General features: G+C 42.2%; 2 protein-coding genes and 2 non-coding genes across 5 annotated transcripts; 2 read left to right on the top strand and 2 right to left on the bottom strand.

Moving 5' to 3' along the window:
• Positions 1–9399: 9399 nt before the first annotated feature.
• Positions 9400–11237, bottom strand: POU4F3 (POU class 4 homeobox 3). Its single transcript, XM_066344761.1, has 3 exons — positions 11097–11237; positions 10613–10742; positions 9400–10296 (listed from the first exon to the last, which is right to left on the bottom strand). Exons 2-3 carry the CDS (start codon positions 10730–10732, stop codon positions 9400–9402), a joined length of 1017 nt encoding a protein of 338 aa, XP_066200858.1. The 5' UTR covers positions 10733–10742; positions 11097–11237.
• A 43344-nt stretch (positions 11238–54581) lies between these two features.
• RBM27 (RNA binding motif protein 27) lies at positions 54582–135120 on the bottom strand. 2 transcript variants are annotated; one of them, XM_066344758.1, is made up of 21 exons: positions 134871–135120; positions 121083–121201; positions 116217–116341; positions 111116–111207; positions 110252–110433; positions 109276–109536; positions 106625–106924; positions 103283–103417; positions 94997–95161; positions 93253–93402; positions 89679–89823; positions 88137–88290; positions 84646–84924; positions 82027–82164; positions 78767–78883; positions 77657–77731; positions 76966–77127; positions 72891–72995; positions 72579–72761; positions 62422–62532; positions 54583–59653 (listed from the first exon to the last, which is right to left on the bottom strand). In XM_066344758.1, exons 1-21 carry the CDS (start codon positions 134927–134929, stop codon positions 59570–59572), a joined length of 3141 nt encoding a protein of 1046 aa, XP_066200855.1. In that variant the 5' UTR covers positions 134930–135120; the 3' UTR covers positions 54583–59569. The 2 variants fall into 2 exon arrangements, with proteins under 2 accessions (XP_066200856.1, XP_066200855.1); XM_066344759.1 differs by lacking the exon at positions 94997–95161 and having other exon boundaries at positions 54582–59653.
• TRNAA-GGC (transfer RNA alanine (anticodon GGC)) lies at positions 101386–101461 on the top strand. Its single transcript has one exon. It is a non-coding gene; the product is annotated as a tRNA-Ala (tRNA).
• Positions 117534–117639, top strand: LOC136377822 (U6 spliceosomal RNA). The gene has a single exon (XR_010746447.1). It is a non-coding gene; the product is annotated as a U6 spliceosomal RNA (small nuclear RNA).
• Positions 135121–144179: the final 9059 nt, after the last annotated feature.

The following is a 144179-nucleotide window of genomic DNA, read 5'->3' as shown; positions in this document are numbered from 1 at the left end:
ACTTGAAGTCTTTATTGACAACTGGCTCAAGTCCTTATTTTTTGTCTTTAGTAGAGTTCTTCCCAGTTTGCTAACTGGTTTTAGCAATTATAGGTATTTGACCATAAATTCAGATAGTCACATGAAAAAGAGCCTTTAGATGATGTAGTCCAGGAGGTCTTAACCTGGGACTTATAAACTTACGGGTTGAACCCAGGTAATCCCCGGTTGAACTTCAAAAATTTGGCAAAAATTTTGAATGCCCAGATGTGCTTTTTTTTTTTTTTTTCCTGGATGAGGAAAGCAGTTTCCTCAGATTCTCAAGGGAGTCCATGAATCTTCAATAAAATCTAATTCAATTTCCTCAACTCAGATTTGGGGAACTGAGGCAAAGATGAATAGAGTTGCCCAGGCCACATAGAACAAAACGAGGCCGGAGCCCAGAACTCTGTGCATGTCCCGGGTTCTTCCCTGCTGCACCACGTGGCCTGTGCTGAGCAGAGATGATTCCAACTTTCCTGTCAACTCTCTTCCGATCCACGCTTTCACTGCAAAAGGAATTCACTGAGAGAGTATGCAGGACTCAATATGAGTCAGCCCCACCCCCAGAGCAATGTCTCCCTGTACATCTCATGGCAATCAGTCAGGATTTCCACCTTGAACCTGGCAGAGATACAGTTTACATTCTGAGACTCTCAGCTCCCTCACATGTGGCAGCTCAGCCGGAGTTTCTGTAATCTGGTGTTCAATACGCAACCGTGGGTGGCTTATTAAATATGTCACCCACGTCTTCCGGCAGTCTCATCATAGCTATGTACACCAAGAAAAACTCATCCTACTGGAGAAATAGGTTCACTTAGAGTAAAGGAGCAAAAATCAATTTTTAACAAAGACCTTTTAAAACCAAGTGCTATAGGAACTGAAGTATCCAATACAGAAAGATAGCTCCAGTAGAAATATAGTGTCTAATTCCATGGCAATAACAGATAGGCTGTCTTAAATTCTATTTGGAAGGAGATGGGATAGAACTCAAAGCAACCTTTATGTTTATAAATGGGCAGTTTTTACATATTATGGTGCCTGCACTCTCAAATTAATTTTTGGTTTAAAAATTGAATGAGAGTTTTCAACTGCCCATTCAGTTAACATTCCTTTATTATTTTTGATTTTTTAAATTTTTTTTTCAGAGACAGAGCGAGAGTCAGAGAGAGGGATAGATAGGGACAGACAGACAGAAACAGAGAGAGATGAGAAGCATCAATCATCAGTTTTTGGTTGCAACACCTTAGTTGTTCATTGATTGCTTTTTCATATGGGCCTTGACCATGGGCCTTAAGCAGACTGAGTAACCCCTTGCTCACGCCAGCGACCTTGGGTCCAAGCTGGTGAGCTTTACTCAAACCAGATGAGCCCATGCTCAAACTGGCGACCTCGGGGTCTTGAACCTGGGTCCTCCGCATCCCAGTCCGACGCTCTATCCACTGCGCCACTGCCTGGTCAGGCTATTTTTGATTTTATACAACACTTTCTAGGGTTCTTGGTGTGAGAAAGTTATTCAAGAGCATAATATCTCTAGTCCTCCAATATCAGAGAAAGAAGTTAATACACAATGACTGAAAATGACAAATCACGTAACAGCAACCAGTAAAATGTCTCTGAAGTTACACAAGAAATTGATAATGCCATCTGCCTTTAACTAAGGGAACTGGGCAACTTGGGTCAAGGACGGGAGCAAGACTTTTCACTGCATATTGTTTAGATCTTATGAATTCCAATCATGGTATTACTTAATCAAAATATTAAGAAATGCACCCTGAACTTTAAAAAGGTGCTGCACAACCTGATCTGTAGTGGCGCAGTGGTTAGCGTATTGACCTGGAATACTGAGGTCACTGGCTCAAATACTAAGGCTTGCCTGCTAGAAGCAACTACTATGAATTGATGCTTCCTGCTCACCCCCCACCACCACCGTCTCTCTCTCTTTCTCTTTCTCAAATCAAGAAATAAAACCTTAAAAAAAGAAATGTACTGTACACCGAAAACTAACACAAAATAATACTGAATGTAAACTATAATTGAAAACTAAAATGTTAAGGTCTTTTTTTAAAAAAAAAAAAAAAGAGAGAGAGTGTCAAATATATTATTTAAACTGTAGTCAACGTGTATAATAAGAAACAGCTAAAAGTAGTTGAGGCTGGGATTGTTCAAGGCTTCCTTCTGTATTCAGTTTTTAACTGTATGTATGAATTACTTTGACAAAATATAAAACTAATGTAAAGAAAATGACCTCCAACCAACTTGTTTTACAAGAAGACACTGAGGCCCAATGGTGGCAGAGACTAGTGGCAGAGCTTACATAGATACACACTCAGATTGCTGTGTCAGAGGCCAGAGCTGTCCTTGTCACAGACAAGCATTATTCCTGTGACCAGTGCCTAAATGCCTTCTAATTATTGTTATTATTATTATTAGATTAAGACATGTTTAGACTATTTGAATAAAATTGAGCTCCCCTCATTTTGATCCTCTGTGCTAATAATTGTACCCTTTTTTATTCATTCAATTACAAGCAAATTGACAGGAGACATTTATATGAGGCAGCTTAAACCCCAGCTAATGGAGTGCCTAATGACTAATTGATCAGATCCCAACCCGGAGAGCAGCTCTGAGTGGCCTAAAGGAATTTATGCAATTAGTTTAGGTTTGGTAGAAATTGAGTGCATATGAAAGTAAGCTTTTTATGGTCTTGATTTATGAGGGCTGGACATTAACTATAGCTGCCAAGAAGCTGAGCTGCCTAGCAAGCCCCAGGCATTGGGGGGCTCTTGTCTCAGGCCAGGATAGTGGGTTCTGGAGCTAGGCTGGTGGTGTGTGTGTGTGTGTGTGTGTGTGTGTGTGTGTGTGTGTGTGTGTGTGTGTCTAGGGGAGGAGAGTGGTGAGTAAAGGGAAAAAAATTGGGATTGAGAGTGGAATTCCACCAGAGACCTCTTGAAATTATGGTGGTTCTCCCTCCCCATGTAATTCAAAATAAAATCAATATTAAATCCTAAAAATATATAAAGAAGTCCCACAAAAGTCTGATTTTCCCAGGATAAACACTAGAATATTGTGTGTGTAAAATCCTAAAACTTAAATGAGAAAAAGAGAGAGAGAGCGCGCTGTTTTGGTGCCACTTTGCCTGCCGGCTGGACGGGGCTGAGCTGGGGTGGGGGGGGGGGGGGGGCAGAAAACTGATGTTTTATGGAGACAAGTACTCCTCCACGCACTGGTGACAGGAAGCCACGAGTGGAAGGGATTCCGCTGAAGAGCCTGGGCCTAGCTCCGAAACGCTCCTCCCGAAGTCCAGGAAGCTCCCCAATCCCGAGTGCAACCCACGGTAAGCCCCCTCCAGAGTCGCGGGGCGGAGCCAGGCGAACCCTGACCCTGCAGGGGAGCCCGGGAGCCCGGCTGGTGCGGAAGCGCCTCCCGGAGGGGCGGAGGGAAACCTGACCTGATCGGAAAAGAGCGATCGAAGGGAAGACTAATTCGTCCGCCGGGGTCCTCGCCGGCTCCGTCTGCCCGCCGGGGCGGGGTTACCGCGAGGGCGCCCGCAGCTCCGCGGAAGAGAGAAGGCGGGGAAGGGGGCTCTCTGCGCGCCCGGGGGACGTGACTCGCCTCGCTCCTGCACTTTGGGGTCAGAGCTCCGCACTTGTGAGGTTGGAGAGAAACTAAGAGAGCGTAGCGTGGGGACAAATAAACGAACCGAACAAATATGCACAGAGACGTGAGAGGCCCGCCGAGTTGGAGCGCCAGGGCAGGGCCCGAAACCCAGCGGGCACAGTGGGCATCCTGGGCTGCCGCCACCGCCTCGGCTCGGCTTCTCCAGCCGCATCCGACCGCCGGCAGCCCCGCCACAGGCGGCCCCAGCCCTGCCCCTGCCGGGCTTCAGTTTCACTTGAGGAGGAGTCTGGGGTTTACCAGATCTCTCCACCGAACTGCTGCGTTTCACTACTTGACCTGGGCGAGTTACATTCATAATCTGTGCTTTCAAGTTCTCATCTGTAAAGTGGGGTTTCAAGTGGCACCTTCTTACTCATTAGACGTTTCGGGATGATCGCTTCGTAAGTTATATAAATGTCTAATTACTGTATTGTACACCCGAAACTAATATAATAGTGTATTATCAACTGTAATTGAAAAATTAAAAATAAAAGTAAAATGGTACCCACTCATGGTGTTGTTTAAAGATGAATAAATTAATGCATATAAAGTGCCTGAAACAGTAGCCATGCAAGAAGCCCTCAATACAATACATGTTAGGTATCATTATTATTCATTTATCCGATATTGGTGAAGTCCTCACTCTGCGAGGCCCTGCCTGGGTTCAGAGAGTCAGGGGGTACTGGGAAGACGTGGTACTTGCTCGCCTGCCTCGAGTGCATTTACCGCTAAATAAATAAACAGGGTGCTATCAGGGAGTAAGTAAGACTGACAGAGAGAAAAAGTGGGGTAGTGTGATCGCGTGACTGAGGAAAAGCAAATTTAGGGAGAAGGAGCCGCCCTCCTCTGCACCTGTCTCTCCTTCAGTAATAAAAAGGGGCTCTTAGACGCTCTGCCCTCCTGCTGACGCGTTCTGGCGCCGGGGCGCCACTGAGCTGGACTGGGAAGAACTAGCGGGACACCCCATCCCTCACGCTTCTCTGCCCACTAAAGCTCCGCCCCTCCGGAGAGAGCTTGTGCTGTCTTCCACCCTAAGAGATGCTTGATGCTTGCCAGGTCTTCTGAGAGGGAAGACTCCAGTTGGAGGGGCCGTTTCTGAAGGGTCAGCTTCTCAGAGGGCTCTCTGCATTCGCGCCATACACTCCTGGAGAGCGAATTCATCGTCCCTCCCATAGGTGGGACGCACAATGTCTTTTATGCTTTCCCGCTTGTCCCTGACAATTACTTCGGAGGCTGGTTGATAGGCACTGCTAACCACCCTTATTTTCTAGATGTACAGGCTGTGGGTCACAGAGGGAAAATGTTGACCCCACACCACTCCAAGCCCCAAATTTGCCCCTGCAACACTACATCTTTCTTTTTCTGAGCATAAATAGTGTTTTTTAATGAAAATTTTTTTGAGAAATTAAATTTAATGGGGTGGCATTGATCAATAAGAGTACATAGGTTTCAGGTAAATATCTGTATAGCATCTGAACTGTCGATTCTGTTCAGCACCCATCACCCCAAATCAAATCATTTTCTCTCACCGTATATTTGTCCCTTCTTACTTCCCACCACTAGTATTTTAAAGAGACCAATGTTCATTAAGGCCTACTATGTGTCATGCCCTGGGTTTATGTGACTCCATCTGATCATCAGAGCAATCCTGAAAGTTAGTCTTTGTTCCAATTTTACAGATGAGGGTACTGAGGCTCAGAGCCATAAAGTCACTTACTCAAGTAAGAGATGGAGTGGGCGTCCCACCCCAGGTGTGTTTACTCCAGACCTGGAGCTGTTTCCATCTCAACAGGAAAGTAAAAGGACTCAAGCACCAAAGCAGGGTCACAAGAAAATCAGGCACACTCAGCAGGGTAGAAGTCACCCCATCATCCTCTTCCCTGATTCTTCCTCTGGGTAGCAAGGGCCTCTGTCACAGAGCACCCCTTCTGGACCCATGATCACCACAGAGTGAGGCAAGGTCTCTTCTCATTTGAACAGGAAGGTAACTGCTGCCTTTGAATGGCAGTTTGAGATGCAGACCACCTAGACCCTGACCCCACCCCCAGGAATACTTATCTGTACTTGGTGGTATTTGTTCTCCCATACACCTTAGAATATAAAGCAGATTGAGTTAGAAGGGGTCGTTTTATTTTTCATTCATTCATTCAACAGATATCTATTGTCTGCTCCTCTGGGCCATACCTTGAGCTGGAAGCAGGGTTTGAAACTGAACAAAACTCACACTACCTTAGGCACACAAAGAGGAAGCTACTGGCCAGAGATCGCCCTGCTCGGGCTCCAGAAGGGCTGGATTCCTGCCTGCAAGTGCTGCCTGACAAGCTTCAGCTATGTTGGCTTGTGTGCGTCTGGCTTATTGGGGTTCAGGCCTTGGTTCCAGCCAGGCAGATGACTAGAAGCCTTCCCCCTAGTCCACAGATGACTCTCTAAGTCCCGTCATGAGAGGTACAACACAGCTTTCTATTTAAACAGCTCTAAACATTGATCTCACTTTTTCTTGGTATAGTTTAAAGAAATTCCAAGCTGGCCCTTGGCTAGTAAATGCTGCAAGATTGCAAGATTGCAAGATTCCCCATTCCCCGGGGGGATGGGGAATCTGCTCTAGGGTGCTTTTCAATGAATTCATATAATTACAAAAAATGGTTTTACAGCCATCATCAGCAGAGGCTTAAAGAGGTGGTATGACTTGCCCAAGGTCACATGGTTAGGACATAGCCCACCAGGATGCACACCAAGCCTATGTAAACCCCAAACCTGCTAGTACCCCCACCTCATCCACCACCCTCTGTAGACGAGTGTCCTTCAACAGAAGAGTGGCAAAGGCGACTGCACAATTCCAGAGAAACCACAGCTCCCCTGGCTTCCTGAGCTAGCCCAAGTGGAGAGGCTGCGGCGCCGCCGGGCCGGCGCGCTCAGGGGCTGGGAGAGGGTGGAGCGCGTCGTGGCCCGGCCGCAGCTCCTGCCCGAGTAGAAACTGGTCAAAATATTTGTGCGCGCCGACAGTCCCCGGCGCCTGGACCGGACCAGTTGCAGAGGCGTGGGTCCAACTCATAGCCCAACCGGGACGGTTCTGACGCAGGTCTTCCACTCAGGCGACTCATCTCGCCCTCTCCAAAAAAAAAAAAAGTCTCCTAAACTTTTGAGGTTATTAATTTTTAAAATAAGTAAATAAATAACAGCAGGGAACTTTTCGAAAAGGAGATGGAGGCGGATATCCGGTTCTTTCCCGGGCCAGAAAAGCCGAAGGCTCTTACCTGCAGGAAATCTCGCAGCCCGCAAAGGCGCGCCTGTCTGGAGCGCTTCGCTTCGGCGCGGGACGCTCACGGCCGCCTCCTCTGCAGCCCGGCTGGGCTCCGGCCCTGTGTTTTATACCACTATAGGCAATTAATATTGCATCAGCCGTATTTTAAATTTTCAAAACCCACAATATAATGTAATGGCATAAGGGCATTTATTATTAAAGGACACCCGATGGAGAGGGCGGTGGAGGAATCGCTAGGGCTGCTGCACAAGGCGGGAGCGAGGGGCTGAGGCCTCCGGGGTGAGGGCGATCCGCCGGCTGGCTTTTGCAGTGGGGGTTGGGGCGCACTGCAGGGAGGGGAGTCCTGCTCTGCTCCGAATTTCAGGCTGAAGGTCTGATGACCCAGAGCTCTTTGAAGACACAGTGGGGGAGTGTGCAGACAACTTCTGACTCGGAGCATTAATTTTTAAATCATGAAGGTGTTTCTGCGGCTCACAAATAAAAAGGTTTCCTCCTCTTTGAGAGAGAGTGGGAGACAGAGAAGGGAACGAGCGTCTGTTGAGCACCTACTGTGTACTGGACACTACTCTAGACCTTTGCAGCCAGCATCTCATTTAGCGCCCCACACAGAAGCCGAGACAGACCATAGTGTGAGTAACCTCTTGGGTAACAATTTCAAATGAATTTCTGAAGAGACCACCAAGGAGTCCCAACGGACTTCGCCCTAGCAAAGAACATTTTCCTCCTACTTTGCATTCATCACTTCATTTCCTATATAGCTGTTTGGATGTATTAAAATAATAATGTTTCCTATTAAGTGCCAACCACTGCCAGACGCCTTAAATAAACGAACTTAGTCCCGACAATATCAGCATCTTCATCCAGTAGATAAACAATGGAGGCTCAGAGAAGTTAAGAAACTGGTTTTAGGGTCGTTCAGCCAATGAGTGGAGCCAGTGGGAGCTCAAAGAGCAGTCAGGGCTTCAAAGTTTGTGATCTGGGTCAAGTTGAGCAAACCGAGGCTGATAGATTCGCGCGCGGACGCGTGGAGGGAAGTGACTTGAAACATTGAGGTCTGGGCACCAGCGGCTGGTCTCCCTGGAGGAGGTGTGGGTGAGAAGAAGAGTCTGCGGGGGGCGGGGGGGGGGAGAAAGGCGAGGAAACGGCAGAAGACTGGCCTGCCCGGAAGTGACAGCCAGCCTTTCTGGGCTCTCACTTTTAAATCCTTTCCAAAATGAGTATTCTTTAGCCTCTGAGAAAGAAAACCACTGCGATTCGGGTTGAAAAATAAAGCATTTATTTTAGAAGTTAATTGAAGGGGTAAGGAGGGAAGGACTTAATATTTTATTTGTATCTATTCAGAGAACGAAACCAAAGATCACACAGCAACACGCAAATTACATGAAGCAACGAAAAATAAAATGTGATGGGGCTAACGGGAGTGAGGTGAGAAGGATCCAAACCGACGGACTGGCCCCTCTTTCCACCCAAAACTATAAGTGAATCTCCACCAGGAGACGCCCATGAAAGGAGGATGGGAAGAGCGACGTTAAATAAATAATAGGAAACAACGATGTTAACAATAACAACAATAAAAGAGCAACAAGGTTAGACGCGTTGGAAGGAGTTGCATATGATTTGGAGAAGTTACAAATTACTTTCGAGCAGCCGCCTCTACAGTGTGCGCGGGGAGTCTGGCTGGAGCAGCGAGCTGGGGTCCGAGAGTTCTCAGTGGGCCCGGAACACTACCAATCCCTCGCTCCCCAGTAGGCGGTAATATCGCTACACTGCCCGCAGATAGGAGAGGATGGGCCGGAGCAGGTGTCCGTTGTTGCTGGCAGACACCTAAGCTATCCCAGTATGTGCAGAGCCACTCGGAACCCGCAACTCCCCGCACCCTTTCCCTGAACCTAGCTCATGCTACCTTAGAGAACGTACAGCAAACCAAAGAATGAGATGGGTAAACTTGAGTCTGCGAAGGGAATATAAGGTTATCCTTTGGAAACATACATGATTTTATATACTCTAAATAAATCTCCAGTACATGTTTGTGCCCCAGTTAGACTTTGTAATATTATGTATCCCGTCCTTTTCATCCCTTCATTCCTTGTCAAATCGCTCTTAGCCAAGTGGCCCCTGCACCGCCAAGTCGTGTGGTCAGACCAATTCTGCGTTTGGGCTCCTGCCCTGAGGTCGAGCAGTCCGGCGCGCAAAGGAGATATCAGCACCACGGACAGCGCCAGTCCCTCAGGGCCTGCCCTTCGTGAGTTTTCTCTTAGCGCCAAAACTTTTCTGGTGTGGGAATAGATTGGAAAAGACAGAGAGAGAAGCCGGGAGACGACCAGGTGGGATAAAGGGGAGAGTCTGTGGCTTCAGGGAAAAGAGCCTGACCTGCCAGAAAACGTCTTGGAGTTCCCCGTAACCGTCCCCCCCGGGACGTACACGGCTCTCCCGACCCCGGACGCTGCGCCCCGCCGCAGTCAGTGAACAGCCGAATATTTCATTCGTTTCTGTTTCTGTCTCTGGTTGCAGAACCAGACCCTCACCACGTTCTTTTTAAGGTCCAGTTTCTCCGCGATGGCTGCGATCTTCTCGGATGAGGGCCGCGGCTGAATGGCAAAGTAGGCCTCGAGTGAGCGCTTCTCCGGGGCCGCGATGGATGTGCGTTTGCGCTTCCGCTCACTGCCGTTGAAGAGCTCCGGCTTGCTGTTTTTCTCGCGGTAGGCAGCCTCGGCTTCCTCCAGCCAGGCCTGGAGGACAGGCTTGAGCGCGATCATGTTGTTGTGCGAGAGAGTGAGAGACTCGAACCTGCAGATGGTGCTCTGGCTGAGCGAGCCTACGCCGGGGATCTTGAGGTTGGCTAGAGCCGCGCCCACGTCCGCCTGAGTCACCCCCAGCTTGATGCGCCGCTGCTTAAAGCGCTCCGCGAAGGCCTCCAGCTCTCGTGGGTCCGACTCCACGTCGCTGAGGCACGCGGGCATGGCGGTGTGAGGCGCCACGGCGTGTGGGTGACTCATGCCCATGGCCTGGTGCAGGTGGCCCATGGCGCCCAGGTGGTGCGGGTGGATCTGCGCGGGCATCACCGAGTGCTCGGGGGCGCCCAAGCCGCTGACGCTCAGCGTGGGCGAGATGTGCTCTAGCAGGTCGCCTTCGAGGCCCTGGTGCACCGCGTGGTGCGGGTGCGAGGTGAGCGCGGCCGGGTGGGAGATGGGCACTGTGGACGAAGTGGACGTGCAGGGCACGCTACTCATGGTATGGTAGGTGGCGTCGGGCTTGAACGGATGGTTCTTGCCGTGGGAGACGATATCCACCGCTGCCAGAGCTTCAGCGCGTGCCAGCAGGCTCTCATCAAAGCTTCCAAATATATTACCCTGCAGCTGCAAGCGAAAAGGCGCACAGCACGGTCAGTGGGGAATACTGTCAACTCAGGATTAAAACACATTTTCAAGCAACCGAGATGCCTCTCCTCAAAGCCCAGGTCATAAAAATTAATACGGAGACAGAGGCTCTGCTGGAACAGACGTGTGGATCAGAGACATGAATGAGAAAGAGAGGCGCGCCGGGAGAGAGCGCGGGGGAGACAAGAGAGGGGTTCAGACAGCGGCGATTGTTCTGGGCGACATGAAAAAAACATGAAGCAAGTGCCTGTCAAAAAAATGTGCCTTAGAGCGGTAATTATGCTCCACTACGTACCTGCGGGGCTGGGAGACAGACTCGGCGCATGGCCTCGGAGCCGGAGTGCAAGCTGGAGAATTTGGGTTCTTGAAGCACCGGGTGCATGCCGAAAGGCTGCTTAGTGTTCATGGCCATCATCTTCGCGCGCCTGGCAGGGAGGCAGCGAGGGGCATGGATCAGGCTCTTCTCGCTCGCTCGCCGCGCTCCAAGTGAGCGCTGCTCAGCGCCCGCGCTCCCCTCGCCCTCTCGCTCGCTGCCTCCCCTCTCCCCCACCTGCTTCTTCACTCATCTTACAAGCAGCTTGCCAGGAAGGGCCCGGGAGCGCGCAGGCGTGTTCACGCGCCCGGGACTCGCAGGGGCGGCCCGGGAGGCAAGGCTAGGCAGCCGCTCTCCGCTCTCGTCTCTGCGCGGGCCACGACCGCCCCCGCCCCGCCATTTATACCCCGGCCTGATCAGGCCTCTCCGGGTCTGCCCCGCCCCGCCTGGCTCCAGCCCCGCGGACCTTCCGGATTCTTTCTCTTTCTTCGTAGACTTTTTTCCTGCAAAGTCCCAAACCTCTCCATTCTGTTCCAACTCGCATTCCCAAATCGAAAGATAGCTCCGGTCTGAGCGGGACCCAGAAGCAGACCTTACTCCAACCCCCCAAAACACTCTCTCTCTCTCTCTCACACACACACACACATACACACACGCACACGCACACACACACACACACGCACAGGCACACACACACGCACACACACGCACACGCGCGCACACACACACACACACGCACAGGCACACACACGCACACACACGCACACGCGCGCGCACACACACGCGCGCGCACACACACGCACACACACGCACACACACACGCGCACACGCGCACACGCACACACACACGCACGCACGCACACGCACACACACACGCACACGCGCACACACACACGCACACGCACACACGCACGCACACGCACACACACACGCACACGCGCACACACACGCACACGCACGCACACACACGCACACACACACACACACACACACTTGCGCGTAGAGTCCATGTCGGACCGGCTGCCGCCAAACTACCCATTTCCAGGGCACTCCTGGCCCCACGCCCGAGCCGGCCACTCGAGTCCGACCCCGCCGCGCAGCGGAGAGGCGCCTCCAAGGACCCAGACGGGCTCCACGAAGGGTGAGGGGCTGCCCTAATGAGCCCCAGGTGACCCTCACCTCCCAATTGCCAAGTGCTGTGGAGGTGGGGAAAGGAACTGCTTGCCCAGTCCAGAAGGCTTGTGGCTTCCTCCCCACGCTTGTCTCCCTTGCCTTTGCTTAAGAAAATTTGGCCCCTTGCCCCTCTCCTCAACCCGACAGCCTAAGGTAGCTTATTAAGTAATTTTTGAATAGCGAGTTCAGGACTGCCCAGCGACCTTGGGAGTCAGTGCGCTTCTGCTGGGCTGCCAGCGCTGTAAGACCCATTTCCTATAAAAATAGCTACCATGTTTGAGCTCCTTAATATATGTACTAGGCGGCCTGACCTGTGGTGGCGCAGTGGATCAAGCGTCGACCTGGAATGCTGAGGTCGCAGGTTCAAAACCCTGGGCTTGCCCAGTCAAGGCACATATGGGAGTTGATGCTTCCTGCTCCTCCCTCCTTCTCTCTCTCTCTGTCTCTCTTCTCTAAAATGAATAAATAAATAATATATATACTAGGCAACTTTGCTCGCGGTGTTCCCACACCCTGAGGAGTAGGTACTGTTACTCCATTTTACAGATGAGGAAAACAAGAGTCAGAGGCGTTAAGTGATTGGCCCATGACTAACGTCGCTGGCTGGAAACAGACATTCTTTCATTGGCTCCTCCCGTTATCCATTCCCCAAATATTTACTGGTGGCCTACTGTGTGCCAGGCACCAACATGGGATTTGCCAGACTCTTAATCACTTAGCTACTTTGTCTTCCTAACCCAAGTTTCGGGCCGGAAGTGCTCCGGAGTTGTCATACTGCCCCGCCCTCGCCTCCCATCCCCTCTCCTTCCCTCCTCTCCTCTCCCTTCCCTGCGCTAGTAAACATCGTGAATAATGGATGGGGAATCCTGGGACTGTGGCCGCGCTGCTCTCCAAAGAGAGCGAACCCAAGTTCCGAGAGAAGCCCTGGGCGCCCAGCTGAGCCCGAATCAAGGAGTTCCTGCCTCCACCCGGGGAGAGGCCTTAGGGTTTCAAAGATCTGCCAGCCTATGGGCTGAGCCTCGCGCGCCGCGGGGTGTGAGCCGGGTTTCCCAGATTTTAACACGGTCAGGGGCAGGGTGTTGGAGGGGGCTACCTCTCAGCCTAAGAGCGAGCCCTGAACGCTAAGAGGAGATACGAGCACTTGCGGGTTGCAGGGGTGGGAGTCCGCCTAGCAACTATGTAAAAGGGCTCATTCAAGGTACTGGGGGTCAATCAAGGCCCTTTCACCAAACCTCTCTGAGCCTCGATTACTTGCGACTAAAATGGAAATTGCACTGGTGGGTGCCTTCTTGGGTTCTGGTGGAGACGTTTTGAGCTAAAGTAGGAAGGAAAGCATTGAGCCCAGACCATTAGTGCTCAGTACATCAGTACACCTCTTCACAACCTGGAGCTTTGGGGCAGAGGCCCTGCCCTCAGTCAAAACCCACCTCTGCCTCTTGCTGGCTGAGGCCATGGACCATTTCACCATCTCTGTATTACAGTTTCCACATCTGTTAAGTGAAGATCATAGCTTCTCCTCCACTGGTGGTGGTGAGGAACACGCCGAAATAAGCATTTGGTGTAGTGCCTGGCACATTGAAATCACAGAATAAATGTTCCTCTCTTCTTCCTTCAATTTAAAGAGAAAGTGTTTGGGAGTGGAGTGGCCTGGGTCATCTCCCTGGAGAACAGCTGGCCTGAGGGTGCAAACTGGATCCTTGGTCTCCTCCATTCATCCAGCACCTGCTTGGTGCCAGCTCCTATGCCGAGGGCTGGGGACAGAGCTGGGGACCAGACTCCTTCCCAACCCTCACAGAGTCACCAGCCTGAAGTCCACGGCAGGAAACTGACGGAGAACTTGCACTGCAGCAGAGGGATGTAGATTTGTGCACAAGGCACAGAGCAGGGCTGGTGGGATTCTTGAAATACAGAGTGTGCACCAGAACCAGAACCGTGGGCCTCAGGAGGGCTGGGTTTCGGACAACACTCTAACGCTGGGTCTATCCCACAAGGAGAGGGCTGGACTAGATGACTGCTAAGTGCTTCAGCTCCAGCAAAAGATTATCATTCTGGTTAATTTAAGACACATAATGAGCAAATCAGAGCTTCTCTCCAGGGATGCTCAACTCCCCAGAAACTGAATGTGGTGTTATTTTATCACTCAGCAGCATTCAGGACCACTCATTCTTGTTTTCTGCCCAAAACCAAAAGAGAAAAGGAGAAGGGAAGCTGGGAATATTACATCCTCCAGGGAGAAGAATCTGTAACTAGCCTGGCCCATGGGTGCCCTGAGACCCACACTCACTCCACAATACCCTAGTCATCTGTGAAGCTGAACCTCTGGCAACAGAAGGAAAGGCCCATGCACATCCATCCTTCCCTGCTTTTCCCCTTGGGGGCCTGGGACATACTAGCCAGGGTTGAGGTCAGGCAGAGGTCAGAGACAGAGCAAAACCAACTGGCCCCTTTAGGCCTCCGATGCTGACCTTCAGCTCACCAGACACCACTCCAGTATCCCAAGGCATTGGGATCACAAATCACATCCCAAACCCGCATCTGGCAACTGTGTTCCCTTGGTTTTTCCCATTCCTCCTTTTAAGAAGGTCTGTGAGCAGCTCTGGGCAGCCTGCAGTAAGATGACACCCATCCTCGGGGACCAGTCTTTCTGAGAAGGCCCTAGAGAGAAAGGGCTGGAGAAGAAAGGAGGAAAAGACCATACAGAAAGTGATTATAAGGAAAGCCTTAGAATTCAGTTGATAACATTCTCTACGCTTTCCAGGATTTACAAACTTCAATTCTGTTAGGGGCAAGTCCAGCAAAATAAATTAGTTGGGTAGGTAAAAGGAAAGATTGGGACTGTGGTAAACTGGAGACTACCTGCCCCCACCTCACCCTTACCTTGAATGAATGAATGAATGAATGAATGAATGAATGAATGAATTTATCATAATTAAATTACAATTAAAACACAAACACCACACAGGCCAAACAAAATCTGTCTGAGGGTCCAAGAACCACATGGGCACTTATGCAAGGGACACTAAGGGGGCGTTTGTTTCATTCTACAATCATTTCAGAATACCTACTGACAGCTGGGTCTTGTAATCGGTTCTACAGGTATAGTGCACGCTGTTTCGGGGGCTCAGAGTCTAGTGGGGACATACAATTGCCAAATGTAAGTCGAAATCAGGACACAGAGCACTATATCCTCCAGAAGGGTCAGCCCTGTTGGAATGTTAGGGCAGGAGGCAGACAGTTTCCTGGGGGCCGGTGGTTTTCAACTCAAGTATGAACAGGAATTATCTGCAGCCTCTTAAAATACAGCATCGCAGGACCGCAGAGATTTTGACTGCAAGGACCAAAGTGATCTTTAATGGACAACCATGCCTTGCACACAGGTGATCTGGAAGCGAAGAGACAGATTTCCTTCTTTGAGTTGTTTGTATCATTCTCTATTGTCCCTTAGTAAGAATGTGCTGTTTTATGGTCTTTGCTACTTGAAGGACCCTGAGACTTCTTTGAGGATGGGTCTTATCAGTCCCTGTGTCTCCAGTGCCATGTCTACAGGCTTAGGCATCATGTAGGAGCTTAATATCATTTGTGTTGAATGAATGCTTGCATAAATATTACTGTCCTTAGGATTCTGACCTATGATGGTAGTGACAACAAGAAAAGCCATTTATGGAGTGGTTCCCAGGTGCCAAGCCCTGGCTTGTGTGCATTAGAAGTATTATACTCTGATCCCTGCATCAGGTCTGTGAGGTTGATGGTATTATCTTCATTTTTCAGATGATGAAACTGAGGCACAGAGAGATTGACTTGCCCAAGGCCACACAGTTAAGCATGACAGAGTGAGGACGGGAACCCAGGTTTATCTTAACGTCCTGGACTACCACCGATTTCAAGCCCCGGCCCCAGGTCAGGGGCCAACGAAGAGGGAGGAGCTGGGTTTTACGTCTCTCCCAGAAGGCCTCGCTCTGGGGAGCTCCGATACTGGCCCTGTTCCAGGCACACTTCCGGAGGAGGCCACTTGGAAAAGCCACCAACTACTCCCTGCCACCTCCGCCCCTGGCCAAGCCCCACCTCCGACCGTAGGTAGGGGAGGGGAGGGGGGGGTGGAAGGGGAGATGGACCCGATAGGACAGCCGAACTCAAGATGCCATCGCGGGGAGGCAGCTGGCGGGGCTGCCCCGCCAGGTGTTCGCAGCCGCCTGCCTTGTCTTCCTCTCTCTTTCTCTCGTCTCCTTTCACAAACTTCTCACATGTACCAGCCGCCTGCGCAGCTGCTGCCGGACTCGCCTGTCGGCCGCTCGCCTTGCATTGTCTGCGCGAACTCTGACGATCCGAGATGCCCAGAGGGACTCCGGAGCCCGAGGCCAAGGGCACAACAGGGATCAGCACGCGCCAGCAGCCCTCCCATCTCCCTGGGGGCCCTCCGAGGACCAGACGCAGGCATTGGGGCAGTAGGGCTCCAGGCAGGCCCCTAACCCCTCAGAGCCTCAGTGCCTCCTCGGCAAAATGAGGGGACCAAGCCAAGGGAACTCCCAGAGCCCTTCTCCACCGTGCCTAGTGACACACATTTATTGAGCGCCTGTTGTACGGCAGCCACTATGTCAGGATATAGGAATTCAGCTGCAAATAAAACAAACAACCCCCTACTCCCACTTACCCCTACCCACCCCCCACCCGTTGATGCACCCAGTCAACTGATGCTCTAGCTGAAGGTAATGAAAAAAATAAAGATGTCCTCCAGTGGTGGTAGCTGCCACAGAGAAAATAAACCAGGGTGTTGGAATAGAGAATGTGGGGGCAGAAAAGGAAGGAATGACCCTTGAGCCATGGCCTAAAGGACAGACTGGAAGACAAAGGGGAGCAGGAAGAGTGAGCCCTGAGAGGGAGCAGGGGGGGCGGGCCAGAGGAGACCAGGAAGGCTAGGGTAGTGGGACTATGGGGAGGAGACTGTGAACGTGGGAAGTGACCCAGTCAGAAGGCAGGCCTAGGATATTGCAGGGTGAGGGGTGCGAGGGGGGTTGCTCTGTGGAGAGTAGAAAGCCACCCGAGTGTTTAATCAGGACAGCGATAGGATGTGAGACCTACTTATGGTGGCTGTGCAGGACTCGGGTGACAGTGGTCCAGCGTGGAAGAGAGAGACCCCAAGTGTTCTGCGTTTAATCTCCTGCTTCATGGAGAATCAGCGTCCATTGTTCAGGAGATGGCCCAATAACCTCCTACAGTCAGTGCTTGGCTTTTTCATACTCCCTACTCCACCAATGTCTTCATCTCTGAGCTCTGGACCTTAGAACATCTGTGTCTCCAGCAGCATGGCCAGCGCTGTGTTTATCCTCACAAGTCTGGACTCAGTAAATACACGGTCCTGTTTCAGGCACCTGAGGACTGGTTTTGTCTTCCTCTGCTCCAGTTCATAGGCACCTTTGAACATAAAGTCATAAAGTCAATCCCTCTGGGGCCTAGTTGGTTGTCATCTCTTCCCTAGCCAAAGGATTCGGCCATTTCACTCACCAGCCAACCTGGTTGGGAAGAGGCAGCAAGGGGGTGAACAGAGAGCACAGGAGGTCTGGATTCAAACACGGACATGTGGTTAACCTGCTATGTGACCCTGGACAAGTCACTCCAGGTCTCTGGGCCTCATTTTCCTCATCACTACAAGGTAGACAGTCTCCATGGGCCCCTTCATGTGGCCATGTCAGGGTTCTAAGCATAGACCTTTGGGAGGGGTAGAGGCCAAATCCCTCATAGAGACGGAAATCAAGTTCTGCGGGTTCTGCAGCTGGCCCTGCCAGCAGAGCAGGGGTCTCTATTGCTTCAGGAATTTATCAACTGCTTGCTAAGCCCTTCCTCGGTGCTGGGCACATGCTGGGTCTGAAGGAACAAGAATAAACAGGGCTTCATGGCTCCTGCTTCCCGAGTTGAGAATCTGTGTCATCTTATTCAGTTTTCACAATAACTTCCTAGAAATGTAGATGATCCCTCCACCTTTTCTTTCCAGACAGATAAGGAAACTGTGGCTCAGAGACCGGGGCACAGCTCATTGTTTCTTCAACTCTCGTTCTGCCTTTCTCTGTGCATCCTTACAGCCACCTGCTCTGTGAAATAGGTGCCATTATCACCTCTGTTTCACAGATGGGGGAGCTAAGGCTCAGAGAAGTTAAGTGTGTTCCTTGAGGCCACACAGGAATAAGTGGAAGGAATAGGATTTGAACTCAGGTCTGCAGCTGGAGACTACAAGCTCCTCCTCCACACACACACACACACACACACACACACACACACACACCAGGCGGCCCCCAGGAAAAGGGGCTGAAACTTCCTGCTACCTGTCCACTTACTCCCCCCTTAAGCTCTGGAGCAGCAAAGAAAAACAGTCATTTAACCAGCCTCTGTAAATTAAAAAAAATAAACAACAACATAAAACAAACAAGCAAAAAATAAAAACAAGAAGAAAAGGAAAGGTAGAAAAGAAAAAGAAATAGGGAAAACACATGAAGGCTTTGCTCCCATCAGGGGGGAAATCGGCGTCTTGTCGCCTAGCTCCATGCCCTGATTTATGATAAAAAATTTAGAGGAAATCATTTATATTTTAAAGGATCTAAATAGCTGCATGAAAGTTTTATCTAAAGTGCCACTGTATTTATAGGCAGTTCTTCCATGCTGGAGGTAATTAATAGATGTATAAATCGCAGGGCTCCCGGCTCTCCTGCCCGCAGGGCTGGATGGCGGCGCAGGCCTGGGCACTTAGGGACCGTTCCGGAAGGGGCAGCAGCAATGTGGAGATCTGCACCATACCTCCTCCCTCCCAGCCCTGTGGTTTGTGAAGCCTTTGCTGGGTAGCCAGAGATAATAGTGGATGCAGCCCGAAGTCAGGCTGCGGTTCCCTGCTGCCCAACTTCTGGTCTCTTTCAGCGGAGGTCAAAGGAGAGCCCAAGAGGCGGCTCCATTCCCTCTTTCCGGCCCTGCAGCCGGCACCAGGGAATTGACCGCTTTACTCTGTCGGGTTTATAACTCGGGAGGTCGTCAGGAATGAAATCTTGAACTACTCTCATCCCCCGACCCCAATTTAGCCAACTCCCTTTCCCCTCTCTGTGGCCCCTGCGGACGGTGCCCACACTGGCCGCTGGGTGCTTGTTTTGGAAAAGGGACCCGTTGAGAGGCCGGCAGCTCTCGGCTTACTTTAATTAAAGCTGTGAAATATTGATGCCTTTGGCTCTCTCTGTGGCCGCCACACCTTCCAAGCAGGGAGAGAAGCCCAGGGATGAACACGTTAAGGAAGGCCAGATGGTTTCCCTTCAGAAACGCCACACAGACCTGTGAAGGTGTCACTGCCTGAGATCCTCACCCAGTCCTAAATAATTGATGGAGCATCTGAATTTGAAAAGGAAAGAAATCCACCAAATTGGAAATAACCGTGATGACTCACTGGGGTTGAACCTTTAAGGATGAGGAGAGGGAGTGCTTACCCAGTGGGCTGATGGTGGGCAGGCTGGGGCACGAAGAGCAGCCACCTTGGCCCACCTCTGCCACTGGGTTCCTTCCAGCAGGGCCACGCTGAGCAGTTTTTTGTCAGGATCTAGGGCAGACAGAGCCTTTCCCATCCCGACACCCTCCTTTCTCTTCCTTGGGGGACCGGAGGCAGGCATTTCTTGCCGAGGAATAACTATCCACCTCCGTTTTTAAAGCTTTTTGATTTGCCACGTGCTGATAATGTAGCACCAAAAAGTGGGTTTAAAAGAAACTTACAGAGCCCTGGCTGGATAGCTCAGTTGGTTAGAACATTGTCCCAAAGTATAGAGGTTGCCCGTTTGATCCCCAGTCAGGGCACATACAGGAGCAGATCAATGTTCTCTCTCTCCCTCTCTCTTCCTAAAATCAATACAATAAACATTAAGAAACAAAAACAAAAACCTACAGAGTTTCCTATTTACTCCACCATTAAATTTAAGCTGGAGGATAAGTGTATGTGTATTTTTTTCTTACTTATCCCTGTGGCCCCAAATACAGCACTACAGATAGAGCTGCCCTCCTGGGGCATCAAGATATTTTGACGTAGTGGATTCATTCACAGGACCTGGAAAAGGAGAAATGTTGGTGGCAGCGTTAGTAGTGGTGATGGGAACTTCATATTCCAAGACCCAGGCCCTCAGTCTGGTCCAACCCCATTTGGATGAACTGGGGTAAAAGATTATTTCAGCTTTTGATATAAATTTGACCTGGTCATTGACATATTTTAATACGTTAGTCCAGAAGAATTTTATAGGCAGTACCTTCTCTACTAAAATTCATCTCTTTACAAATGAAACAAAATATTACAGATAACATTACCTCATTCCATTTCTTCCCATGTATATTTATCTATAATAATTCTATTTACCACACAATTTTTTTAAATAGAGCCAATGGGACAGAAAGGTGTGGTTCTATCATTGGTTTCGGCATTTAAGTTCTGGTTGGTTAGAAATACAGAGAACCATTGGACTTTGGGTGATGGGAATGCAGCATAATCAAATGTCAAAATAACCTAGAGCTGTTTTCTCTGAACATATGTACCCTGATTTATCAATATTACCCCATTAAAATTAATAATAAAAAAATTCTTTAAAAAAATAAAATAAAAAAAGAAATACAGAGAACCTGGAAGTTTCTCAACTTTTTTTTCAGATGTGTTTCCTTTCTGTGAGAATGGCAGTTCACCCATTTCTTCCGCTCTTGCCTCCTACTTCTTGAGCACTGTAGATAGTTCTGCATGCATTTGCAGCAGAGTCTTTTAAAATTTAACATCAGATCTGGCGGTAAACAGAAGGACCTGGAAAGGAATGTCACACTTTAAAAGGCTGTGAGCCTCACAATATGACAGGTGGGTACTCTGCTCCATTTCATTGAACATTCATGACCTCCTTTTTCGGTGCAGACGGAAATTACTGCCTCCTTTGTGACCAAGTGGCAAGTCTTCGTTGGTGACACTTTAATAGCTGCTGTGCGTGGGGAGGGGCTCTAAGGCAGGGAATGGCCAGAGGGCTTGAGGGAGTCAGAGAAGCCTTCTCTGAGTTGCTAAGACCCAAATGAGGAGAAGGAGCCAGCCATATGCCTACCTCTGGGAAGAGTTTCTGGGCAGAGAGAACAGTAAGTGCTGTTCTCCAAGCTGGGAATCAGCGTATGCGTTCGAAGAGCAGGAACAAGGCTACTGTGTCTGGAGCCAATGAAACAAGAGGAAAAGGAGATGAGTTCGGAGAGGTGAAGGCATCACGGAGGACCTTATACTTATTTATTTCATGTCTATTTTGCTAATGAAACTTGAATTTGATGAGAGCAAGAATTTGGTTTTAGTCACTTCTATGCACCTATCATCACAAACCCTTCTTGGAGCTCAATAAATATGGATAGAATAAGAGAATGAAGCTGAGCTGGGTTTTGACAACATCTGATTTGCAAATACAAAGCATGACACAAACTGTACTATTGATTTGGCATAGTTTGAAAAGTTTAGCTCTATCTATAGCCCTTCATTCAGACCCCCATGAAACAAGGGGAGGCCAACAGTTGTGGGTGTTCTTTGTTTTTGTTTTTTTTTGGTGGTCTTGGAAGGTATCAAATTTGCATGTTCAATACAAGCCTCGACCTCACTTTGTACTGTGTTCCTCATCATTCTGCTGTTGCCCCATGGCTCTCAAACATGCTAATCCCATTCCCATCGCAGAACCTTTGCCTTCCTGGTCCCCTATTTAGAATTTTCTTCTCTCATTTTTTCATCTACTGGCTCTTTCTTGTCTTTCAGTTCTTAGCTCAAATGTCACCTCAACAGAGAGGACTTCTCTGGCCTTCCCTAACAACCCAATCAAAATTATTTCCATCTACCCCATTTCCGCATCAGTTACTTTCTATACCGTGGCCACATTTTGATTTTTCTACCTCATACTTTCCCCTACTTGAAAATTACTTGTTCCTTTATGTGTTTATGTGGTGATTGCGCACATGCTATCACTAGAAAATAATCTCCATGAAAGCAGACAAGATCAACCTTGCTTTCCGTGGACTCTCCCGTGCCTCAAACACAGAAAGTGCTCAAATGTGTGTTGAATGAATGCATAAATGAATACATAAGTTAGACAAGCCAAGGCTGGCCTGGAGCTTCAGAGTAAGTGATTGGCATTGCCCAGGTAATCCGATTCCCAGTTCCCTCCTCCCCTTTAGACCACATTGCCTTCCCGATGTATGTGGGAAAAGATACCTGAACAGATAAACACGAGCTGAAATTTCTCTAAGCCCCAAACTACAGGGGAAATGCTGAGCCCTTGTGGAGGAAAGAGGAAGCATGTCCCAGCTCTGGGAGGATCACTGCTTCCATTGTTCACCCGAGCCTTTGGGTCAAGAAAGCAGATTTCTGACATCATAAAACCAATGAATACAAAAAAACAAAAAACACTCGACACTGGCTATGACATGACTGTTCCACTGTACAATCTGATCGAGGAAATGTATCTAGGATTACCCAGACAGTCAATTATTCATGAGCTAAACGTCCAGGCATCAATTACCTGGCTTGATGCTCTTATTCATTAAGGAGATTGAACAGCCCAACTTAACAAAGCAGGAGAAAGTTGCTAAGTAACAGGAGTTACCTGACCAGCCCACAACACGGCAACCTCCACAATATGAGTCCTTTCATGGCAAGAGAGGGCTCAAGGATCACCAGCAGAACAGATCAGGTGGTAAACCCCACTGGGGCTCGTTTCAGCGTCAGCAGAGGGAAGGGGCTTGAAGGCAGAGGGTCTGGGTCTAGAAACGGCAGAAGGAACAGGAGCAGACAAGAGAGAAACTTAACTTTTTCCAAATGAGGGCGTGGGTGGGTATTTACCATAAGGAATAAGACTATTTCACAACACGTGTTAGTGAATATTTTAAATAAAAGTTAATTAACTATGCTTATCTAGCACATGATTGAGCAAAAGTAAACTAAAATTCCCCTGGGTGATGCAAAGCCCTGGATTTTTCTTTTTGGGTATTCATCTGAGAGCGAGTCTAGAAATCATTCTAAGGATAGGGAAATTTACAAGCAGGCTACAAAAGTAACTATAAGGGACCCAAGTTTTATATCCTCAACATAATTAACTTTCTCCTTATAAAAGTTTGTTCTGCTATAGGTAAAACTATAATCTCCTTGACTACTATGTTCAGTAAATGTCTGTATTACTTTTTAAAAATTTATTTAGAAATTAAATGAATGGGGTGACATTGATCAATAGGTATTACTTTTATAATCAGAAAAAAAAGATATGTATTCTCAGATTTGAACATACAGATCTCAGGGAAAAAGAATTTGTGTTCTGGGCTTTGGTGGACACAGCGGCTGACACAGATTTATCAAAAAATCAGGATCATACCATATCAAATGTATTGTAAGGGGGCATTGTGTTCTAGCCAAGACCAGTTACATTATTTGCAGGGCCCAGTGTTAAATTAAAATGGGGATCCCTTGTTCAAAAATTATTAGAAATTACAAGATGGTTACTAGCTGCACACTAAACCAAGCACTGTCTGCCCTGGGCCTATGCTAAGTATGGCACAGATGACATACCCAGGAGGCATGAGCCCTGGCTACACTTTTTTTTTTTTTTTTTTTTTTTTTTTTTTTTTTTTTCCATTTTTCTGAAGCTGGAAACAGGGAGAGACAGTCAGACAGACTCCCGCATGCGCCCGACCGGGATCCACCCGGCACGCCCACCAGGGGGCGGCGCTCTGCCCACCAGGGGGCGATGCTCTGCCCATCCTGGGCGTCGCCATATTGCGACCAGAGCCACTCTAGCGCCTGGGGCAGAGGCCGAGGAGCCATCCCCAGCGCCCGGGCCATCTTTGCTCCAATGGAGCCTTGGCTGCGGGAGGGGAAGAGAGAGACAGAGAGGAAAGCGCGGCGGAGGGGTGGAGAAGCAAATGGGCGCTTCTCCTATGTGCCCTGGCCGGGAATCGAACCCGGGTCCTCCGCACGCTAGGCCGACGCTCTACCGCTGAGCCAACCGGCCAGGGCCCTGGCTACACTTTTATAAGCCATGAGGTCTCAGTAAGTCTCCATCTTCTTGGAGATAAGAAGAGGAGCAGAGAACTGGCCGTATGGCTCGGCTGATTAGAGTATTGTCCTGATACGCAAAGGATGTGGGTTCGATCCCTCATCAAGGCACATACGGGAACAGGTCGATGTTTCTGTCTCTCTCTCTAAAATCAATTAAAAAAAAAAAGAATAGGAGCAGAAAAAGACCATGCCTGGTACATGCTAACCACTCCATGGGGGATAATTATCTTTAATACCGTGGAAATGTTAATGACAAATTTGTGACAATGGAACAGGGCTACTTCAGGCTCCGTGCTAAGTGTCTGCCCCAGGTCATGCTACTCAAGCATGCGAATTCCAAAAGCAAGGCAAACCCCTTTCTCTCTGCTGTGGGTATCACCTGGCTGCAGGGTCCGGTGGAATTCCTTTCTTCCTACAATTACTAGCACCTGAGTTTGGCCGGATTTGGGGTGATGTATTTCGTGTGATGTGAGGCTGCTGCAAGTTGGATAACTGAGGTTCATTCTAAGCCCACATAAGTGGGCTCATTCATTTATTCAAGAAATACTCTGATGGTCATTTGCTGATAATGGGGATGCAGAAAATTATAAGCAATTCCTAGCATCATGGTAGGGGAGTGGGCATAGGGACATGCATTCTGGAAAGTAATGCCACAGGTGATTGGTTCACATCTTTCAGGTCTCAGCCCAAATGTCAGCTCCTAAGACCAAATTTCCTCCATGAACCTCCTTCAAGAAGACTGCCAATAACTCGGTCCCACCACCCCATGTGTTGCCTTCATGGGTCCTGTTGACTTACTTGTAAACAACAGGGACCCCATCTTGTTCATTCTGCATCTCTAGAACACAGAGAAAGGCCTGGATCATCGTACAAGTGCAGCAAATGTTTTCCAATAAATGAATGAATAATGTACTAGAGAAATCTGATGATGCCGTGGGAGCCTAGAGGAGAAGCATTGTATTCTGCCTGAAATTGCTGCTGATGGCTTCCCAGAGGAGGTGCCATTTCAGATCAGTCTGAGGGATGAGAGGTACTTTGACAGCCAAACAAAGCTAGGGAGGGGTGCCAGTTGTAGGGGTCAGAATGTGCAAAAGCAAGCAGCCCAAGAGACTTCGGGAACTGCAGATGTTTTAGTGGGACAAAACGGCAGGGCGCAGAAGGGCAGGAGTCAGGCCCAGATGTTGAAGTGAAAACCAGATCACTAAAGACATTGTCTGTAGTTGGAAGGAGGCTGAGTTTCATATACTGGAGGCAGTAAAGCACGGTCCAGTTATCTGCCTGCTCCATGCCAGGCACTGAACTCAGAGTAATGGATACAGCAATGAAGAAGTCATACATGATCCCTGCCCTCAGGGCGCTTACCTTCCAGTGGGGAAGAAAAACAGAACTGAAATACACAATGATTTATCATTCAATCATTACAAAAATAAATAAAAGCATAGTAATTAAATGTTACAGAGAAGAGCAGGGTATGAGAGCCCATCACAGGGATACCTAACCTGGTCTAGGGATTGGAGAAGGCTCCTCTCTCTGATCTCAGATTGATCCTAGAAAAATCCATTGCTTGATGTCAAAAATTAACCTCAACTGCATGTGCTAAATGGGGGAAAAAATCTCCCATGTATATATACTCACGAGTGCTGGAAGTCTATTCCTAGAACAATATATTTGGTTTGATGCCATTCATATAATATTTTAAAGCATGAAATGTACTATCATTGTCTATCGATGCAAACCTATAGCATAAAGACAGGCATGTGAACAGAAGACACAAGAGTATTGTGGATCCCGGGGGGACGGGGAGAGTAAGGCTGGAGTAAAGACAATGACTGGGAGGCTGAACTGTATTCATGTTTTATTTCTACACTGGGGATAGATACATGGGTTAACATTATTCTCTGTATCTTTTCATATTTTGGAAGTATTTCACTTTTAAAAAAAAAAAAAAAAGGTTGCCTGACCAGGTGGTAGCACAGTGGATAGAGTGTCAGCCTGGGGACCCAGGTTCGAAACCGTGAGGTCAATGGCTTGAGTGCAGGCTCATCCAACTTGAGTGTGGGCTCATCAGCTTGAGCGCGGGGTCGCTGGCTTGCGTGTGGGATCATAAGCATGACTCCATGGTTGTTGGCTTGAGCCCAGAGGTCGCTGGCTTGAAGCCCAAGGTCACTGGCTTAAGCCCAAGGTCGCTGGCTTGAGCTGAAGGTCACTAGCATGAGTAAAGGGTCACTGGTTCAGCTGGAACCCCCCAGTCAAAGCACATATAAGAAAGCGATCAATGAAAAACTAAGGTGCCACAACTAAGAATTGATGCTTCTCATCTCTCTTTCTTCCTGTCTGTCTGTCTCTCTCGCTGTCACTAAAAAAAATTAATAAAAAAGTTACCTGTAGTCTTTACTAAGTGTTTTTAATGAGTCATTATTATCATTAAAGAGATTATAACACATCTGCCCTCCCAGAGAGTCCAGGAAATGGAAATATGTATGTGGCACCAATTTGTTCCCATATTGCAGGGCAAGTAATCCCCAAGCCCGTCAAAAATTTTATTATGTCAAAAACTTTCCCTAGTCCTATCATTTCTTCCCAGAAATTCTGTATATAAAATAAGAAGTAAGTAAAGAAAATAAGTGCTGTTTTTTTTTTCTGTTTCTTTCTTTTTGTTTAAGTGAGAGGAGAGGAGATAGAGAGACAGACTCCCACATGTGCTCCAACTGGGATCCACCTGGCAACCCCTGTCTGGGGTCAATGCTCAAATCAACCAAGCTATCCTCAGAGCCTGAGGCTGACACTTGAACCAATCGAGCCACTGGCTGTGAGAAATAAGAGAGGGAGAAGGGGGAGAAAAAGGGGAAGAGAGGCAAATGGTCGCTTCTCATGTGTGCCTTGACCAGATCGAACCAGGGGTGTCCACACACCAGGCCAATGCTCTATCCAATTAGCCAACTGGCCAAGGCCTCTTCCTTTTCTTTTCAATTTGTCCTTGTAAAAGCAATTTATCTTACAAACTAGGACTCTCTGGTGACTGGCTGGACCTCTTGCAAATTCCTTTTATCTTTATTTGCGAAAGAGGCAAGTAAAATGAAAAGCAATCCAGGGGATGCAGAAATGGCTGGGACTTCCAACTCTCCCAGTGATGCCAAAGTCTGGGTGCCAGGGCACAACACCCTGATCAATGGCTAAGTGCATGGGAATGGCTGATTCTCTGCCCCATCATAGATGGTTTTCAGGGGTCCCCATGTGAAGGAACTCCTGGACTTTCGTGTATTCCTGGGCTCTGTGACCTGAGGCCAAAGCTAGTATCAGGGAGGAACAATGGGCTTCCTGTTTCCAAATATTTTCTCATGATTCCCTGGTGGATCTCTGGGGCCATCCTTAAAATAGGCAGGGAGGAGCACCTGAACTGGCAGCCAGTTATTGATCACTCAGCAGAGTGCTAGCAGCTGTCATCAGGCCAGAGTAATAGAGAGACCAGGCACCTGCCCTCCCCTGGCAGAATACATTTCCCCAAATCTTTTTCACAGACCCAGAACTAAAAGCCCTAACCCATTTGCTACCTCAGCAGCACCATGTCTAATAATATCTTCTAATAAATGGAGATAGATAGGGTACGGAAGGTGGACAGTGCTTTCTCGATTGACAGCCCATGCTAATAGACAGAAAGGCGTCAAGCTGTTGTCTGAAGTGAAAATCCGTACAACCATCAGCAGAAGAGGCTCTTGCCACCTGGACCTGTTGCTCTGGAACTGCTAACTCCATCCCTCCATCCATGCAAACACAGTTCAATGTCTCTCTGTGGCAAGTTCCAGTCCAGGTGATGGGATATGCAGATGACCAGGATTCTGTCCAGGGGGAACATACAATTGATGTTAATCACATCCCCACTGGAAATAGGACCTAGCATAAGATTTCTAAGGAAAAGATCCTCCCTCCAGCTTTGATAATGCCAAGTGGATTCAGTGATGAGATCAGTGATGATGGCTCGAGAGACTTGTCCAGGAATGGCCAATGAGTTTGTTTTATCCCTGTGTCTCTTATACTTAGCTTGTGATGGCTGTCTGGAACACTGTGATAAGAATGATTCTGAGCACAGGTTCAGGTTGGAGGAAGAATATTGTGGCTGATTAGTGATGTCTGTTACAGCTGAAAAATGAGTGGTAGCACCTATCTGCTCTCCCTGGTGCAGTGAAAACCAGTGGGCTAGAAGCCTGTACACAGAGACTCTGATTTCACTTCCATCAGTAACTGTGTGCCTCAGGCAAGGTGGTTGCTTTCTCTCTCTCTCCGGTTCTGTACCCATAGAACAAGGATGACAATAAATGCTCTGCTCTACCTTCCTCCCAAGTTTGCTAGTATTGAATGAAATACAATGAGAAAATACTTCCATATCATTATAATGACATTGTAGGTTAATGCTGCCCTCAAGGAATTGGGTAGGCTTTCAAGTGAGGAGGAAGAAGAACCAATCAGCTTGTTGCTATTTTCTTATGGATTTAATTTTCTTTTCTGTTCTGTCCATACTCATGTGAAGTAGGTCTTTTTGAAGGAATTTTCAAACTAAGAGAAGGGTAGCCCTGGCTGGTTGGCTCAGTGGTAGAGCGTCGGCCTGGCGTGCAGGAGTCCCAGGTTCGATTCCCGGCCAGGGCACACAGGAGAAGCGCCCATCTGCTTCTCCACCCCTCCCCCTCTCCTTCCTCTCTGTCTCTCTCTTGCCCTCCTGCAGCCGAGGCACCATTGGAGCAAAGATGGCCCGGGCGCTGGGGATGGCTCTGTGGCCTCTGCCTCAGGCTCTAGAATGGCTCTGGATGCAACAGAGCGACACCCCAGATGGGCAGAGCATCGCCCCCTGGTGGGCATGCTGGGTGGATCCCGGTCGGGTGCGTGCGGGAGTCTGTCTGACTGCCTCCCCCTTTCCAACTTCAGAAAAATAAAAAAATTAAAAAAAAACTAGGAGAAGGGTATTGTAGACTTCCTTTAAAATGAAGGGAACAGCTGGACCAGGCAGTAGCTCAGTGGATAGAGCGTCAGACTGGGACATGGAGGACCCAGGTTCGAAACCCCAAAGTTGCTGGCTTGAGTACAGACTCACCAGCTTAAGCATGAGGTTGCTGGCTTGAGCCCAAGGTCACTGGCTTGAGCAAGGGCTCACTTGCTCTGCTGTAGCCTCCCGGTCAAGGCACATATGAGAAAGCAATCAATGAACAATTAAGGTGTCGCAGCGAAAAATTGATGCTTCTTATCTCTCTCCCTTCCTGTCTGTTTGTCCCTGTCTGGAACAGTGGGAGCTCATGGATGGTTCAAGATAAGGAGGTGGTTTGTGATGAAATGTTGCCCTGGGACCTTCCCTCTCTCTCTGTGCAGCAGGTCTGATCCCTCAATCATGAAAATGCTCTCATGGTTAGTGACTCCCCTATGAGATGTTGGTGACAATGGAGATGAAGACAGCTACTGATGCTGTGTCAGGCACTCTACCAAAAGCTCTCCTGAGATTTCTCCATTTAATCCTTCCAACGGTCCATGAGGCATTCATATATATTTTAGAGATGAGTTGAACAAAGTCTTAAGAGGACCGAATGTCACAGAGCTAGTGAGGACCATTTGACAGAAAAATCTGTTGAGGCCTCACTGACTGTGCTCTACTGTCACCCATCCTAGAAGTCCCCAAGAGAAATGATACAAGCACCCAACAAAGAGTAGCTTGTGCACTAGACTAGGAGTTGGATTAACAGCCCTGAGTCCTCAAGAGTTGGGAGTTTTGTGATTCTAGCCCCGTGAACACTAGTGGAAACGACCATTTTCTTAAGTAGGAAGGTTATTTTTCAGGAACAGGAAATCTGATGAGGCCTAAAAGGACACAATTAGCCCATGAATGTTGTAATTCTATTATTCACGATTTTTTATAAAAATGTACTTTAGGTTAACTTCTAGCAATGCAGCAAAAATTAGAATTTTCTCCCATTTTACTCACATCACTTGTTTCTGTTCCCAGAACTCATAAAATTTCCATTTTCTAATATCACATTTTACAGAAGCCTTGTCCATAATGCAGACAGACCACATCCTTTTACCATTTACATCCTAGAAGGTAAATAACATTAATTTTAAGACGTTCCCATTTATGCTTCTTAAGAACCAGCTAGAGTCTATATATAGTGTATGCCCAGGCCTGTCTGAACCACCAAAAGGAACTAATCTGCCCTAGAACATTGGGTAAAGTTTGTTGAATTGATAGCCCCCATATAGTCACTGGTTTCAAAATATCTTGTTGAAGCTTCACATCTTAAATTGTGTCCATTTTTCCCACAAAGGGATTACAAGGACTTACCGATGGACAGTATGGCTGGGCTGAGCTCAGCTGTTCAGTCCCAAATTCAGCTCAAGCTCAGGGGTCAAAAAGTCCTATCCCTGGGTAAGAACGTTACAAAGAGTCATTTATCTGCATTGGTAGTTTACCATAGAATTGTTTCAAGGGATAAAAATAAATTAATGTGTACCAAGTGCTCTGAGTCTGAAACATTTAAGCCTCGTTAATGGTTAGCTGTTACCATTGTTGTGGTGGAGGTAATGGTTACCATGTCCACTTCTCCACATCAACATATAAATCTCTATCCTACCTTTGTCATCACTGCAGAGTAGTCATTCCACTGCAAGATATATGATTTCTTTATTCACCTGTATTTTCTGAATTTCTTAGAGGGATTATAATGTATCACAGAAATAGTGAGAAATATACTGCTCACAAAAACTAGGGGATATTTCAAAATGAATATGAAGCTATAAAATATCCCCAATTTTTTTGTGAGCAGTGTATTTTTGGAGACTGATACTGGCAGTCACTCATTCTTGCTACAAAATAATCAGATATGTAAAGTCCTCATTAAACACATGCATTTGTAGATAGAAGTGAAATACTATTCTAGGATTATTGAAGAAAGTCTCACATAGCTGATCTTGAAATAATAAACAAAAATTTCCCCACATTATTACTAATTAAGAGAATTAGGTTTCCCAGGCAAACCTAGCACTTGGTGACACCCTTTTAAACCAAGAGAATTAGATCTCTTTATTCTTTCTACTGTTGAGCAGAATTCAGACTTCCAACTTTAATGTTTTTTTTAGGCTAAACTATAATTTCATTAAAAGCCTGAATATAAAGTTTAGCCCCAATCTTTTTTTTTTTTTTTTGTATTTTTCTGAAGCTGGAAATGGGGAGAGACAGTCAGACAGACTCCCGCATGCGCCCGACCGGGATCCACCCGGCACGCCCACCAGGGGCAACGCTCTGCCCACCAGGGGGCGATGCTCTGCCCCTCTGGGGCATCGCTCTGTCGCAACCAGAGCCACTCTAGCGCCTGGGGCAGAGGCCAAGGAGCCATCCCCAGCGCCCGGGCCATCTTTGCTCCAATGGAGCCTTGGCTGCGGGAGGGGAAGAGAGAGACAGAGAGGAAGGAGGGGGGTGGAGAAGCAAATGGGCACCTCTCCTGTGTGCCCTGTCCGGGAATCGAACCCGGGTCCCTTGCACACCAGGCCAACGCTCTACCACTGAGCCAACCGGCCAGGGCCTAGCCCCAATCTTTATAAGAAGCACAGTCCCCAACAATGTCTCCTTCTATTCTACTGGACTGGGCTGGGAACTGGGTAAAAATCCACACATACACATGTAAATAAGTACAACTACAGGCCTCCCCTCATTTCGGGAGTTATGGGAGCACTGAAGGGAAGTTCACAAAGTTTTTAAAGGCAGATAATAATTTCAGACCTATTGTAATGAATCTTTTTTCTCCCAATATATGTGTTGTTGTTTTTTAAGACATATAAAATGTATTATGTAGCTGGTTCCAAAATGAAGCAAAAGATTTAACTTTCTTATTGGTGGATTGAAAGCTTTCTCCAAAAATCACTGTGATTGGAACAAGGACACCTGCTTCTCCTCTAACGGTGTAACAACTTTGCTGTACAGTTTAGGGCGTCTTCCTGTTCCCACTGCTGCAAGGTTTGCTTTGTTCTAATTCCATGGTCGCCCCAAAGCTCCTGGGAGGCAAGGCTGTGGGAGGAAAGAGTTTATCAGGCAAGTTAACCGACACTTTGCAAAGGGCCATTTCAGCCCCCCGAGAGGACCGTGAGGCCAGGAGAGTGGTTTGTGAAATCCATGATGCACCCATCCCAGCCCTTTCCCAAGGGACCGGTTCTAGTCTTCTCTGGATGGAAGCATAAATACACCTGGTCGTGGCCTGTCGGACTCGCATCTGTGAAACTCTGAGCATGACTTAGTTCACCTGTCTCACGGCATGGCAGTCATGCGTGGTAGGCCTCCAGTCTGATCCTTAAAAACAGGATGAAAGAAGACTGATATATCTAATTCCTGAAAAGAGCCTGTGATATGCTAATAACCTCCAAAGAGTCTTTAAATCCAGAGACTTGGAAAACAATGGTGGATAAACCACTCTCAGCAGTTACAGTTGGCCACTCAGGTACCCACTGACCCTGCTTAGCCCAATCCTAGGTACAGACAGGAGAGGAAGCCTTCTGTCAGACTCCAGTCAACAATCCTGGGGTTGGGAGATGCCACATCAGGATGTGGGTGCAATAATCAGACCAGCAGATGAGCAGTAAACAACATGCCTCTCCCAGTGGGTGCGCACGAAAGACGCAGTACGCAGGGGAGGCACTGGCTCCGCTGGGAGGCGGTGTGAGGTATGGCTAAGGAGCACCGGTCCAGGCAAGGAGGGACTGGAGCTGAAATCCCCGCTTTATCTCTCCCCAGCCGTGTCTCTCTCATCTATGGGGACTCTGAGAGTATCGAACAGGAATCTGACCCATGTTTGTGGGAAAGGACGTTTGAGCTGACATCTGAGAGATGTATATCTACGGTGAAGGAAGATGTTTCAGAGACAGGGAACTTCTTGGACAGTGGGCCTGTGGTAGGGGGAGCCAAGGGCAAGAAGAGTTGAGACAGAGCAAGAGAGGTGGGCAGGACGAGAGCTCTGTGCACATTTGAATGAGGGTGTGTACACAAGTATTATTTCTTTTTATGAAGCCAGTATCCTTGGCCTTATAAACACGAATACAACTTATTTCAAATGACAGCACAGAATACCGTTATATAACCAAATCATAATTCATCTAACCAATCTCCTATTGTTCGGCTCTGAAACGGCTTCATTCTTGTTGCCACTGTAAGTAAATGACACTGCAGAGAAGCCCCTTGCCGTTCCATCTTTGCATTCTCCCACCGTTGTATCCCTTTGGATAAATCAAAGCACAATTGCTGGGCACATGGACATGGGTATGCCCATTTTCGAAAGCTTTTTTTTTTTAATAAATCAACAAACAAACCATCCTCTGAAAAGCTTCTGTATTCACATAACATGGCTTTCCTTTCAACATGAAGGCATTTAAAAGTTATCTTATTTCACTATTTTTTTTTTTTTTTAGCATCACACATTATAGCCAAATCGAGGGAAAGAGTTGGGAGGAGAGAGAACTCCGAGTACGCAGGGCTCTCTCATTGAGACAAAACAGCAAAACTCATCTATCAGGCAACAGTTTCCAGTAAGTACCCATCACCATATCCACAGTATAGATCTCTCTGGCAGCAAACATTTAGGGGCCATATAATTCAGGAGTCCTTGTCGAAACAGATCAATGGGTCCTGCGCAGGATAACAAGCTTTCACCCGCAATTGAGAGCGGGGGAGTCTGCGTCTCTCCCGACAGAGCAACCTGGACAGTGAATGGCAAATCACCATTCAGCCCTCGGGCGGAGGCAGCACTTTCCTTTGCAAGCCCAGCCCTGCAGCAGCGGAAGGGGAAGCAGTGTGGCTTTGTGGTTGATGGGGCTGGGCCATTAGAACTCGGAGTTCTCTGTGGGGCTCTGTCAATGACTTCTCCCGAAACCTCCCTACAGCCTCTCTCCTTTTCGCAGAGGTAAAATGGAGAGAGCACCACTAGCTTCTTCTGCAGAAAGCTTATATCCAAGTGCTTAAAGACTCTTAACACGTTTGGGTATCCATAAGGGAAACTTGGTTGCTCAGGGCAATTTTTTTTTTACACCACCATTGTATCAGAAATTTTGTTGTACCATTTCAGAAAAATCTGGGTTTCATAGTCACCTTCAGAGGGCAAATCAAAATGAAGGCACCAATGAGAAACAAGAAATGTGGTGAATTGTGGGTCCTAGAATTATCAAGAAGGAATCACTTTGTAAAATAAATAACTGTCTGACCACCATGCTGTATATCTGAAACTAATATAGAATAATATTGAATGTCAACTGTAATTGAAAAATTAAAAAAAAAATTTGGTAAATCGTCTTTGTCTTCACAAAGAACCAGTAAGCAAAAATGATGTTAAAATATGAAGCTTGCTGGAAGTATTAAAATGATGTAGAAGAAATATCTTTTATAATTATGGAAGATAACTTATTATTGAATGAAAAGGGTAAAATAAGCAACATGGACCACACGATCCCCTTTTTAAAAATTGTGAGCACAGATACTGAATATGTACATAATTACTTTAAGCACAGAGGAAAACATCTGGAGGGATACACACAAAAATTATCATGTGGTCATTTGTGGATTCTCATTATCTTACACTTGACCAATCTCTGGTTTGTGATTTTTCTACAATGAACATAAGTTACTTGAGTGTTAAAAGTTACTTTAAAGTAAGTGATGAATATTTTAGAAGACAATGATCTTTGTGAACCTAAATAGAGAATAAACCGGGAAGCTTTCATAGTATGGACACCATCCAAAACCAAGTAAGATGAAATATTTGTTTTCATTGGAAAGAAGTAAATAAATCAAGGGGAAAAGGCACTTCCTGACTTGAAGTAGACAGAATCGGGGACCTGATTAGGAATTGTTATTGACTTTTATGTCACCATTTAGAAAACTGTGTTCAAATGATGTTTCAGATCAGGTTCTCCTTGTTCTCTGCAGATGATGTAGACTTCAGTCACAATCACAGAGCCAATCATCACTTCATATTACCAGCAGTCACAGCCCAACACCTAGCACCATGCAGTCTCATGGAAGTCTGGGGGGCTCTCATGGCACATCACACGTACTTACATACACCAAGTACAAGCCTACTAAACCAAGTAATGTAGAGCTAAGCAGGGTTGATCCGTGGCTATGATGACAACAAGCCTATATATGGCAGCTCTTTTTATAGACTGCTTGCTCACAATACCACTCCAGGGGAAGGATCAAACACAATCTTGAATGAATAGAATGAACAACTATTTTTAACCTATCATCCATTCCCCTCTCTCCTGTTAATGCACTCCAGTTTTGCTTTGGGGAACTAGCCCTTCCTGAGTGAATGCAATCTTGGTGGGACTGTCAATCAAGAGTCCTATCCTCTTCTGGAGGATGTTTTGGTACATGAATCAAGATAGGCCAGGCACGTGTTCCTGACAGGGACACTGAATCCTGAATGGACTGACAAGGACTGTAGGAACTCATTCACAACAATTGCTACTCCTGAAAGTATAGTCCCTTCGTTCTTGTTGCCTTGAATCTGGTGCCTGATTCTTGACGCTCCTTGAGATTTTCAGCCTTTCCTTTGATCCTGTATGCTACTCTCTATTTCTATTACATGTCTTTGTTGTTGTTTAAATTAGCCGGATTTAATTTTTATTGCTCACAGCCAAAGAGCCCAAAGAAATATAAAGCCTTCTTTCCATGGACCATATTCATATCTATCCCTCTGAGTCTGCAAAATCATAAAGTGATGATGCTGGATAATTACATGTGCACCTGGTGCCAAGAGGACAGAAAGTATCTATTACTTCCTGGAAATAAAAAGAATACAAACCAATACATCCATATCATAATTCAGTGCTCTGAAAATAGTGCCTTTTTGAGGTTAAGATGGGTCCCCACCACTACCATCTGCTATAAGAAGAAAAACACTGTGAACTATAACTAATGCAAAATAAACTGAAATCCTGGGAATCATAACCCAAAGCAATGATGACGTAGCAGCAAATGTTTTAGTGACACCTCCCACCTCCCCCGTACCAGGAAAGAGTTCAGAAAAGGGAATGGGGAATGAAAGAAGCAAAGATGGAACAACAATATACACAAACTGCTCTAGGTTGACAATCAAGAGAGCACATCTTTAGGAAGCAATTGTGAAGCTGATGTGTCCAGGCATTTCTAAATGTCATCATCACTCAGGCTGGCCTGTGGTGGCACAGTGGATGAAGCGTGGACCTGGAACACTGAGGTCGCCAGTTCAAAACTCTGGGCTTGCCTGGTCAAGGCACATACAAGAAACAACTATGAGTTGATGCTTTCTGCTCCTCTCCCTGCCTTTATCGCTCTCTCTCTCCTCTCTCTAAAATCAATCAATAAAATCTTAAAAAAAGAAAGTAAATGACATCACTCAGATCTAGAAAGGAGACAGCATTATTCCTTGACTCTATTTTTGTCCAAACTTCCATTCTGGCTGATTCCGCCTGTGACTGCTTCCCCTAAGTCAGATGTCCACCTCTGGTTCAATCCCTTGAGAGGTCACAGAGCACTAGGTATGTCATCTTTTAAAAAATGCAGAAGCCAAGCCTTGGAGGGAAAGGAGAACAGTTACAAAAGTCAGGGGCAAGAGCCAGGAAAGGGTGCCACCCTCAGGAGGGCAATTTTAGCACAGGATGGGATTAGTAAAACAGGTCCATAGTTCCCCAAACTAAGATTTCAAGTACCAGATCACATCAGCACTTCAAATACAAACTTTATGATAGAAAGGTTCATGTTAGCTCATTTCCAAAGCTCTGCCAGCAACAGAGCACTGTAACAAAGTTGAAGGACAATTTGAAGATGACTTCGTTAGTAAACAAAGAATGCACACTCATGCATGTTTCCACGGGAGCAGGCATATTGCATAGGGATAGAGCGTAGATTCAGGAGCCGGACTGCCTGTGGTCAATCCTGGCTCTCCAGTGCACCGCCAGGTTCACAGCCGCTCTCCAATGCTGCCTTACACGTTTGTTATGAGGGATACAGGAAACAACCAATGCAAAGGACTCATGCAATGCCGGGCATTTCATGTGTATGAGATATACAAAGTCTACTGTTGTTAGAGCTGAAAGAAAATATCTGAACAGAAGCATTTCTCTCTCTCTGCCTCATTTCAGTTTTTAATCCATCCAACACTCATAAGCTGATAGCAACCTTTTACAGTATTAATCAGACCTCAGAAATAATTCCTTCTTATAGATGACCTCCTAGGATGAAAGTGGAAGGAACAAAACAGAAATCGCTATTTTGTCATGTGAGCATTGGTGATGGACTTCTTTTTAAGTGATGAGAGAAAAGGAAGGCCATTTCTCACTAAACCCTGGTCCACACAGTGAATATTAACACTAACTGCCTCTCCCCTCAGCCCCCTCCCCCGTAGCCTCTCCCTCCTTCCTCCTTCCTGTTAGCATCTCCCTAACATTGTCCTAGGTCCTGTGATGTACCCTCCCAGGACTATCTTCAATAGAGGGGAAAAAATACACTCTTTATTGATTTCATTTCATATACATTTATGCTGTTGGATGGCTGCTTTTTATGTTACATCCACCCTTCAGAATTCAGGTAGAATATGTCATGCCCTGGCACGCAGGGGGCCTGCTGAGAGAGCGCCCCTGGACTTTAATGGGAGCCAAGTACATTCAAAGGAAGAATTTTGCTTTCAGTGTCTTTAACACTGTTTGCCTAGAGTTCTGTCTCCGCAGGGGCTAACATCTGGTTAAGACAGCAGGGAGAGGAGCTCCTGGCCTTGGCCCTGCTGAGAACAAAGCCAGGGTACCTGGGAATTAAAAGGCTCCCACCCTTCAAAGGCTCCTAAGAGCTATCATCCCCTGCACATCCTGACCCATTTACTAGCTACGCAGGCATCGCTGAACAGTTAGTTCACCAACAGCGGTGTTGTGCAAGTTTATACACAGAATGTAAATGGCATCACGCGGCATTTTAATAGCTGCCTTGCACTTTATTGCCCATAGTGTTATATTTCTTTTCTTTTCTTTTCTTTTTGTGACACAGACAGAGACAGATAGGGACAGACAGACAGGAAGGGAGAGAGACAAGAAGCATCAATTCTTTGCTGCAGCACCTTAGTTGTGCATTGATCGCTTTCTCATATGTGCCTTGATCGGGGGGCTACAGCAGAGTGAGTGACCCCTTGCTCAAGCCAGTAACCTTGGGCTTAAGCCAGCAACCTTGGGTTTCAAGCTAGCGACCTTTGGGCTCAAGATAGTGACCATAGAGTCACATCTATGACCCCATGCTCAAGCCAGTGACCCCACGCTCAAGCTGGTGAGCCCCCCACTCGAGCCGGCGAGTCCCCCGCTCAAGCCGGCGACCTTGGGGTTTCTAACCTGGGTCCTCTGCATCCCCGTCTGATGCTCTGTCCACTGCACCACTGCCAGGTCAGGCCATAATGTTATGTTTCTTAAGCTGAGTGATCAGTAGGTACCTTTGGGGTCTCTTACAATCTTTTCTAAACATTATAGGAAGTTTGAAATACAGTGATTTTAAAGCTAAAGAGAGTGCCGTCTTTCGGGTTTTTCTAGATATATAATGCTTCTTGCAGCAACACCTGGCCGTCCTGGTAGGTAGTCGAATTCAGCTCCCCACTTACCCACATTCCTGGTTCTATGGGCTTGAGCTCAGCAGCTAATAGTTTTATGACGATACCTAGTTGTGTTTACTGAACATTTATGCTACGCCAGGCCCTGTGCCAAGTGCTTTGAGAGAATGATCTCATTGAGTCCTCATAACAATACTACAGGGAGCAGGGGTGTCATTATTACCCTGCATTTATAGCTGAGAAAGCTGAGGCTCAGAACTTTGGTACCAAGGCCAACGTCTGACGGCAAGGGGCTGTGGAGCCAGTATCTGAAAGCAGGCCTGACACCAGGATTAATGTTCCTGCCACCATCCCATTTTCTGCCATGGCGGGAGGAGGGCAGGATACCGTCTGCTGGGTCTGAACACTCCGTGTGCCTGTTCCTTCCGCAAGACCCTCTCACCGGACACCCCCAGCCCCTCTTTACTATAGTCACAGTGGGGAAAACACAAGTTAAGATGGTTTGATCTCCATATTAAAATGGTTCAAAACACCAGACATCCCCCCTGCCCACTTCCTCTGAAAACAAAGGCTCAGGACCTCACACAGGGGTTGCCACGAGGCTCTTCTGGGTGGGGCCTTTCGGCCTCTGAGATTTTTCTCCAGATGAGGTTATTATACCTAAAGTCATTGTAATTTTTCTTTTCCCTCCTCTTCACCTTTCTTTCTTATCTTCTTCCTCTTCTTTAAATGCTAGAAATGTTTATATTATTTCATGTGTGGATTTGTGTGTGTGTGTGTGTGTGTGTGTGTGTGACAGAGACAGAGAGAGACAGACAGGGATAGAAGACAGGAAGGGAGAGCGATGAGAAGCATCAATTCTTCGTTGTGACACCTTAGTTATTCATTGATTGCTTTCTCATATGTGCCTTGATCGGGGTGGGGGGGAGGCTACAGGAGACCGAGTGACCCCTTGCTCAAACCAGATAAGCCTGCGCTCAAGCTGGCAACCTCAAGGTTTCGAACCTGGGTCCTCTGCATCCCAGTCCAATGCTTTATCTACTGCGCCACCACCTTTTCAGGCTTTATTGTGTGGATTTTAAATATGCCAGTTTCATACTCTCATTTTGTTTTTTTCTATGTATTCATTTTGGTGTGTGTGTGTGTGTGTGTGTGTGTGTGTGTGTGTATCAGGAGTCTTTAAAACATGGCAGTGGCCTGGACTGCTGAGATGTCTTGCTTGTTCTCTGGGAGAGGAGAAGGGCCAGGGTCTCACAGGTCATTCCCCTGTGTGCTGGGAATTCCCTTGGGTGCCCCGGAGAATCCTGAAGCTATTACGACAGCCAGATAAAATGAAGCCTCTTCTGTATTCACTATGTGTAGCAGGCATCATAAAGGTAGCGTGAAAGAGGTCAGGTTTTGTTTGTTTGTTTTTCTCTCATATGTTCAATCCAAATTAGCACTGACTGTGGCTGAATAGTTATTGCAAACTGTTGCTGTAGGTCCAAGCTGATAGGTGACCCCTCTCACCAAAACCTATCCCCAAAACCTGCTCCCAAAGTCCCGCAGCTATTAATTCCATTCTGCAGCTCTGCTACCAAAATCAAAACCAGTGGGTGGGGGGGAAAAAAACCAAAAAACCTTATGCCTCTGAAAACATCTGCATTTCATTCATCAATCATGATTGTTTGGCCAAGACTGCTCCTCGCCAGAGCTTGATCTGCTGTCTTAATAATTGTAAACATTCAGAGGAGGGCCGCTGCTCCTTCTAAAGGACCGCGGTGACTTCAGGCGCTGGGGACAAACCCTGGGTGAGTTATGAGACAACTTCATGCTGGGTTGCAGAGTGATTGAAACAAGTGGCCTTGAATGATAGCTTATGTTATAAAGAGATGGAGCCTTCCCGTTATAAAAGATGTATCAATGAAGGGGAATAAAATCCAAATTAAAGTTTGATGAGCAAGTGGATATTAATTGGTACTAACTCTGCTTTTTTTATGTTATTTTGATGTGGAGTGGATCATAAACATGGTAAGTGATACCAATAATGTATATTTACTTCGATACAACTTTATGATGCCATTTATTAAAGAAACCAATACTGAGATCGAGCTGCGGGTGCACTGCTGGGCACGCTTCCACCACGAGTCTTCGCCTAACTCTCACCATGCATGTGCTCCGCCTCGGCCTGGGGCACACCGGCATCAGCTGGATCTGAGAGTCATTGCCTACTGTTTTCTTTATGCATCGATTCTGAATTACAGTGGAAATGAATCTTACCACAAATTAGGGCTTCATACTTTTTTCCAGAGGGTTTTTTATTTATTTTATTTTATTTATTTATTTTTATTTTTTTTTGGTATTTTTCTGAAGCTGGAAATGGGGAGAGACAGTTAGACAGACTCCCGCATGCGCCCAACCGGGATCCACCCGGCACGCCCACCAGGGGCGAGGCTCTGCCCACCAGGGGGCAATGCTCTGCCCCTCTGGGGCGTCGCTCTGTTGCGACCAGAGCCACTCTAGCACCTGGGGCAGTGGCCAAGGAGCCATCCCCAGCGCCCGGGCCATCTTTGCTCCAATGGAGCCTCGGCTGCGGGAGGGGAAGAGAGAGACAGAGAAGGAGAGGGGGAGGGGTGGAGAAGCAGATGGGAGCTTCTCCTGTGTGCCCTGGCTGGGAATCGAACCCGGGACCTCTGCACGCCAGGCCAACGCTCTACCACTGAGCCAACCGGCCAGGGCGAGGGTTTTTTATTTTTTACAAGTGGCATGCTCTTTTCGGAAGTTAGCAAGCTCAAGGAAAGGAATGTCATCTGAATGCCATTAAGCAGACGTGAAACAGACATGGTAGTGTGGTCCTATTTAGCCAACGCTCTTACGTCCAATAGAACCCCCCAGATTTTATCTCAAATATAAAAGCAATCTTTTTTCCAGCTACAAAAATAAGACCGTGATGCATGATCACTAGTCAAAGAAAAAAATAAAAACTGTCATTTAAAAATAAAAATGAGAGCATACTGTATCATCAGTTTCATGCCATCTTTTCTTTCCTCCTTTAGCAATAGATTGGGACACATTTTAGATTTCCTCTCGTCTGGATTCATAGCCGACTCTGCCTTCCCTTCATTGTGGGACCCTGGGCAAGTTACTCCATCCCTCTGTGCTTTAGTATTCTCATCTGTAAAATGGGAATCCTAATATGCACCTTAAGGATTATTGTGAAACTTAATGAGACATTTTTAAAGACATTCTGTAAAACTGTTATTAAACATTCAGCACAATGTCTCAGTTATTCAACAAGTTAGCTAGTTTTAAGAACTATATGAATCCATACATAGATGGGACATAAAAATGAGACTCAAAGACATGGACAAGAATGTGATGGTAATGGGGGGTGGGGTGGGGGGGGTGGGGAGGGGGCAAGGAAGGAGAGAGAGGGGGCGGGGGGAGGGGAGGGGCACAAAGAAAACCAGATAGAAGGTGACAGAAGACAATTTGACTTTGGGTGAGGGGTATGCAGCATAATCAAATGTCAAAATAACCTGGAGATGTTTTCTCTCAACATATGTACCCTGATTTATCAATGTCACTGCATTAAATTTAATAATAAAAAAATTTAAAAAAAGTTAGCTAGTTTTATTTTGACTGTTATTTATAATGGGTGGAGTCTGTTCAGCTGTGCTGTCCAACTGTGATTTATTAGGTCAGTCTACTAATGCAGCGCCTTCAGGATGATACTAACATTTCTCATTCATACCTGACATTATTACCTTCGGATAAATCTCTAGGAGCCAGCGTGGCTAAGAAAACATCAAAGACATACAGCTTCCCTTTCCTGAAATGGTTGCATTATTTAGAATTTTAGCACAGCCATGTAGGAAATATAATATATATGGCTGCATTTGAGGTACTTATTTTTGTATCATAAACTTATTCTACTAATTTTGTTGTTTTATTTTTGAAATCAACCACAATTTGTCTTTGGTTGGGTACAGTGTAGCCCAGCTTAGAGCCAGGTTGAAAATGTCTTGAGATCCTTGGGAAGTCTACGAAGGTATTTTGTTGACATGTGGGGGGTTAGCATTGCCTACCCTGGGCATCAGAACCAGGCAAATACTGATGTGCATATAATTTTTTTCATAGAAGGAAATCTATTAATTAAGCTAAAGCTCTTAAGGAAGCCTTTCACAGGACTACTTGCCTCAGAACCTATATATTTTTTTATTGTCTCCCCATTAATTTGAACAGATTATTTAAAGGGGATGTGTATTAATCAACAGCAAGCAAGAGAACTCAAAACAAAACTGGGGCAAGGACTTCACTGTCTGTATACCCTCAGTGGGTAATGAAACGGGCTATTTTACAAAACAGAAAGGGAGGCGGTCAAGTGCAGAGACAAGAGGGATCCTTGCGTTTTGGATTTGTCTGATTAAAAGGCTGGTTTTTTGTAATATTTTCTAAATCTGTCCACACATTAAATAGTTACTACTTGTGTGAAATTGGAGAGGATGGCAGGTTTGTGTGTAAAATTAAAAAAACAAAACAAAACAGATCACTGAACAGACACCTTGTGATGGAAGACCCTTAGCAAACAAAAGACACGTGTCACACCAAATTAAAAGAGTTTTCCTCTGACTGCCATTGATGGACGTTGAAGTCACCATTTTTCCCTCAGAAGTAAATGGCCTATTTTCAAAATAGGCAGAGTCCGTGTTCCTTATATCTTCTTTTTTTTAGTTAATTTTTAAAAAATTTTATTTTATTGTGTTGACATGCTTTCAAGTGTATCTGCTCTTAATTCAAGAAATATATCTAACTGTAGTCTAACAAGAGTCAGTTTCAGAAGAAATTAATGAGGAACATCCATTAATTATTTATGCTCTGAAACAGTAGGTCTGCTAATGTTTCTGCTAATCACCAAAGCTAAACAGATGTATCTTCATAAAGACAACCTTGAAGAATAGAATGAGTATAAAAGAGGCACAAATAAAAAAAAATACATGTATATACTGTGATGACAGGAAGCAGTAACAGTGGGTGGATCACTGCCCCCAAGACAGTGTTTGTTTAAACCACAAGGCACAGGACAATTGTCAGAACAAATTCTAGTCACATTTTCCAATATTTAAATATTTCTTTAAGAAATAATAACGTAAATATACAAGGGTTAAAACTAATGTCAGAGAATGAAAAGAATGAGGTGGCTAACATTTAAAACAACATTTAGCAAGTTGCTGGATTTCCACAAGCATTCCAAACTCGGCTTCTCTCCTGGGTGTCAAATGAGTGGTCAGGTGAAAATGTCTGAAATCATCATGTACAGATCTGAGATGATTCAAACCTTCATTTTCGCCTCATACAAATCTGGTCAGAATGAAATCTGTTGGTGCCTTTTTTGATTTGCAAAGGTTGTGTTAAAACAGCGCCTGGCAGCCCTCTGACCTGCAGTATGGGGCAGCGGTCTGGCAGTTACAATGGGGCTGTTTCTGCGAGATGGACATTCTGAATTTAAATCCTGGCTCTTCCTCTCTGTAACATGAGCAAGTTAACCTCTCAGAACTACAAAATGGGTAGAGGACCCATCTTAAAAGGTTATAAATGAGCTCTTAGGACAACCCAAAATATGTGCTAAGTTTTTGTGAGTTACTACGTTATTTCCAAGGAAGCTTTGTGGTGGTCGATTTATAAGTATGACAGTGCTGGGTGTCTTACATAGGATATGCATCCTGTACCGCCGTTTTCGTGACAGAATGACAGTGAAAGGCTTCATCTTGCTTAACTCATATGCTCAGTCATGATGATGATTTTTCCTGATCCTTTGAAAAGAACACAGTTCTCTTCATGTTCCAAGAAAGGTTTACAGGATGATTGGTATCAACGTGTTGACTCAAGCAAGAGCTATCAGAGACCCGTTTGCTAACCTTACAGTCTCTTTCAAGTGCTCTCTCCTGACCCACACTGGAGACGGAGAAGTCGAGCCTTTCAAAGGCACTTGTAGCACTCAGACCTTTTGTCCATAGTCACAGGGAATGACCCATCTTTGGGAAAGTCACCAAGGTCCATAGTGATCCTAGGAAGCATTTCTCATGCTACATGCTAGAACTCTTTGGGGATTTAAAAATAGATATTACACACACACACACACACAATGTGTATGTGTCGGCATATATATTTATTTTTAGCGTGTATGTGTGTGCGTGTGTACACAGCCCCTTGACAGGACTACTGAATTAGAATCTTCATAGCTGGGAACTTATAGCCCGTATTTGTTAAAGTTCCCTCGGAACTCTGCTGTGCAGTTGGATTTTGGATCTACTGTTCAAAGGCAGGGATTCTCCACATCCTGCATCATGGTGCGTTTGCTTGTCTTGCATCATTTTCTATGATTTAAAGTGTCAACGTTTATGAGAGACGTGTTGCAAGAACTAAGGGTGGGTTTGAGGCCATCCCCATGATGAAGTCCCTGTCCCTCACTCTAATGCTTCCTTGCACGGAGAGCAGAGGGAGTTACACTGCTGGCTCCTAGAGCAGCATCCTGTCTGAACTCTAGGAGCCTGGAGGGAGGGAGTGCCAACTGGCGGGCCATTAGCACATGTGGTTGAAATACTGCTTTACTTACCAGAAAACAACCGGGGGAAGGGGCTATTTTCAGTAGCTGGTACAATATACTCAGGAGATATTACCCACCAAGTGGGCCAGTGCAGACCTTGCACTAGTCTATACCAGACACTAGGCATAGTCTGTGGGCCAGGATGACTGTCTTACCTTTGAAGCAAGAGCCTCTCACTGGCATGAACCCACTTGCATTCCACTGTCAAGGCCTCTTCAGTGCCCCCATAGGTGTTCCCTTCTGTGCCCGCTCAGCTGGGCTGGCTTCAGGCAAGGACCCACAGGAGATCAGAGGAAATAGGCATGAAACCCCACAAGAACAGTAGGTACCTTTAGTCCCTCCATCTTCCCCTACTTCCCACCATCCCCTGCCATACTTTTTTTGCATCGGCGATCCCTGGACCAGTCATTCAGGTGTGAAATTAAAATAGAAATACCAGAAAGGGAGGAGAGCCTGTTAACTAAAATCCAGCTCTTGGAAGTAGCTCGTTTGTCCAAATGTGGGGAACATAGAGAAGGGCTGAACAACGTGTCCAGCCGTTAGCTCCAACATAATCAAATCCAACCCGAAGCCAAAGCTTCCTGGGTCCACTCTGTGTTGTAGTAAACGACACAACCTGTCAGGTCATGGAACTGGCGCTGCTTCCTGTACAGAGACCAAGTGAATTCAAAGGGCCACTAAGGCATGTGGCAACGTTTTCTACCCACACTGGTCACATTTCTATGTCCCTTTCTACATATTTCTAACCCAAACGACATGCTTATTTGCTATGTGATCTGTAAAAACACAAACGCTCACAGAGCAGAGTGTAATTAACCTAAAGTAGAATCACAAACACTTTATAAACCAAAAACAATGAAAAGGGGTGTGTGTGAAGAGATCAATTACTGATGACCAAATCAGCTGTTTTGTGCCACGGTGCAGCAAAATTTCTAATTTGCCGATGAAGATACTCAGAATTACAATTTCCAGACCACTCTTTTATTTAACTGATCTGCACAAACTTTTGCTCAGGCATTTTAACTTTAGGACAGGTACTATTATCACTTTTAAAAAGCAACCTCTGTAATTGTAGCCATTACTAAAATATCTATAGTGTATTGCAGGGGTCTCAAACTCACGGCCCGCCGAACAATTTTGTGTGGCCCGCAGACTAATCCACGATGTTCAAAATATTTTGGATAAAATTAAGTAAGCCTAGGGGCCTACTTGTATTTATCATTTCTCTAGCATCCTAGCTAGATATTAGCTTAGTTAACAGCAGTTGTGATGCGAACTACAGTTTCTGGTCGTTTTGTGACACTGAGTAAACTACATGTACGATTGTGCTTGTTGTACTGATTTTTTTGTTTTCAACTGCAGTGAGAAAAGTGTTGCATAACAGTTGCCTTTTGTAGACCTAGTGTGGCCCACCGAACGGCTGTGATCTTGCTCTGCGGCCCACATGCTGAGTTGAGTTTGAGACCCCTGGTGTATTGCAATAACAGGCCAGCTAGCAGAAGAAAATTTATTTTTTAAAAAATCTTAAAAATTTATTTCCTTAATTTGAGAAACATTTATTTGTTACTCCACCTTTTATTGATGTATTCATTGGTTGACTCTTGCATGTGCCCAAGTGGAGATTGAACCCACACCTGGGCATTGGGATGACACTCTAACCAATTGAGCAACTCAGCCAGGACAGTAAAGGAAGAAAATTAAACAGCTATTCCAGACTCTTTCTTCTTCCCAGTGTTATCAGTCTTTTATTGCTCAGGAGGAGATAATTCTTATTAAAAAAAATAAATAGCCTGACCAGGCGGTGGCGCAGTGGATAGAGCATCGAGCTGGGATGTGGAAGACCCAGGTTCGAGACCTCAAGGTCGCCAGCTTGAGCATGGGCTCATCTGGTTTGAGCAAAGCTCACCAGCTTGAGCCCAAGGTCGCTGGCTCGAGCAAGGGGTTACTCAGTCTGCTGAAGGCCCACGGTCAAGGCACATATGAAAAAGCAATCAATGAACTAAGGTGTCGCAAGAAAAACTGATGATTGATGCTTCTCATCTCTCTCCGTTCCTGTCTGTCTGTCCCTATCTATCCCTCTGACTCTCTCTCTCTGTTTCTGTAAAAATAAATAAATAATAAGTAAGTAAATAAATAAATAAATAAAACAAGCCTGAGCTTATTAGCCTTATTAGGTAATGCAAAATAAACTTGTATGGGGGAAAATGGCAAGGATATCACCTCTGGGTTTATCACACAATATGCCCTGAAACAAACGGGCAAATAACACTCATTTGTTTCAGATGCAAAGCAGCCAAGTTCTTCAAATATTCTGTACATCGACTTTCCGTATTACTATCACTACACAGAGTGACAAGAGCAAACCTTTTCCTATATGAAAGCCCCAAACTCTCCTGCAAGCTAGGACCCCAGGTGGAAAATACTGAAACATTGTAATAATGATTTGGATGATTGCATGATTCTTGGGTTTGTTGCCTATAAAAAAGCACTGTGTTGGTTATAAAATAGGCTCCTTTTTCCCTGCAGGTGTTTAGTCTTTAGGGTTACAGTATAGTGTTAGAATGGTATCCACAGATAATATTCAGTACAGTGGAAAAGTCCCCCTCACCTAATGTGTCCAGATGTAGTCCAGATGAAGTCATTATCAAAAATTTCACACCTGCTGTTTTGATTTTAAATATGAAGTGCAACTTTGCCTCTGGCTTCTGGGTAGTCACATTAAGTTAATCACTCCAACAGTAAGAGAGAATAAAGCAGAAAACAGAGGCCCAGTGCCTTAAGCATCGTGCCCCTGGCCATCCCTGAGGGAGTCTGCGGCCATAGCGTCCCTTCTCCTTAAGGGGAACCCTTTGTTACAGGGAATGGGTTTAAAAAAGGGAAAGTCTTGCTGTTTCTCAACTAGAAAGAGAATGTTTTATGGAATTGTAAAACAGAGATATAAAAACCTTCTGCAGAAGAGTCTCCCTCTGATCACTTCAATAGTGGGATGTTAGAAAAAACTGTGTATTTTTGAGTGTTTAAAATATTTTACCTTTCAGAATGTTAGATGAATACATACATTTGCTTAAATGGTTACGATAGAACCGACTAAAAGAAAGAAATGCTTAAGTTTTAAGAATATGATTCTTTTCATGGTATCTTTGAATGACAATTTTATAGAGATGGAGAAAATGACAGCTTGCCTTTTTTTTTTTTTTTTTTTGACAGCTTGCTTTTAAATATTTTCCTGCCTTTTTTCTAGGAACACAAAATCCATGCACAATTTGTGCAGTTACTTCACATACATGTTACTAATAATATATCTATTTAATAGCTCATTCTAGTGTCACCCAAATAAATCCTATATGTAAAATAGTTTCATCAATTTTACTGGTTTCCTGATGGTCATACTCTAAAGTGTTAATTCACTGACCACCATTTTACATACAAGTATATACACTGTACAGAATTTTTGGTTTTGTTTTTTAATTTATTTATTGACTTTAGAGAGAGAAGAAGCACGAGAGATAGAAACATCGATCTGTTTATGTATGTGCCCTGACCGGGAATCAAACTGCAACCTTTGCCTATCGGGACAAGGCTCTAACCAACCAAACCATCCCCCAGCCAGTGCTACACTGGACAGAACTGTTAAAGCAAGGAAAAACCTCACTTTACATAACTAAGAGATTCGCATCAAAGGACTTATCACACTAGAGCAAATCACACGGCAAATAACAGAACAGCCAGTGAGGGTGCTTCTGAAATATGACTAATAAATTAATTCCCAGGTCCAAGAGCTTGAAACTTTGGGGAAATACTTAAGCTTTTCTGTAGTACCATATTTCCCCATGTATAAGATGCTCCTTAATTTTGAGGCCCAAAATTTGAAAAAAGATGTTACATAAAGTTATTGAACTCGTTTTATTCATCATAATATTCATACAACTCCTCATCCGCACAAAAAAAGGGGAAAATGCAAGTTAAAAAAATCTACAACCACTGTATAAGACGCACCCAATTTCCAGACCCCAAAATTTTTCTTTAAAATGTGCATCTTATACATGGGGAAATACGGTACATTACGTCAGTATGTAAAAAAAATACTAATGTTCTTCTGTGGAAGACTGGAAAGGGGATGCTAGCCAGGAAGGAGTCCCCCTCAAACTGCAGTAAGTGACTTGATTCACCTCCTGGCTACATGTAATATATACACTTTCAATTGCTAAGAATTAGAAAATGTCATTACTGATAGTCTAGTTGTCTTTATCTAGTTGAATAATGTGGCATATTAAAGAAATATAGAAGTGCCAACTCAGGTATGAAGTATTTCCTTCTATTTCCTCCAACATTGCTAAACACTTTTAGGCAGTTCTATAAGATTTAATATCCAATGCAGAAAATTCAATTGTAAGAAAGAATGACTCCAGACAATTCAATGAAGATTAGAAGGTCTGCTAATAGTGGACTACATTTCACAAAGTACTTTCAGAAACATTAACTCATTTAATGTTTATGAAATCCTGTGAACATTAAATGGGTGCTAATATTATACCCATTTTATGTGAGTAAACTGAGCATTCAAAAGACTACTTAATTCCAGTTCATACAGGTAGCAAGAACTGGGACATGAACACAGCATCAAACAATGGCTAAAAGCCTTACTTTGAAGTCAGATATAAGGGGGCTTCAAATGTTGGCTTTGCTTTGAGACTATAAGTGACACACCTGTCTGTGCCTGTTTTCCCTTGCACACAAAAAAGGAAAATCGTAGTATACCTCATAGAGTTGTTGAAAGGACTAAGTTAGAATGTTTGAGCCTGACCTGTGGTGGCACAGTGGGTAAAATGTAGACCTAGAATGAAGATGTTGCTAGTTCAAAACCCCGGGCTGGCCCAGTTAAGCCACATACGAGATCCAGCACAGCGGATCACATAGAGCACTGAAATGGAAGACAATGCTACTCTGACCCTAAGGCTGGGGTTCTTCTGACCGCTCTGGCTGGAGAACACCCCAGTTGAGGCAGATGAGCTACCTGCGTCAGACCTGTGATTCTCCAGAGTTCTGCCTACCATCCTCTTTCCCAGACTGGGAATACTGACATTAAAAGTATTACACAGAAATGGTACTATGCTTAAGGGAAGCAAGGCTGAAATTAAAAAAAATAAACTCATTGGAAACACACTAGGAAATAATAACAGTCTTCACAATTCCAGCCTCACAATAATTTCTCAGCACCATTAAAATTGACTACGCTGAATGAAATAAAAATTAACCAAATGAAAATCAGAGCTAGATTGTTTATTACCTCTGCTGGTTCTTTATTTACTCAAGTAATTCAAGGGCTTCTGTGTGTAGAATATTTTACCTTGTCTGATCTATGTTATCTTAATTTCTTATTTATGTATACACACCAAAGCACCATCATGTTTCAGGGCAAAAAAGGTCAGTGATAGCCCAACTAAAATGTTGAACAGAATCAAAACTCTGTACTTTCCTCTTATGTTAAGCATGCAAATTTTTTATGGATTCTGACTCGCTCAGCCACAAATTAGAAAAATGAGTGAAACCACCTACTGTAACCATTTCTCCCACCCTATGTCTATGAAGCATATACCAACTATAACCAAGGTTTGAAGACAATCAAACCTCAAAATGAATAAAAAGCCAATCCTCCTGGGTTGTAAAAAAAGCAGCAAAAGACGCCATGGACTGTTTCTACAGTGTTTAGTTTTCTGAACACATCTGAACATACCAGCTAGACTCTTTTTCCCCAAGATTCAGCCATTTCTGAGGAATTGATAGGTGCCTATAACTCTCAGATAGCTTTCCAAAAACATTAAGAACTCAGCACAGAAGCTTACCATGAAAATAGAGTCCTTACATATGTTCTTGCTCCTAAGTCAATTTTAATCATTCACTTCAATCTTTAAATACTTCTTCTGATTTCTCTGACTTACCAATAATGGTCATTTGAAAATGTAAAACTAAGAGTGGCTAAACTTCTTTGACATACTTGGAGCCTCAGGAGACCACACAGCACCGTACTGTTGAGACGACTCGAAATAATTTTCACATGAATGGCTAAAGTGCAGAAATGTATAATTTATTAGGATTTAAATAAATCACAGGGAGAGAAGTGCTTTAAAATTATTGGTAGAAATTTTTCAAAAAATAAAAAATTATGATTCTAAGAAATTTTGTTCTATGTATAAAATTCTCCATCTTTAATCTTTCAAAGGAAAACAGGTTGGTAATGCTTTAAAAACAGCACATATACTTGTTTAGCATGTGATGACAGCAAAGCATTTTTCAATGACACAATTAGGGGTAAGTACCTTTCTAAAAACGTGCAGTTATCAGGAGAATGTTATAATCATTGTCTCAGCAATTTTCCTACTAGAGTTACCACATTGGAAATATTGCCAATGGCTACTAAATTTGTCAAGAATAAAAAAATCTTTTTTTCTGTTGACTCTATTGGAACATGCCTAGTTTCCTCAGTGGTTGTTAAAGAACAAAAAGCCCCCTATCTCCCCAGGACGCTTACATCTTTTCCTTCTTTTTAATTTTTTTGCAGATGATTACTACCATACCATTAGTAGTCAATAAACATTACATAGTTGCAAAAATAGCTAAAATTAGAAGTCTAAACTGATTTAGAATGACATTACTAAAATAAGAAACCTGAACATGTAAAAACCAAGTAATTCTACAAACAATACAACATGAACATCAGTTCTATTCACTGAGAATATATTCTTTAAAAAAAAATCTATGGCATAAACTTAACTATAAATGAACACTTGCTATTCTCAGCACTTTCTGCCTAGAAAACTCAGTATACTATATGAAAACATCATTAAGTTAAAGCATGTAACTTATTTATGTACAACCTGGTTTTTTAAATGCCCGGGTTAAAAGGAAGAAGGCACCAGAAATATTGAAAAACACAAAGAAACAAGGTAGAAGTACTGCAAGATTATCATAATTCAGTTTGCCACAGGGAAAATATTTAAGATAAAATTGAAAATAAAATAAACATAGGTTATGACAGAGCCAAATTATTGTGAAGTGTATCAAATTGGCTGGCTGTACATTACAGAGGTCACAAAAAATTACTTTAAAATGTTTCCCCACAAATTAGCATATATAAACACTGTTCACCACGGTTTCCAATATGCCACCTAAAAACACACTTGCTTCCCTAGGGAGCCTGGTTCCAACCCCAGCAGATGAAACAGATGGAGCCAGAATGGCAGTGTATGACAGACACTAATATAAAAGACCAGTGACATCCTACAAACCTGCAATATTCCGTTTATTAGAAGCAGTAAAGCGCAGAGGTTAAAAAATCAGTTCTGGAGTCAGATCTGTGGTCAAATGCTAGTCCCACCTCTGCAAGCTGTGTGGCCTCTAAGAACCTCGTAATCACTCCAAAACTCAATTCAAAGCTGAACAAGGGAGGTAAGAGCACCTTCCTCAAAGGGCTGCTGCAAACACAGGGTGCAGGCCACTGCTGGGCCAGTCCTAGGACTGTCTGCATTCAACACAAGCCAGTAGTCATTCCTAAAAAGTGAATAGTTTAAAATTATCATCCACTTTAGTTGAAAATATTTTTAAAAAGTGAATGCCTTGAAATGATCAAACAGTTCAGTTGAAAATATTTACTTGGTACACGGGTATTACAGCTAAGTCAGGTTTTATTGCCTAAGGAATCCCAAGAGGAATGCACAAGGACAGGGGACAGAAATACTGAAATGTACAAATGACTTACATTTCCACAATTATGGCTGATTTCATTACCTTGCAGACTTAATGGTTTTCCTTCTGCAGATTTCTGAAGACACGGCGACATTCTCATCAACACATTCCTAGTCTTTCTCTTTAGATTTTATTTTATAGAAACTGGAAAAATTCAAGACATGTCAAGATACAACTGACACATTTGCCCAAGATTAAGAAAAGAGGCAAACATTAGGTAATTCTTTTTTATATAGGGGTCTATCAGTATCTCCTTTTTAAAAAAAAAAAATCCAGGAAAAATGTGTTTGAAAAGGGCTTAATAATTCAATGACACAGGTTGGAATGTGTACAATTTTCTCACAGAGAAATCAAACTTGGTTTTTGTTTGGATGGCTGTTTGCTAAGGTGACTCTACATGCAAAACACAAAGCCACATAATCTTTTATTGATTCAGACACTAAAAAGCTGTAGTCATATGGGCTTTATAAGCAGGTCTTTAAAAAAAAAAAAAGTAATTTCTGCAAAGTGACTTGAATTTCATAAAAAGTAGCACCAATAAACAATTTAGTATTGTTCCCTTCCTAGAACAAATAATGACAAAAACAAAACTGCAGACAAGTCCTGGTCAGGTGGTTCAGTGGATAGAGAATTGTCCTGCACAATGAGGTCACACATGCGATCCACGGTCAGAGCTCATACAAGAAGCAACCAATGGGTTCACAACTACATAGAACCAAGTAGAACAAAAAATTGATGCTTCTCTTTCTTTCTTTGTCCCCCCCCCCCCCCCCCCGGTCAAACCAATGGAAAAATTAAAAAACAAAAAACACTACGGACAAGTTTAAAGTCACTCACTGTTGCCTATTTAAAAAACTATAAAATAATTTCATGTTCAAGAACATCAAGCAATCAAAAAAGACACTGATGTACACATCTTCACCTTTAATTTCAGACTCTAGACTGCTTTTCCAAGCAAAATACAGAATGTTAAATTATATCATTTTATACTCAAAATAAGATTGATGTCACCGCAAGGAAAGGAGTGGTTTAAAAATCCAGTTTACCCTGTACCTCAATAGGCTAGTGTTTTCCAAACTGCAATTCTGAAAGCCAAATAGAGAATCCTAGCAAGAATTAATAATCGGGTACATACTGAGTACTAAGGGTATTGTTTGGTAAACCTTTGTGTGGGGTGTGTGAGCATGTACACTGGATTGCAATGCAAAACATTTTTCACTGTGAGCTGCTGTAAAGATTCAGTCACTGCTCTAAGGCCCAACCAAATTTTGCCTTCTAGAGCCCTCTACAGGTTCTAAATGTTAAAAACTTGAATGCTACAGTAAATTAACCTTTTGTTGGAGGGTGGTTCAGGAGCTAGAACTCAGTAGTTTACATAAAAACAGATGTTAGCTCTGGCCGGTTGGCTCAGCGGTAGAGCGTCAGCCTGGCGTGCGGGGGACCCAGGTTCGATTCCCGGCCAGGGCACATAGGAGAAGCGCCCATTTGCTTCTCCACACCCCCCCCCCTCCTTCCTCTCTGTCTCTCTCTTCCCCTCCCCACAGCCAAGGCTCCATTGGAACAAAGATGGCCCGGGCGCTGGGGATGGCTCCTTGGCCTCTGCCCCAGGCGCTAGAGTGGCTCTGGTCTCAGCAGAGTGACGCCCCAGAGGGGCAGAGCATTGCCCCTGGTGGGCGTGCCGGGTGGATCCCGGTCGGGCGCATGTGGGAGTCTGTCTGTCTCTCCCTGTTTCCAGCTTCAGAAAAAAAAAATACAAAAACAAAACAAAACAAAACAAAAAAAACATGTTTACACAGGCAGTGTTTGGTCTAAGAATCAAACTGAACATATATGCACAGCCTCAACCTTGGGGCCAAATCATCCTCAAGAAACCAAAATTGGGCAAGGTCTGTATTAGCACTTCTTATCTAATTTAACTTAAAAATCGGGAGAAGTATACCAATATCTCACACTAATAACTGTTTGGGGCAAACCAAGAAAAGATGAAATCACAAGGACTCCAGAAAACCGTTAATAAGATATGCACTTTTAGGAGGTTCTTACAAAGCAATATTGAGAACAGAAACAGGGCGAGACAACTAAAAAGGCTAATTTCTACACCTCGACACTGACCACGTAAAGAACAATTTCGAGCAATCAAATACTAAACCAGTACCTCTATACTAACTCCTTTATTAAATTACTAATGGACCACTCAAAGTAACAGAACTCTATGAAGTGGTTAGAAAACTGCAAATATCTTACAAAACTGTCATTCATCAAACACTATTCTGACCTTAATTTCACCTGTATCAAGTCGCTCATCTCAGAATGCTGGATGGTTTAGTTAACCTAAGGTCGATTGCAGAACCAGGTAAGAGGCCAAATGGTGGATGATCCTGTAGAAAGAAGATCACTTGCCAAATAAGATCAACTGAACAGAAAGGAAAGTGATTCATAACACATGCAGTAGCAGTTGATGACCTTACATTTTCGAGTCTGTTCTTTGGCCCCTCAAATAGATCTTTGAGACAAAAATTATACAAAATGTGCAGGTCTGCCTTGCAAGATAATGCTGGTCCACTTGTTTACAGCAACACTGATTGTCATCTAAAGTGATCCCAAGTGCTGACATAAATGCTCACACCTTCTGTTTACTGCAACATAATTAGATCCAGAGTAGAAAGGATACTGGGGCTTATGAATCAAAATTTGGCTTTAGAATAACTTACAGCAAAATCAGTAATAAAAAAAAAATCACATAAAACCAATAATTTGGTGAGAGGTCCACTTTAGTAAAATATTTGGCTTAATATTAAACAGACATAACTATGTTCAGAATTAGGCTTGTCCCCACTAAAGTTCCCAGACTAATGTTTATTATAAATAGAGGATAAATTATTATCTATTCAAAACAAATGGTCATAAAGCTATTTGAATTTGCCTAATTCATAAAATACTAATAAAATTTGAAAAGACTGAAAATGAAATTCACTCCCATTATTTAGTATTTCCCTTATACTGTATAAGCTGAGTCTGAAGGAATGACTCTTCTTAGACAATGAATAATCCTTTGAAGGGGAATTTTATAAGAAAAGAAAATTTTAAAATGAGAAAATATGAGCCCAAATGATAAAGACTTCCCTTTCTCATCACCTCCCAGGTCTTACGAGTGTAAGATCACTTCCCTCTCTTCTTCCTTACAAATATCCATCACAATTAGAGGTCACCTCTTCAAGGTGTTTCCTCTCTGTATTCCAAAAGAAAATTAACCTTCCTATTGTTAGCAGGTATACTGAATATCCTCAAGATAACATGAAAATAATGGCTTTTATAAAATTGTGCTTTGTATCTCAGATACCAAGATCCATTATGAACAAATATGGCTATCAAAGCTTACTTACAAGCAATACTTTAATCCCCTTTTCTTTCATTTCCACCCTGTTGAGAGTTCTGAATATTTCACAGCCAGTGATTTCAGTACCCAAATTCATAGAGTGGCATTCGCTCATGAACATGAACCCAACATAAAACACACATCCATACCCACTACTCATTCACGCTCACACACAAGCAAGCATACACACACATTTTCTTTCTTTCCAGAACAAGCCAGAATTACAGCTCTTTTGGTGATTGTTATAATTTTTGGAATGGTTCATAAATTTTCCAAATTCTTTTAAATTTTTAATACTTTCTTCTTTTTTCTTTTTTTTCCAATTGTGAACCATTCCATATTGCATCTTTATTGCAAAAGTCAACATGCTTCTTAGAAATTCAGATTGTAATTGATAAAACAAACATTACATATATGAATTTAAATGTATAAACAGTTAGAAATCCAACAATATCTCCTATATACTATTACACAAGTTCACAATTTTGTAAAAACTATAATACAGGCATACTATACATAAAGAGGAACTACTATTCCTTTTCACATGATTTTTTTTCTTCTTTTTTGAAATAATGATCCATCACCAGGACCTTTTTCACCATAACAACACTGTTTTCCAATTTATCATCTTACCTAGTGACAATGTTTTCCCACTGTTACAACATGAAGAAATTGGGGGAAATTCTGAATTCCCTGGGGGTGACCTTTTTAAGCTTGGGCAGCAATCCACTAGTAAGCCAGGGTGACCTAGACAGATTGGTCATCAGCTACTTAGATGTCATACATATTCAAAAGAATAGAACTTGCCTCAGATGGTACGTGTTGTTGCTATAACTGAAGACGCAAAGAAAGCAAGTCATGGTACTTACTCACTCTTAAGAGAAATACTAACGGTTGGGGATTTGAGGGTAGGGATACAAAATCCTAAAGGACAACAACATATTCAACTATTTTATGCTAACACTAACTTAAATTTTCTATTATTATATATATTTAACCCATACTTTGAATTCACTTTCGAGTCAAAAATGTTTTAGAAGTCTTAGAACATGTTAAAAGTATTTTAGTCCCATATAAGGTGTACTGAAAAAGTTTTAATACAAAGGATCTCAAATCTTATTCTTCACTTTATAACCTTTTTCTTTCACACCGTCTCTCCCAATAACTAAAAAGGCAAACAAATCCTCAACTCTCCCTGTACAGAGTATAATAAGATGTCAATTTTGAGGTTAAAAAAAATCATATGAAAAGGAATCTCATTCTGTTGAACTGTCAGTCTACTGAAAATTTTTTTACAGCTCCATTAATTTACTGCAATTTTCAGTTTCCAAATACAAAAATACAACAATTCTTATTGAAATCTATACGCTGGTAGTTTTAGTACACAAAAAAAACCAAACAAATTATTTACAAAATTATACAGTTTAAGAAAAAACTTTGTACAAAAAATATATAAATCCTTTGTTCCCTCTATCATGTTTAAACTGTCAGGACTCAAAATATTCACCACAATGAATCTTTCAAAATATATACCGACTGAGCCACAGACATCGAGAAAATTTCATTAGAGATGATGGAGGAGGAAGGAGCAAGATTGCTTATTCTACGTACCCCACTGTCATGTTTTCCGTTCTTTCATAAGCTTATTTTAGTTTCAGTGTTATCAGAAATATAGTAACAACCTAGGAAGAGGAAGTCCTTATTATTATGGAGGGGAAGTTACACGCACATAAAAATGGCCCTGGTTTGACACACCATTCCAGGAAAGTAAGTGGGAGAGGAAAGATAATCAAAACGTGGGATTTAACTTCTAGTAGCTAAGTAAATCTAGAATCCTGATGGTTTTAAGTTTCTTAGTGAATAGTTTCTATTTTGAGAAAGTCTTTACCTCAAAGAAACAAAATCCTTGATATAGTGATCACCAAGAACCTTCCGAAGCCAACAGGAAGTTTCAAATTTTCACACCACACATATATAAAAACATAGATGTACATATCCTTGAAAAAGTGACATCCTATGTACATTAATAATTTTATTTCCCCAGGGGTCAATACAGTGTAGTGTTGCTCCTCTGCTTTTCCATCTAACATTCAGGACACAAGGACATAAATTTACATATATATTGTACTTAACAGGTACTCTATACAGTGTACAGTAAAAATGCACACAGTGAAGGAAACTGTCTACTGAAGGATGCATATGTTCATGGATAGCAACAAACTACAAAATTATCAAAAAATAAGGTCATCTGATCAAAGTCAAGTTATGACTCCCATTTATTACTAGCATACCCATATTCCTACTCTATCCCACCCCCTCCCTATCCCATCACCTCACCATCATGGTTTAAATTTAGGGAAAGAATTTCAGACACTTTTTAACCCTTTTGTTTAACTATTAACTAAACTGAAGCATAAAAAGAAAAAAAAAGAAAAAGCTGGTGACTGGCTCTCCCTCATAAATCCTTCCATTATTCTCATCAAAACACTTACTTATCAAGGTGCTGGTTTAAACCTTTTATTGGGGATTGACTTTTGGTGGCCCGAAAGAATCACTTATCTCAATAAGGAGTAAGTTAGGCCTATTAATAAAAGAGCAGGAGAAAGAAAATGGGGATGAGAAAGAGGCAAGAGGTGAAAACTTTTCATATTCTGAGAATTAAAAAAAAAAACACACAAAAAACTGAACCAATGTTCAGTAATTTCAAAGCAAAATAAGGATCAGTAGCAACACAAGTCCAGGAGAGTTAATATAATGACAGGATGAAAATCCCATAGAACTAACTACCATTACCTTACAGCATTTAAGAATTTAAAAGTCTGTTATGGTTGACACTAAAATAGTACTTACTACTGCACATAGCCCCCCTCAAAAAAGAAATTTAGACTGAATAAAAATTGGACTCCTCTCCTCAGTAATAAAAAATACAATAAATTTACTTTTCTTTCAAGACAAGGCTTGAAAACATAAGGGGATTTTTAATTACAAATGTCTGCTACTGTGATAACCCACCCACAACAGCTAAGAGTTAAGAGATTTCAGGCAATTTTGACATTTAATGAAATTTTATCAGCAGATTATAATCGAAAATAAAATTTCTGAACACCCTGTCATTTACATCATAATCCAACACCAATAGCAACAAAAACAGATGGTGTGGAAAATAAGGCTCTAGAGATCATCCATGTCATTCCCGCGGGTCTTCACAACTGTGTCCAAGTCACTAGGCCTTTGGTGCTTTAGTATCACGAACAGTTATGAGATGTGTTTAAACAGCAAACTTGCTCTCCTTAAATCTACTGTGTTGAAAAGAAAAATAAAAAAAACTTTTTGGCTCATTGACTTCTTTAAATAATTTTAAAAAGTTGTTCTTCTAAACAATATTCCTAAAAATTATACAGCTTGCTTATACAGCTCGCTTCAGATTTCATCTTCGCCACGAACGCGACTCGTACTCGTCTTCATCTTCGTCGTCATCATCAGGCAAAAACAAATCTGGGGTTTCTGTTTCCTGAAGAGAGAGGGACAAGTCAGCTCAGTGGTACAAGACAGTTAAATAGAATACTTTTAAGACAAAGATCAAGCAAATTAAATATAAAGCCCATGCTGGTTTTAGACCAAAAAAAAAACCCTAAAACCTTTTGGTAAATGTACAGGGAGGGGCAGAAGTAGGTTTACAGTTGCTCATATGGAAAATAATACAATTAATAAATAAAAACGCAGGAATAAACCATGGATAGTTAAGAGGGACAAACACAATATATGGTGACAGGTAATGATTTGACTTGGAGTGATGGGCACATACACAATCATTCAAATGCTATAGAAATGTTTACCTGAAACCTATGTACTCTTATTGATCAATATCATCCCATTAAATTTATTATCTAAATAAATAAGGAAGAAAACAAGAGAGTAAACTTTGTTTTGCGTACTCACAACTAGAAACCTATTTTTGCCTCACACCATATACAATCTACTCCTCTGTTAATTTTGTTTAGTTTTTTCCTTTCTTTTTTTCTTTTTTAGTGAGAAAGGAAGGGAGAGAGAGACAGAGACAAACACTGATCTGTTCCAGTACATGCCCTCACCAGGCAATGAACCCACACCTTTACATATTGAGTTGATACTCTAACCAACCAAACTATCCAGCCAGGGCAAACTTTGCTTAGTTTTTTTTTTTAATTATGTGAGAGATGGGGAGGCAGAAAGACAGACTCCTGCATGTGCCCTGACCAGGATCCACAAGAAAGCCCACTATGGGACAATGCTCTGCCTATCTGGGGCTACTGCTCCACTGCTCAGCAACTGAGCTACTTTAGCGCCTGAGGTGAGGCCAGGGAGCCACCCTCAGCAGCCGGGGTCAACTTGCTTGAATCATTTGAGTCATGGCTGTGGGAAGAAAAAAAGAGAGGGATAGAGTGGGGGGGAGGGGGGAGATGGAGAAGCAGATAGTCGCTTTTTCTGTGTGCCCTGACTGGGAATCAAACCCAAGACTTCCACACACCGGGCCTATGCTCTATCGCTGAACCAACCAGCCAGGGCCTTCGCTTAATTTTAATAGGAAAAGATTTCCAGTCTAATTTCAAAAAAATAAAGTAAATAATATATGAACGTTTTAGTAAGAAAAATAAAAAATACCTATGAAATGGTTTTGATAAAATTAATTTCATTTCATTAACTTCAAAAATAAGACAAGTAAATGACCATTCCAACTCCTCTAAACCTTTCCTTTAGTATCTGATTATTCACGAGAGAATATACTAACTTCCCCATATCACTGGCATTCCAAATCTTGTACAAAAATGTAAAATGTTACATAATCAGAAGTGTCTACAAATATTTCCAAAATAGCAAAATTTTTCTTTTTTTTTTTTTTAAACACAGGAAATGTTTCTACTTTTCTTATATAAAATTACCCATATGATTAGAAGACTCTAAACCAGGGGTAGTCAACCTTTTTATACCTACTGCCCACTTCTGTATCTCTGTTAGTAGTAAAATTTTCTAACTGCCCACCTGTTCCACAGTAATGATGATTTATAAAGTAGGGAAGTAACTTTACTTTTTATAAAATTTATAAAGCAGAGTTATAGCAAGTTAAAGCATATAATAATAATTACTTACCAAGTACAAGTACTTTATGTGGAATTTTTGCTAAATTTGGCAGAATACACTTGATCTTAGCCAAAAGGCCGAGAAACGATGGCAGAATAAATCTTTATAAAACAACTTACTATAGTTAAATCTATCTTTTTATTTATATTTATACTTTGGTTGCTCCGCCACCACCTACCATGAAAGCTGGAATGCCCACTAGTGGGTGGTAGGGACTAGGTTGACTACCACTGCTCTAAACCATAAATGCTAGATACCTTTTAAACAGGGGTCCCCAAACTTTTTACACAGGGGGCCAGTTCACTGTCCCTCAGACCGCTGGAGGGCCGGACTATAAAAAAAAACTATGAACAAATCCCTATGCACACTGCACATGTCTTATTTTAAAGTAAAAAAAAAACAAAACAGGAACAAATACAATATTTAAAATAAAGAACAAGTAAATTTAAATCAACAAACTGACCAGTATTTCAATGGGAACTATGGGCCTGCTTTTGGCTTTGCCGCGCCGCCACATACAGTACTCACTGACCACCAATGAAAGAGGTGCCCCTTCCGGAAGTGCAGTGGGGGCCAGATAAATGGCCTCAGGGGGCTGCAGTTTAGGGACTCCTGCTTTTAAACAATGTGATGACTCAGGAAGTCACAGGAATAAAAGAACAAAATCAATTCTCATATCTTCTTAGAGGCTAGTTATTTAGTACTTGTATTATTTAAGTCCTTGACTTTCTTAGTCTTCCCCCTCTATGTCTAACTTCCTTATACTATCACTTTAATCAACTATACAGAGAAGGAAAGTAAAAAACTAAAATCTATTATTTACTGAACTAGAATAAATGAAAAGCTAAAACAATCAGCAAAAATGTAATTTTTTCATATAATCCCGTGCCCTCATTTACCAGAAAAAATACCTACAGCCCAAATAAACGCAAATAAAAAAAGTCTCTCTTAAAACAGAAAATAATCCTCCAAAGAGGATTATTTTTATATTTCTGTACCTGCTGATACTTTGGTAAACTTTTAATCTTCACTAATTGTATTCATGAAAGAATTCAATATTTATTTCATACAACTTAATATCAAGAAAAATATATAATTGGAAAACAATCTAATTCAAGTTACTTATGTTTTTCAACTCTTATTTTTAATTGTTTAATTTACCTCTTCCTTGACTTCTTCTTCCTCAGTCTCGGTGGATACGGAAGGCACCTTGGCCTTGTGCCACGGTATTTGTAGCCGACGGTCTTTGAATTTTGGGCCTTGGCTTGCAGCCTAAAATAGAGTTTAGAAAAACAGGAAAGTTTATACTCACATTTTACTAATGATTCTTTCAAATTGCATGCTATTTAAAAAGTATAATGATGGCCCTGGCTGGTTGGCTCAGTGGTAGAGCGTCGGCTTAGCGTGCGGAGGACCCGGGTTCGATTCCCGGCCAGGGCACACAGGGGAAGCGCCTGTTTGCTTCTCCACCCCTCCGCCGTGCTTTCCTCTCTGTCTCTCTCTTCCCCTCCCGCAGCCAAGGCTCCATTGGAGCAAAGATGGCCCGGGCGCTGGGGATGGCTCTGTGGCCTCTGCCCCAGGCGCTAGAGTGGCTCTGGTCGCAACATGGCGATGCCCAGGATGGGCAGAGCATCGCCCCCTGGTGGGCAGAGTGTCGCCCCATGGTGGGCGTGCCGGGTGGATCCCGGTCGGGCGCATGCGGGAGTCTGACTGTCTCTCCCTGTTTCCAGCTTCAGAAAAATGAAAAAAAAAAAAAAAAAAAAAAAAATTAAAAAGTATAATGATGAAGAAAAACCTGTTTAAGTGGATCTACCAACACTCTCAAATGAGAGCTAGAAAAAACGATTCTCTTAATTAGTGGACCGTAAGTTCTAGTTTGCCCAGGAAATGGCTTTGATAATCTACATATTTAGACTGAAACCTTAAAATTTTAAGAAATTATTTTAAAACACTGTCTATTCATCATACGGTATCGCTTAGAGCCCCACCCATATTTGACAAAGCTATTCCTTGCTTCCTGTACTGAAATGCTATACAATTATAACAATACTCCCTAGCTCATCTACACATTAAACAAATGTTAAATAACTATTATCCTAACTTAAGGTAAAGCTGCTCAACTTCAAATTATTCCTCAGGTACTACAGTATAAACATTTCTTCCCCTTCCCAGCAAATTTCAATCATAAGAGAAAGCCAAAGGTTTAATTTTAAAGACACAGAAACAGAGGCAAAAGATTAGGAACCCCAAGTTTCACGAAGGGAAAGCTTAGGTGTTCTTATAGCTTTCCTATTAACTGTGCTGGGTTGTAAACCCCAATGCTTGGTTCAGTCCTTGAAAATGTGATAGGAGAGGTTCTTCTAAATTTAAGGTTTCACTCTAGTTTTTCTAATAAAAATGTTGATTAGCTACATTGAAGCTTCTGCCAAATGTTTCCAAAGAACACTCAGATCATTGCATTCCAATAGTGAACATTACGCCAGACCCATAGCCATTTAACTACTGTCTGTATAGATATTGATCTGTGATCTAAGAAAAATTCCCATGATTCCTTGTGGGGGTCCATTGCTTATAATCTGACACCAAATATTTGACTCATGGGACATACTAAACTGAAGTATCAAAGACACATCTTTTAAAAATCAGATACCTGGCAGCTAAGAGAGATCTTAAAAATTCTCATTACAAAAAATAACTATGTGAGGTGACGGATGTTAACTAAATGTATTTTAGTAATCATTTCATAATGATGCATATAATCAAATCATTATGCTATACAGCTTAGATTAATACAAACTAATAGTATCTCAATGAACCTGGGGTAGGGGGCAAATCAGGTAATGTGTATAACATATCCCTTTCCCTTACGTTCTCTCTTCTTTTTTTCTTTTCATTTTTTTTTTTTCCTGAAGCTGGAAACAGGGAGAGACAGACAGACTCCCGCATGTGCCCGACTGGGATCCACCCGGCACGCCCACCATGGGGCGACACTCTGCCCATCCTGGGCATCGCCATGTTGCGACCAGAGCCACTCTAGCGCCTGAGGCAGAGGCCACAGAGCCATCCCCAGCGCCCGGGCCATCTTTGCTCCAATGGAGCCTTGGCTGCGGGAGGGGAAGAGAGAGACAGAGAGGAAAGCGCGGCGGAGGGGTGGAGAAGCAAATGGGCGCTTCTCCTGTGTGCCCTGGCCGGGAATCGAACCCGGGTCCTCCGCACGCTAGGCCGACGCTCTACCACTGAGCCAACTGGCCAGGGCACGTTCTCTCTTCTTTAACACATAGCCCAACTACAGATTGTTCCAGTTTATTTTTTATTTAATTAATAAATTTATTTTTTGTGTTTGACAGAGAGAGAGAGGGACAAAGACAGAGAGAGGGACAGAGACAGAGACAGGAACAGAGAGAGGTGAGAAGCATCAATTCTTCACTGCGGCACCTTAGTTCTTCATTGATTGCTTTCTCATATGTGCCTTGACCGGGCGACTACAGCAGACCGAGTGACCCCTTGCTCAAGATGAGCCTGCGCTCAAGCCAGTGACCTTGGGGTTTCGAATCTGGGTCTTCTGCATCCCAGTCCGACACTCTATCCACTGCACCACCGCCTGGTCAGGCTCAGTTTATTTTGTTCATCATTATATTATTTGAATTCTTCTTTCCAGTTTTACTGAGATAACTTTGCTCCCCTGGGAGAACTCCTTAATAAAAGTGACAAAAAAACTGTAAGATATTTAAAGTGTACAGCATGATGATCTGATATATACATCGTGAAAGGACTCCCCCCCATAAAGTTAATTACACATGCATCACCTCATATATTTACCTTTCTATGCTGTTGTGTTGGAGAGAACATTTAAGTTCTACTCTCTTAGCTAATTTCAATTATATAATTCATTGTTCTAAAGTACTGCTTCTATGTTATACATTCTATGCTTAGGCTTTATCTGTGATTTGAATTTTAAATAAAGACATTACTTTAATAAATCAGAAAAATACATAATTTTAACCTATACTAACTGTGTTGCCCTCCAAATAAGATAGCAAGTTCTGTTCTCCAAAAGGATCTTTAGACATTAAATGCACTATATATCCACAGGTAGGAAAATAAATTTACAGTTCTAATACAAACAAATAATAATACAAGAGTAAACTGTTTCATATGCAACTGTAAACTTTCTTTTGCCTCACCCTGTATATTACTAAAGAAATAAAAAATTGTATCTGTATGCAGTCAGAAACTAAAAATATAAACTCCCGCTACCTAATTTATAATTTAGCATAAAAATGCACAATTGGCCCTTGACCAATGTGGGTTTGAACTGCATGGGTCCACTCATACACAGATTTCAAGAGTCAACTGTATTTTCAAACCATGGCCAGGAACCCAAGTATTCAGAAGGCCAATTTAAATTATATGAGGATTTTTCAACTGTGCAGGTGTTTGGCGCCCCTAATCCTGGTGGTGTTCAAAGGTCAAATGTACAGGGGTCCTCGGGTTACGACCCAGTTCTGTTCTTACGACAGTGACATAACCTGAATTTTAGTGTAAGTCGAAGAACACCCTAGCCTAGTGAAGTCACTTACCTATCCTAACACAGTTGTAAAATCATAATCCAGGACATAAAAACACAACTAAGCCACAGAAAAAGAATTCTGTGTATTCTTCTGCCACACACAATCAAAACTAGTTCATCCAGGTAGTCCATAAGTAGTACAATGCTAATGGTGTAAGCCAAAACATGTCTCAAATTTTTTAAGTTTTTATAGGTGAGCATCATAAAGTCAAAACGTTGTATGTCGATACTGTTGTAACCCCAGGACCCCTTGTATTTTAATACTAAGTCAGGAACTCTCACACTACTGGTGGAAATCTAAACTAATAAAAATCATGCAGTTCACTCGATAATTCCACATATATCCTACAGAAATGAGTATGCATACATACTAAAAGACTATAAAGTGTTTACAGCAAAAATGTTCATAAAAATAAAGTGAGATCAGATCCAAGATGGTGGCAAAGTAAGTGGATGTTACACTCACCTCCTCCCAAGACCAAACTGGGATTACAACTAAAATATAGAGCAAGCAACCTGACTAACCAACTGAAGATGAGCTGAAGAGAAATCTTATACCATAGAGAAATCTTATACCAAGGCTTCAGAGAAGCCACATCGAGACGTGGTAGCAAGGACTGACACATGAAGAGGGCTGGCCTTGCTTCTGGTGGCAGCTGAGACTGCAGAGGGATATCACAACTGCAAAGGTCCCCTCTGGAAAGTTGGGGTCGCAACCACAAGCCAGGCTCCCCAGCCCAGAGTAACAGAGCCAGGAAAAGGTGCCCATATAACATCTGGTTGTGAAAAGCAGTGGAGATTCTGTCTGTCAGGTAGACAGTAATCTGCTAGAGACACAGGTGCCCTCTGAAAGGGCCAGAGCACAACATCTCATTCGCAGCCACTCACCCTGGGCTCCACCAGGAGGGCAGGGTAGGCTAGAGCTGTGTGAGGAAACTGGGGTTTGTGGCTCTGGGAAGAGACACATGGGGACACCACCAGGAGCCGTGTCGAGTGAGTCCTCCCACACTGCGGAGGCCATCTTTCTTGGATGGAGCACTCCCCTCCACAGGGCACCAGCCTGGGAAAATGCAACAGACCCACCCTTTGGACTCCCTGAGCCCCATCCTGTGGAGCTCATGCCTGCTCGATGAACTGGCTGCCTGGGCCGGGGAGGGGGGTCTGGGCAGACTCAGAGGTGTCAGGAACAAGGCTGTGTGGCTCTGAAGCAGGGGCCATTCCTCCCCCTCTCCTGTGAACTGCCCAGTACCCTCCCCTCATGGAAGATCCAGTAGCCCTATCCTCCTGACTCCTGGCTGCCCTGCACTGCTGAGTCGGGGCTCCTGGAAGAATCTGGGACAGGTGAGTTGTGTGACTGTAGGACAGGTGCCATTTTCCCCTCACATGCTCAACCCGTACAGAGCCCTCCTTCAAATAGCCAAATCTTGGGTCTGTTTGGTCCTGATAAACCCTGATGACTCCCTGATAACCCAACCCATCACAAAGGTATGCAAGCACCCAGCAGGTGGCAGCTAGACTTGGTATACCCTGAGACGTTTGCTGAGTGGCCTCAGACCCAAAACTGACAGTGAGTTTGAAGCTGTATCAATCTGGTAAACACCATTTGCTCCTAACTGCTGACTCACTGAGAACCTATGTCATGCAACTCGAGTACCACCAGAGGCTCTTTCAGTGACTGAGCCTTCCAGGCAGCAGGCAGACAGAGGTGGATCTTGGGGTGCCTTGGGCCTTCTGCTGACCTGCTCCCAGGCCTGTGGCTGGTACAAGCCAGCCTTGGTCCACACCTTAGTCCTTCCCGCGCACATCCAGGCCCAGCGGAGGCAGCAGCAGACTGTAGATTGCTTTGTACCTCCAAACAGGTTGCCCAGGTCAGTCATACAGACAGCATCTGACACTGACCTAGGAAAGCTATCTCACTATTTTTTAAAATGTTGTAAGAAAGGTCCTAGTCCTTATCTGCCTTTGAACATTTTTGCCAGAGGTTGTGAGGTCCGTTGTTACTGCTGCCATCCTTACACCATGAAGCAAAAGGCCTAAGAACAAGTCACACTCGAGAAGAGCAGAGTTAAAACAAGAAGAGAACCTGTGTGGCTGAGTTTCTGAATTCATCAATCCTGAAACTCCGCAGCTCTAGACTTCTTGGGGAAAAAAATAATAAATGTCCATATTCAGCAAGTTATTTATCTATTACTTGCAGCCAAATGCATCCTGAGAAGCATGAATTAAATTACCTTCATAATTAGAAAAAAATAAATATAGTTTCACTCTGTATCACTAACAGCTAAACCACACAACCACAGTTCAAAAATTTTGTAGTTAAATTGATACATATTGCTTGCAAAATGCCCAACTACAGGTTAAGTATTTCAAATATTTAGTATAAATAATTTTCCCAGTTAAAACTAGACAAACTTCTCTTTAACCAATGGTAAAGAAATGTACCTAAGCGCTTGTCCCGTCTGTGCCATTAGGCAAGACTTTGTCACTTAAAATGTTTAGCTTCTGACCTCAACTTTAATATTAAGATAAAGAGAATTCTTCAGGAACGACTTTAGTATTCTTAGACTTCTGTCAAATGAGAGACACATAAATAAGAATACTTTCTTTAAAAGTTCTTTCTAGACTCACTGATTTTAATGTGTAAATATATAAAATTCTATTTATAATTATATTGTTCCATACTTTTAAACTTAACTATTTAACATATAAAGTAAGGTAATAGCTTCTACATGTTTAAAGGGAAAAAGGAAAAGGAAGGGAGAGGTGGGGGCAGGGGAGTGAAAGAAGGAGAAGGAAAAGAAAATGTGACAAGACTGCATGTAGTCCTCAAAAGCCTAAAACATTTACTCTCTGGTCCTTTACAGAAGTCTGCTGACCTCTGATATACACTACTTAAATATTTATATATTAGTACATGTTTTATGTTATTATATATAGCTTGCATTGTATATTAAATATTTCAACTTTATATATATTTTAATTTGCACATATTTTTATATCGGTACCTGGGACATAAAAGCCCAAAATGAACACAAATCCTCAAATTTGGTTTTAAAATTTACCATAAAAATGCTGATGCCTCACCTAAAAGTGAATGTGAGGTTAAGAAGTCTTCATTTAAAAAGTAATATACATTCGTCTGGAAAACTGGAGGCGATAAGAATGGAAAAAATGAAAAACTAACTTGAATTCTGCCACCCACAACTTACTGCACTTTCATTTTTTTGTTTAATCTTGCATCCCATTTTTTTAGCCTAAAGTTAACCCTGAGAATTTTGTCACTATTCATTAAAAACATGTCTATAACTGCAGCAAATACTCGTGAGCATCTAGATTATTTCCATTTTTCACTCACTATGAAGCACGCTACCCTGAGCATACTTACAGATGTTTGCACACAACCCTAACAATTAATTCCCCTGTGCTAAGTCTCAGAAGTGGATTGCTGGATATAACAATAAACTTAAGGACTCCAGAATAAGGCCCTCATTCTTCAAAAATCCCATCCACCATCTTTCATACAGATGTGGATCATCCATGATCCTTCCAGAATTATTAAAGATAGCAAAGTATACATTTTACCTTAGGCTTTGTGGGACATAAAAGACCTCAAAGAAGAGTTACCCTCTAAGCCTGCAAACTCTATTTCCACTGATATTATACAGAAAATGCATTTCTGTATTTCTTTCAAAAAAAAAGCATACTATACCGTCTAAGTCTCTGTTACTAGGGTATGTTTCTAGTACTCAAAACTGTGTGATAAGCACTTTACCAAAACAAAAAACAACAAAACACCATCAAAACTGATGACGGCCTGACCTGTGGAGGCGCAGTAGATAAAGCGTCGACCTGGAAATGCTGAGGTCGCTGGTTCGAAACCCTGGGCTTGCCTGGTCAAGGCACATATGGGAGTTGATGCTTCCAGCTCCTCCCCCCTTCTCTCTCTCTGTCTCTCTTTCCTCTCTCTCCCTCTCTAAAAATGAATAAATAAAATTTTTAAAAAAAGAAAAAAAACTGATGCCGATGTCTCCTTATCACCTGTCTGCCTCAGCTCTGTTTGCTCCCTCCCCGAATACCGGCCATGCCCCTCTCCACAAACTGAATGCCGTATTCAGAGGTATCAAACTCATGAGAAGGAGAGGGACCCACAGGAGCATGACTGTGGGTTAAAACTCAAACGCCTACACATAGTCTCCAGTGACCCTCAGGACAGAGCGTGCAGCTTCCTGCAATTATCTACGTTTTCCAACTGGAACTTTCTGCAGGAACAAATTTATAAAAATTTTGCTTCACATCACTGAATATCACCTCACCAGAGCTGGCAGTGGATCTAAATGTCCAACTTATTTGGCAAAGAGGTTTAAAATTTTTTTATTGTTTATTTTATTGATTTTAGAGAAAGGAAGGGAGAGAGTAGGAGGGACACAGGAACATTTGTTCTTGCATGTGCCCTGACCAGAGATCGAACGGGCAACCTCTGTGCTTAGGGACAATGAGCTCTAGTCAACTGAACTATCTGGCTATGGCTAGGTTTTAATTTTATAATGTCAACATGAAAAGATAAAAATTAACATTCACTCAATTTCCTCAGAATACCCTGCCCATGTACAGTTCTCCATATAATATCTATCTTCTTTAGTCCTCCAAGAAGTCACTTAAAACTCATCTCCCACTTTATAAAAAAAGAAAATAAAGGGCAGGCTAGAGAAAGAACTGGCTCAAGCGTGAACAGGCTGAAAGGTTCTAAAATCTGACACTTTATAACAGCAGTTCTCAACCTGTGGGTCACGACCCCGGCGGGGGTCGAACGACCAAAACACAGGGGTCACCTAAAGCCATCGAAAAATACATATTTATTATACAATACACCAGGGGTCTCAAACTCGCGGCCCGCCGAACAATTTTGTGCGGCCCGCAGACTAATCCACGAAGTTCAAAATATTTTGGATAAAATTAAGTAAGCCTAGGGGCCTACTTGTATTTTTCATTTCTCTAGCATCCTAGCTAGATATTAGCTTAGTTAACAGCAGTTGTGATGCGAACTACAGTTTCTGGTCGTTTTGTGACACTGAGTAAACTGCATGTACGATTGTGCTTGTTGTACTGATTTTTTTTTTGTTTTCAACTGCAGTGAGAAAAGTGTTGCGTAACAGTTGCCTTTTGTAGACCTAGTGCGGCCCGCCGAACAGCTGTGATCTTGCTCTGCGGCCCACATGCTGAGTTGAGTTTGAGACCCCTGCAATACACAGTCAAAGGAAAAAGGACAAATGGCGCAAATAATAAGAAACTTTGGGATGAAGTCTTGCTCTTTAAGATTTCCCTCATCGTCTTTAACACTTACTAATAAGGCCGAAAATGTTTTCTCTTAAAAAAAGTTCTCTGAGGGTCTGACCAGGCAGTGGCGCAGCAGATAGAGCGTCACACTGGGGTGCGGAGGACTCAGGTTTGAGACCCCGAGGTCGCCACCTTGAGCGTGGGCTCATCTGGTTTGAGCAAAGCTCACCTGCTTGGACCCAAGGTCGCTGGCTCGAGCAAGGAGTTACTCGGTCTGCTGGAGCCCCACAGTCAAGGCACATATGAGAAAGCAATCAATGAACAACTAAGGTGTCGCAACAAAAAACTAATAATGGATGCTTCTCATCTCTCTCCGTTCCTGTCTGTCCCTATCTATCCCTCTCTCTGACTCTGTCTGTTTAAAAAAAAAAAAAGTTCCCTGAGGAATAGGATCCTGACGCTAACAGCCAACTGTGCATTTCCATCATGGTTCCACCACTTATTAGTGGTTTGATCTTGGTTAATTCATGTTTAGGCTTTAGTTTTCCCAACTGTACACATGGGATTTCACATGCACTCTATAGTTATTTAAGATTAAATAAGATCATGTTTGCAAGTACTCTAGCACAAATAATACTCAATAAATATTTACTGAATTAATTAATAAGTGGTTGGGGAAAGAATATACTGTTTATGCATAAGGGAATAAAGACATTTACCTGTATCAAAGCTCTATCTGCACTTGATCTTCGCCAAAAGGCTGAGAAGCAATTCAAATCTCTATTTGCATACTTATTTAAAAGTAATCAAATGTGCCTTACTGGTGGTGATATAGTAGATAGTGTCAACCTGGGACACTGAGGTCCCAGGTTTGAAACCCCGAGGTCACTGGCTTGAACTCAGGCTCACCAGCTTGAGTAAGGGGTTGCCAACGTGAGCCCAAGGTTGCTAGCTTAAGCAAGGGGTCACTGGCTCAGCTGGAGCCCACTGGTCAAGAAACGCATGAGAAGCAATCAGTGAACAACAGAAGTGCCGCCACTATGAGTTAATGCTTCTCATCTATCTCCTTTCCTCTCTCACAAAAAGAAACTTTACAAAAGTAAATAGTCATACGTGTATATAAAACATAACTAAACATGTCTCTTATCCTCATAAATTCTTCCTTTGAATTCTGCCTCCATCCCATATTAATTTCACATATTAACTAAAAAAACCTGATAAACCATGTAATAACCAAAACAAAAATCAAAGATAGCTTTGGAACAACCTATCACTACAAATACACTTATGAGGATATTAAAAATTATAGAACATGAGCTATTTCTTGACCTTATAGTACATTAATAAAAATTTGCTAATACCCATGTTGTTATAACTTCTAATCTATAAAACATTTTCCACTTATACAGAATGCAGCCAGGAAATGCTGAATATAGTGTTTTTAGTGCTGGTATTTGCTACTTTAAAAACTTACTGAGAAATGAAGTAAGTCATCTTTTTCCTCTTCAGTGAGTCTCACAACTTGTTTGGGCCGGTGGTCTACCACCATGTGATTCAGTGAGCCCCTTCCTCTTCCTCCACGCCCCCGGCCTCTTCCTCGGCCCTGGGAGGGCATACTCTTTCCATGACCCACAGGCAGGATACCTAATCGTGCAGCCTGAATAACAGCCACCAGAGGAAGAATAAAATATACACTATTAGACAAAACCTTGGAAAACAGAGAAAAATAACAACTAATTTTTCATATGTTAAATGTAGTGAGTCAGTAGCTCCTCTTAATTCTCACCTCAAACTGTAATTGACTGAGTTTTTTCCGCAACTCTGTCGTGTCTTCTCCTGAGGATAGCCTCTTGTGAAGGTCTAGTTCAGTATCCAATAGTTCTTTCTGGGCCTTTGGAAAATTAAGAGTAAAAATGTATTTTTTAGATTACTCCTAAGATCTTATTCAGAATATTATACTTTGAGAATGACACACATCTCCTTTGGAAAAATGTGAGAGGATGCAGTAACTAGACGGACAGCATGTACAGAGTACAATGGTATCAGTAAAAGCCATAAGCAGTATTACTGCTTAAAACAGCCTAAAACTCAGACCCTGGAAATAGTTACCTGCGATGAGTATAATTTTCACATAATAAAACATCATAAATAAAATATAATGGAGGCCCTGGCCGGTTGGCTCAGTGGTAGAGCGTTGGCCCGGCGTGTAGAAGTCCCAGGTTGGGTTCAATTCCTGGCCAGGACACAGAGGAGAAGCACCCATCTGCTTCTCCACCCTTCCCCCTCTCCTTTCTCTCTGTCTCTCTCTTCCCCTCCCACAGTCAAGGCTCCACTGGAGCAGAGTTGGCCCAGGTGCTGAGAACGGCTCCATGGCCTCCGCCTTAGGCTCTAGAACGGCTCGATTTGCAACAGAGCAAAGCCCCAGATGGGCAGAGTTGCCCCCTGGAGGGCATGCTGGGTGGATCCTGGTGGGGTGCATGCAGGAGTCTCTCTGCCTCTGCATTTCTTACTTCAAAAAAATAAAAAGATAAAATAATAATAAAATAACATAATGGGCCCTGGCCGGTTGGCTCAGTGGTAGAGCGTCAGCCTGGTGTGCAGAAGTCTCGGGTTCAATTCCCGGCCAGGGCACACAGGAGAAGTACTCATCTGCTTCTCCACCCTCCCCCTCTCCTTCCTCTCTGTCTCTCTCTTCCCCTCCTGCAGCAAGGCTCCATTGGAGCAAAGATGGCCCAGGCGCTGGGGATGGCTCCTTGGCCTCTGCCCCAGGCGCTAGAGTGGCTCTAGTCGCAACAGAGCGACACCCCGGAGGGGCAGAGCTTCGCCCCCAGTGGGCAGAGTGTCGCCCCCTGGTGGGCGTGCCGGGTGGATCCTGGTTGGGCGCATGCGGGAGTCTGTCTGACTGTCTATCCCTCTTTCCAGCTTCAGAAAAACACACACACAAAAAAAAAAACCATAATGGGACAAAATAAAATTACATAGCAAAAATTCATTAATAGGACAAACATAATAATTACATAATTGCTTTCAGGTATGACCCTTACACCTATTGCTTTTTTTTTTTTTTTTTTTTTTTTGGTAAGAGATAATCAGTCTTCTTTTTTTTTTTTTTTTCCCTAAGTGTATGACTATAGAAGTTTTTTGTTTTTTTTTTCCCTTGCATTCTTCCGAAGCTGGAAACGGGGAGAGACAGCCAGACAGACTCCCGCATGCGCCCGACCGGGATCCACCCGGCACGCCCACCAGGGGGCGACACTCTGCCCCTCTGGGGCGTTGCCCCGCTGCGACCAGAGCCACTCCAGCGCCTGGAACAGAGGCCAAGGAGCCATCCCTGGGCCATCCCTGCTCCAATGGAGTCTTGGCGGTGGGAGGGGAAGAGAGAGAGAGAGAGAGGAAGGGGGGGGGGGTGGAGAAGCAAATGGGCGCCCCTCCCATGTGCCCTGGCTGGGAATCGAACCCGGGCCTCCCACACGCCAGGCCAACACTCCACTGCTGAGCCAACCAGCCAGGGCCGAGAGATAATCAGTCTTTAGGTATGTAACTGTGAGAGATTATTTTCCTCCCATATGTATTCTCATTCATTTTTAAAATGTGCATATGTTTTTTCTGTAATTGGGGGAAACATTTTTATTATAGTTTTTTTAAACTATGTTTTTAGCAAGAGAGAACACTCTGACAGGAGTGGAGGGGGGTGAAGAAGAGGGACTCAAGTCGAGCCAGTGGTCCCTGGCTCAAGCCAATGACCTCTGGGCTAAAGCCAGCAACCCGACCATGAGATCCTTCCTATGATCTCATGCTCAAGCCTGTGACTCCCCCACACACTCTAGCTGGCATCCTCAGGTTTCAAACCTCGGAACGTGTTCCAGGTCACAACACTCTACTCAGTGCCACAACTTGTCAGGCTAAAAAAAAAAATACTCTTTTTTTTTTTTTTTTAAATTTTTTTTTATTTATTTATTCATTTTAGAGAGGAGAGAGAGAGGGAAAGAGAGACAGAGAGAGACGGGGGAGGAGCTGGAATCATCAACTCCCATATGTGCCTTGACCAGGCAAGCCCAGGGTTTCGAACCGGCGACCTCAGCATTTCCAGGTCGACACTTTATCCACTGCGCCACCACAGGGCAGGCAAAAAAATTACTCTTAATAAAACACTCTACAATTCTATATGAGAAGAGTCACAATTTCAAACATAATATAAAATCCACCGGAAAGTTCTGTCCATTTTTGGAATAAAACAAAATACAAATTTTTCTTGCCGTCAATAAACTTTATTAAATAATATAATTGCCATTATTATTCACGATTTCTTGCCAGCATGAGGGCAATTTGTATATCCCATTTTTGAAAAATGTTTTATCTTTTGATTTGAAAACTGAACCAGTGCTTGTTTGATATCTTCTTCATTTTTGAATTTTCTGCCCTTCAAAAAAATTTTTAAGGACAAAAACAAGTGATAGTCGGAGGGTGCTAAGTCCGGGGAATATGGTGATGTGACAGAATTTCCCAGCCTAGTTCTGTAATTTTTTGACGAGTCCCCAAAGCAGCATGTGGCCTGGCATTATCATGATGCAGTATGATGTTCTTCCTATTGAACATCGCCAGCCTCTTTTCTAAACTTTTTTGTTTTAGTTCATTTGCTACGTCAGTATGTATACATTAAGTGATAAAAATAAGAGAGGCACACATGCGCCAAATAAACATGCGCTTACGTGTCGAAACTTGTTGTGATAGAAACGGAGAGAACTTTCCGGTAGACCTTATATAATAATGCACATAAAAATTTGTGTCCTAAATATCTGAAAAATTTACTACCAGTTCTCAAAGCACTGGAAATTCATTTAAAATCCACTACAGAGCTGTGGTATAATGGAATCAGTGTGTAAACCAAGTATTTACATATGAAAAAGAAACAAAGGGAAATTAACAAAATTAAAAGTTAAAATAGATCTAGAACTTTCATTTTTCTTTCAAAACAAACACATTTTTTTTTAGAGAGTGACAGAGAAAGGGACAGAGAAGCATTAATTCTTTGTTCCAGAGCATTAGTTGTTCATTGATTGCTACCTTATACGCCTTGGCCAGGGGGCTTCAGCAGAGTGAGTGACCTCCTACTCACGCCAGCGACCCTGGACTCAAGCCAGAGACCATGGAGTCATGTCTATGATCCCACACTCAAGCCAGTGACCTCACATTCAAGCCAAATGAGCCCATGCTCAAGCCAGCAACCTTGGGGTTTCGAACCTGGGTCTTCAGCATCCCAGTCAGATGTTCTATCCACTGTGCCACCACCTCGTCAGGCAAAACCCCACATTTTTACACATTTTAAAGCAAATAATATTTTTGATTAAAAATAATGGTTTTGTTACAACAGTTTTACAGAGTTACAAAAATAAAACTGCTGAAACAGGAAGTAACTCCTTTACTTGCCATCTCTCTAGGAGTTTCATCTTCAGCAGAGAACCAGAACTTTCAATTAAAAAATATAACTTTAGTCAAGAGGTATTCAACCTATTTCAAAAGCATCTATAAAAATATTTTCAAAACTTGTTACTATAGGCCCTGGCTGGTTGGCTCAGTAGAAAGAGTGTCAGCCTGGCACGCAGACATACCAGGTTCGATCCCTGGTTACATATGAGAAGCAATCATCTGTTTCTCTTCTCCTCCTTCTCCCTGGGTAGATCCTGGTCGGGGTACATGCGGGAATCTATCTCCCCTCCTCTCACTTAAAAAAAAAATAACTTGTTAAAATCGACTCCTCGTTAGACTGTTAGCCACCTAAGGGTTTCACTTTACCTTCAAAGTGCCAAGCACGTAACAGATGTTCAATAACCCCATGTTGAACAAAAAAATACAGCAGATACCTCTGTTTTGGTCTTTACTTTAGATGGTGTGGAGATTGCAGATGTTTTCAATTCATCTTTCAGCTGTGAGATCTTTTCACCAAGCTCTTTCAAAGTCTTCATTATGTTTGCTCTCTCTTCTGGTTTCATGTTTTTGTTTTTTTCTAGCTTGGATATTAGCATCTATAAAACAAACAGAAAAAAGCAAAGGTATGCTTAGTAAAGTTTAATAAAAAGAACCTTAAAATTTTCACCATTCAGAGCATCTTTGTAAAATCCATTTTATTTTTTTAATTTTTCTTTTAGCAAGACAGACAGAGACATACAGGAACAGATAGGGACAGACAGGCAGGAAAGGAGAGAGATAAAAAGCAACAATTCTTCATTCAGCACCTAGGTTGTTCATCAATTGCTTTTTCATATGTGCCTTTATGGGGGGTGGCGCTACAGCAGAGTAAGCAACCCCTTGCTCAAGCCAGTGACCTTTGGACTCAATCCAGCGACCATGGGTTCATGTCTATGCTTCCACACTCAAGCCGGCAACCCCATGCTCAAGCCAGTGAGCCCTCACTCTCAAGCAGGTGACCTCAGGGTTTCAAAGCTGGGACCTCTGTGTCCCAGAGCAATGCTCTATCCACTACGCCACCACCTAATTAGGTTAAAATCCATTGTATATATCAATTCTAACAGGCATATAATGAGCTTGTCTTACCTTCTGACATTCTATTTGTTTTTCTAACACTTCTTGCCTTTTTTTCCTCATATCTTGTTGTAGCTTCATTGCTTCCTAAATAAACAGGTAAAGAAAAAATTAGTAATGGGTAAGAAAATTTGCCAATGATATATAAGGCTACTTTATTCTCAATTAATTTCTTCTGTGCCATCCCTATAAGATAAATTTTCCTCCCTAATCAAAAAATAGCTGAAACCAGAAAAAGCCTTTAAATGTATTTTCTCAACACTCCCAATTATAGAAGAGTTTATAACTGTCCTTCAAAAGATATTTAAAATACTGAATTCTAATTAGCTGTACCTATGAGGTTTATTAACTTGAATGACCTGAATATATCTAAGGAAAAACAAGAGCGATTCTCACTTGCCAGTGTAATAAACCAAATCTTTATTTCTAAAGTTTAAAACTTAAGATGATGCAGTGTGTAGAAGGTGTAATATTGAGTTGCATACTTGAAAACTATAAGGTTTGGCAAACCATGTCAACCCAATAAATTAAACAATAAATCTAAAAAAATAATAAACATAATTTTTTGCAGAGATCAAAAAAATAAGAGATAAAATGCACTACAGGTTAGAAACAACTGCAAAGTGTATCATTTTTGCCAGAAAAACACTGCCTTCTACCATCAGTTAATTAAATCTTGAATTAAACTGAGATAATACATATAAACATATATTTTACTTGAAAAACCATGAGTTTAAGGTGATATGAAACTCAGTCTTGAGTCACATAAATAACTTCGTTTTATTTTATGCAAAACATTATCTAAATTACAAAACCAAGGAGGAAAAAAGGACAGTTAAGTAATAGAATAAATGTGCATCTATCCCTTGGAGAATGAAAACCAGGTCAGCTCGTATTGTTTACTTTTGTACAGAAAAACGTCTTTCAGCGTTTGATGCAATCACCAGAAGGCAACTGCAAAACACTGTTTGTGTTCACCTTCTCTTCAAGTACACTGCACCAACAGCTACATAAACATGGCAATGGAGTTCCACACAACATCAACTGTAAAAGGCATTATGTGATAACTTAATATCTTGGTGGATCCTTTCCTCTTGAAGGAAAGAAAAAGTGAAGTTGTACCTGCTTCTTTTTAAGAGCTTCTTGAACATCGTGAGATTTAGACCCTGAACCATGTTTTGCAGGAGTCTTTAAGTTTGAGGAGATGTACATTTTTGGATGGCCTGTAGATGAAAATATCTGTGAAACACAAATATGATTAAATTAAATCTTAGAAATGCTGCAAAGTCATTTTTTATAAAGACTGTATTTATTTACTTTTTTGGAGATAAATTTTATATATTACCTTTGTAAAACGAATTCTTTAAACATAAATTCAATTGGCAATCAAATATAAAACCAAAAATTAATTTTTAGCAACATCGTGTTTCTGAATGTAATCATGTATTTTCTTCTCTCTCTCTTTTTTGTGATAAAAAGAACAAGACCTGACACATCTGGGAGTGAGGTTCTCATAAGCAATTCCATTAAATAGTCATTCTTCCCCAGATTGCATTATAAATTTCTAAATGCATAAGGTCTACCGGAAAGTTCTGTCCGTTTTTGGAATAAAACAAAATTTTTCTTACCGTCAATAAACTTTATTAAATAATATAATTGCCATTATTATTAATGATTTCTTGCCAGCATGAGGGCAATTTGTATATCCCATTTTTGAAAAATGTTTTATCTTTTGATGCGAAAAATTGAACCAGTGCTTGTTTGATATCTTCTTCATTTTTGAATTTTTTGCCCTTCAAAAAGTTTTGTAAGGACAAAAACAAGTGATAGTCGGAGGGTGCTAAGTCCGGGGAATATGGTGGATGCGACAGACATGCTTCTATAGCATTTCTTCCTGGTTGAAATTTGTAAAAATTACAGTGGTGTAAATGAACTTTATCAGTAGCCATGGGTACACTATCACTTCACACATAAGACTAACGTGAATCAACTTTGTTTTAGTTAATTTGCTACGTCAGTATGTATACATTAAGTGATAAAAATAGAGAGGCACACATGCGCCAAATAAACACGTGCTTACGTGTCGAAACTTGTGATAGAAACAGACAGAACTTTCCGGTAGACCTTATATTTCCTATTTGAATTGGGATCTATTAAGGTTCCCACGGTGGAATTACGTACTGTATCTCTTTAACATCGCCTTTAATTTTGTTCCCTCTCCTTTTCTATGAAAATTATTTGTCAAAGAAACCAGGTCACTCAGTATGTTACCCTTTAACTCTTCTTCTGACCTCTACATTTTTTAAATTGGTGAGTAGATAGAGCTTTTATGACACTTTTTTTTCTTTCTTTGACAGCATTCTAGTGATCTTTGATAACTTCCTCGCTTCCTGGTTTGACAAGATTTAGGGTTATGTGAAACACTGTCAGCCTCAGATCTGGGGGGCGCCACTTCCCCGGTTCCTTTGGGTCCTCGGGGGTTGTGGGTGGGGACAGAAGGTCATTACCATTGGGGCTGGTCATTGCTCCTAGACTTTTCAGTGAACAGAATTAGACAAGTGCTTTAAAAGTTTATGGTTGCTTATTTGTTTTTTTTAAGATAAAATACTATCTAAATTTATATTGACACTTTCTTTCAATTCAAATGCAGGACCACAGTGTTTTGACTTAATCTTACCTTACACTCTCTTTACAACCACAGTGAAAGTCTCTTGTCAATGACACCAATATAATTCCTCGTTTGATTTATCCTACAATGCTCATGACTCAGTTTCAAATCCAACACAGCCAACAATACGGTTTCTCAGCTTTTCTACATTGCCTTTTGTCCTCAGGGGACATTTCATTAGGAATATACAGTCAGCTGGCTGTTTTAAAGCACTCTATGCAGAAACGCTAGTTCATTTTCTTGTTTAATTTTTAGGGATTACTTTTATTTCATTTCATAATTACATACAGCATTTGTATGGCTCTAAGACAAATCTACAAAACAAGACACAAAGTTGTCTATTTTCTTCCCTCCTTGCCATAGCCACCAAGATTTAAATTATATGACCTTTTTTCTACTACAAACGCTGTTCACATGTATTCATTACCCCTTTCTTATACTAATCATGGTTGACAATACATTTTTGTTCCATTTTGCCTTTTTAACTTAACATATCCTGATGGTCACCACATAGTGTGTGTATGTATATATTCCTCATTTCTCTGTAAAAGTGCACATACGTCACTGTGTAGACGTATTACATAGTGAGTAACCGGTTCCCTACTGAGGAACATCTGGGTGTTTCCAGTCTTCTGCTATTACAAAGAGCCTACAGGTGCTGCACATGTCTTTTCATAGTCTTGACCAGCATACCCTTGGCACAGATTCCTAGAAGATTAATGGTTTCAAGTACATGCATACATAACTGCCAGATACCGTCAAATTTCCTTTCACAGGGGCTGTAGCATTTAGCATTTCTCTCAGCACCTAAATCTATGATCCCTGGGAAATTACCCTGCTTTATCAGGCAATTTTAGAAACGGATCTGCCTGACCTGTGGTGGCGCAGTAGGATAAAGCGTCAACCTGGGACACTGAGGTCGCCGGTTCGAAACCCTGGGCTTGCCTGGTCAAGGCACATATGGGAGTTGATGCTTCCTGCTCCTCCCCCTTCTCTCTCTCTCTCTCTCCCCTCTCTCTAAAAAAAAAAAAAAAAAAAAAAAGAAACGGATCTAATTTTATCTTTTCTACATGGCTACCTCATTATCCCAAAACCATTAGCATAAAGTTCATATTTCCCCCACTGATCTGAAATACAGCTGGCAAGTACAGATTCCTATTTGCAAGTGAGCCTATTTTTCGATCTTCTATTCTGTCCCAGTGGTTTATGTCTTCATGTGCCAGTATCAAACTGTTTTAGTTGTACAGACTTCCTAGTATTTTTTAATGTCCAATAGAGCTGTCTCTGGTGTTTTTTTCAGTTTTCCTAACTCTCTTTGAAAAAAATCACCATGCTGCAGAGTCACTGGTTGCAGATATTGTCCTAAACGCAAAAAAAACAAACAAAAAAAAACTACTTCAAATATATTTCAATGTCTGACTTTTAATTTTAACAGAATCCCCTTATGTTTTTAAATGTATTCAAGAGAAAAAAATTATAAAGACATGAACTAACAAAGACATCTACCTATTAATAAATAGCTAAATTCTCAAATTCCTGCTTAGCTTTGAAAAGAAAAACAATTTCAAAAATTTCTGGCTGAATCATGAAAATGAGGGAAGTATATCCGCTACACTTAGATTAGTTGTCGCACTTATCTGAGAAAAACAAGGCATTACAAATCTGGATGATAATCAGCGTTAACTCTGAACATGAGGGTCACAGCAACACGCACCTGGCAGTCCTCCCCAGCAGCGCCGGACTGATTCAGCAAGTGGGCCGCATCGCTCTGGTTAGCACTTGCGTGTCCCAGACGATGTTTCACAGGAACTTTGTTAAGAACATATGCACCTGGTGTCTGTGGTTTGTTCATCTGTATACACAAAATAAACACATATCTATGTGGTAAAAGTTTTTTAAATGCTCAGGAATGATACAAACAGGATAGCGGTGGCTACCCTGGAGAGAAAGGTAAGAAAAACAATGGGAAGGGAAGGTGCTTTAATTATCTATAAGATCTCATTTTTTTTTAAGTGAAGTGGTAGAGACAACGATTATTATGTTATTACTCATACTTTTGTGAATGTCGGAAATGTCACAAAAAATGCATGCATATATGTGTGCACAAATATATAGAGAAAAATTTCTAATACTTTTTTTTTTTTTTTAATTTTTCTGAAATAAGAAGCGGGAAGGTAGAGAGACTCCCACATGCGCCCGATCAGGATCCACCTGACATGCCCACCAGGGGGCGATGCTCGGCCCATCTGGGGTGTTGCTCTGCTGCAACTGGAGCCATTCTAGCACCTGAGGCAGAGGCCTTGGAGCCATCCTCAGCGCCCGGGCCAACTTTGCTCCAATGGAGCCTTGGCTGCGGGAGGGGAAGAGAGAGACAGAGAGGAAGGAGAGGGGGGAAAGGTGGAGAAGCAGGTGAGAGCTTCTCTTGTGTGCCCTGGCCGGGAATCAAATGTGGGACTTCCACACGCCAGGCTGACACTCTACCGCTGAGCCAACTGGTCAGGGCCTCTAATGATTTTTAAATGATCCCTTCAATATCTAATACTTTGACATACTTAAGGGTTTTCACTGACAGTGGCTTAATATGAATAATAAACCCCAAAACATAATACAATCCTAGACTGCATTACCATAACAGGATTTAGTAATCACAGAGGTGACATCACATTACTCTTTTATATACCACTCACCCAACACCTGGGGGGAGTGTGCATTTGGGCCTTAATATAAAGTGGCATTTATTAAAAAAAGGCAAAGATAGGTGCAAATAAGCAGGATGATGAAGTTAAGGCTATATAAAGAATATATGTTTTAAAATCTGAGTTTATTTAATCCAAACAAGAGAACACCTAAAAAGAGATGACCATGGGCCCTGGCCGGTTGGCTCAGCGGTAGAGCGTCAGCCTAGCGTGCGGAGGACCCGGGTTCGATTCCCGGCCAGGGCACACAGGAGAAGCGCCCATTTGCTTCTCCACCCCTCCGCCGCGCTTTCCTCTCTGTCTCTCTCTTCCCCTCCCGCAGCCAAGGCTCCATTGGAGCAAAGATGGCCCGGGCGCTGGGGATGGCTCTGTGGCCTCTGCCCCAGGCGCTAGAGTGGCTCTGGTCGCAACATGGCGACACCCAGGATGGGCAGAGCATCGCCTCCTGGTGGGCAGAGCGTCGCCCCTGGTGGGCGTGCCGGGTGGATCCCGGTCGGGCGCATGCGGGAGTCTGTCTGACTGTCTCTTCCTGTTTCCAGCTTCAGGAAAAAAAAAAAAAAAAAAAAAAGAGATGACCATGGCTCTAATGCATGGTGGTTTGTGTTTTCCCGCCTTCATCTATTCATTCAAATGTATTCTGAGAACAGTGTGTCAGGCCTTGTTTTACACACTAGGGACAGAATGAATACAACAGACAAAATCCCACTCTTGCAGCTTCCATTTCAGTTTTAAAAGGAAGAAAATTTTTTTACATGGAAAAAAGGACAAAAGGATGACTACAAGGGTGAATGAATGAGAGGAGGGGAGGCAGAGACACTCTTGTATATGCCCCAACCAGGATCCACCTGGCAACCCACTAGGGCGTTGCTCCTTGCTCAGCAACTGAGCTCTTTTTAGCACCTAAGATGGAGGCCATGGAGCCATCCTCAGCTCCCAGGGCCAACTTGCTCCAATCGAGCCAGGGCTGCAGGAGAAGGAGGAAGGAAGAGGGAAGAGAGGAAGAGAGAGAGAGAAGAAGAGAGGGAGAAAGGGAGGGAGGGAGGGAAGAAGGCAGAGAGAGAGAGGAAGAGAGGGAGGGAGAGAAAGAAGGAGAAGGAGGGAGGGAAGAAGAGAGAAAGAAAGAGAAAGATACAGAGAAGAGAGAGGGGTAGGAGTTGAGAAGCAGATGGGCGCTTCTCTAGTGGGCCCTGACCAGGAATCAAACCTGGGACATCCACACACCAGGCCAACACTCTACCACTGAGCCAATCGGCCAGGGTCAGGGTACTTCCTAAACATGAAGATTTATGGGCTCTGTATCTACAGACTGACTATAGGTGTAGAAAGACAAGGCCCAGAAATTTGTACCCAGATAAGTGATTCTAATGTACAACCGTGGAACAGCACTTATCAAACTTTAAGGGGCAAAGGAATCACCTGGAGAGCTAGTTAAAGCAGATTCTTGGGCCCCACCCATAGCAATTCTGATTCATTAAGCTGAGGTGAGGCCCAAGAAATTGGTTCCAGATCAGATGCTGCTAGTGTGCAGATCAAACTGAGGGGCTCTGAGTAGAAGACCAAAGGACCGCAAAAGAAGTAACAGTGATGTAGAGGGTGGGACCAGAGGACCTCTAATTCCCTCGGAACCAGCTGCTTACCTTCTGGATACCTCCATGTACCGCTGCAGGAGAAGACTGCTGATGAAGGTGCTGTGTCAGGTGGTGGTGCTGCTGTGACAGGTGACTAAGCGTTTGCTGCTGCTGCAGGAGCAGCTGCGCTGGGGACTGCAGTGCTGGCTGCTCGTTGTTTTCTCTATGCCACAGGACCCGAATGAATCGGTTGTTCAGGACTGCTTCTGTGCTGGAAATGGCTTTCCTGGCCTCTTCATTGGTAAGGTACTGGATGAGGGCTGCTTCTGGATCTCCCTTAAAAGCAACCTGTCAGAAAATCAAAAGCAAAAAATAAAAGCACAGGTATTAACAAGTAGTCAAATGCAAATAAACTGATAAAGAATTCAGAGTATAAAACAGCATGCTGAAATCCACTGTGAATCCTTTGTAAATATAGTTCTCTATCCCCAAAGATGATACGCCTATTTCAAAACTATATATATATGGAAGAATGTTAAATTTTAAATTAATAAATAATCCTACTGTTACCTAACCACTTGGGAAAGAGTAGTTAGATCCCTCCATGGTATCTCACATTCAAATAAACTCCAGAGAGAGAAACTATTTTACACTAACAAAAACACAAAATACCCCATAATAACTCAGAAGGAAACAGGTGAGTATCTGCATAATCACAGGGGTTGGAAAGCCCTTTATTGCATACCTATAAAGTAGGATCCATAGAGACAACATAAAACTTATAAACCTCTGTTGGTCCAAACATGTCATAAACAAAATAAATGACAAATGGAAAACTTTAATATATATGACAAGTAAAAGCTTGGAAAAGCATTATTATAAATGCCTTCATAAAAAATGGGCAAAGACAAAAAAAAAAAAAAAGGGCAAAGACAATGGATAAGTAAATGCAAAAGAATCGTAAACAGCCTATATAAATTAATCTACACAATAATAAAAAGGCAAATTAAAACAAGTAATTTTTTACAAACTCATTTAAAAAAACTTAATGAATCCATATTACAGTGTTGATGAGGTTTTAGATACTGCATTTAGGAGTATCAATTGGCACAATCCTTTTGGAGAACAATTTGGTAATTCAAATAAAAGGTCTTAAAATTCCCTTTAATTCAGTAACACATTGTAAAAAATAAAGAGGCCCACCACAGTGTTATTTTTATAGAAAATTATAGAAAAAACATAAGTTCCCAAAAACAGAGAAGAGTTAAATGAATATGGCCTATTGCTATGGATTGAGTTGTCCCCCTAAAATTAGTATGTTGAAGCCCTAGCCCCAATGTGAATAGTCAGAAATAAGCTTTTAGGATAGTTTTTTAAGAGGAAACTGAGGCCTGGCCAGGTGATGGCGCACTGTATAGAGTATCAGACTGGGACTCAAAAGACCCAGGTTCGGAAACCGTGAGGTCACCAGCTTGAGCGTAGGCTCATCTGGCTTGAGTATAGGTTCACCTGCTAGAATGCAGGGTTGCTGGCTTAAGTGTGGGATCATAGGCATGAATCCATGGTCACTGGCTTGAGCCCAAAGGTAGCTGGCTTGAGCAAAGGATTACTCGCTCTGCTGTAGCACCCCCAATCAAGGCACATATGAGAAAGCAATCAATGAACTAAGGTCCTACAACAAACTGATGCTTCTCATCTCTCTACCTATCTGTCTGCCTGTCCTTCTCTGCCCCTCTCTCTCTCATCAAAAGAAAAGGTTAAATGAAATCATAAAGGTGGGACCCTAATCAGATTGGATTGGTGGCCTCACAGGAAGAGATCTCTCTCCTACTATGTGAAGACATAGTAAGAAAGTGGCCACTGACAAGCCACAAAGACTGTCCTCACAGAAACCATTTGGCCAGGATACTGTTCTTGGATTTCCCAAAAATAAAATTTTTGGCCCTGGCCTGTTGGCTCAGTGGTAGAGCGTCAGCCTGGCGTGCAGGAGTCTCGAGTTGGATTCCCGGCCAGGGCACACAGGAGAAGCGCCCATCTGCTTCTCCACCCCTCCCCCTCTCCTTCCTCTCTGTCTCTCTCTTCCCCTCCCGCAGCCAAGGCTCCATTGGAGCAAAGTTGGCCCGGGCGCTGAGGATGGCTCTATGGCCTCTGCCTCAGGCGCTAGAATGGCTCTGGTTGCAACAGAGCAACGCCCCAGATGGGCAGAGCATCGCCCCCTGGTGAGCATGCCAGGTGGATCCTGGTCGGGCGCATGCGGGAGTCTGTCTGACTCCCGTTTCCAACTTCAGAAAAATACAAAAAATTTAAAAATAAATAAATAAATAAATTTTTTGTTAAGTCACCCAGTCTATGGGATTTGTTACGGCAACCTGAACAGACCAATACACCCATCCTCACTAAGCCATCTATTTTTTTCTAAATGTCATAAAGAATGAAGATCTAGAAAGAATTTAAGAAAAAAAGGTAGTTAGAGACTTTTGGTACAATCATATCTTTTGTATTTCTTAAGTGTATAAAGTACTTTCAAAAAGAGAAAAAGTATGTAGGTGTGTATATATATTCTCCCTTATAAATAAATACAGTATGTCTTTTCCTTAAAAGATTAATAATTATCATTGCTAAGTGGTGAGATTTGAGTGATTTATTTACTTTTATTTACTATATTCCCAATTATCTGTAAAATTAAACATGTATTACTTTTTTTCGTATTAAAACATTTTTTAATTGAATTTTATTGGGGTGACACTAGTTAACATAGTTACACAAGTTTCTCGTGCCCAATTCTACAATGTATCTCTGTACATCACACAGTGTGTTCACCACCCCAAGTCAAGTCTTCATCCATCACCCTATCCTCCACCTCCCAAAATGTACTACTTCTGCACTCAGAGGGGAAACTTGCTTAAAAATCTCTCAAAAAGAACAGTCTGCCTCCAAGTCCCACACTATGACCTTCTTAAACTCAGTTATAGAAATTATATTTTGGTTTGATGGCAACACTAAAGATCAGGGGCAACTGACTGAAATTCCAACTTGAACGGGCCTCTAAGTACCTTCCATTACAGCATAACTCCCAACCACAAACTCATAACTTCAAAAATCTAGTAAGTAGACAGCAAAAAAACAAATGCCACAATTTGATGTTAGAAAACATGTTATACTGCCTAAAATTCTCAAGATCAGAACCATCCTTAACCAATAAAGACTTCATCCCATAGAGAAAAGTCAGTCAGTACACAAAACGACATCTTGGAAACTGCCAAGAATCTGACCCACTTAGAACGCTAAAGTAGGCAATCAAGTCATTTGTCCAGAGATAGAACTATAGAGATACAGTAACTAGCCCAGAGTCCTTCAGGGAGAGGTTGCAGAAAAGAACCAAATCAATATAAAAGAATAAATTCAGCTTAACAATTCCAAACTCAAGTTGGGCGTACATAACACAGTGTTAGCAGAGATGATCAGACTCTCATAGCTCATTGAAGCAAGGTGAGCTGGTAAGGATATTTTCAAAAATGCATAAAATATGTGGATTCTGTCACCAACTAAGCCACATTTACCTGGATGTTAACGATAGTTCCAAATTTGCTGAAGTGTTCATTGAGCTTGGTAATGTTGTTCAATTCCTGAGGGATTTTCTTGACTTCTAATTTGGTATTCGTATACTGATTCTTTCTCAAGAATCCTGGTTTACTCTGATTGTTATTCCCTTGCCTAAAAAGAAAAATAATAAATATTGGTTAATTTTTTCACCGTATGCCTAGACAAGAGATATGTCAGCAAAGAATGTAAAGTTAATTTATTAAAGTGTCTTTTGTGAGCACTTAGCATTCTTCAGAAAGTACTAATTCTCATGTTCTTATTAAATATGAGATAGAATAGGTGGAGAGATAGAAGACTGAATGGCAATATGACAAAAAAAGAGGCCCAACTAAGGTTAAAAATCAAGACTAAAAAGATCTACCACAATTATCAAAGAATCTAACATTAAATCAAAAATAAAATATATTTTTTAGTGCCCTTTTCAACTGCAAACGTACAGAATTTTTTTTCTTTCCTGTTCATTTCCAGAGTCTAAATTCTTTTTTTTTTTTTTTTTTTTTTTCTGAAGTTGGGCCCTGGCCGGTTGGCTCAGTGGTAGAGCATCGGCCTGGCATGCAGAAGTCCCAGGTTCGATTCCCGGCCAGGGCACACAGGAGAGGCGCCCATTTGCTTCTCCACCCCTCCCCCTCTCCTTCCTCTCTGTCTCTCTCTTCCCCTCCCGCAGCCGAGGCTCCATTGGAGCAAGGATGGCCCAGGCGCTGGGGATGGCTCCTTGGCCTCTGCCCCAGGCGCTAGAGTGGCTCTGGTCACGGCAGAGCGACGCCCCGGAGGGGCAGAGCATCGCCCCCTGGTGGGCGTGCCGGGTAGATCCCGGTTGGGCGCATGCAGGAGACTGTCTGGCTGTCTCTCCCCGTTTCCAGCTTCAGAAAAATACAAAAAAAAAAAAAAAAAATTTTTTCTGAAGTTGGAAACGGGGGGAGGCAGTCAGACAGACTCCCGCATGCACCTGACCGGGATCCACCCGGCACGCCCACCAGGGGGCGACGCTCTGCCCATCTGGGGGGGTCGCTCTGTTGCAACCAGAGCCATTCTAGCGCCTGAGGCAGAGGCCATAGAGCCATCCTCAGCGCCCGGGCCAACTTTGCTCCAATGAAGCCTTGGCTGCTGGAGGGGAAGAGAGATAGAGAGAAAGGAGAGGTGGAAAGGTGGAGAAGCAGATGGGCGCTTCTCCTATGTGCCCTGGCCGGGAATCGAATCTGGGACTCTTGCACGCCAGGCCGATGCTCTACCACTGAGCCAACTGGCCAGGGCTAGAGTCTAAATTCTTAATACTAGGTTAGGCCTAGAAATAAGTAGGTACAAATTACTAATATCTATTATAAGTATTGTTAGCTTTTCAATTTTTAAGACATTCTAAGGATGCCTCTGGAAACTCTAACTTTGAGACCCATAGTTTGATAACCATTAATTAATGACAACCCTTAATTATACAATTTACTAACGCAAGCAAAAATAACAAAAACACCAATTAGATGTTACTGAGTAGCTTATTAACTTACTTCCCCAGCCATGGTTTCTTTGTGAGTGGCCCATCCAAACCGCCCACAGCTCTTTTCCGGCTATCTGGTTCAAGAACTACTCGGGTTATGTTGCTATTAATTGACACAGGAACCGGTGGTTCAGTCTGGATGACAATGTTAGCAGCTGTTGTAAACAAAAATTAACATTACTGACAATGACAATTGGGGAATTTCAATTAAAATACTTAGTCCAAAAGCTAAAAAGCACTGTGAACAGCACCCAACTACTACCACTTCCTTTTCAGAAACACCTAAGCAACAAGAAAAACTTGTTTTCTTTTCTTCCTTTAAAAAAAAATACAATATCTACCGTTAAGTGTAAAAATAGGCAACCTCAATGTCACAAATGATCCAGGCAAAGATTGTTAATGGATGCAAAAAAAAAAAAAAATCAGCGAAAGGTTGTTGGAAAATAAATTACTTGGCCCCAAAGTATCACTCCACAAATTATTTCCTTTACAAAGGACAGACTGAACAATTATCACCTTAGGCAAGCAAATTAGTACCATAAACTCAATGAAATTGTTTGTCTCCTGATATAATTAAAAAAGAAGTTCACCTCGATAGGATATTACTATGGAATTATGATTTTCTTATATGTGACAATAATATTTTGCTTATGTAGGACTATGTCTTTTTCTTAGATGTAGACAGAAGTAGTCACAATCTACAATTTCATATGGTTCAAAAAAATAAATACGTGGATGACGAAGAGGGTCAAGACAGCCAAGTACATGGTGACAGAGGGAGACTAGACTGGGTGGCGAGCATACAATGCAATATACAGATCAAGTATTATAGAACTGTACACTTGAAACTCGCATAATGTATTAAGCAATGTCACCCCAATAAATTTAATTATTAAAAAAAGATGTGAGGAGAGAGGGGAGGAAGAGAAAAAGAGTGTGAGCGCACACAAGTATTTGTGCCCAAAGGTGGCAAAACATTAACAATTGGTGAATATAACTGAAAGTATTTAACTGTTTATTGTACTTCTTTGATTTCTTCATAGGTTTAAAAATTTTTTAACTTAGAAGTTAAAAGGAAAGGTCCACAGCCAATATTATAAATTGGCACATTTCATTCACAACAGGTATGACTAAAATACTGTAAGAAACTGACCTTACACTGGATTATCTCTGGGTGGGCAGAGGTAATGAACAACACAAAACTATGCCTGTTTACTCTTGAGTATTCTCCCTAACTTTAGCAACTTCACCAAAAGTAACACTAGCATGGGCTCTGGCCAGCTAGCTCAGTGGTAGAGCATCGGCCTGGCGTTCGATACCCGGCCAGGGCACACAGGAGAAGCACCCATTTGCTTCTTCCCCCTTCCCCCTCTCCTTCCTCTCTATCTCATTCTTCCCCTCCAGCAGCCAAGGCTCCATGGGAGCAAAGTTGGCCCGGGCACTGAGGATGGCTCCATGGCCTCTGTATCAGGTGCTAGAATGGCTCCGGTTGCAATAGAACAACACCCAAGATGGGCAGAGCACTGCCCCCTGGTGGGCATGCTGGGTGGATCCCGGTCAGGTGCACGCAGGAGTCTGTCTCTCTGCTTCCCTACTTCTAGAACACTTCAGAAAAATACAAAAAAAAAAAGAAAAAAATAACACTAGCAGCAAAGAGTAACATATGTAGGACTGGATGTTGGGATAAGAATGGGGGTTGCTGGTGGTATGTTCCATTACATCTGTGTGACAGAAAAATTATGATGCAGATTCATTCAACATCTATTTCTTGAGCATGTGCTACAGCTTAACAACTGTAATACACCTGGGGTATAAATTAGTGAATAAAAAGCCCTTGTAGGGCTTGTGTTTTCAGAGGAGAATGAATGAGAGAACAAGTGTGAGAACATAAAGCATTCACGAGATGCCATTATGTCTTCCTTAGAATAGTTATCATCACCACCTGTCACTGCCTAATCCTTTTCCTTACTGAACTACTTTATAATAAAGCAGAAACATAGCTAGAGGTTAAGTGACATGCCTAAGACGATAAAGCAAGACTGTTGTATAAAAACCACATAACTTCTACACTAAGAGAGACTAATGGATTGCTGTATATAACTGTACAGACAGACCAGGCTAGTGATGAGAAGACTTGAAATTCTGAGAATATGCTCTTCCCATTAATTTCAACAATTTGGTAACAATATATACTTTATAGCAGTGGTTCTCAACCTGTGGGTCACAACCCCGGCGGGGGTCGAACAACGAAAACACGGGTCGCCTAAAGCCATCGTAAATACATATTTTATTTAAAAATGTATTGTATAATAAATATGTATTTTCCGATGGTTTTAGGCGACCCCTGTGTTTTGGTCATTCGACCCCTGCCGGGGTCGCAACCCACAGGTCGAGAGCCGCTGCTTTATAGCATAGAAAATAAGAGCATATTCTTTGGAATTAGATACACCTGGATCCAAATTCCAGTTCTGCCATTAATAGCTGTGTGACTTGGGGTGAGTTCTTTACTCTCTCTAAGCCTAAGTGTCTTTATCTGTAAAAAGAGAATAAAAATGTACCTCTTTAAAGGAGTTGTAAGAAATATGAGAAATAATAATACATATGAAAGCATTTGGCTTACTTGACACAAAACTGTTGGTGGACAGTGCCATTACTGTCAATAAAAAAAAAGTTAGCCCTGGCCAGCTAGCTCAGTTGGTTAGAGGGTCATCCTGAAACACCAAGGTTGCGAGTTTGACTCCCCGATCAGGGACATGCGGGAAGCAACCGGTGAATGCACAACTAAGTGGGACAACCAATGAGTGTTTCTCACCCTTCCTCTCTCTGTTTCTCTAAAAGAAATCTGTCCGTAAAAAAAAATAAAACAGGGAAAGTCAGTAAAATTAGGATAGAAAGAAGAAGAAAATATTCACCATATAATTAAAGCAGAAAAATACTGTCAGGTTGGCCCATGGCCAGTCAAATTAAAATTAAATACTAAAAGTCTAATTATAATAAAAAATTGAAATCTCATCAAATTCTTCATCCAAACATTTTCTGAGAGAAGGGGAAATGTATCAACCCATATTAAAAGTAAATGATTGCATTTAATCTTTTAAATATAGTCACATAGTTTGTGACTATGCTTTGTAAAAGTTCTGGCACATGGCTGTAATTATAAACATTAAAAATGGTCAAATAATTATACTGCAAGATTTTAGGTTCTCAATTATTACTAGTGCAAAGTATAGCTCTTATGATACAAAACAGCCCTTAAGCGATCAGTTCTTTAGGAGCAAGGGACCATGTCATTTCTTCTTTCTATGCCTAATATCTACTAGCACAGTGTCCTATACATACCTAAACAGCCTAAAGTTCCACAAAAAGACAATTAAATACCATTAATATTACTTTTACTGAAAAAATGTTTTCTGATTATAGCTTTAAAATAAACTTTGGAGGTAAAGTTATTCAAAAACATTTATTTGAGGTGATTTTATAGCACCCTTTAGCAAAAGTGTACTTTTATACCTCAGTGAGGTCAGAATGTTATACCCAACTCTTGTGCAACACTTAGCCTCAGAAGAAGTCCTCGATGCTCTCACCTCTTGGATTTGCATCCATATCTCCAGAGGTTAGGCCAATCAGGTTTGGGCGCTGTGTCTGTGTTCTTGAAAAGAACTGTCGGTACTGAGATCTACCAGAACTGGTAATACTAGGAGCTTCTGGGTTATAACCATCTGGTTCATACGTATCTAAAGAAAAGTAAAACACATAAGAAATCAGAGAATATTTAAATAATTTGTCATTATTATAAAATAACTGTAAAAAGTGAACATTTTTTCAATACATACAATCAGCCCATATATATTTCTCTGAGTTACAGTATACAGATACACTTATTGTAAGTGAAAAAATAAAAGTACTCCATCACAAAGACACAGAAGACATACAAATTTATTCATTACTGATATATTCTCAGATTCATTTAACTAGCCATTTTTATCCTATATGTTAATCGCCTGATCCAAACTTTAACACACATTTTCAAGAGAAATTTTCACATACATGGAACACCTTATATCTATATAAAAGACTGGTTAAATTTCCTGTTATGTCTCACCAATTTCTAGATGCTCTTTTAATTAAGGGGAAAACAGATCTATAACTAGGTTATCTGCACTTTAAACTGAAGAGATAATAGCTGTTTTCATAAATATCACAAATTCCAAATGCTTTATTTCAAAAAGCTAAGTAACATGAATTTTGTATTTATCAATATAATCATTATCCTGGTACCACCCACCCAATCAGTGCCACTTTTATCATGTCCCTTGGGTTTTCTCTACAACTAAAAATTTAATTTTTTAAATTCTAATACTAAATAGTTATTTTGTTAGTTAACAAAAATGCTGAATGTGTTTATGTCCAAATGGTATATATCTGCTTCATCCTACATAAAATAAAAGGGTTAAAATTGAGTGAAGACACTGATATTTCACAATTGTGATTTAGAAGTCCTTGTGTCTTTTTTTTCCTTACTGAAAAAACTCTTTATGCCATTAATATTAAATTTCAGCTACAAGATATTTATTACTGGCCAATCAGTTCTATGATTCAGATATAAGACCAGGAAATTATGATAAAAAAGGTATCCTTTACTAGTTGGCTCTCTTGACAGAAAATCTACAGTTAAACCTGCAGAAAGTTTTAAGGACGTTATATACTCAAATGACCTTGTTCTATAAGTCCTGGGATACACAGAACCCAAGAAACTTTAAGTCCTTTAGTTACTTATAATAAATGGAAATCTAAAGGCAAAGTGAGAAATACTAAAACCTTCATGAGACACCCACAAAACACCCATAATCATCAAAACATACATGTCAATAGGGAAAAAGAGTATTCCAGAAATCACTACATTATACAGCCAGTGCACACAACAAAGGTCTGGGGAGGGAAAAAAGACATGTTTATCCACAGTCAGCAAGAAGCCAGGTTTTTTAATGTTAAGCATAGTTTTTATTGTCATAAATAACTGACTAAAAAACATGCAGTAACTATTCCTCTCTATAAGATTAGAAACTAGTTTAAAGAACAAGCATGACTTTGTTACCAAGGCACTGAAAGTAAATATAGAAGACACCAGAGATGACAGACACAAAGGAGGCCTAATCACGTAGCAGCCACTAGGGACAAACCAAGGAAGCAAAGAACAGAAAAAAAACTCCCTGAGAGCATTAATGGGAATCTGTGACAGCAGATCAGAATGCCAGGTCATCTCTTAGGCTGGCCAGCTTATGGTACAAAAGATCAGTGAGGTGGGCAGCCATCTGTAGCAAAGCTTACCTGGGACCAGAGGGGTGGGGCTGGAGACTGAGGTATGGTACCCAATGGAGGATCCCATGAGGTTTCGAGGTGGCACCAAACGAGCTGCCAACAGAGGAGGTGGTGTCCCCAACTGAAGTCGCTCAGATGCAGCAGCACCATGTTCACGAGAGTACATGGGCTGTCCTACAGAGGAAAGAATAGGAGGGCAGCTGGGATTGAGAGTCACAGCTTCTCTTAGGTAACGATGCACTACTTCCCGAGACTCGAGCCAAGAACAGAGAAAGTGCACCAACAGGAACAGTGGTCAAGAAAGAGATTACTGAGATTCTTTCTAACTCAAGAAACAGACATGCAAACTGGTTAGGATGTACTGAGATCTAAAGAAGAGTTAGGAAGTATGACTGCATACTTTTCATCTTTTATAAGCTTAAATGGAGTAACTATATGTGCTAATTTTATCCAAAACTGAACAATCAACCATATCAAAGTATTAGACAAAAGAACCCTGAGCTATTACTATTATTATTATTATCCATGTAGAGGTTTTTTTTTATCCAATGAGACATGTGGTTATAAAGGCTGTCACATTCACTAAAAAACAAAAACAAAAAAACACTTCTCCCTCAAACTCACATAATTTCAGGTTGACACAAAATATACTACCATATCGGAGAGCAAGAAAAAAAATAATAAAATAACTTTAAAAAGAAAAAAAGGAAACATATCACAAGCATAACCTCACAGAAAATAAGAAATGTTCTAAACAAAAAATTAAGATAGTGAAAATTTGTTATCCCATGAGCAGATGGATAACAACTAGAGAAAGAAATAAGGAAAAACCCTCTGATAATAAAATAAGCCACTGTACATATGAAGTTATCTGAGATATTAAGAATCACTTTATGAAAGAAAGCTTTTAAGAGTATATATATATATATATATATATATATATATATATATGCAAGAACGTCAGACATGAAGAAGCCAATATTTATAGAACAAGATTAAAAAAAGACAAGGTTATCAAGGAGCAAAACCTCCCTTTGGTTGGTCATTTAATACTATCTTTTTCAACGACTATCCCATATGAGACCTATTTATTAGATTTACTCAATATTTTATATCTAAAGTCAGACATTTACAATGTGACACAAGACAAAATAAAGTGAATTTAGAATCTTTTTAAACACCTGATGAAATTTCCTTAATAGTTATAAAATTCCAAAAGATTTTTAATACACCTTAATATGACAAGCCACAAAGCACCCACTTGATTTCACAGTAGAGGAGGAATAGACGTGCTCAACTTCCTTCTCTTCCTAAGCACAGAATGAAGGAGGAGGTGGCTCACCTACTGTATGGCAGACCACACTGACCACTCAGCACCAATCCTTTCAAAATTTACATTAGAAAAGGATCAATCATTACATTGCAAAAACAATTTAACATATCCTCAATGATCTAAAAAAGTTTTGAGAAGGACCTGCTGTAGAGAATTTCTTACAAAAATGAGCAGTGTGCTAAAGAGAAAAAAACGAGTATCATCTAAGTTCACGTGACTAGTTTAAATTTATGACAGCATTCAATGTACCAAGTATATTTAATCAATATCTGAAAGTAAACTGGAAACTAAAAGGTTAGTTTATACAATATATTTTATTTTTCCAAACAAATGACAAAGAATATGCATTCAAATGCTTAAGAAAGACAGCTGTTTATTCAAATGAAGCCTAATTTTCTTCAACACTTACTGAAGTCTCTAAATACTATTTCAAAAATAAAGTTCCTTTGATACAAAGGCTGATACTAGGTCTAGGCAGACAATTTATAGGTTGAGCCTGGTAGTGCACCTTGGTATACCTTATCCTTCCAGAAGAAAGATGGCTATCAAACACTAGCATGTCAAAAATAAAACCACCTATAGTAGCCAATATGAAGAAGCTCCTACTTGTCAAAGGTGAAATTTGGATATCAAAAAGGGCTATAAGGGAATAAAACATATCAAGTGTTAAAAATCCATGAGTTCATTATGATACTTAAAAAAAATAGAGCAGTCCCTTTTGGAAGATAATAGAAAATCAACTCATTATTCTGAAACTGGTAAAGGAAAGGAAACAGCATTTATCCTGTCTTTCCCATAAATATTACATTTCTGGTTAACCAGTTCATACTGCTGAGTTTTACTTTGCAGAATCCTAGTCAATAAATGAGAAAGAAATTACAGAATTACAATATCACAGTGGTACACTTGACCTTAGCCAAAGGCTGAAAATGATACAGTATCACACTTTTATAAACCCTAAAGAAACTATAGGCAATAATCACTATCACTGCTGAAACCATGAGCACCGTTTAAAATGAATGGATCAGGACAAAAACACCTGTACACACTGATGAATATTTATAACACAGAAAGTAGACAACTTGCTATAACGTACAAAAGGACGTACTACAGTAGGAAGTATATAATCCAATCAATAAAATATTCACGCCAAAAAAAGAAAAAGCCAAACTGTGAACCTAATTAAAGTCTCTAGATCTAACCTTTAATTTTCAGGAAACACAGGTAATAGAGGAATGTTTTAAATGACACCAGGAGATGCAATGTGCCAAGTCCAGAATGTAAACAAAAAAATTCTTCAGGATAAATTATGTTTCTTCGACACAAAAATACCAAGGGTGGGGCCCTGGCCGGTTGGCTCAGCGGTAGAGCGTCGGCCTGGCGTGTGGGGGACCCGGGTTCGATTCCCGGCCAGGGCACATAGGAGAAGCGCCCATTTGCTTCTCCACCCCCACCCCTCCTTCCTCTCTGTATCTCTCTTCCCCTCCTGCAGCCAAGGCTCCATTGGAGCAAGGATGGCCCGGGCGCTGGGGATGGCTCCTTGGCCTCTGCCCCAGGCACTAGAGTGGCTCTGGTCGCGGCAGAGCGACGCCCAGGAGGGGCAGAGCATCGCCCCCTGGTGGGCAGAGCATTGCCCCTGGTGGGCGTGCCAGGTGGATCCCGGTCGGGCGCATGTGGGAGTCTGTCTGACTGTCTCTCCCCGTTTCCAGCTTTAGAGGAATGCAAAAGAAAAAAAAAAATACCAAGGGTGGGGAAAGAAAGGTAGGGAAAATTGTTATGGATTTAAAGATTTAAGAAACATATCAACTGGCCCTGGCCCGTTAGCTCAGTTAGAGCATCATCCCAAAACACCAAGGTTGCGGGTTTGAGTCACAGGGCACATACGGGAGACGATCGACAAACGTACTACTAAGTGGAACAACAAACGAATTCCCCCCATCTGTTCTCTCCATCTCTCTAAAAATCAATTTAAAAAAATTAAAAATGTGTAACTTTGGATCCAGCTTCAAATGAGTCAGCTGTAAAAGGACATTTATGACACAGTTGGGAAATATGAACACTAACTACACACTTGACAAAGGATAACTGTTACAAGCATTTTGAAAAGTATAATAAAGTATTGTGACTGTGTGCGTTTAATCCTTATTTTTTAGAAATACGTAATTAAGTTTTTACAAATAAAATGTTATGTTTGGGGCCTTTTCCTAAATAATCAGGTCGGGGTGAGTTACAGAAAAAGATTAACAGGATTAGCTGTATGTTGATCAACACTGAAGCTGGTAAATGAGTACATGAAAATTACTATATAGTATTTGCTCTCCTGTGTATACTTAAAATTTTCCATAATAAAAATTTTTTTTAAATCAAATAGGTTACAACAATGGTGAAGACGAGCGATTCACAATTTATATGCATTCAAGTAGTATTAATCAGTGCAGTGTGTGACTGGATAATTCCAACTCCAAACTCCATACATGCCAAGTTCATGTTCCTATGTTAAACTGTTTATATATCTTACAGATCTGATAGTTGTTCATATATTTTACAGACAGGCAGGGAGAGAAATGAGAAGCATCAACTTGTAGTTCTGGCATTCTAGTTTTCTAGTTGTTCACGCATTGCTTCTCATATGTGCCTTGACTAAACAGGCTTCAGCCAAGGCAGTGACCCCTTGCTCAAGCCAGTGACCTTGGGATCATTTCAATAATCCCATGTTCAAGCCTGCAACCCCATGCTCAAGTTGGTGACCTTGGGGTCTCAAACCTGGGTCCTCAGCATCCCAGGTCGACACTCTATCCACTCCGTCACCACTGGTCAGGCTCAGATAAGTAATTCATTATCATATTTACAAGTTCAAAGGCATTAAGAAATAATGTTTGCCTGACCAGGCAGTGGCGCAGTGGATAGAGCGTCAGACTAGGATGCAGAGGACCCAGGTTCGGGACCCCAAGGTCGCCAGCTTGAGTGAGGAAAAGCCCACCAGCTTGAACCCAAGGTCGCTGGCTTCAGCAAGGGGTTACTTGGTCTGCTGAAGGCCCGCAGTTAAGGCACATATGAGAAAGCAATCAATGAACAACTAAGGTGTTGCAATGCGTACTGAAAAACTAATGATTGATGCTTCTCATCTCTCTCCGTTCCTGTCTGTCTGTCCCTGTCTATCCCTTTCTCTGACTCACTCTCTGTAAAAAATAATAAATAAAAAATTAAAAACAAATTTAAAAAAATATATATGAACCCTTACATAGATGAGACATAAAAATGAGACTCAGAGCCTGACCTGTGGTGGCGCAGTGGATAAAGCGTTGACCTGGAAATGCTGAGGTCGCCGGTTCGAAACCCTGGGCTTGCCTGGTCAAGGCACATATGGGAGTTGATGCTTCCAGGTCCTCCCCCCTTCTCTCTCTCTCCTCTCTCTCTCTCCCCCTCTGTCTCTCCCTCTCCTCTGTAAAATGAATAAATAAATAAATTTTAAAAAAAAATGAGACTCAGAGACATGGACAAGAATGTGATAGTAATGGGGGGGTGAGGAAGGAGAGAGAGGGGGTGGGGGGAAGGGAGGGGCACAAAGAAAACCAGATTGAGGGTGACAGAAGACAATTTGACTTTGGGTAAGGGGTAAGCAACATAATCAAATGTCAAAATAATCTGGAGATGTTTTCTCGGAACATATGTACCCTGATTTATCAAGGTCACTGCATTAAAAATAAGAAAAAAGACACTACAGAAAATAGAAAATTGTGAGATACTAAGTATGAAACAGGAAAAATTAGTTAAGAATCAGACATGGTTTCCGTTTTAAAGAAGCTCAGCTGAATATTAGATTTACATTTGTGAAAAGAAATCAAATAGGTCTGTATACAATTATACGGCATTATATAATAAACGTTTTTTCATACTGTAGTTTAGAACAGAGCAATCATGTTCTCCATGTACTTAGAAGATTTGGGCCTTAAAAGATTAGGAGAGCGCCTAACCAGGCGGTGGCACAGTGGATAGTGTCGGACTGGGGTGCAGAGGACCCAGGTTCGAGACCCCGAGGTCACCAGCTTGAGTGCAGGATCATCTGGTTTGAGCAATGCTCACCAGCTTGGAGCCAAGGTCGCTGGCTCAAGCAAGGGGTTACTCAGTCTGCTGTAGCCTCCCAGTAAAGGCACATTTGAGAAAGCAATCAATGAACTACTAAGAAACCACAACGAAGAATTGATGTTTCTCATCTCCCTCCCTTCTTGTCTGTCTGTCCCTCTCTCTCTACTATAAAAAAAAAAAAAAAAAAAAAAAAGATTTGGAGAGCATATTACTAGGAATGAAGACAGAAAAAGAAAGTTCAGTCATCAAAGGGACATACACAGGGCATAACTGAAATGACCAGGGAAGGCACATGTTAGGGAATCATGAGAAAACATTACCAACAAGGGAAAGATAAATTAGGAGGCATAGAGAGAGTTCGTCTATGATTCAGAAGAAATTAAGTGACCACTGAAGACTTCTCATGAACTCATTGTTAATTTTCTCAGGAAAATTACTTTAGCAACACTATGTGATGTGACTTAGGGCAGTGGGTCTCAAACGCCAGTCCACAAGAAATTTCGTGCCGGTCTGCAAAAGAGTTAACCACCCTTTCATACAATCTTCATACAACTTTCATACAATCTTCATACAACATCAGAGTGGTTAACTCTTTCGCAGACCAGCATGAAATTTCTGGTGGACTGGCACCAGTCTGCAGACCAGAAGTTGAAATACATCGAAGGAGTGAGGAGAAATATAATGGATTCAAGGAGACAACAGCAATAATCTGAATGTGAGGTGATTCAAGTGTGGATGAGGGCAGAAGCTACAGTAGTAGTAATAGACAGAAAGGGCTACTTCGAAGAAAAAGAAAAAAGATTTTTTTGATTGACTAGATATAAAAAAACAACCAATGAGACAGGTATGTCAAAGTTTCAATTTCAACTGGTTAGATGGATGGTATTCCCACAAAGACAGGAATGGTGGAGGTAGAGACTCAACGAGAAGATAACAGGTTTGAGTTCAGAAAGGCTGAAGATTAAGAAGGCAATAATAGGCCCTGGCCGGTTGGCTCAGTGGTAGAGCATCGGCCTGGCGTGCCGGAGTCCCGGGTTCGATTCCCGGCCAGGGCACACAGGAGAAGCGCCCATCTGCTTCTCCACCCCCCTCCTTCCTCTCTGTCTCTCTCTTCCCCTCCCGCAGCCAAGGCTCCATTGGAGCAAAAAGATGGCCCGGGCGCTGGGGATGGCTCCTTGGCCTCTGCCTCAGGCACTAGAGTGGCTCTGGTCGCGACAGAGCGACGCCCCCTGGTGGGCGTGCCGGGTGGATCCCGGTTGGGCACATGCAGGAGTCTATCTGACTGCCTCCCCGTTTCCAGCTTCAGAAAAATAAAAAATAAAATAAAAAATAAAGAAGGCAATAATAACTACAATAATATAATAACTAATCCTTACGTATACTGACTAGATGTCAGGTATTACTCTAGACGCACCTTAAATGTATTAATTCATTTATTCCTCAAAGCAACCTTAATGAAGTGAGTAATCCTATGATCTTCATTTTACAGAATAGGAAATTGAGATACAGAAAGGTTAAGTAACTTGCCTAATGTCACAAGGACAGTGAGGGATGAAACCAGGACTCGAACCTTGGCTTAATTACTTTGCTGAATTGCCTTTCCATAATATGACAAAGATTAAAATAAATGTTTATGACAGTTACATAAAAAAATAGCCTCTGTAAAAAAAAAAACACCACACCATCTAACATTTTTTAACAACCAACTATTTTGTTTTTGAAGAAAAAAAATTTTAAACCTTGGTAAACAAAAAAAGAAAAAACAAAAAAAATACCCAATAAAAAAGAATTAAGATTCAAGAAACCTGGCCAGTTGGCTCAGCGGTAGAGCGCCGGCCTAGCGTGCGGAGGACCCGGGTTCGATTCCCGGCCAGGGCACACAGGAGAAGCGCCCATTTGCTTCTCCACCCCTCCGCCGCGCCTTCCTCTCTGTCTCTCTTTTCCCCTCCCACAGCCAAGGCTCCACTGGAGCAAAGATGGCCCGGGCGCTGGGGATGGCTCTGTGGCCTCTGCCTCAGGCACTAGAGTGGCTCTGGTCGCAACATGGCGACGCCCAGGATGGGCAGAGCATCGCCCCCCTGGTGGGCAGAGCGTCACCCCTGGTGGGCATGCCAGGTGGATCCCGGTCGGGCGCATGCAGGAGTCTGTCTGACTGTCTATCCCTGTTTCCAGCTTCAGGAAAAAAAAAAAAAAAAAAAAAAAAGATTCAAGAAAAATACATTACTATAGTTAAACACAGACAGCCTAACCATCACAATTTAAATGATGCTCTGTATTTTTATTTCAGTGTCCAAGTTAAATAAATTAGGCTTATTTTAGCAGACATTTTGTATATCTGGAGGAGCTAAGCCTTAGGTTTTAGACACTCAATCAGAGGAATAATTTTTTAACAAGAATTTCAAAATGAATTTCCTTCAGATATTATTAAATGTTGCTACTGTATAGCAGAGAAGACTTCTCCAAAACAAGAGGCCTGCTCTTTTCTCCCATTAAAGTCCCAAAATCAAAATCCAACTATAAAGTATAACCACACAGTAAGCTACCCAGTAAATACAAATATAAATTAATTGTATTTTAAAAGGTGTAACACTGAGCCTGACCTGTGGTGGCACAATGGCTAGAGCGCCTGGAACGCTGAGGTCGCCGGTTCAAAACCCCTGGGCTTGCCTGGTCAAGGCACGTACAAGAAGCAACAAACAAGCAATGAACAACTAAAGTGAAGTACCTATGAGTTGATACTGCACACTTCCCCCTTCTCTCCTCTCTTTGTAAAACCAATAAATAAAATCTTTTTTTTTTTTAAAGTGTAATACTGATATGAAAAAACTTGGCTTCCCTACACCCTAGCAATTTTAAGTCAAACAACATTAACTTACGTTCTGACACGGTGTAAAGGAGGTTCTGGGGTAAAGGAGGAGGTAGTCTTGCTCCCACTGGTGTAAGATTGGGTACTGCACTTGTCCCAGGCTGGTCACGGTTGTTTATTAAGCTTGACTGTGTTATAGGTGGTCCTGAGGATAACAAAAAGTCAAAGAGCATTACTATTTCCTAACTAATAAAAATACTTATGATAAAAGTACTAATTTGGAATATTCATACTTAAAATACCTACTTTGGCTTGGAACAGAATTAAGGAATATGATATATAGAAGCTTAAGCGCTATAAAGTTACAAAATTAAAATGGCATTTAATTCTAGAATAGACAAAACTGATCTAGTGTGAAGAAAGCAAAACTGATTGCCTTTGAGGGGTGGGAGTGAAAAATGACTAGGGAGGGACTTGAAACTTTCTGAGGTGATGGCCAAGTTCTACAGAGTTCTTTTTTTTATATATATTTATTGGTTTGGGGGGGGGGGGGGGAGACAGAAACATAGATCTGTTTCTGTATGTGCCCTGATCAAACTAGCAACCTCTGTGTACCAGGATGGTGTTTCAACCAACTAAGCTATCTGGCCAGGGCTCTACAGAACTCTTAGGCAAATGATAAACATGTTACAAATGTAGTAATAATGACTGCAACATACTGTGAAGTAAGTAAAAAATGGAGATGAAAAGGTATATGATAATACAAATATAGTAAAATGTTAACTGTAGAACCTAGATAGAGCCTGACCAGGTGTTGCTGCAGTGGATAGAGGATGGACTTGGGACGATGAGGACCCAGGTTTGAAACCCTGAGGTCGCCAGCTTGAGCGTGGGATCACAGACATTGACCCCATGGTCACTGGCTTGAGGCCAAAGGTCACTGGCTCGGCTAAAGCCCCTCCAGTCAAGGCATGTATGAAAAGCAATCAATGAAAAACTAAAGTACCTGATGCTGCTTCTCATCTCTCTCCCTTTCTGTCTGATTTGCACACACAAAAAAGAAAAAAATCTAGATAGTGAGTATATGGGTGTTCTGTGTATAGTTCCTTCAACTTTTCTGTCTGCTAAAAATTCCTCATGGCAAAGCCCTGGTCAGGTAGCTCAGTTGGTTAGAGAGTCATCCTGACAAGCCAAGGTTGAGGGTTTGATCTCCAGTCAGGGCACAGACAGATCTTTGTGCCCCCACTTTCCAAATTCTCTCTAAAATCAATAAATTAAACAAAATTTATTTTCATAGCTAAGGACAGTCTTGGATTTAACTTTTTTTTTTTAAGTGAGAGGAGGGGACACAGACAGATTCCAGCATGCGCCCTGACCAGGATGTACCTGGCAATCCCCATCTGGGGCCGATGCTCGAGTCAACAGAGCTATCCCTCAGCGCCCAAGGCTGACAAACTTGGACCAATTGAGCTATCCTCAGCACCAAGGGCTGATGCTCGAACCAACTGAGCCACTGGCTTCTAGAGGGTAAAAGGTAGAGAAGAGAAAGAGGGAGGGAAAGAGAAGCAGATGGTCACTTCTCGTGTGTGCCCTGACCAGGGATCAAACCCAGGATGTCCACACACCAGACCAAAGCTATAGCCACTGAACCAACAGGCCAGGGCTGAATTTAACTTTTTAAAATGTATACTGTATTTCCAGCTCAGTTAGAGGAATGCTATCTATAACCTCAGTTAGCTATCTATAACCAACTAGATAGCTCAGATGGTTAGAGGAATCCTCAGGATTCAAGGTTCGAGGTTCCTGTCTCTCTCTCCTTCTTTATTTATTTATGTATTTATTTATTTTTGTATTTTTCTGAAGTTGGAAACGGGGAGGCAGTCAGACAGACTCCCGCATGCGCCCGACCATGATCCACCCAGCATGCCCACCAGGGGGCGATGCTCTGCCTGTCTGGGGCGTCGCTCTGTTGCAACCAGAGCCATTCTAGTGCCTGAGGCAGAGGCCTCAGAGCCATCCTCAGCACCCGGGTCAACTCTGCTCCAATGGAGCCTTGGCTGTGGGAGGGGAAGAGAGAGACAGAGAGGAAGAACAGGAGGAGGAGTGGAGAAGCAGATGGGTGCTTCTCCTGTGTGCCCTGGCCGGAAATCGAACCCGGGACTCCCACACGCCAGGCCGATGCTCTACCACTGAGCCAACCGGCCAGGGCCCTGTCTCTCTCTCTTTTCCTCTCTCTCTAAAATTAATAAAATAAACATTTGAAAAATATTGAAAAGTTAGCCTGACCTGAGGTGGTGCAGTGGATGGGGTGTTAACCTGGGTGTACACTAAGGCCGCCAGTTGGAAACCCCAGACCTGTGCCATGAAAGCACATATGAGAAACTACTACGAGTTGATGCTTCCCACTGATCCCCTCCTTTTCTCTCTCTTTCTCTGTAAAATCGAGAAGTAACCATCTATTTCTCTCCCCCTACCGCTCCCCCTTCTCTCCCTCTTCCCCTCCCATAGCCAGTGGCTCATTTGGTTTGAGCATCAGCCCCAGGCACTGAGGACAGCTCAGGTGGTCTCATCATGTCAGCCTCAGGCACTAAAAATAGCTTGATGCTCAAGCATCGGCCCTAGACAGGGCTGCCAGGTAGGTCCCAGTCAGGAGGGCATGCAGGAGTCTATCTTCCCTCCTCTCACTTAAAAAAAAATTTTTTTTTGTCTTTTGTTTCTGATAAATTAGCAACTGTTTCTTAAATGATCCTTTTCAAACATTTCTTCATCCTAATTTCCACAGATATGATAAGAGCATATTAATATAAAAACAGTCCTTTCAGTGAAGAGATTCATAGACGTATATACTGGTAAAATAAGACACTTGACATTTACTCCAGCAAAAATAACCAAGCCAAAAAAAGGAGGGAGTGAGTAGAGGGCATAAATGAAACAGGACAGATGAATACTGATAATCCAATGAAATTAATGACAGTATATGTGGATAATATATTATTATTCTACCTCTGTGTACATGATATTTTCCATAATAAAAGGTTTTTTAAAGTTATTTCAATATTCTTAAATAAATTTTCTTTAAAGACTGGGAAATTTCATTAAACTACTGGTATGCTCTTTTTCTGACATCTTCAGAACATTAGCTTTCTTAAGATGGTATTAACTAGCAAGATTTTTACTCCAGGTCAACGTAGCTTAGGCCACTACTGAAAAAATTTACACTTCAAGGTACTACAAATGCAATACAACAATGGATGGAAAAAAAGAAAAGAGCATCTTAATTATAGAATTATAGTCTAAGTTCTATTATTAATTGACTTTCCAAAAACTTTAAATGTAGCATCAAGTTAGCTGAAAGAGATGGGTTCTTCAAAATACAATTCTGTGCTAAAGAAACAGTCAAACATACACTTACTTGGTATGGGAAGCACGACAGAAGGTGGAGGCTGGCCATGTCCTTGGGGAACAGGAAGTCTCATATTGTGACCAGGACCTGGACCTGGACCTGGGCCTGGACCTGGGCCTGGACCGGGCCCGGGGCCAGGGCCCGGGCCTGGCATTGGAGGCATTAATATTCCAGGAGGAGGTGGAGGAGGAAGCCCAGGAGGAGGTGGAGGGAAAGGAATCATGCTTGGCAGAGCAACTTCATCAACAACCAGAGGATCATTTCCATGATCAAACTGACAAAGGTCACCAAGTATACAAAATCCTCTTTCTGTAGGAAAAAAGGAGACTCTCATTAAGATCTACTTAGAGTGAAGAAAATAACCAATCTGATTTATAAAGTGTTTTTTTGTCCAAGGAGTCTAAGCCCTTAAGTGTGTTATCTCTTAATCATCACATATCCCTGAGGTCAGGGCAGATATACTCTACTTTCTACACTATGAGACTATGATTTATTGAGTTAGCAAGTAACAGAGCCAAGAACAGGCTATTAGACACTATTAACCCATTTGCTATGAAATGTTCATAATAAATATTAAGATATTTTACAAGATGAAAGGAGTTAACAGAAGGATAGTTAAACATGGAAAATCAAGTGTAACTCTGATGCTCTGAGAGAGGTTTAGAGCAAAAGAATAATTGACAAAAAAAATTCAGGCATTTTAAACAAAAATCAATTTAACAAAGGCTGAGATCAGGGTGGGGCAATAAACATTTGAATTGGATAATCTAATCTGCACTACCTAGTTTTATATTATTCTAAAGCAACCAACCATTCTTGCTGTATCTGCAAGCTGAAACTTTAGTTTAAAATATTCAAGTGGACATCACATACTGGATTTTTCACTGCAGCATTGTTTCTACCAGGAAGCTATCAGAAACATCCCAAAAGTGCATCAATAAAGAATAGGTTAAACAAAAAAAAAAAAGAATAGGTTAAACAGCCTGACCAGGTGGTGGCACAGTGGACAGAGAGTTGACCTGGGACACTGAGGACCCAGGTTCCCGAGGTCACTGGCTTGAGCACAGGCTCATCCGGCTTGAGCATAGGCTCACCAGCTTGAACACGGGGTCACCAGCTTAAGCATAGGATTACAAACATGACCCCATAGTTGCTGGCTTGAGCAAGGGTTCACTGGCTTGGCTGGAGCCCCCCAGTCAAGGCACATATGAGAAAGCAATCAATGAACCACTAAAGTGCCACAACTATGAGTTGATGCTTCTTATCTATTTCTCTTCTTCTCTGTGTATCCCTGCCCCTCCCTCCCTCTCTCTCTCTCTCGGGGAAAAAAAAATAGGGTAAACACACTTTTGTACATATATAATACTAAAAAGCCTAAAAATTATTGAGAAAGCTCTTTATGTATTAATATGACTGCCAAGAAATATTTATTATTAAGTGGAAAACAACACCATAAAGAATGTGAATAGGCCCTGGCCGGTGGCTCAATGGTAGAGCGTCGGCATGGCGTGCAGGGGTCCCGGGTTCAATTCTCGGCCAGGTCACACAGGGGAAGCGCCCATCTGCTTCTCCACCCCTCCCCCTCTCCTTCCTCTCTGTCTCTCTCTTCCCCTCCCGCAGCCGAGGCTCCATTGGAGCAAAGATGGCCCGGGCGCTGGGGATGGCTCCTTGGCCTCTGCCCCAGGCGCTAGAGTGGCTCTGGTCGCAACAGAGCAATGCCCTGGAGGGGCAGAGCATCGCCCCCTGGTGGGCAGAGCATCCCCCGTGGTGGGCGTGCCGGGTAGATCCCGGTCTGCCGGGTGGATCCCGGTCGGGTGCATGCGGGAGTCTATCTGACTGTTTCTCCCCGTTTCTAGCTTCAGAAAAAATACAAAAAAAAAAAAAGAATGTGAATAGTATACTAACATTTATGCAAAAGAGTAGGGAAAAGATATGTATCTGTTTATGTACATATGTAGAGATTATGTTTGAAAAGATACACAAGAAATGAATAACATTAAGTTGGCCTTGGGAAGGAGAGCTCTGTGGCTGGGAGACTAGGGCAAAAGTAAAACAACTCTTAAATTATGATTAGATTCTATTCCCTACTTTTTAAAAAAGTGTGTACACACACACACACACACACACAAAATTCTATATTTATTAAAAAATAGATTATAATGTCTGCGACTTGCTTCAAATAGTACAGGCCAGTGAGAAGTGGTAGGTATACAGATAAAAATTAATCATTATTGATGTGAGGTCATGGCTACACTAGGGTTAATTATATTATTGTCAACTTTTATAAGCATCTAAATATTTTCTTAATAAAAAGTTAAAACACACAGATTAATTCATTCAAATGGAAAGTCAGCATATAAAAAATTCCCAGCACCAACCACCACAGAAAGAAGTTAAATTCCTAGTGTCTATCAAATTTTGTGGCATACTTATAGTGTTGCAAGTAACAAGAACAACAAAAGACAAAGGATCAAATTTGAGCATTTGCTTCACAAGAGCCAAACTACTAAAACAAACAAGTAAATAAGCATATGTCAAAAGAGATTCACCTCATCATTCAACCCTTTTAAAAAAAACTGAACTACAATGAGAAGGTATGCAATATTAGTAACATCTGCTTCACTAGAACTTTTGCATATAGCATAAAAGAGAATTTTTACCATCATAATCTCTGCATCGCCTCTTTGGTGGTGGGTTACGACCAAAAGAATTGGAAGAGCTATGATTGTTATAGTAATTAGACCAACTCTCCGTTGTGTTCTCCGAGTGGTGCGCAGGTGCAATCACAGTAACAGTGCTGGGAATAGACTGTGCCCCAGAAGAATACTGGTCGGAAGAGTTTGGAGGGGGTGCAGACACAGGCACATAAGAACTCTCCAAGTCATTCCTTTCACTCTTAAACTTGGATCTTTCTCTGTGCTCTGTATTAGAAACAAAATAAAAATAAAAAACAAGTGAGATCAGACATTTATTCTTAAAATATGGTTATTTTTTCACTTAAATAGGAAAGATGAGACTACTGAAGTAATTTACTGAGCTATCAATATTTCAAAGTGCTTCCATTATTAATATATCCTAAAAGCAGGAACATAAACAATGTGACAGTTATGACCAGAAACTTGTGTAAAATGATCTTTTATAACATCAACACCAATAGTGAAAAAAGGCCAGCTTCTCCACTGACATTTAATAAGCTATCCAAGAAATGACTTCTGAACTGACAACCATGGAGATCAGTGGTTGGGATCCCGGTACTTAAATGTTTTTCTTTTTAATTTGATAAATTCTAGGAAACCTTAAAGCAAACTAATTCTTTTTGGGGCAAAGCTATCCTTCAGTGATAGCTTTGTTGATTAAAGGTCATTTGTTTCAATTATACAAAATAACTTAAGTCTAGATGTGTACCTCCTATGATACACTTACGAATAGCTTTTGAGTCAAACTCCTTGACACTATCTTGAGAAAAGAGCCATGTCTTTGTAACAAAAGCAATACCAAATTTTTTAAGATAATTACAGATTTTACACTGGCCAGACATATTAATGGTACATTTAACTTTAAGAGAAGTTCTGGTGCTCTTGTGATACAGGAAGATAAGCAACCACAGCGGCTTCAGGAGGAAGCCTCATTACTCACCAACATTCCTATTTGCATCCCGGTCTTTGCTGCGCCCCCGACTTCGGCTTCGGCTTCGACTCAGGCCTCGGCTCTTACTCCTACCTCTTCTCCAGTCATACTTCTCACGGTACAATTCATTCCGCTCAAAGTACCTGTCATAGTCTCTCCACTTGCCATCCTCTCTTTTCTTCTCACGTGTCCTATAATACACAGATATAAAAGCCATAAGTACACTATAGAAACCAAGTCTGCAAACAAATCAGTGGTATAAAATACCGTCCTGATGCATCAAAATTCATAACATCTATGCTTTTATAGAAAAGCATAAGACTACCACATAATCTCTCTAATCCACTATAAAAAAGAAACAACATTCCCTCAGGCACACTGGTGGGGAGAAGTGAAAAAAGAGGTGGATCCAAAGGATGGGGAGAGTGAGAGGGAAAGCAGATATTTAAAACTAGAAAAAAAAAACACTCAAAAGAAAGTTTTCCTAAACAAAGACTAATTTTTTGATGGCAGGCTGATGATTCAAGCTTTAATATGCACTAATTGCAATATAAAATGCTATGGATGATTTATAAAATACTAAACCCCCCTAACCAAATGGAACATTTCATTATATTCTCTAAGGAGAATGCTGCCCCCACCCCTGAGCTCTTGGGGAAAGCACATAATGATGACTGTTTATAAATGGAAGGCAAAGTATGACAAAGACAAAAAAAGAAGGGAAGAAAGAAAGGTAACTTTCTCTTTCTTTAATCAGTTCAGAGAAAGGGAGAAAGAGAAGTCAGTTCACAGTTTAGAAATCCCTTTAATGCCCTTCTAATGTAACTGAAAAGTTCATTATCAATGTTTTCCTAATTAAAAACATACACAAACCTTCGTTCACTAGATTCTGAACGAGTCTTCTGGGGACTAGGATATTTCTTTTTTCTGCCATCTCGTTCTTCCTCTGCTGGCTCCTGAAATACCTATATGAAAACACTTATTAGAAACAGAAGAGAACCTCTCCAAATTACAAAACATATCCACCTGGTGATAAATCTTTCTGGCACAAAGAGAGCACAAGTAAATAAATAAACAAATACTAAAGTTAAATCACATCCAAAAGTTTGGAAACAGGTAGAAATAAAAAGATGCTGGAATTATTTTTCCAACAATATGTTAATTTTTAAACATTAATTTAACGTAGAAAACAGTGTAGGAAGAAAACAGCAGAAATAGCAAGTTTCTATTTGTAAACATCAAATAGTAAAATGACGTATATTTTCCTAATTATAAAATACACTTGTACATATAATTCATTTGAGGAGAACTGTAATTTATTTCATAGGAAAGGGTTCAGGAACACAAAGTTAACGAATGCTATAAAATCGCAGCCACAATATGGCAGCCATATGGTGCTGGCAAAAACACTACGATCGTTAGATCTGGTTTGAAAATCGTTCTCTACCAATTTACAGGAAATACAGAGGATATATTATTCCACTGGGATGCAATCAGCAAAATCCAGACAGTAAAAAACGACAGCATGAATGACTTTTTTCAACAAAATAAAATTTAAGGGAAAAAAGTGGGTGAGGAAAACAAGAGACAAAGGTAGAAGATTTAGATTTAAAGATTGAGACTTAAATATAACTTGGAGATCTTTTTCCTTCTTTTTCCTCTTCTGCACTCCCCAAAGACTTTTTTTATTTTTTATTCATCTTTAGAGAGGAGAGGGAGAGACAGAGAGAGAAGGGGGGAGGAGCTGGAAGCATCAACTCCCATATGTGCCTTGACCAGGCAAGCCCAGGGTTTTGAACCGGCGGCCTCAGCATTTCCAGGTCAATGCTTTATCCACTGCACCACCACAGGTCAGGCCCCCAAAGACTTTTTTGATGAACATGTATTAATTCCTAATTGGAAAAACTGTTCTTAAAAAAAAAAAAAAAGCCTGACTGGGTGGTGTTGCAGTGGATAGAGCGTCGGACTGGGATGCGGAGGACCCAGGTTCGAGACCCCGAGGTCGCCAATGTCACCAGCTTGAGCGCGGGCTCATCTGGTTTGAGCAAAGCTCACCAGCTTGGACCCAAGGTCACGGGCTCAAGCAGGGGGTTACTCGGTCTGCTGAAGGCCCACAGTCAAGGCACATATGAGAAAGCAATCAATGAACAACTAAGGTGTCGCAACGAAAAACTAATGATTGATGCTTCTCATCTCTCTCCATTCCTGTCTATCTGTCTCTATCTATCCCTCTCTGTCTCAATAATAATAAAATTTTAAAAAAAATAAAAATAAAAAAAAATCAAAGGATCAGGAATAAAAACACAAGGCCACACAAAAACTTGTGAATGAATGTGCAGAGCAGCATTACTCACAACAGCCAAAAAATGTGTTAACCCCTTCAATGCCTATCAACCCAAATAAACATCAACTGATGATGGGACAAAGAAAATGGGATATATCCATATTATATCCAGACAGCCCTAAAACAAGAAAAAAAAAAAGTGTAGTATAATGATACATGCTACAAACTGGATGAACCTTGAAAGCAGTATGCTAATTAGGTGATAAGAGCCAGTCACAAAAGACAATCTATTTATGACTCCATTTATATGGAATCTGAATACGCAAATCCCTAGAGACAGAAAGTAGATTAGTGGTTGCCTAGGGCTGTGGATGGGGGGAAAGATCTGGAGGGTGATGGCTAATGGGTACAGGGTTTCCTTTTTGGACAATGAAAATGTTCTAAAATGGATCGTGGTGATGACTGCACAACTCTGAATACAATAAGAACCACTGCATTTTTACACAACTTCCTGTGATGAGGATACATTTTTCCAAAATTACTTTAAACATTTATTCTAAAATGAGTGATATATTATATTGACTTATATTTCTTGAATTTGTGATACTTGTATAGACTTACTACACTGAAACCTCTTATCCATTTTCATCCCACTATGGAATATTTCTTTACAGATCAGATTATGACCAGGCATGCTCATTTTAAAAGTTGTTCTACTTTGCCTGAGCAGGCGGTGGCGCAGTGGATAGTCGGACTGGGACACAGAGGACCCAGGTTCGAAACCACAAGGTCGCCTGTTTGAGAGTAGGGTTGCTGGTTTGAGTGTGGGATCATAGACACAACCCCATGGTTGCTGGCTTGAGCCCAAAGGTCACTGGCTTGAGCCCAGCGTCGCTAGCTTGAGAAAGGGATCACTCAGTCTGCTGTGGCCCCCAGTCAAGGCACATATGAGAAAGCAATTAATGAACAATTAAGGTGCCCAAACGAAAAATCGATGCTTCTTATCTCTCTCCCTTTCTGACTGTCTCTAACTCTCCCTGTCCGTCTCTCTCTCTCTCTCTCTCTCTCTCACACACACACACACACACACACACAAAGAGAATATCATTATTCTTTTCAAAAATATGTATTTATTGATTTGAGAGAGAGAGAGAGAGAGAGAGACACTGATCTGCTCCTATATGTGCCCTGACCAGAGATTGAACCTGTAACCTTTGCATATCAGTAAAATGTTCTAACCAACTATCCTATCTGGCCAGGGCAGAGAAATTCTTAGTCTTATGAAATACACACTGAATATTTAGAGATCAAGGGGCAAAATGTATCTGACTTTTATCAAATGATTCAGAGAAAAATAATTCCAGGTATGTATAAAGAGATAATGGAGAAAATCTTCAATAGTTGAATCTAGGTGGATGGCATATGGATATCTGGGGTACTCTTCTTATAATAATTTCTATATGTTTAAAGTTATTCCCAAATAAAGGTTTATTAAATAAGTATTAATAAAAAAAAGTTAGAAAGTATTTCTGGTTTTCTTTTTTTTTAAGATTTTTTCTTAATGATCTGAGAGAAAAGTACGAAGGAGGAACGCAGAAAGCATCAACTCATAGTAGTTGCCTCTCCCATGTGCCTTGACCAGGCAAGCCCTGGGCTTTGAACCAGAAACCTCAGCATTCCAGGCCCACACTTTATCCACTGCGCCACCACGGGCCAGGCAAAAAGTATTTCATGTAATAACCAACATTTATGTGCCAGGCAGTAGATTGGGGGTGTCTATAAAATCTCATTTAATCCTCAGTCAGAAAAGTATTACAATGATCATCATTTTGCTGATGTGCAAATGAAACAGTTAAGTAACTCCGTTTAGTGCTAGTATTTTAACTTATGTAGCCTGATTTCAGAACTCATTTTTTTTTTTTTTTTGTATTTTTCTGAAGCTGGAAACGGGGAGAGACAGTCAGACAGACTCCCGCATGCGCCCGACTGGGATCCACCCGGCACGCCCACCAGAGGGCAACGCTCTGCCCACCAGGGGGCGATGCTCTGCCCCTCCGGGGCGTAGCTCTGTTGTGACCAGAGCCACTCAAGCGCCTGGGGCAGAGGCCAAGGAGCCATCCCCAGCGCCCGGGACATCTTCGTTCCAATGGAGCCTTGGCTGCGGGAGGGGAAGAGAGAGACAGAGAGGAAGGAGAGGGGGAGGGGTGGAGAAGCAGATGGGCGCTTCTCCTGTGTGCCCTGGCCGGGAATTGAACCCAGGACTTCTGCACGCCAGGCCGACGCTCTACCACTGAGCCAACCAGCCAGGGCCAGAACTCATATTTTATCATAGTACTATGTCATCTATATATAAAAAGAATTACAAATGGCCTGAGCGGTGGTGGTGGAGTGGATTGTGCATCAACTTAGGACACTGAGGTCCCAGGTTCAAAACCCTGAAGTCACCGGTTTGAGCACAGGCTCACCAACTTGAGCATAGGGTTGCCAACTAGAGTGTGGGATCACTGACGTGATTCCAAGGTAGCTAGCTGGCTTGAGCAAGGAGTCAATGGCTTGGTTGGAGCCCCTTACTCAATACATGTATAAGAAGCAATCAATGAACAACTAAGTGCCGCAACTGTGAGTATCAACTTCTCATCTCTCTCTGCTCTTCTCTCTCTCACTAAAACACACACACAGAAATATTTTATATTTCAATATTATAAAAATATTTTTCCCTTTTCTCCTATGAGTGATGTTTATAATTATATTAACTATAAAAAACTGTATGTGGCTAAAAGAGAGGGAATAATTTCTCTATTTACATGAAAATGTATACCTAATGAGTTCTCTTGAGGTTTCATTAGTACTTTACTTTTAGTAAAACCTCCATATTTAAACAAGTTGTCTTTTTCTAAAAGTCACTGGATAAGATATTTCTGATTTCCTCAATATTACTAAAATATTTCTTGAATCTCTCTCCCTCTCCCCATTTTTAAGCTAGAGGAGGGGAGATGAAGACAGACTTCCGCATGTGGCCCAATAGGGATCTACCTGGCAACCCCCATCTGGGGCTCATGCTTGAATCAACCAAGCTATCTATCCTCAGCACTCGGGGCCGACAGTCAGATCAACCAAGCCACTGTCTGTGAGAGGGGAAGAGAAAGAGAGGAGGGGGATAGAGAGAAAAGAAGCAGATGACTACTCATGTGTGCCCTGACAAGGGATCGAACCGGGGATGTCCACACACCAGGCCGGTGCTCTAACCACTGAGTCAACCAGCCAGGTCCACTATTTTTTGGATTTCTAAACAAGCTATCAGAAATTCTTCCAACTCTTCAAGTCCAAGGAACTAAGAAGCCCTGAAAAAGAATCTGCACCATGCCCAACCCCCACTAATTTCAGTCAATAGAGAATCATTTCTAAAAATGTCAACTTCTAACTAAGAATGATATTGGTAATAGGAACTAAGACAGTATTTTTCAAATGCTGGTCTACCAGAAATTTCATGCTGGTCCGTGAAGAGTTAATCCCCTTGATGTTGCATGAAGGTTATAGACCCAATGATTTTAGCTGAATTCACTTACGCTCAGGGTGACTTCTGCCTTAGGGGTCCCTAATAATTCTCCTATTTTTACCGGTTCCCAAGTGTAAACAGGTTGAAAACCACTGACCTAAGATGCCCTAAAACAAAAGAAAACTTTGCATTACCTCTTCTTTAATTTCTTCTTTTTCTTGGACTGATGATTTTGGCTCAGGCTTAACTGGTTCCAAAGGTGGAAGGTAGTTCTTAGTATAGAGACTTTCGAATAGTTTATCCACAAAACCTGAAGTTTCTAAGGAAGAAAAATAATATTTAAGCATTACATAAACAGGAACCAAAAATTTGACAACACACCATTGGCAAAGCTGAGGAAAATGGGACATCTCATACTGCTTGTTGGTGAGACTAAAAATGAGTCTCATGGGAGTAGAATCTCACTATGAGCTTTTATTATGATATATTTTTTATTTTTAAGATTTTACTAATTGATTTTAGAAGTGGGGAAGGAGCAGGAAGCATCAGCTTATAGTAGTTGCTTCTCATATGCTCTTGGACCAGGCCTGGGGTTTTGAACCAGCAACCTCAGCATTCCAGGTTGATGCTCTATCCACTGCACCACCACAGGTCAGGTTTCTGGCCTTTCTTATCGTTTGGGCAGTGCACATGTATAAAATGATATATATGCACGATTATTTGAGAACATAAGAGTAAACAATTGGAAACCACCCAAAGTTCCATGAATAAGAGACTAGTAAAAAAATTACGTGACAAACATACAACAGAATACATAGCAGATGCAAAAAGAATTAGTGCTGATAATAATAAATCTCAAAGACAGAAAACTAAGTATCTGTATGCTTAAATTTGTATAAAAACTCTGAAAGGACACAACAAATGACAAAGTAGTGAACTGGAGGTGGGAAGAAAGATGAAGAACAGGTGAGAGACTTTTCAGAGTATGCTCTTATATTATGGAGTTAAATGCACTACCCACTCAAAAATTAAAAACATTTTTACATCTGTTGAAAACAAATTTTGTGTGAGCATAATATGAAATTCTTTTTGTGTTTTACTTAAAGGCTGCTCTAGGCCTGGCCAGATAGCTCAGCTGGTTCGAGTGCTGTCCTGCACGCAAGGTCACAGGTTCAATTCCTGGTCAGGGCACATACAAAAATCAACCAATGAATGGATAACTAGGTGGAACAACAAATCAATGTTTCTTCATTCTCTCTCTTTCATCTCTCACTCTCAAAATCATTTTTAAAAACTTAAATGTTCTATTTTGTAACTTTTTCAGATGGAGAGGACCAGATAAATTTATTAAAAATATAAAACTCAGCTCTGACAAGGTAGTTCACTTGGCTGTAGTGTCGTCCTGACATGCCAAGGTAGCCCATTTAATCCTTGGTCAGGGTACACACACGACTAAACAAATGGATGCATAAATGAGTGGTACAGCAAATCAATGTCTCTCTAAAAAAACAGTGCTCACTTCAGCAGCACATATACTGAAACTGGAATGATGCAGAGAGAATTAGCATGGCCCTGGGCAAGGATGGCGTGCAAACCTGTGAAATGCTCCATATTTTAAAAATAAATAAATAAATGTAGAAATGTCAAAATATTTGTATTCAAATCAAATTTAAGTAACTTTCATTAAACTTATCCTAAGGAATAAAGAACATATTAAAAATACAACACAGATTCCATTTACATTGTAATTATCACACATTTTATATAAATAGGTTATTTCTAAAACATCCATTTAATTTTCCTTCAAAAAAATATCTGGCCTGACCAGGCGGTGGTGCAGTGGATAGAGCGTCGGACTGGGACACGGAGGACCCAGGTTCAAAACCCTGAGTTCGCAGTTTGAGCGCACGCTCATCCAGCTTGAGCGTGGGGTCGCTGGCTTGAGCAAGGGGTCACTGGCTCTGCTGTAGCCCCCTGGTCAAGGCACATATGAGAAAGCAATCAATGAACAACTAAGGTGCCGCAACGAAGAATTGATGCTTCTCATCTCTCTCCCTTCATGTCTGTCTGTCCCTGTCTGTCCCTCTCTCTGACTCTCTCTATGTCAAAAAAAAATCTGCATGCTATTATATGTGGTCATTATTTTTAATGATTATAAAATTGTTATCTCTTGTTAACTGCTACATATAACTTAAGAAAATAATCATACCCTTCAAAAATCTTTATTTTTATCATCAGTGTTTTATTCTCTGGTGGCAAGTTTATGGCAATTAGTTTTCTTTTCTTTTTTTTCTTCTTTTCCAAGTGAGAGGAGGAGAGATAAAGAGATAGACTCCCACATGTGCCCTAACCAGGATCCACCTGGCAACCCAGTATGGGGCCAATGCTCTGCACATCTGGAGCAATGTTCGCAACCAAGCTATTTTTATCACCTGAGGTAGAGGCTCCATGGGGCATTTTCAGCGCCCAGGGCAGATGCGCTTGAACAGATGTAGCCATGACTGTAGATAAGGAAGAGAGAAAGAGAGAGAGAGGAGGAGGAGGAGGAGGAGGAGGAGGAGGAGGAGGAGGAGGAGGGGTGGAGAAGCAGGTGGGAGCTCCTCCTGTGTGCCCTGACTGGGAATTGAACCTGGTACTTACATCTACATGCTGGGTTGACACTCTAACCATTGAGTCAACTGGCCAGGCCCTGATTTTGTAATTTTTTTTTTTTTTACAGAGACGGAGAGAGGGATAGATAGGGACAGACAGGCAGGAATGAAGAGAGATGAGAAGCAACTATCATCAGTTTTTTGTTGTGACATCTTAGTTGTTCATTGATTGCTTTCTCATATGTGCCTTCACCGCGGGCCTTCAGCAGACCGAGTAACCCCGTGCTCCAGCCAGCGACCTTGGGTTCAAACTGGTGAGCTTTTTGCTCAAACCAGATGAGTCTGCGCTCAAGCTGGTGACCTTGGGGTCTCGAACCTGGGTCCTCCGCATCCCAGTCAGATGCTCTATCTACTGCGCCACCGCCTGGTCAGGCTAAATTATTTTTTAAAGACTTTATTTATTCATTTTTAGAAAGGAGAGTGAGAGAAAAAAGGGGGGGGGGGGGCAGGAAGCATCAACTCCCATATGTGCCTTGACAGGGAAAGCCCAGAGTTTCAAACCTGTGACCTCAGCATTCCAGGTCAACACTTTATCCACTGCGCCACCACAATTCAGGCCAGTTTTTGTAAATTTTTTTAAAAATTACTAAAAATAAATAAAGCTGGCCCTGGCAAGTTGGTCCAGCAGGAAAGTATTAGCCCGACATGTGGAAGTCCTGGGTTCAATTCATGGTCAAGGTACACAGGAGAAGCACCCATCTGCCAGCCATGGCTCAAATGACTTGAGCAAGTTGGCCCCAGGCACTGAGGATGGCTCCATGGCCTCGCTTAAGTACTAAAATAACTTGGTTGCTAAGCAATGGAGCATCGCCCAGTAGGGGCTTGCAGAGTGGATCCCAGTCGGGGCGCAGGCAGGAGTCTGTCTCTCTGCCTCCTCGCCTCTCACTTAACTCAAAAAAAAAAAGAAAAAATTATTTAGAGCTATTATAACAAGGAATTCTTAGATGCCTAAACATACAATTATCCTCTTATCCATGTTTTTGCAATGTTTTACTTATTATTTTCTGGCTCTACATTTTACATGACTCATCTTTAATGGAAACTGGGTAACATACATTAATATACTTAGAAAGCACTCTACTGGGGAAGAATTTTGTCATTAGTTATTCTTTTTTTAACAGAAAAGCCTTAAAATGCACAAAAAGATATGTAATCCTTTGTTTTAGATTGAAAAGCCACAATTACTATCTATTCTTCTCAGTAAATATTTGAGTTAAAGAATGTCTTCCCACCAGCAGTAGTTAGATCCACCAGTAAGTGTGTATTATCCACACTTCTGTTCTATTCAACAATATTTATTGAATATCTTCTATGTGCCAGGCACTGCAGGTTTTAAGTCTTCACTCAACAAAGGGAAAGGCAAAACTAGGATGGAGGGGGAGAGAGACATTTAAATAGGCAAATCAACATATAAAATGACATGGAATGGGAAGTGCCATGAGCAAAATAATAAAGCAAGGTTGGGAAGAGGAGAGAGTCACTAGGGGCACAGAGTATACTATTGTGTTTCCCCAAAAATAAGACATCTCCCGAAAATAAGACCTAGTCTTATTTTTTTCAAGCTTAGAAATATAGGGCCTCCCCTGAAAATAAGATCTAGCACATCTTTAGGAGCAAAAATTAACATAAGACACTGACTTATTTTCGGGGAAACACGGTGTATTGTATACAGGGCACTCAGGGCAACTACTGTAAAATGTCATCTGAGAAGAAAGCAGAAACCATTAAGGGAAGAAACCATGTTTCAAGAAAGGGTAAAAAGAGTTCAAAAGCTCTGAGTTGGAAACACGTTTGCTATGTTGAAAAACACAGCAGGGTAGTCAATGTGGCCAGACTAAACAGTGAGGGGGACAGGTAGGAAATGAGGTCAGAAAAGCAGCAAGAGAACTGCAGGAATCTCAGTGGACTACACAAAGGACTGTGGTAAGAAGATGTGAAGTTAAAGACACCAAGAGAAGAGGATCAAGCCCATCTCTTCTTGGACATCAAAAAGACCCAGTCAAGGAAAAAAAAAAAGACAGCTTCATTCTTCATTTCCTTAATAAACACCAAAAATAAGCAGCTTTATTGTCCTTAAGTTGTTAAACACACACACATACACATACACATACACACACACACACACACACACACACACACACACACACACACAACTAAGCTCTACCACAAGCCACAAGGAACCCATTCATCTAAAAAGCTCATTACAACTGCCTCAATACAGGAAAGAAACAGAGAAGGGAAGGGAAAAACAGTTCTCTAGAACAGATAATAATTAATAGAATAGGTATATTCAAGTATTAAAGGACCCTGAGCAATTTCTTTCCTTGCAAGCTTGTCTCTTCCAAGACTTTATCAGAAAGCTTTAAACTGAAATTCTTAAATACTTGATGAAAGGCCCATAATAATTACCTTTTTGTAAAAAGACGTCAAGTTGATCAGCACAAAAGGCTTTCAATTCTTTCTCAGGTTTGTCCTTCTTGACCAGTGCTACAACATAGTTAGCTAAGGCTGAAGGGTCAGCATCACATCTAGTTAGAGAGAAAACAAAAAAATTTTAACTTTTTTTCTTCAAATGTGCTATCATTAATGAAGTCAGCCCTATTTTGGAAAGTTAAAGGTTAAAAAAGTTTATTTTAAATTAACTACAAACCTAGGTGACTATTATAACAAACTACACACATACTTCAAACTTCAAGTAAGATTTTCCTTTTCTGATTTTCATAAAAGTTTGTCTCCCATTTTCAATGTTCTAATTATACCCAGAATTTTTACCCAAATCTATGATTTGCTTTCTCAAAGGTAATAAGGAAAAGGTGGCAATTGACCCTTAGCTTGCAATTTGATTCCCAGCCTGATGAAAGTGTCCACGTCTTCAGAAGCTACAGTTCCATGTGACCAATGAGGAAGAAGGACGGTTGAACAAACGTGATGGGGCAGTTTCCCCATTGCCTACAACATCAGGCATCAGAATCCAAAATGGCGGTCACCTCCACTGTTAATCTCCTCAGTAACATAAGGATCATTTTTAAAAAGTGAGACTACCACAAGGATGGGACCTTCCTTAACTAATACTGGCAAACATTTTAACAGCTATAAGCAAGAAAGAAAAGACCTACGAGTTAGAACAGAAAGGTTAAGAAAAGTGGTGGGGGCAAAAAAGTAGTGGAAAGGAAACAGAGATAACCTTTATCTACTTCACTTTTTCCCCCTCTAGTCTGTAGTAACCTGACTTTGACAACCAAAACTACCTCCTATGCCAGGGCAGCACAGGATCCTTGAGTTGCCAACTCTTTACATACAGTAATATGACAGACTTAACATTTCATCTACATTACATGAAACAAAATTTTATGTCATAAATGTATATATTTTAATATTCTATTTTCCTCATGAATGTACATTTAAGTACCACATTATCTTTTGTGACTCCATAGTGTTGTTGTAAAGGTAAAAGAATTCAGAATGACAGTGATTAAAATCAATATGCAAGCAAAAAGATCATATCCCTGTAAAACTAATTTTCAAATTAACTCATCTTGTTCTCTAATCCTTGGGCCTCCACTGTCTCAACCAGAAAGTTAGTTTCAGCCTAACTGGTGGTGGCACAGTGTTTCAAGTGTCGACATGGAACACTGAGGTTGCTGGTTCGAAGCCCTGAGATCGACGGCTCTGAGCCCCTAGGGCATCATCCACACCAGTGCTGGTCAACCTGGTCCCTGCCGCCCACTAGGGGGCATTCCAGCTTTCAGGGTGGGTGGTAGCGGAGCAACCAAAGTATAAATAAAAAGATAGATTTAACTTTAGTAAGTTGTTTTATAAAGATTTATTCTGCCAAACTTAGCAAAAATCTGACATAAAGTACTTGGTAAGTAATTATTATTTTATGCTTTAACTTGCTGTAACTCTGCTTTATAAATTTTATAAAGTAAAGTTATTTCCCTATTTTATAAATCACTATTACTGTGGAACCAGTGGGCAGTTAGAAAATTTTACTTCTAACAGAGATACAAAAGAGGGCGGTAGGTGTAAAAAGGTTGACACCCCTGATCCACATGATCCCAACCCTCACCAGCTTGAGCCCAAAGATGCTCTGGCTTGAGCAAGGGGTCACTGGCCCTGCTTGAGCCCCTGGGGTCAAGGCATATATGAGAGAGCAATCAATTGAAAACTAAGGTGCCGCCAGGAAGAAACAATGCTTCTCTCTCCTTTGTCTCTCTCTCTTAAAAAAAAAAAAGAATGGCATAAAGAAGCAATGTTATTTTCTCTGGTGTTATGAGAACCTTCAAGAAGACTCATGACCTGATGGTATAATGCTAGGTAAGGATATAAGGGTTCTAGTGAGAAACAGGTAAAACATTAAGATGACTGGATAAATGAGGTGGGTTTAACATATCCAGATGTCAGACATTTAGTATTCGGCTGCTGAAAAACAAATGCAGAATTAGGTGTACCTGATGAAATACATTTTGATGTGATGGTGTTAAAACTCAAGATGAATAGTTACAAGGTGAAAGAGTAAAAAAAGGATTAGACACCAAGAAAAGAGAGTGATTATAGATTCTAAATATTTATTTAATGCAAGAGAACTAATTTTTAACAACTGATAGAATTCTGCACCAAACATAAAAGCATGTTTTTAGCCAAAGGAATGAGACCAAATATTTACACTAACAGTTCCAAATATGTACCCATAAAATGCCCTAGCAGGAAAACTGCCAGTCTGAAATATTAACTGACACTAATTGAATAGTGAAACTTAAATATATTGGGGGGTTTTATATTGTAATTTTCTGTACCTTTGTCCTTATTTATTTTCATCATCCCTCATTATACAATCTTTAAAAACTTACAATACTGTAGTAGCTATAACAGCATGCTAATAGTAGCCGAACAAGATATCCAGGAGTGTGTCACAAAACTCCGAGCATGACCAAGAAGATCCTTGATAGATTACAAGTGCAAGGCCACTTCTTATTTCTCTTACCCAAGAGGTAATAATACCTAAGAAGGGTAAATTCTTTCAGCTATTTATCTGCAACCAGAGCTTAAGAAAATTCATTTCTGCTTAACTATACAAACAAGTATATTTTAGAATAAAACAGACTTGAATATTTTGGATCCATGGCTACATTATACACATTTCTAGACAAAAAGGGGCTTTTATTATAACAAAGATAAAAAAGGTAATAATACCTATCTAAAATTCTTATTCTAGCCTGACCAGGCAGTGGCGCAGTGGATAGAGTGTCGGACTGGGATGCGGAGGACCCAAGTTCAAGACCCCAAGGTCGTCAGCTTGAACACAGGCTCATCGGGTTTGAGCAAGGCTCACCAACTTGAGCCCAAGGTTGCTGGCTCAAGCAAGGGGTCACTCGGTCTGTGGTAGACCCTCCGTCAAGGCACATATGAGAAATCAATCAACGAACTAAGGAACCGCAACGAAAAATTGATGCTTCTCATCTCTCTCCCTTTCTGGCTGTCTGTCCCTCTCTCTGATTCTCTCTGTCTCTGCCACAAAAATATAAAATAACTCTTTAAAAGGCCTTAACAGCATAATCAATGAATTAATATTTATTTCACAGATAACAAAATGTGCCTATTAGACAAATTAAGTGACCCACTCAAGATAAGGCAGACAGCACATCTGTAGAACTAAAAATCAGCTGCAAGTCTACACAAGTAAAATCTACTTCACAGCACATACATTTTTCTAATATATATCTATATGTCAAATTAATGTATTCTAAGTCTCAACCAAGTTACCTTACAATTAAAAAAAAAAAAGCTCCTAAAGTTTAATAAAATTACAAATATGAGGACCTTAAAAATGAACATCTTGAATAATGTTCTAAGAACATATCTCAATTATCTTTAAGTTATTTAAAAAATAAAAATCAATTAGTATTATTAAGTTTTATCAGGGGAGGTGAACCAAAATATCACCCTAAAAATTTCTCACCTGTAAAAATCTTTCATTAGTTTTTCTCCTCCCTAATGAACTCCATTGCAGACATGGCACATCTGCTGAGCTAGAGCACCACTTCACAGATTTCAGGCATATACCCAAGCCCAAGACCTAAGAGTCAAGGTGCTTCCTTACCGCAGGCCCCAAACCAAGAAACACTATTAAACAACCACTACAGCCCTGGCCGGGCAGCTTGGTTGGTTAAGCGTTGCCCTGATACACAGAGGTTGCCAGTTCAATTCACAGTCAGGGCACATACAGAAACAGATCGATGTTTGTCTGTCCGCCTCTCTCTCTACATATAGTATCAATAAATTTTTAAAAAGAAAAAAAAGAACACTATGTTTAGAAAAAAGGACTACTAAACTATTTTTTACTTTCAGAAAAATTCCACACATTTCTGAATATGGGCTCAATTTTAAGTTCTCCTCTTCTTGTATGACTTTTGTTTCCAAAGACAATTAATGAATATACTACTGGGCCACAAGGGTGCGGAGGTGGAGACATGACTCTCCTGATCCCAATATGTATCTACTACCATTAAAAATGTTCACATTCTTGCCTGACCTGTGGTGGCGCAGTGGAGAGCTTCAATCTGAAATGCTGAGGTTGCTTGTTCAAGCCCAGGGCTTGCCCTAGTCAAGGCTCATATGAAAAACAGTCAGTGGACAACTTGGAGTGAAACAACTATGAGTTGATGCTTCTTGCCTTCTCTCTCTCTACCCTCCCCTGCTCTCTAAAAATCAGTAAGTAAAAATGTTACCAAAGAAATGCTCACATTCAGCCTGGCCTGTGGTGGCGCAGAGGCCAACGCGTTGACCTGAAACGCTGAGGTCGCAGGTTTGAGGCCCTGGGCTTGGCGGGTCAAGGCACATGCAACGAGCAATCAAAGAACAACTAAAGTGGAGCAGCTATGAGTGATGCTTCTCACTCTCCCCCCTTCTCTCTGTAAAATCAATAAATAAAATCTTAAAAAAAAATGCTCACATTCTTTGAATTGCATAGTAGTTGTATTTAAGGGAAACTAGCCTCAGTATAAAGCCAAATATAGAAAAAAACTACTGGTACCTAAAAGACACTAAAATATGTAAATGTATTATATAAAAACAGCTTTATTTTTAAGAGAAAAGGTAAAGTCAAGGTAACCATTCTTATTTTTGAATGTTTATGAAACAGGCAGCCAAAGTGATTGTTATAAAAACAATGCACAAATATGTAAGATATTTCTGATGTAATGTCAATTGGAAAAATTAAAATAAAAACTATAAGTCTGATTACAGCTACAAGCTCATATACTGAAGAGAAACTGGAAATAAATATACACAAAAATTTTATTCTTTCTGTATTGGCTGTAATGCAATAATCCTTTTATTTTGACTTTATATAACAAGTCTGCTTATGATATGTGTGTTCAGATTATTCCTTTGATAAAACAGTACTGAAAAATAAGTAAAATCTGAGCTTTTCCTCATGTTTATTTTATTGATTTTTTAGAAAGGGGAGGGGAAAGGAGGGAGGGAAGGAGAGATAGAGAAAGAGAGAGAGAGAAAGAAAGAGAGAGAGAGACAGGAACATCAATCTGTTCCTGTATGTGCCCTGACCAGGGGCCAAATTGGCAACCTTGCCGGACCAGGCGGTGGCGCAGTGGATAAAGCGTCAGACTGGGATGCAGAGGACCCAGGTTAGAGACCCCGAGGTCACCAGCTTGAGCGTGGGCTTTGAGCAAAAATTCACCCGCTTGGACCCAAGGTCACTGGGTCAAGCAGGGGGGGTTACTCGGTCTGCTGAAGGCCCATGGTCAAGGCACATATGAGAGAGCACTAAGGTGTCGCAATGCACAACGAAAAACTAATAATTGATGCTTCTCATCTCTCCGTTCCTGTCTATCTGTCCCTGTCTATTCCTCTCTCTGACTCTCTCTGTCTCTGTAAAAAAATAAAATAGGCCCTGGCCGGTTGGCTCAGTGGTAGAGCGTCGGCCTGGCGTGCAAGAGTCCCAGGTTCAATTCCCGGCCAGGGCACACAGGAGAAACATCCAACTGCTTCTCCACCCCTCCCCCTCTCTTTCCTCTCTGTCTCTCTCTTCCCCTCCCACAGCCAAGGCTCCATTGCAGCAAAGTTGGCCCGGGTGCTGAGGATGGCTCCATGGCCTCTGCCTCAGGCGCTAGGATGGCTCTGGATGCAACAGAGTGACGCCCCAGAGGGGCAGAGCATCGTCCCCTGGTGGGCAGGCCAAGTGGATCTGGTCGGGCGCATGTGGGAGTCTGTCTGACTGCCTCCCCGTTTCCAGCTTCGGAAAAATGAAAAAATAAATAAATAAAATTAAACTGGCAACCTTGGTCCTTTGGGGTGATGCTCTAACCTGCTACGCCACCCAGCCAGGGCAGATCTTTGCTTACTTTGTCAGAGTATAGGTAACTATTAGGTTATAAGAAACTATCAACACATATTAAAGATACACTAATACTGGTACTTCTACTCTTTCAATAAAAGCTGTCATCTTTCCCTTAATTACGGTTTTCATGAATGAATACCATGTGAAATAAAATACCCCTAGATTTATTTTGGGGAAAAATATATATACATACATCTGTCAGCTGCAAAAATATCATTTTGATATTGGGACTATGGATCCTAGATCACTAGTCACCAACTAAGCATACCCAGAAAACTGGACTATTAAAAAATGCCTTACCTTAGGCATTTTTGGCACAGTGGATAGAGCGTTGAACTGGGATGTGGAGGACCCAGGTTCGAAACCCTGAGGTCGCCAGCTTGAGCGCAGGCTCATCTGGTTTGAGCAAAGCTCACCAGCTTGGACCCAAGGTCGCTGGCTTGAGCAAGGGTTCCTCAGTTTGCTGAAGGCCCACGTTCAAGGCACATATGAGAAAGCAATTAATAAACAACTAAGGTGTCAAAACGAAAAACTGATGATTGATGCTTCTCATCTCTCTGCATTCCTGTCTGTCCCTATCTATCCCTCTCTCTGACTCTCTGTAAAAAAATAAAAAATAAAAAATAAAAAATAAATGCCTTGCCTTACCTTGCCTGAACAGGAGGTGGTGCAATGGATAGAGCATCAGACTGGGATGCGGAGGCCCCAGGTTCAAAACCCTGAGGTCTCCAGCTTGAGTGCAGGTTCACCAGCTTGAGCGTGGGATCATAGACATGACCCCATAGTCTCTGGCTTGAGCCCAAAGGTCGCTGGCTTGAAGCTCAAAGTCACTGGCTTGAACCCAAAGTCTCTGGCTTGAGCAAGGGGTCACTCTGCTCTGCTGCAGCCCCCGGATCAAGGCACATATGAGAAAGTAATCAATGAACAACGAAGGAGCCGCAATGAAGAACTAATGCTTCTCATCTCTCTCCCTTCCTGCCCGTCTGTCCCTATCTATCCCTCTCTCTCTCTCTCTCTGTCACACACACACAAAATCTTATCTTTCTGATTATCCAACAACTTAAATATATATACATATGAGCACATGGATTCATTTAAACATTTACTGAATGTTTACTGAGTGCCAAGCGTCTTGTTGGGTAATGAAATTACTCTGAGCAAGACAGACTGCTCAGCAGTCACAGGCCAAGAGATGGATGTGAAAACAAATAATTACAGTACAAAACAATCAATGGTTAAAAAGGGGATAAATAATGACACAACGACACTGTGAGAGGGCGAGAGAAGAGAGTGGTAGGAAACACAGGGCTATGAAAGCATCTTCTGGCTTCTAGCCCATAGCAACTGGGCCAGGAAGAACAAAGTCAGACATATTTAGGAAGCAGACCAAAAGACATAAGAACAGATATGTTAACTTAATATGCTTGCCAAGAAGTCTTCTAGTCAAAATAAGTCCTTTTCTATGAAATAGTGAATGGTCCCCTTAAACAAGTCCCACAGAACTTTAGAGGCACACTAAGTATACTTTAGAAAGTTATCACTACTTCTCAACCTTAAGAATATACCGCTGGGCCTGACCTGTGGAGGCAGAGTGGATAAAGTATGGACCTGGAATGCCGAGGTTGCCAGTTCGAAACCCTGAACTTTCCTGGTCAAGGCACGTATGGGAGTTGATGCTTCCTGCTCCTCCCCCCTTCTCTCTCTCTCTCTCTTCCCTTACTCTCTCTAATGAATAAATAAAATCTTAAAAAAAAAAAAAAAAAGAATATACCTCCAAAATACTCATTTTACCCTAATAGTTTATTTATCAGGGAGGTCAGGTCTAACAGCTGCAAGGTGATTAATTTTCCTACCATTTGAGCAACTGCAGAGATTACCAGTCAGAGTTTAACTTGATAAGGACTACCAACCTATAGCAGCATAAAAAACCTCTATAGAGTTCAACCAAAGTATACCCCCCATGACCAATAAATATGAACCATAAAATAATCTCAGTCTGTGAAGCTTATTCCTGCCTTTTCCATTCGAGATGACAATATATTCAGTCTCCTACTACGCTTATAAAGACCTCAACATGGCCTGTACTCACAGAAAGCCAAAGAAGGTCTATGGCTTCTAGCAATTCCTGTTCCTGCCTATTCAGCTTGCAATGAGACTCAAGACAGATTATTTTGTAAGTGGCAGTGATGCTTAACATTAGGAAGTAAAATATTTTTTGCAGAAAGAGTGTAGTATATTTTCATATTTCAAACCATAAGATTTCATTTATATTGAATGTTTCAGAGGTACACAAAGCACTCTTAAGTCTACATCATTAATATTCAAACCATGTTTGTGAGGCAGGTGAAAAGGTAATAAAATAACTGTGCAAGAAAAATAAATAAGACAATTTCTGCACAGACACACAGTGAATTGGGAGACATGAACCTAAATGCCCTGATTCACATAACAACGTTTTACTAGGATAGATGGATGGACAGGAGCAACTCTCTAAAAAGTATTACAAATCCAATCACTCTTTTTTAAAAAGAATAATTTTTACAATAAGCCAAACAAGCAACAATGAAGTGCATGTTTAAATATACTTACTGTATGTAATATAAATAACTTAAAACATTCCCCATTAAAGATATTTTAGGCCTGACCTGTGGTGGTGCAGTGGATAAAGCGTCGACCTGGAACGCTGAGGTCGCCAGTTCAAAACCCTGAACTTGTCTGGTCAAGGCACATGCTGATGCTTCCTGCTCCTCCCCCCTTTCTCTCTCACTCTCTCTCCTCTCTAAAATGAATAAATTAAAATTTTTTAAAAAAAGATATTTTTGGTAGAAATGCATATTAAAAATGTTTTCCTGAACTTTTTCAAAACGTATAGAAATTTCTTCAGTGATTCATTTATCCCCAAGATTTGCTAATATATATATATATATTATATATATATTTGGTGACAGAGACAGAGAAAAGGACAGATAGGGACAAACAGATAGGAAGGGAGAGAGATGAGAAGCATCAATTCTTCGTTGTAGCACCTTAGTTGCTCATTGATTGCTTTCTCATATGTGCTTTACAGGGGGGCTACAGCAGACTTAGTGACCACTTGCTCAAGCCAGCGACCTTGGGCTCAAGCTAGTGAGCCCGGCCAAACCAAATGAGCCCCCATTCAATCCTGAGACCTCGGGGTTTCAAACCTGGGTCCTCTGCGTCCCAGTCCGAAGCTCTATGCATCGCACCACCACCTGGTGAGGCTATAATTTTACTTTTAAAGGGGTGCACATACTTAAACAGTTATTTCTTATTGAAAGAAAACACGACATCTCTTAATTGTGCATAATCCCTATACAGCCTCTATGACTAGGCTATCTATGATTATTATTTTTGTGTGTGTGTGACGGATACAGAGAGAGGGACAGACAGACAGGAAGGGAGAGAGATGAGAATCATCAAGTCTGTGCGGTTCTTCAGTTGTTCATTGACTGCTTTCTCTCATATGTGCCTTGACTGGGGGGAGGGGGCTACAGAGAATGAGTGACCCCTTGCTCAAGTCAGTGACCATGGGGTCATGTATATGATCCCACACTCAAGCCAGCAACCCCGTGCTCAAGTTGGTGAGCCCGCACTTAAGCCGGTGATCTCAGGGCTTTGAACCTGGGTCCTCTGCGTCTCAGGCTGACTACCACTATGCCACCTCCTGGCCAGGCATATCTGCAATATTTTGAAAGTGAGGAAAGATAAGGACCCCAAACAAGATCTGTGAGTTCAATCTATTTATGTAGCAGTAAGAAAAGAGAAACTTCTTGTCTGAGATGATTTTTCTCCCTTTTACTGCATTGCCAACAAAAGAGGTGCTGGGTTTTTCCCAGCTAGCTAAGGAATCATTTCTTCCAGGCTCTCTCTCTCCTTCTGTCTTTTCTCTAAACAAAGAAAAGATATGCCCCACATCTACAAAAGTGGAAAGTAATTGATGAACTTTTAACAGCACATGACATTTCTAACTTGTCTATAGGGAATAGTCACATGTAAATTGGATTGGTTTAGAAATACCCCATTACATGCCTTTGTTTCACCAGCGATAAGATATAATACGCTTGCCCGACCGGTGGATAATAAAGCACTGACCTGGCACAGAGAGGTCCCTGGTTTGAAACCCCGAGATCACTGGCTTGACCACAGGATCACCGGCTTGAGCATGAGATCCTAGACATGATCCTATGGTCGCTGACTTGAGCAAGGGCTCACTGGCTTGGCTGGAGCCCCCCAGACAAGGAACGTATGAGAAGCAATCAATGAACAATTAAAATGCCACAACTATGAGTTGATGCTTCTCATCTCTCTCCCCCCTTCCTCTCTCTAAAAAAAAGTAACATGCTTAGAACCCCTAAATATTAAAAAACTTTTATAAACAAACAGTTAATTGGAAATCAAGTTTAATAACAAAGTGCAATGGGAAGTCATGTGCCACAGTATGATTCTAACATATCCATGGCAACAAAGTCAAACAACTGCTCTGAAATGCTATGTTGTAGCAACATGTCAATCAACCATGAAAATTTTCTTGAATCTGGAATATGCAAAAAGTAAATTTACAAACACAACCCTCTTTAGCATATCATTTATTACCTTTTAGAGTATCTAAACAAACAAAAAATAATCTCCCATGACAACACACTAAGAATGAAAATAGACATATCTGCATTTGCATTTACTATTTCTGAACACTTCCATGCAAAACCATTACTTAATGTCAGTTAAAAATAAGTATTTTATTTTCTAATTCGACAGACGCCCCATATTGTTCAAGTCCAAGTTGCAGTAATTCTAGATCTTTTTTAATCCTAGGAAAGTAACAAAAATTAAAAGAGATTAGAAAGAAAAGAAGCATGATGAGTGCTTTAAGTTGAACATAAACTCAAAACAAGTGGGAAACTTGTTTTGGAAACTCAGTCATTTGGAAAGATAATTTTACCCATAAAAACTACTTAATCTCGCCCTAGCCTGATAGCTCAGGTGGTTAGAGCTTCACCCTGGAGCACAGAGCTGTGGGTTCAGTCTCCAGTCAGGGCACATACAGGAATAGAACTATGTTCCTGTTTCTCTCTCTCCCTTTCACTCTCCCTAAAATCAATACATTTTAAAAAAACAAAACAAAAAAACCCTACTTAATATTTATGAACACTTATCAATATAAATAGCCAAAAAAGCCAAGCAGAAAAGATCCTTAGATTTAACTTCCTACCCAAACTAAACTTTGACATTAAGAGGGGAAAAAAACAACAAAACACCCTCCAATGTGAAACATTTTAAGGAGTTTTAAAATGTTCCTTAACATGTCACCTCTACCTAAGACATGAAATACACACTTAAGATTTTTAAAAGGGCCTGAGCTGTGGTGGCACAGTGGATAAAGCGTCGACTTGGAAATGCTGAGGTCGCCGGTTCGAAACCCTGGGCTTGCCTGGTCAAGGCACATATGGGAGTTGATGCTTCCAGCTCCTCCCCACCCTTCTCTCTCTGTCTCTCTCTCCTCTTTCTCTCCCTTCTCTCTCCTCTAAAATGAATAAATAAAATTTAAAAAATTTAAAAAAAAAAAAAGATTTTTAAAAGGGCCTTAACACGCAGTGGCGCAGTGGATAGAGCGTTGGACTGGGACACAGAGGACCCAAGTTCGAGACCCTGAGGTCGCCAGCTTGAGCGCGGGCTCATCTGGTTTGAGCAAGGCTCACCAGCTGGAGTCCCAGGTCAAGGCACATATGAGAAATCAATCAATGAACAACAAGATGCCGCAATGAAGAATTGATGTTTCTCATCACTCTCATGTCTGTCTGTCCCTCTCTCTGACTCTCTCTGTAACCAAAAAAAAAAAAAAAAAAAGATTTTTAAAAGGATCTCTACCAGCAAACAAAATCAGAGCTTGTGTGAAAATCTGTCACACACACAGGCAACATGAACAGCAGGTGTACAAAAGCAAGATAAGTTTTTGGTTTTATTTTTTAAATGTTAAGTAACATAAAGAATTTTTAGTTTTCTTTTTCAGCCTTTTCTGTATATGGTCAATTTCACTAAATCAATTTCATTCTTTTTTCCCCTTCATCACAATCCACCTCCATCTTTGTGCTCCAAAACTTTTTACTGTAGAAATGGTATGATGCACACTCAGGAGGTCCATATTCTTTACAAAACTTTCAGGTGTGTCCATAAATCATCTTCAATTTAGCTAGCCCATCACTAATGTAAAACTCAGAAGCCCTTAGTGTACATTTACTCACACTTGTGCTCTACCTACGTACTCATTTTCAGAAGCAAATACCTCTCCATACATCAAGATTCCCCTAATGCTGCCTCCCTTCACAAGGCTGACACATTGGACTACAGACCACTCTTCCTAGGTGTCACCCTCCCACCTCAAGAAACCAAAGTAGCAGAAATTAGTTAACAAGGTTTCTCAGGAGACCAAAAAACAAACACCTGCCAAACTACCCCTCACTTCCACCTCTGAAAAACTCAATTTTTCCGCTCAAGTGATGTGATTTAGTGAATGGAAGCTTGCCCATCTCTTCTTGTATCCCTTTTCTTGCAGCCAGAAAGCCCTCACTTCCACAGGAAGACAGGCAGCAGAAAAGAGGAGGCAGGAAACCATCCTTTTTCTTTCTTTTCCACGCCTTCTTTCCCCTTAAGAGGGTTAAAGGTATCTCTCCCCAACCCTCCCTCCAGAAGATGTGCTTCAGAGACCAGCTAGATATACTTCAGTGTTCCAAATATACACTCCTATCCCCTTTAAAAGGGTCATAAAACGAACAAAAAGTTGCTACCTCTGCTCTCCCTTTCGTGGGTCTCTAATAATACTCCAAAATTTTATTTTAACCAAGCCCCTCATTCTTTTCAGTCCCTCAACAATAATCCTCCACCTCACTATCTTCAGTTGCCCTCTCAAGCTTTCAACAATATTTACAAAACTTTTATTCCTCCTACTATTCTTTGTATTCCTCCAATACCCGTATCTAAAAAACTCGAGATGCTGCAGGTATACCCCTTTCAGTCCCTCCTCCGTAATAACACCCGATTCCAGGGTAGCTAACCCTTACAAACCCATAAAGTGTATTTTTAAAAATCCCCAATTTTCCCCCAACCCGCAATGGTATTTAAATTCATCGGTTTCCCTAGTACTCTCAACTCCTCAATATTATTAAATCCCTTAAAATCCTTGTTTATCATTCATACTCACCAGCTCCCCAATAATTCCTAAAATACTTCAATGCCTACATTTTCCTTTGAACTACCCCATATTTTTCAAATACTTGAACATACCGGAACTCCCGGAGCTCATCAATCGTCGCTATAAAGCCCTCAGCGTCCTCCCATCCCCTTCGCCCTCCTGTTTTGTAAAGGCTGCCGATCCTCGCTTTGCTTCTAGATCTTTTAGTCCCGGAACAAGACTGTAAAGCCCTCGAGAGCCTGCTGTTCCCCTCAAGACCCCAATATTCACATTTAAAAATCCCTCGATCGCCCTGCTACCCCTCGCAGTTCCCAAAGAGCAATGTTTATCATTCTCTCTCCGTTCCTGCCACCCCTTCCAGCACCCCAAGGGTTTACACTTAAAGAGCCCTCGCCCCCCCCTCCCCGCCCCAGGCCCCGCAGCCACAAACCCCCGGCTCTCCCTCCTCTCCCCTCCCCTCCCCTCCCCTCCCCCCCACGATGGTGATAGTACTCCAGGGAAGGCGACGCCGGGACCTCCGGACCGCGGCCGCTCCGCCGCGCCCTCCCTCACGCCGCCTCCCCTCCCCCTTCGCCCCCGCGGGCCCCCAACGCCCACGTTCGCCGACCCCGGCCCAGCCCGGTCCACTCACATCGGCTCCAGTAACTTGGCTAGCCAGGACTTGAGGGCATCCACATCCTCTATGAGCATGGTGCAGGGAAGGCGGGCTCGGCCGCCGCTCTCGTTCCGGCCTGCCGCGGTCACCCCTCCTCGCCTCCTCACGTCTTCTTCACAGCTCCCGGTGCCCTAACCCACCGGGCATCTTACGAGACTTCAACCTACTCCCCCGGCCGGGGCCTAACAGGAACTAACCCAAGAGCCCTCACTCAACCTAGCACAACAGCTCAGGGGGGCGGGAGACAGAGCCGAGTGGCGGGCGCAAGAACCAGTAGAAGAGAGAGGGTTGTGCACGCAAAGCCAATGAGAAGGCTCGCTTGCCCCGCCAGCCAATCGTACCCACTTAAGGAGGAATATAGCAAGGTAGGTGGAGAGCTTACGTGAACTCCTGGTGCAAGATGGTATCTTGGAGAAGGTGCTGTGTCTCTTAAAGGAGCCGCAGCGGCTTTTCTGACCACGCCGCCTCCCGCCGCGGAATACTAGTTGTCTGCTGCTTGGGAGTGCCTGGGGGAACCCGGCGAGTCACTCAACCTGCCTGGTTCCTTCCTCTCTTTTTTTTTCTGGAAGCACACACCAATGTCCCAAAATGACTCAGCTGTAGTAAATCTGCAACACGTTAACATTGCAAGGCATGCAAAATTTTACGTTTCTTCCTTACACACTCGTTTTGTTCGGCACACATGCTTGCATTTTTTTTGCCGCTGTGCTTAAATTACACAGAATGTTTCTGACAACCATGCCTTGGATTCCAATAATCGTCATTTTTAAAACGTGGCGCACGGATGTAAAAGGCTGAAGCCATTTCAATTTAACCAGTGTGTTTCATATATGCTTTATTTAGGCAGAAAAACTTCCAATATATATTTTTGCAATTCTCTTTACATTGCACATCTAAAATTCGCTGGGGATTTTTTTTTCTTTTTCAGGGAGAATTTTGGTCAGCAAAACGTTCTTTAAAAAAAAAAATTTTTAATCTAAATTACCTAAATAGGCAACTTATTTTTTACTAGATGAGAAATTCCTTTTGGAGTTTTGAAATGGGCTTGGCAGTGCTGTTAAAATGTATATTCAACAACAAATACTGAACACCTGCTAACCTGCTATAAACATGCACTGTGTTAAGGCACTAGGATTCTAATTGTGAACAAAACAAACTGGGTCCTTTTGCTGAAGTAGTTGAACAGTTTATGGGATTATGCATTATAATAACATTTTGAAAAACACCTGATGAGCACATACGTGGTACAAAAGAGATGAGTCAACCCAAAGTAAACAGGCATACCATGTACACATTGAGGAGGTGTAGGCAGACTTTTCTTTTTTTTTTTTTTTTGAAACAGAAGGCACAGTATTTTTTATTTTATTTATTCATTTTAGAGAGAAGAGAGAGAGGGAGAGAAAGACAGAGAGAGAGAGAGGAGAGAGAGACAGGGGGGAGGAGCTGGAAGCATCAACTCCCATATGTGCCTTGACCAGGCAAGCCCAGGGTTTCGAACCAGCGACCTCAGCATTTCCAGGTCGACGCTTTATCCACTACGCCACCACAGGTCAGGCCAGACTTTTCTGTAAAGAGCTAGATAGTAAATATTCTTGGTTTTGTGCGCCATGGTGTCTCTGGCAACTCAACTCTGCCATCTTGGCACAAAACAGGCCATAGGTAATACGAAGCAACTGATTGCAGCTGTGTTCCAATAAAACTTACATGAAAATTTCAATTCAAATGTCACAACATTCTCTTCTCTTAATTTTTTACTTCAACCTTTTAAAAGCATCAAAAAACAGTGGATAAAATGTTGACCTGGAATAATGATGTTGCCAGTTTGAAACCCTGAGCTTGCCAGGTCAAGGCACATAGGACGAGCAATCAGAGAACAACTAAAGTGAAGCAACTATGAGTTGATACTTCCTGCTCTCCACTTACCTCTCTCCTCTTTCTGTAATATCAATAAATAAAATCTTCTAAAAATAAAAGTGTAAAAGCCATGGTCACCTCACAAGTGTACAGAAACAGGTGCTGGCCCTGGCCGGTGGCTCAGTGCATAGAGCTACCAGCATATGGATGTCCCTAGGTCTGATTCCTGGTCAGGGCCCACAGGAGAAGCGACCATCTCCTTCCCCCTTCCCTTCCCTCTCCCACACTCTCTCCCTTTTCCCCTCCTACAGCCAGTGGCTCAATTGGTTTTGGGTGGGCATTGAGGATAGCTCCATTGGAGTACATCAGCCTCTGGTGCTAAAAATAGCTCGGCACTTGATCATTGGCCCCAGATGAGGTTGCCTGGTGGACCCCTGTTGGGATGCATGCAGGAGTCTGCCTCACTATCTCCCCTCCTGTCATCTAAAAAAAAAAAGAAAGGAAGGAAGGAAGGAGGCAAGGAAGAGAAACATGTGCCAACAGAGTTTGGCATGCTGGCTTCATTTTGTGCACCTTTTTACATAAAGATAAAAAAAATGAAATGCACTTAGAAATAATCTGATAAACCACCTTCATTGGCATTGCTCCCCAATTTTGCAAATGAGGAAAAAAGCACGAAGAGACTGAGTGCTCTATCCATCTGTAGATGGAGCAGAGTAGCATCCAGGTCTTCTGACAAGCCAGAGGTTGCTCACATCTGACTGCCGCTTCTCCTTCCCTCTCTCCTCCTCCCTTCTTCCTTCATGTTTATCTACATTTACTTATTTCTCCTAAGGAGATAAAATGCTACTCCAAAACGACACAAATTTAAAAGAGAGAAATGTAAAAGTAATTTGATTAGGCCTAAGGCTAGACAGAAACGTGATAATACAACAGAAACGGAACAGGAATTGCCTTTGTCACAATAAATCACTCCTCTGCAAGAATTTCAAAGTACTTTTCTTCTCCCCCCACCCCCAATTTTTTATTTACTGATTTTAGTGAGATACAAAGGGAAAGAGGGAGAGACAGGAACATCAATCCATTCCCATATGTGCCCTGATCAGGGACTGAACTGGCAACCTCTGCGCTTTAGGATAATGCTCTAACCATCCGAGCTATTGAGCGAGGGCTCAAAGTACTTTTCAAATATATTTATAGAACAAATTTTGCAGGGCCTTATTTCAGAGGTGGAAGTACTGAGACAATGGCTTCTTAGGGACCATGGACATCATTTAACCAACCATCTTAACGGGAGTAGAACCCACATGATGATAGTAGTAATATTTGGGTTTAGGGACTCTGATAATTTTTTTCTTTTCTTTTCTTTTCTTATTTTTCAGAATGCAATGTTATATTACTTTTTTAGACTGAATACATTATATGCATAGTGGGACTACTGCTTTGAATGTAGATGTTGAATCCCAAACTATACCTTGAAGAAATAACATCTGTAGAAGAGTTGCTTTTCTGAAGTGGAAGGGGGTTACAATATAATCAATCCCACTCCTATGCCTGGCTCACTTCATTCGCTAAACAGCTGGTTCAGCTTTGGTCAGTAGCCATGGCCCAGAATTTTCCACATACTTTAGTAGGTAGCATTGATCCTATGCACAGACTGACTCATTCGCAGTCCATGAATGAATGAGGCAATGATTTCAGCCGTGCAATTATTGGGCTACCCTGAATGCAATGCAGACATACATGAATTAATTCAACATACTGATATTGAGTGCTGGTTACCATGTGCCAGATTCTGTGCTATAGGCTTGGGCAGAGACAAAAGTTAGAAAAGTTATATCCATTTACTTCCTTTTGGGAGCTTAGATTCCAGTGGCCTAATAGACATCAGAAATAATAATCATAGTCAAAGTTGTTGAGCACATGTCTTATGCTAAATATTTTAGTATATTCTTACCACTCATCCTCACACTATCCCTAGGTAGTAAACAATATGACAGACAAGAAAAGTTCATTCCAGAGATCATGAAGCTAATGAGTGGAAAAGCCCAGCCTGGACCATGTGTATTTGACTCCAAAGCCCACACCTATAATCTTTACTTAACCATCTCATTATCAAATAATAAAATATGAAATATGTGATTCCTTCAAAAGTCATTCAAGCCCTGGCCGGTTGGCTCAGTGGTAGAGCGTCGGCCTGGCGTATGGGAGTCCCGGGTTTGATTCCCGGCCAGGGCACACAGGAGAAGTGCCCATCTGCTTCTCCAACCCTCCCCCTCTCCTTCCTCTCTGTCTCTCTCTCTTCCCCTCCTGCAGCCAAGGCTCCATTGGAGCAAAGATGTCCCGGGCGCTGAGGATGGCTCTGTGGCCTCTGCCTCAGGTGCTAGAATGGCTCTGGATGCAACAGAGTGACGCCCCAGAGGGGCAGAACATCGCCCCCTGGTGGGATGCCAGGTGGATCCCGGTCAGGCGCATGCTGGAGTCTGTCTGCCTCCCCGTTTCCAGCTTCGGAAAAATGAAAAAAAAAAAAAAAAAGTCATTCAAGCCTGACCAGGCGGTGGCGCAGTGGATAGAGAGTTGGACTGGGATGCAGAAGACCCAGGTTCAAGACCCTGAGGTTGCGAGCTTGAGCACAGGCTCATCTGGTTTGATCAAAAGCTCACCAGCTTGAGCCCAAGGTCGCTGGCTCAAGCAACGGGTTACTCGGTCTGCAGAAGGCCCCCGGTCAAGGCACATATGAGAAAGCAATCAATGAACAATTAAGGTGTTGCAACACACAATGAAAAACTAATAATTGGAAAATGATGACCTGAATTTCTGAACCCACAAAGACTGGTTGAGGAGGTGGCGCTAGACTACGATACCCCAACTACAGTACTTTCTTACAGTACTTTCTGCTTGGACAGGGCCAGTGCCTCGCAGCCTTCAGTATTCAACTCCAATTTCACTTCCTGCAGCTGGATGGGGCTGTGTGCTGGCATCTAACAGTGTCCTACTCCACAGCCTCCAGCTATGGGATATAGTTAATAAGACCTGTTACATGATCCTGGACTGAGCCTTGTTAGGGTACTGGAGGTAGAGTGGAGGTAACAGGAATGGAAAGTCTTGCTCTAAGGGGTCGGGAACCTACGGCTTGCAAGCCAGATGTGGCTCTTTTGATGGCTGCATCTGGCTCACAGACAAATCTTTAATTAAAAAAAATAACGTTAAAAAATATTAAAAAAAAGAAAGAAAAACTAATGATTGATGCTTCTCATCTCTCTGTTCCTGTCTGTCTGTCCCTGTCTATCCCTCTCTCTGACTCTCTCTCCGTCTCTGTAAAAAATAACAATAATTAAAAAATTGCTTTATACTACCTAACTATAAAAATGGCTAATATTTGCCGACCTGTGGTGGCGCAGTGGATAAAGCATCGACCTGGAACACTGAGGTTATCGGTTCAAACCCCTGCACTGTCTGGTCAAGGCACATATGGGAGTTGATGCTTCCTACTCCTCCCCCCCCCCCTTTCTGTCTCTCTTTCTCTTTCTCTCTCTCTCTCTTTCTCACTCTTCTCTCTAAAATAAATAAATAAATAAATAAATAAATAAATAAATAAATGGCTGATATTTAAAAAACTGACCATACTGCATGCTGATAAAGGTGCAAAGAATCTGGCTCATGCATACTTTCCCGAATTCCCGAATTCAACAACATAGTCACTCTGAAAACCAATTGTTTTTCATATTCTGTCTAAACACTAAACCTGCAACTACCATATGACCCAACAATTACACTTCTGGGCATTTATCCTAGAGAAATGAAAACTTATGTTCACACACAAAAACCTGTACATGAATGTTTATAACAGCTTTATTTATAATAGCCTAAAACTGGAATCAGTCCAGATGACCTTAATTAAACAGGTGAATGGTTAAACAAACTGTGATACATATGTAGCATAGCATGCTACCTAGCAATAAAAAGGAAGGAACTATTGATACAATGCAGCAATTTGGATGAATTATGCTGAGTGAAGAGAAAAGCCAATCTTCAAATGTTATATATAATATATATTGTTTATCTCTCTCTCTCTCTCTATTTATATATATGTATGTATTGATTTATATAATATTTTTTAGAGAGAGATGAGAAGCATCAACTTGTAGTTGCAGCACCTTAGTTATTAATTGATTGCTTCTCATACGTGCCTTTACCAGGGGGATCCAGCTGAGCCGGTGACCCCTTGCTCAAGCCAGTGACCTTGGGCTCAAGCCAGCAGCCATGGCATCATGTCTATGATCCCATTCTCAAGCCAGTGACTCCAGGGTTTCAAACCAGGGACCTCAACCTCTCAGGTTGACTCTCTATCCACGGCACCACTACTGGTCAGGCCATTTATATAATATTTTGAAAATGACGTAATTTTAGGAGCAGAGGAGGGAGATGGAGATGTAGAAGTAGAAGGAAAGTAGGTGTGCTTATTACAGAGCCATGTGAAGAATTCTGGTGCTGTTGGAACTGTTCTGTATCTTAACTGTGGTGGTGAATACAGGAACTATAGTGGTGATAACATTGTATAAAATTTAATTTATATCTATAAATACACACATAAACATGCACTAATGAACATAAACTTGTATCAACGTCAGTATTCTATGGTATTGTACTATAGTTTTGCAAATGTTAACAATTAGGGAATTTGGGGAAGATATGTAAGAGTTCTGTTTGCATTATTTCTTAGAATTGCATATGATTATGAAAATGTCAATTAAAGAGAGTTGCTTCACATAGTTGAGAGTTTTGTCAACAGGAAGAAAAGGGTCAAAGTGGCATCTCTGGGTGTGCATGTACCAGAAATAGTCCTTGTCCTATTCGCTGAGGCCTGGTGGGTTCCAGCTGGACCTGTGTGGGGACCCAGACCTGACATCCTTGCAGATTCAAAAGTGTGCAGGAGAAATGTGCAAAGTTTCACTGAGTAGTGACATATTTTATTTGCAGCAGAAAACAGCAATGGTAGTGGACTGAGAAGACAGCAGTACTCTCTGGTTCTCCCTCTGATATTAGGGGGGAAATACTGCTCCCTCTTCTTTGGATTGAATAGCCTCTTGGGATTTGGATCATCAAATAATAAGAACTCATACTCCTTGTGTGCCAGGCACTCTGCCAAGCAACTTTGCATGGATTAGCCTCTTTTGGTGCTTGCATTCAGCCTTTCTTTCTTTCAAGAAATATTGATTGAAAACTGATCGTAAGCAAAGTACTGTTATAGTCCTGGGGATACAGCAGTGAAGAAAATAGGCGTTCTCTTGGAGATCAATTTTAACAGGAGGAGAATGATGACGAATAACCAAAATATGTCAGGTGAAATACTTCTATAATGAAAAATAAGGCCCTGGCAGGTGGTTCAGTGGATAGAGTGTTGGCCCACTGTATGGACGTCCCGGGTTCTATTCCCAGTCAGGACACACAGGAAAAGCAACCATCTGCTTCTCTCCCCTTCCCCCTCCCCCTTCTCTCCCACTTTCCTTCTCGCAGCCAGTAGTTCGATTGGTTTGAGTGCAGACCCAGGCTCTGAGGTTAGCTTATTGGTCTGATTGTCAGCCTCAGGCACTAAAAATAGCTCAGCTGATTTGAACATCAGCCCCCAGGTGGGGTTTCTGGGTGGATTCTGGTTAGGATGCATGTGGGAGTCTGCCTCGCTATCTTCCCTCCTCTCACCTAAAAAAAAAAAAAAAGAAAAGAAAATGAAGGCAAAGTGAGAAGGTAGAGAGTGAGGTGGAAATTAAAAGGACTCTTAGCAGTGGACTAGAGCTGGAAGGGTGTTATTCATGTGTATATCTGGGAGAAGAGCTTTCCAGGGAAGTGCAAAGACCCTGAGGCAGGAACTAGCTTGGCATGTTTTAAGAAAAAGGAGGAAGCAATGGGGTTGGAGCAGAGTGAGCCCGGGAGGAAAGTGATAGTAGAAGAGGTTACAGAAGTAGTTAGAGGCTGGATCATAAAGGACTTTGTAGGTCATGGTAGGTGCTTCGAATTTTTATTCTGAGTGATACTGGAAGACACTGAAGGTTTTAAGAGGAAGAATAAAATGATCTGATCTGATCTTTAACTTTTTAAACAGTTTCATCATGGCTGCCTTATGGTCATCAGGCTGGAGGGGACAAAAATGGAGGTAGGGAAACCAGTTAGGAGGCAATAAACCAAGAAAAACTTGATAGTAGTTTGGACTAGACTCACAGTGAAAGAGTGAGAAAATTTGAAGGTACAGCCAGTTAATTTTACCAACAGATTGTCAGTATGAAACACAAAGAAGAATCAAAGATGACACTAAGGTGTTTGGCAATCTGACACTAGAGCCTGCACTCTGGGACACTGTATGGAAGAGCAGTTATAAGAAGATACTGACTTCTGGCTACTAAAATATTGGGAACCTTACCACTTAATAGAAAAAAAAGTAGAACCATGGTTATGCCCCCAACTAATAGTTTAGACCTCGCTAATTTAATTGACCCTTAAAAATAGGAATCATAAACATCATAAATGCATAAAATAAATTTTAAAAAGTAGTCACTAAAATTAGAATCTCAATAATGTGATTGGTTGTGTTATTTCTTTCTCTAGCCTTCCTGCCTGCCTTCTTTCCTTTTGTCTTTCCCTCCTTCCTTCCATTTCTTAAGGTATTGGGGCTGACAGGCAGTGTTTTGGTGACTCAGGTGTCACATTTCGCATATGAGCCCATGACAGGGCTAGCAATGCTCTGTGGAATGTTGACAAGGCAGCTGACTGAAGCTTGTGGCTCCTGAGTCTGGAGTGGCATCAGTGAGTGAGTTCTGATTCCTGAAAATGGCAGGTATTACTACTTTAGAAGAAATCTGGGCAACAGAGTTTCTCAAAATATGGGTACCTCAGAAGTGCAACTTCTCTAATTTGGCTGTATTTGTCTAAATATAAAAGTCTTCCTAATTAACATGGCTACTTGTTCCTAGCTCATGTCAGTCAAATTTAGAATTTCTGTTAAATGACTGACAGTCTGTTCAGGCTCCTATAACAATACCGTAATACCAGGTGGCTTATGGACAACAGAAATTTGTTTCTCACAGTCTGGAGGCTGAAGTCTGAGTGATGGCCCCATCTGGGTGACACGCTTCTCTTTGTATCTTCACAAGGAGGAAGGCGATGGGGAGTTTGTGGGTTCTCTTTTTAAGGCACTAATCTCATTTATAAAGGCACCATCCTTTTGACCTAAGCACTTAGCAAATGCCCCACCTCTTTTTTTTTTTTTTTTTTTTTTTGTATTTTTCTGAAGTTGGAAACGGGGAGGCAATTAGACAGACTCCCGCATGCGCCTGACCGGGATCCAGCCGGCACGTCCACCAGGGGGCGATGCTCTGCCCATCTTGGGGCATCGCTCTGCCACAATCAGAGCCATTCTAGCACCTGAGGAGGAGGCCA

The sequence above is a fragment of the Saccopteryx leptura genome, chromosome 6 (genome assembly GCF_036850995.1).
Source record: "Saccopteryx leptura isolate mSacLep1 chromosome 6, mSacLep1_pri_phased_curated, whole genome shotgun sequence".
Lineage (NCBI taxonomy): Eukaryota > Metazoa > Chordata > Mammalia > Chiroptera > Emballonuridae > Saccopteryx > Saccopteryx leptura.
This window is presented reverse-complemented; position numbering and strand designations above follow the sequence as displayed.

Bases quoted from the DNA above. Each gene is read 5' to 3' on its own strand.
- RBM27 (XM_066344758.1), bottom strand. From the start codon at position 134,929: ATGCTCATAGAGGATGTGGATGCCCTCAAGTCCTGGCTAGCCAAGTTA. The intron at 78,884-82,026 runs GTGCGTGTTGCT...TGTGTTTCACAG, and splicing joins CTGCTGGGGAGGACTGCCAG to ATATTTTCATCTACAGGCCA. The intron at 59,654-62,421 runs GTAAATTAAACA...CTCTCTCTTCAG, and splicing joins AAGAAGAAGTCAAGGAAGAG to GAAACAGAAACCCCAGATTT.
- POU4F3 (XM_066344761.1), bottom strand. From the start codon at position 10,732: ATGATGGCCATGAACACTAAGCAGCCTTTCGGCATGCACCCGGTGCTT. The intron at 10,297-10,612 runs GTACGTAGTGGA...TTTCGCTTGCAG, and splicing joins TCTGTCTCCCAGCCCCGCAG to CTGCAGGGTAATATATTTGG.